Source organism: Tubulanus polymorphus, chromosome 1 (genome assembly GCF_964204645.1).
Source record: "Tubulanus polymorphus chromosome 1, tnTubPoly1.2, whole genome shotgun sequence".
Taxonomy (NCBI): Eukaryota; Metazoa; Nemertea; class Palaeonemertea; order Tubulaniformes; family Tubulanidae; genus Tubulanus; species Tubulanus polymorphus.
Genome location: NC_134025.1, coordinates 20,848,677 through 20,961,618, shown reverse-complemented (window position 1 = coordinate 20,961,618; position 112,942 = coordinate 20,848,677). Strand labels below are relative to the sequence as shown.

Sequence of the window (112,942 nt, the reverse complement as noted above, 5' to 3'; positions counted from 1 at the left end):
ACATAAAATTTCATTATGCACAAAAAATCAATACAACATGTGGTACCGAAGCAATCAGTCCAAACAATAAGTAGATGAATTTTTATCAAAATCCAAAAACTGCAATTAATCAGAAACACTAGGAATGTCAACGAAGAAGCCCCAATTTCGTACATTTAGTTACTCTCCAGAGATGCAGAAGTTATGCCACGTAGTTCAAATTGCATTGTAGAACGTGGTCTATTCGCCACGTTGGGTATTTCGTATCTTATGCTGTGTTCCTACGCGTTGATTATCGCGAAACAGAAAACAAGATACACCGCGATAATCCGAGAAATTCTAAAAGTATTAAGCCTGTAAATCCGAAATCGATTCAAAATCAGATTAAGATGGATTAGCCGGATTACGGTGATAAACTATGATTAGGGTACAAGTTGAAAACTTTAATGACGTTGGAAATTCAATCAAAGAAATCTTGAAAATAGTAACCCGTTTTACAGTTGCTAGCCGCCATTTTGTTAGGTTACTTTATATTGTTTCATTGTTGGGTCATTTTCTTCTCTTTTAAAAAAAACTATTTCTGATAGTCGTCGAATAAACACTATAATCCGTGTACACTGTATATAAATAAAGAAATCCCACAATTCGAATTGAATTATACCGATAGAATTTATCATTTTGTAACCACAACGTTCTTCATTTAACTATTCATGATGTAGGTTCTCATCTCATATTTATTTCATTTGACCAAAGAATAGACTTTGACAATTTTGGCAACATTCTAATCGTGTAAATCTCTAGATTTCAGTAATGTAAAATCGATTTGCCAAATTGGCAACAATGCGACATGAGAGCGATATTACTTCGGCCAGTTTTTACAACACGCGTAATAATTCAGGGCATTCAACAAGTTCGTCATTTTGAGAAACGAATTTCGAAAAAAATGAAACATTTCAGAAACCGTGCGCGTGAACAAGTGAAATTTAAAATCTAAAGATATCTCGCCGATTTTTCAGTCACATTCTATCGTCTGGTATTCGGGTACATCTTTCAATCCCACGTAATATCTCCACATGCTAAGAGGCGTCTTGCCTCGTTTTAGCGTTTCCGACATAATTCCCGCTCTACAAGTCCGGGTAACGAATGGAATATGATCGTGAAGTATTCTACACTCTACATCCCTCACGCCTGCAGCTCGCCACGTCCTGTGAGATACGTGCAGCGATGAACACTTCTTGTCCACATCCCCGTAACGATCAAGTATTACTTTCTTCCATTGCCGAGGAGCCGGTAACATATATCCCATGAACGGCACTTTCACGAGCGGAAAAATTTCTTCTACGTCCCGTTTTATCCACGGTTGGTAGGTTCTATCTTGCGCGTAGCTCCCTTTTATGGCAAACGGCCATATATCGACGAAAGGCCAGTCAGAGTTCGCGAACGATAGCTTCCACGGACGTCTCCACGGCTGAAGGAGAACCATATCCGCGACTTGTGGGTCTTTATCGGCAAATACCGTCGCGAGCTTTACTAAATCGGTCACTAGTAACTGAACATCGAAATCATCGTCCCAAGGTATAGGTCCGTGGTGGCGATACGCGCCGATGAGCGTGCCAGAAAAAATGAAGTAGGTTACGTTCAGTCTTTGCATTAAAGCATCAAACTGGATGACGAGCGATTTGAGTTTCGCTTTCTCTTCGGCGGTCAGTCCAGCTCGAATGAATTTCTTCGTTATCTCAACCGACAGATATCGGGAACTTTTGTCGTTCACATTGCGATGATAGAATTCGTAGTAGCTGTTCACCGGATAACGGTTGGCGGATCGCGATATCTCGTTCATCCGCCGCAAAACTTGCGAGTCGCAAAATCCGACGAAATCCCTTCGAGTATAAAAAATCACCGTAAAAATTACCGCACCGGTACAACAAATAAAACCAACCAAACACAAAAGCTTCGATGGAGCCATAACCATCGTCGTTGACTGTGGCGTGTCGTTCAAAGTCGCAATCTGTCTCAAATCAAGACAAATCTATTTTTCCTATTGATCGTGTTATGTGAGAACAATCCAACCATGCACGCAATTCGCATATCTACTCATTATATTCCTCAATTCTGAACGATACTGATTCCTGGGTACGAGATTGCAAGTCTTTCAAATACCAGTCAACAAATTTGTTCTGAGACTTTAACATAATTTCTTTTTTTCGTGTAACAAAATTTTACCTAAAAGGGCGGATAAATATGGCTGAATTTTCGACGCCCGATAATCAAGGCGAAAATGCACTCTTAATGTCGATATAACTTAGATGAAATGCCGGAGAGCCGTCATGAGAGATTTTCTCGCGGGGAAAGGTTTTTACTCTACGCGTTTTGGAAGGAATACGAAACACGGAAACCGAAACATGGTTTTAGTTTTGTTTCGTGACAGCGTGCGCTTCTGCGATAATGTAAATGTTGAGTATAAGTTAGATTATACAATTTTCTTTTTCTCTTGCAGAAATGTTGTATAATAATAGTTAATATCATGATAGCAACGGCTGCATCGAGATTGTGTCCAAGCAGTCCAGCCGATATTGCTGTTTCGGTGTTATGAAATGAGGATTTTACACTATAGTTTCAATGTCAGATGTATATCTTATGATAATCAGTAAAATAACAATTGTAGAAGATACTCTATTGATTTAGTAATTACTAATATCATCATAGTTCTGAATAGTATAGTGTATATATATATATCTTTATTTACGTGTCATCTCGATAGACAAGCCAGCCTATAATAAGGCTTACAAGACACATTGACATTTACAAGTACAACAAGTATCCTATCAGCCCTGGGATCTAAATCAGTTCGAGTGCGTGCGATTCAAATCACAAAAACTGGTGAGTGTAGAATTACGTTCAAGGACACGAGTGCAGTTGAGGATTTTCAGATTGCACCAGTTGAATTATCAGATGCGTTCATTGCCTCCCAATTATCGACGTACGGTGAGGTAATAAATGGGAGTATCAGAAGAGGGAAAATAAAAGACACCGATATTTTGAATGGCTCTATTTATGCTAAATTGCTCAAAGTGAAAAGTATAATTCCGGTTAATTCAAAATTTGGAAGATTTGAAGTCCGACTTTACTGCGATAATAATAAAACGCAGTGTGTGTATTGCGGTGAAACGGATCACCAGTATTATCGTTGTCTCTTGCGTACTCGCAAACTCTGTTTTAAATGTAAATCTCCAGACCATCTAGCAGCCAATTGTCCATCTGGCGTTTTATGTTTCTACTGCCGTAAGGAAGGGCATAAAAATCAGAATGTCCGATATTACAGGGGTTGGAAAAAAGACTAAATTTTGACGACGACATAACTGATCATCAATCATGTGAGGAGAAATCACATTCCACAGTTAAAACTCCTACTCATACTCAGTCTACCGTCACTGACATGTCACCTGCAGAGAGCCGCACCGCTAGCTCGACAATTGTGCCCCCGAAACATATTATTATGGGTGACTCGAACTGCTCTCGCCTGATGTTTACAGATATTCCGGAAAGCGTTCACGTGTGCAGCGTTTCGGGTGCAACGGCCCATGATGTAAATAAACTTCTCCAGAAAGTGGACCCGTCTATTGAAAATGCGAAAATAAAATCGATAATCTGCCATCTAGGGACCAACGACATGACTCGAAACAAAGACGATCATGACCAAACAATCCTGGATATGTCAAAAATGATAAATATCCTTCGAAATACATTTTCGAGCGCTCAAATTAATGTATCTAGTATACTACCGCGGAAAGGAAAAAGTAAGACCGCGCTAACCTACAATGACACTTCCTCAAAGATCAATAACTATCTTCGAAAGCTATGTGACAGTGAAAATCATTTGAACTATATAGACAATGATTTGGTATTCCAACCAAATTTTTCAGTCAACCAGTCGTTATTTGATTCAACTGATAGGTCAGGAATCCATATTGGAATCGATGGTGCCAAAGAACTTACACAAGTCTTTCTTCGTGCATTGACACCGGATCAGAATAAAAAACGAACCAGAAGTCAGACATCATCATCCGATATTAGCCCAACTGTTCACATGGCCAAAAAGGACAGAATTTCAGTCCCGGATGATTTACCGATAACATCAGTCTAATAATGCTACCTATTAACGAGTATTATCTACCCTATACTTATTCATCATCGACATCTTTGATAATAACAAATGTCAATACTTTGATGTAAACTCTACTGTAGAGTTTGAAAAGCAACATTTTTCAATCTGTGCTTTAAACATTCGTAGTTGTAACAGAAATTTTGATACATTTTCATATTTTTTGAGCAATTCAAAAACTGACTTCTCTATTTTCGGGTTAACCGAAACCTGGACTAGCGAACTTCATAATAATGGCAGGCTGTACAATCTCCCAGGTATGAAAAGTGTTTTTAAGTGTAGAAAAAATTGTCAGGGAGGAGGTTTGGCCCTATTTTTCAAAGAAAGTTTTAATGTGAAACTTAGACCAGATCTATCCGAGGATAGAAATACTTTTGAATGTCTATTTATTGAATTGATTCTTGTAAAAGAAAAAAATAGATTAATTGGTCTGATCTATCGACCACCCGGACAAAGCATAAATGGCTTTAATAATGAATTAATTCCACTTTTAGGGAAACTTAATAGAGAAGACAAAGTATGCTATCTTATGGGCGATTTCAATATCGATTTACTACAAGTTAACGCCCACAGACCAACTGATAACTATTTAGAAAATATGACTTCATTTGGGTTCATTCCATTAGTTGATAAACCTACAAGAATCATTCCCACATCCTCGACGCTTATAGATAATATTTTTTGTAACGATATTCGCCATGTGTTTAGTACGGGTATTATTTGTACCGATATTTCGGATCATTTTCCTATTTTTACTGTCTGTAATCACGTTGAGCCCAAAATTGACCAAGAGGTGACTTCGAACAGAAACTATTGTGAACGTAACATTTCAAAATTCAATAGAGCTCTTCTGGCCACTGATTGGTCGGATATCTATAGTAATGCAGACCCGCAACTCTCATACAGCGCATTTAACACTCAATTCATGGAATTATATAATGAATGTTTTCCTTTTTCAACTCCCCGTAAAATAAACGAAAATAAATTACATAAACCGTGGTTATCATCTGGATTATTGAAATGTATGAAACACAAAAATCGCTTGTACAGAAAATCTTTGCGTAATAGATCACATTTGAAAAATTATTTAAATTACAAACATACCTTGTCTCGTACACTCAAATATGCCGAGAAAAAGTATTACGAGACTAAATTACTTGCAGCCAAATCCGATATGAAAAAATCATGGAATATCTTAAACAGTCTAATTGGAAAATCTTCCAATGATCGGAGTAGATTACCTTGCTCTTTCAAAAGGAACGGTATCGTTGTAAACGGCTATGAAAATATCGCTAATGAATTTAATTCTTTCTTTGTAAATATTGGTAGCAACCTAGCCAAGCAAATACCAGATACAGGTGTCCACTTCAGTGAATATCTGACAGATCCAGTAAATGAAAACTTTTTCTTTTTCCCGACCCACCCTGATGAAATCAGTCAGATTGTAAATGATTTCTCACCCAGCAAAGGCGCTGGTGCTGATGGTTTCTCTGTAAAAGTAGTTAAGAAAATAATTGATTCTGTAAAATACCCGCTAACTCATATATTTAACTGTAGCTTAAATTCCGGTATAGTGCCGGCTGAACTAAAGGTAGCGCGAATACGTCCACTCTATAAAGCTGGCAATAATTCTCGAAAAGATAGTGTATAATCGATTAACCGAATATTGTAACAAGTTTCATATCATTCAACCAAACCAGTTCGGCTTTCGAAAGAACCATTCAACTGCCATGGCCTTAACATTGATAACTGATGAAATTTCACAAAATTTAGAAGAAAACAAATCAACTATTGGGGTATTCTTAGATTTATCAAAAGCCTTTGACACCGTTGATCACGAAATCTTATTAAGAAAACTATGTTTTTATGGAATAAGAGGCATCTCTAACAACTGGTTTGAAAACTATTTGAAGAATAGAAAACAATTTGTTCAAATTCAAAATTATAAATCCTCGTTATGTACCGTTAAAACTGGAGTACCCCAAGGCTCAATTTTAGGTCCCTTGCTTTTTTTTATTATATGTAAACGACTGTATTAAATTTTCTAATGTGTTAAAACGTATATTGTTTGCCGATGACACAAATGCCTTTTATAGTGACATTAATTTAGACAGATTAGTACGTACAGTAAACTTTGAATTATCAAAATTGTATACCTGGTTTCAAACAAACAAGCTGTCATTAAATGTAAAGAAGACATCATTTATGGTGTTCGGTAAACTATTGAAACATAACTTGAGAATATCAATTAACAACATAGAGATCAAACAAGTCAATGTCACAAATTTTCTTGGAGTTTTTATTGACAGAAATCTAACCTGGGACGATCAAATAAAATCAGTTGAAAAAAAAGTTTCTCGAAGCATTGGTATAATAAATAGAGTAAGATATAAGCTGCCAGTGAGTTCTCTTCGTACCCTTTATTTGTCGCTTATTGATCCTTACCTCCAGTATTGTAACTTAGTTTGGGGACGAAATTTTGAAAATAAACTTCAGCCATTAATTGTATTGCAAAAAAGAGCTATCAGGCTAATTTCTAATTCATATTATTTGGCGCACACTGACCCTATATTCAAAGCTTTTAATATCCTCAAGCTCAAAGATATTAATAAACTTCAGCTAGGTACTTTTATCTACAGATCTGTCCACTCCGAATTACCGAAATCATTCGAAAATTATTGGAACCAAAATTTTCAAATCCACAGTCACAATACTCGGCGACGTCAAGATTTACAAACACTTTCTTTCAATAGTCTAAGAAGAAAATTTTCAGTAAAAGTATCCGGCCCTTTACTTTGGAATAACATCAGTGAAAATCTAAAAAACATGGAAAATTCTAAACTGTTCCTAAGAAATTATAGAAAGCAACTTTGTGCTTGATTTTATCATACAGTTATTCGAACTGAAATTATTGTTTTTGGAATATTTCAGAAAATAACTGGCTTATTAAATGATTATATCTTAATCAAGCTGTTATCATAGTTTACTTTGATTGCATTTTGTGTGTTAAGGGTTGACTGTGAGCATATTATTTTCTTTATTGCATTTCTCTTTTTTTCTTTTCTCTTTTGAGGGACCTGTTTTATACAAACTATTCCTTAGTCTCTACAGGCCCCTCCAGGTCTAATTTACTGTATTTTGTATTATGCTTTGTACACTATGCTGTAAAATATATTTGAAAAATAAAGTGTTCAAATCAAATCAAATCAACAAACATGTGACAAACTGGTAAAACTAATTCAGATTGGATATAATTGGATTAAAATGAATTAGGAATTGCGAAGTTTCATTGCGGCTGATATGAATCTGCAAACACTAGTTACAATACGACTATTACTTAATAGAATTCTAACCTTATCGATATTTGACAAAAGATATATGTCTAGGCCCAAGATAGCATTAATCTTAGAAAAAAGGTCATTACGTAGATCAACGTATTTGAGACAAGTGCGCAAGAAATGTTCCTCTGTTTCAACTTACTAGTGTAAGTTTGGCATTCTCTCACATGTCAGTTTTACGCTTATGTCAACTCTAGTCATCACTTAAAAAATATCTAATTAACATTTTTGAGATAGTGCAGAAAGTCCAGTCCAGTTCAGTTCAGTTGAGTTCAGGATAGATCAGATCAGAACAGGGCCGACCTGCGAGTCGTGAGCTCCGGATACTATAACGAAAAGGCCGACCTGCGAGTCGCGAGCTTTGACATACGTCAATAAATAATATTCACGTCAGATCATCGAAAATATACTAACTAGTTAGTATTCTCCTCGTCTGGACGTACCGGCCCCACTCCACGCGGTGGCGCCACCCCGCGGGATTTACGCGAAGCAGCAGAACACAAACACGGCCACTCTCTCAATTTTCAATGATAGAAATCGTGTGTGCATTTCAATTATTTCGGCTGTTAGGGTTTTAAGGCACAATATAAGTTGATGATGTGATATGGCGATGTTAATTAATGATAATTCCGCAGTGAAGCTAGTCACGAACGGTGCCGATTGAGTGTACAGCTGCCAAAAACACTGAAATGTGCGTAGTTGCGTAACTATTTGCAGTGAATTGCAGACGAAACATGAAGCCTTAACGGCCGTTTAAAAAAAATTTATACCAATCGCAATTGTAAAATAAAAATGAGATAGAACCTAAGTTAAAATTCTGGCCATTTCTAAAATGTTATTAATTATTATTACTAATTTTTAGTCAGTGCGGAACGTTTAGTTTTCCAACAATAATGAGGGATGGTAGGTAGTCATGCAATTCAAGTCATCATTTATTACACGTTACTTCCGTGTTGTTGAAAATCTCGCGAGTCCTGGACTAAACCCCAATGAACGATGTGATCTGTGTGCTGGCCACAAATGCACACAGATCACACTACACTACCCATTACACACTCCAGTACCCACAGCTTTCATCTATCCATCCAAATATTTAGTGGCTTTCTTCCTGGATTCGGATTTTAAGAGACGTTCGACAAAGGATCGCTTCCGATAGTAGAGCACACCCCTTTAATAGTCTCTCTACAACATACGCACGGTATCAACTGGTCGACCAGCACGAAAGTACACCTTTCTGCTGATCGTGGAATTGGACGAAAACACAGTTTACGTCTATTCGTTTCAGCGGACAGAAACTTTGGCATAAACATGGTGCATACCGACTGTTAACAAAAATCGGATATTGTAAAAAAGGCTCGACATTGACGTTAACAACTATCGGCGCATGCAATTTTAATATGGTGTGTCGCGATTGCTTGAAAATAAAACATAACCTTCGGTAGCAATAATAATTTTGTTTACGATCGAATTGTCTGATATTTCCGCCCAAACGTGGCATTACAGCACTAGAAGCTGATGTGTCTACGGATGCGACACGATGAGCGGGAAGTTAGAAATATGCCTTATTTTATCACTCACAATAGTCGTATATATACAAGGTTTAAGTAAGTATACTGCGGCAGCGTTCTGCATGTGTACTAAATATTTTCAAGAACTTTTCTTAGGCCGAAATACTGATAATACTTGACAATATCGCCAAGACTTTCGTAAAAACTTTTCAACGAAAATCAAATCAATTGATGAAATTGTGTATTTTTGCTCATTTCAAGCTTTACGAAACGTCGCATTGAATAAACCGGCATACCAAAGTACCACCCATGGTGATAAGGCTCGCCCCGGGCAAGCTAACGATGGCAACACCAACGCTAGATATTACGATGGTAGCTGTAGCCTCACCGCCGAATTAGTTTCCGGAGATCCCTGGTGGATGGTCGATCTACAGGCTGTTTATGATGTTAAGGCTGTTACATTGGTGAACAGAGGAGATTGTTGTGGTATGTAATTTTATATGAAATTCAGACACAATTTTAGCTCAGTTGATGATGTTCAGAAAAATGACAGCGCAATAATAGTTTACTGCGTTTACAGAACATGACATTTATTTCTATTATTAGAAACTCGTCAAAACGAGAACAAAAAGCTTGTCGAAACGAGAAAAAAGTCGTCAAAACGCTTGTTTTCTCGACTCGACGACTTTTTTCTTTGTTCCGAAACGTTATTTTTCTCGTTTTGACAACTATATTCTCGTTTTGTCGATCTAATTCTTGTTAAAACGACCTTATTCTCGTTTTGAAGATTTTTTTTGTTTTGACAACTTTGTTATAATAATCTCTATTTACCATGCAATTATAACATAATATAACACTCAGTTTTATAGATACATAATTGAATAGATATATTAATATGTTGCAGAAGTTATTATATCAATGAAGGTGCCCGAGAAGCAAGATGCTTGTAAATAGGGTCACCTCAACACACTGCTACAATCACATACATATGGTGGCTGATTCGGGCCATGTAAAAAAAAATCACAAATGGTGCAAATTTTTTTTTACAGACGCCTAAAAGTCGTTTTATCGCGCAATAAAACGAAAATTGCCACGTTAAAACGAGAAATTACCGCGTTTATCGCGCGATAAAACGACTTTTAGGCGTCTGTAAAAAAAAAATTTGCACCATTTGTGATTTTTTTTACATGGCCCGAATCAGCCACCATACATACACGCTCATACTCATCCAGTAGAAAAATCAGTTATGTAATAAATGGTGAATCATTAACACTAAATCATATAGCTAGAGATTCATTCTCTTTTTGTCGATCTAATTCTTGTTAAAACAATCTTATTCTCGTTTCGATGGCTCTCATCTTGATAAAACGACTTCATTCTCGTTTCGAAGGCTATTTTCTCGATAAAACGACTTTATTCTCGTTTTGATGACTTTGTAAAAAATGTATGTCCTCTAAACACTTTTGTAGAAAATAGTTCATGATGATAAATAATTACTTTAAGGCTAAAAAAATTGATACCTTGTTTCTCATTTCTGCTGAGCTTAAGAGTTGACCCAGCCGGCCGCCTATTTAACCTGTACATTACTTTTTAAAAGTTGTGATCAATTTTACAACGACAAACCCCGGCAGCTATAGAAATGAACTGATTACAAATTCTATTGCATTTTACAAAAATGACCCGGCCGCTGCCTAGAAACAAGGTACCGGTATCATTTTTGTTTAACCTTAGATTCTTTTTGTCAACAGCCGAGCGACTTGCAAAATTTACGATAATTGTATCGAGGGAAAACGTTACGAGTAATTTAGGACGAATTGACCCATCCTTCGTCTGTGCCTTTCAAAGTGAACCTATGAAAGCGAGTGAAATGAAAGAATTTGACTGTACAATAACTGGTCGTTATGTGACTGTCACTAAACCCGCAGGTCACGCAATGGCGCTCTGTGAAGTTTACGTCTGGGCTAACGATGGTATAGTATCACGTAACGCAATACGCATAATGAAAGAGAATAGATACAATTCTATTTGACGAGTTTTGTTACAAACGCGAATCTCTTTTTTTCAGAACCGTTGTCGCTGAATTCCAATGAAGGTATATTCTAACTGTTTTAGTATGGTGCAACACATTTTCAATGAATAATCGAACTCTCCAGTTTTCAACCAAGTGTTTATTACTATTTTTCAATTATTCGTCTCTTGTCGAGATGCAGGAATATATTATTCATCATTGGTTTTACTAATTTCAGCTACGTACCAGATATATACAAACGTTGACGTTACTGCACCTGAACCTTACTCGATAATGGCGAACCCGCGCGGCGACTGTGTTTTCAAGTGTAACGTGGATAGACGTTGCGAGTCCGCGATGGTGAAAGACAACTGGTGTCGACACTATTCCGGCTCCGTTAAAATAAAAAAAATCGCTTCGTCAAACGGAATATTATACACAACACTCTAAAACCTAGACCATATCGTAAACCGTCCGTGGGAGACATTGATCTATACGACAATGTGTGTATTGAGGTGTTCTTTGACATACGCTCTGTTCTTTCTTTAGTTTCCGTATGTATATAACAAGTTGTCTTTTTAAAATTATCTCTCTTGGATACAAAAGTTTTATTATCATGAATAATTAAATGTTGCATTTATATACAAATATATTATATAACACCGAAGTCATAATTGCACAATATTAGCGACGAAAAATAGCAACTAGTACAACATCACTAATGAATAAATGATATGAAATTCTCTCAACAAAATAATTGACAGTAATAATATAACAATGATGATCACAATGATGAAAATTGATTGCTAATAAATGATAGCAACAAGTACAACATTACATAGCCAAACCACGAATTGACAATGTGAAACTCCCTCAAGAAAACAGTAAATTATGATGATAATAATGATGAAAATTACAATCAAAATTTTGATGCTGCTGATGGTGATGATGACCATGACGATGACGTGACCATAACGGTGACGGTGGCGATGATAATGATAATGCTAGTAGATGATAATGTTGATGAAATTAATAGCATGATTTTACAAAATCGATTTTCATCTGAGATCTCTTTTTGATAATAGTTTATCAACATTTATTGATATACCGCTCAGGGCACTAGAGCGTTTACATGAAATATAAACACCATCCTATTAGGCCTACATGTCGATGAAAGTAATTGAATTTAATAGTTAATGAATATAAGTCATTGAATGTCATTTAAAAAAGGTAAATTTTTGCACCAGACTTAAATTCATCAACTCACCAATTTTGCTTTTGAGATTTTCTAACAATTTTTAATGGCACTTTGATAATCAGGTAAAATCCTATTCCATTAGTAACAATTTGATTATAGGGTTAAATATTAAAAGTCAACTGATTCAACTTGACTCGCAGCTGTGGAACTGAACCCTGTTGTTGTTATTTTTTTCTTACGCACGAATTTTCTGTACTAAGTGAAATAAACCGTTATTACATAATGATAATGTGTATAGTCATATTTTCTTTAATTCTAAGGGTCCCCACGTGAGCTGTTACCTAAACTGCTTGAGTCGCAAGAGTACATTATCGATAACGCGGCCGTATAGGACTATTCATTCTGCTTTTTTGGAAATATCCAGATTTCTCCTTTTGATCGCATTGAGGAGCGCTATATCTGTTTTCAACACATGAAAATCCACACACGTAAATTTTACATATTTTTGAAATATGCACAAAGTCTCTCAGCCGATACGGTGCTAAGACGCCTTGAATGCCGAATGAAAATGATTGGCCGATTTAAGTTAATCGTAAAATACGCAATATGGTTTATTTCATTGCTGCGTTTTTATGGATATTTTGGTCAGTTTTTGCCATATGAACTTCTTTTCCTGAACTGTCCAGACTATTAGATTACCAGGTGGATCCGCTTCAGAATAAGATCACTTAGAATTATACAAGGCGTTATTTGATGAATTTTGTAGATTAAATCCATCGTTTCAGGTGTTTTCTAACACGGAACCTATTGTACATAGTGCTAACACTAATCATCCCCGTTCACAAAGTCCAAATCTCAAAAAATTTTACTGTTTATTTCACAAGAAAGGAAATATTCTGAATGAAAAACGGTATAGAAATATACAAAAGAGAACGCAACCTTAAGCGTTTCCGGCAGTAAAAAATAGAGACAAAATCCAAACCAACACAGCCCACTCCAACAAATATTAGACCAATGAGCAGAAGAAAGCCAATTTAGACAGATTTCAAAACATCAGATTTTGGACACCAGTAAACCTAACCATCTCTGAGGCGAAACCCAAACTCAGGCCTTTCAAGTACAAACCCAGAGTGTCTAGCACTAGAAAAATGTGTTAGTTTGTCTGCTGAGTGTGGTGACTGGTGACCGGTCAGGTGGGAATGTTAGTACCCGCTACCATTCACTGCGTTGTCGGGTCCACTGTGAGGAAATTCCAGAGTCCCCGCAGTCGTCAGTTCTAAATGATGATGGCTGATAATACTCTGATGTTGAGGAACGCTTTAAACGCTGAGCTCAGTTAGCTGTCATTGGCTAATTGCAATACACCTCAAAGTGCAATTAATGGTATAAACTGGCTTATATTCCCGTTATAAAGAACAAAAATCAGGTTGCAAAATAATGATGAAACATGAATCGTCTTTAAAGATTCGTGATGCAGATACTGTTAGTGATGCAACGCTAATTAGGGTTTGGTCGACACCGGACACAATCTATTTCTCTCTCTCTCTCTCTCTCTCTCTCTCTCTCTCTCTCTCTCCCTCCCTCCCTCCCTCCCTCCCTCCCTCCCTCCCTCCCTCCCTCTCTCCCTCCCTCCCTCCCTCTCTCTCTCTCTCTCTCTCTCTCTCTCTCTCTCTCTCTCTCTCTCTCTCTCATCTCGCATAGAGTGGATTGGACCGCGGCATCACCCGCTCCTGAGGAGAAACGTCAATACATACTCCATCTCATTCTCTTGGAAATGTCTCACTGAAATTGTCCTCATGTTAATTGTAAATTTGGATAATTCCGCGCAACTTTCAGGAAAATTTCACGTTTGGTAAAAACTGCTCATCGTAAAAACTAAATCGGCGAAAATATCTACAACTGGAGACAATTCTATAAATAATGAAGTCTGGACTCTTCACTATGAGATAATTCAAACAGATTCACACAATAGAACTAAAGAAAAGTCTGAAACAGATATCATACTGCTGATAAATGTTTCCTAACATTTCCAACATCAGTACAACAAGGAATGGCCAAGCATTGCAGCTCAACTGGTGTCAGATATTTCAAACTCGTCCGGTGAAATTAAAGTTAAAATTCAGTGTTTTAATTTATTTGGGATGTTATCTGCCTGCGTCAGTACTGGGCATAACATTCAACGCATTCAGTGACACGCTGTTTGTTCTAAAACAATTTCAATCTGATGTTTATTTTCTCATCAAAATTCTCGCTTTAAACGATCTTTTGTTCATGATCGCTACATTCATTCTTTATCCGCTGAGAACTGCGTACATTTACGCCGTTTTGGGTGATATTGTGTTTCGCCACAACGAATGGCATTTCGGTTGGATTTTTATTTCAATTTCTCTGCCGTTTTTCTATATGTTTCAGATGACACGTAACTGGTGCACGGTACTGCTCAGTCTAGAGTGGTTAATCGTCGTATTGTTTCCAATTAGATCTCGCAAAATTCCTAAAAAATTAATCTCTAAATATGCGATGTTGTTTATTTCATTGCTCAGTTTTTGTGGACATTTTGGTCAGTTTTTGCCAGATGAACGTCCTGAATTCCTGAACTGTCCAAACCATTGGCCATACATTAAATGACGCCGTTGGGCGAAACCGATCCTTTACAAGGATATTGACATCGTATTCTGGATTTATTCCTTTTCGGAAAGGCTTTTATTCATGTATCTTACTGTGTCGATTCCACTGTGCGTTTTAGTTTCTATCAATTCGATTCTTATTTCGGTAACGTTTTACCGTCGGGTTAATCGACGTTCAGAGCTCGGTGTAACTGATGAATCGTCTAGACGAGAAATAAAGGTTTTAAGGATGGTTTTATCAGTTGTTTTATTGTTTATTATTTGCGAAGGTTTCGGTTTTGTCGACCGTTTGAGAGACATGAGTCACATCTGGTTTATGCTTCCCGTTGGTTTTAGACAAATCACTTTTGCATTTTCTATCGTCGATTCTTCGGTAAATTTTATTATGTACTGTGTGACGAATGACAAATTCAGAAAGTCGTCCGTTGACATCTTAAGTAAAACTTGCCGTTCTAAATTAGGTTTGAGATGAATTGCCGGTATGAGGTTGAGATGATATGTAAATACTTATTCTATTTAATCATAAAACATTAACTCACGTGGTCTATAGAAATATTGATCATTAACTGATAACCCCTCATTGTGCTTGCACTAGTGGTCTTGATGCTACATACAGGTTGGAATGGGATATCCTATAGGTTCTAACCCATTAATACAAATACTATGAATTTGAGATATGACCCTGACGCTGTATATAGGAGGATGCCGCACCAGCCCTTCGTGTATGAACCAGCAGCTGTGTCTAGGAGCTATGAAGGAACAATCCCCTCCACATTTCAGTGGTTTGTGTCACTAAAGCAAGGGAAACCGTGATGCAGAAAAATTTGACAAATATCTCACTGATTTACAATAAACTTTTATCATGGTGTATCAATTACAGTAACACGTCTTGACTGAAAGCTGTTCTTTATGGTAGCTGATTCGACCACACTTAAAATTTTTTCGAATGGCTAGAGGAACGATAAAAAAATTCACATTTGTCCGTTTTTTTTAGTTTTGAATTCATAGCAAACGTTGTGGAAGAGGTCTTACAGTTGTCTTTCTAGGTGCAGTAGACGCGGAGGCTTAATACCTATATATTATGCATACAATACAAAAACTTAACACATCGTTGAAAAGTGGAACGATATCAAACAATAATGTTCGGTCTTGTATAGGTCACATGTAGCTGGGAGATTCATCTAAATTCACTAAGAAATCATTTTCAGGTTAGAGCAAATGATTGACTTTTGTCTGACGATTTTATTTTTACAATAATTGGCCAATAATCTCAGAAATAAGAATCGAATCTCAGATTACTTGGCTTTTGCGATAACAGATAAATAGATCATTTGACACAATTCGACAATGAACAAGGAATTCAGTACAAAACGCGCATGATTCACGAAAAAACGCACGTCGACATTGATGCTCATTCGACCGATTCAAGTCTGAGTTTTAGGCGCACGCAAAATGCACGCCAGTGTTTATTATTAAGTAATTTTATGATTATTAAGCTATTAGAAAAAAAGAACTCGAATTTCGAAACAAACATGTTTTTATCAGTTCGTAGGCCTACTGGGAACACAATCGCATGCCACAGTAGGAATATCGACTCGTGTCAAGTTACTCTTAACCGTAGCGTGCTGCCACATCATTGGCGGTGGATGAACTAAAACTCAGACACGTAGCATTTATACGATGATTCGATCCTCGTCATCAATAATCTTTAATCACCCTACACAAATACTGTTGTTTTAGGTGCCCATGAAATGCAATAAATGAAGACTCGTGAACTACGGGTGTTTTGATTTTCCATCAATATCGGCGTGAATTACTCGGACTTTCTGACATTTCAGTCAATTTAGAAAATACACACTTGGTACGTAACATGAACAACCGATTGAAGTGACAAATCACAGTGAATCACCAGCGAATATACGAGTAATACGTGTTCATAGATTGGCAATATTCAAATCTTCTCATCAGCTGCAAACATCTGCTTTTAACTTATCGATAATTTTGACCAGAGATTCTTAGTCATATTCAACGATTGAGACCGAATTAACCCCCTCAACGATGGCATATCTCCAAATGTAATTTTGCTGGAATACACGAAAGTACAGTGCAAACGCTATTGCTGATCGGGTGTCCATATATTACAAAAGACTGGATCATGACAGGCCGTAGCATGGAAGACATATTTCCGTGCAATGGCGGCTCTTTGAGACGTGTATAACGTTCGGAGATCGTGGTCATAGAATATTATTTTTCTTTCTACAAGTTTTATATATAATATTTTTTGTGTGTTTTGGACATAATCACCATAAAATATTTGCTACATGTACCAATATATAAATGTATAGTACTCACTTATGAAATGCTACATGCCCATGCTACACGATATCCCACCCAAACCCGGAACCTCGCAAAAAGGCCTCGTGGTAATATTCCTCATGGGATCTCTATATTGCGTTAAACGTTACCATCAATTTGAAATAGACCCCATGGCATCGGCACCTAATACGCCTATGTCGCCAACCACAAGAAAGGGATGGCTCCGAATGCTGTAACTAAGATATCGGATTCCTGAACTCATCTTCATGCAGCTTTTACATTGAAATCAAAAGACTCATCTTAAATATTTTTCATTGGAACCGAGATAGTCTTAGATAGGTCGTATTTTGGACTGATTTAGATGAAAATATCAGCTATGGAGTCGGTCGGAAGATCACTCAATACAAACTCACTAAAACCGCCAGCGTAACTTATAGAACTGTATACGGAAATAATGGGAAGAAACGCCACCGAAAATAATGTCAACAAATTTTGCAGCATAGGATAAAATGCCACCGGTAAAAATTCCACTTTTTGCAAAGCAGGAAACATGCCACCAGGAAAAAAGTAAAGTTATTTTAATCCATGAATTAAACTGCAAAAATTATAGATCATCTTATTAATGATGTCTTTCAAACTTTAAGTTTCAAACTTATGTTCCAGTACCACTATTGTGTTTGAGCTTCCCTCTCAGTAGTTTGCCTTTCTTTGATCCGTTCAGTTTGTAACTATTTTTAGGTTGTTTCGTATGTTTGTTCTTTCATATGTAAAATGATAACTCTACCCTTAGTTTCAATAAAATCAGTTACTTATAATTTGGATCTGGATAGAAGTGTGAAAATAAACTGTAGCATTTCATTATCACCCTTTGCTTAAGCTGTTGAAAAAAACATTTGTGGATTTTTTTCCTACTGCCATTTTCCCTGGGATTTTTACTGGAGGCATTTTTTTCCGGTGGTATTTCTTCCGGTGGCTTTTTTCCTAGAGACTTATAGAATATGCCAAATTTTGTCCATTCGAATTAATCGAACGGACCACTAGCGAAAAGCTCGCTATGAATTGGTCTTTTCCATTTTAGAATAAATCGATTTATATCCGGTCCGGGTCCGTTCTAGATTTCAGAATGAACCACTTCTTTGAATGCGAATAGAGACTTTCCTTTAATTGAATGTCAGTCCCAGTGTTGCGTCTAGCTGAACTAACAAGACAAGTTGATTTATAATAACGCGTGTGAACGCACAGCGTAGATTTGGTCCGTTCTAAATCTTAATTGGTTCTTTCCAGAGAAATACGGGTCAAGAACGGATAGCGTAACCGTTCAAAGATTCGACGTGTTAAGCGTTAGTCGAATCAATCTTTGACAATCCCACTTCCAAGTTCCAAGATAAACCATCATATCAGTTCATGGAATAGATCCTTTGAATTCAAATCGAATTCGACCAAGAGGAAGTCCTTATGATTTAGTAGTCGACCGTTTCCTAAACGTTTTCTAAAAAAAACTACAACAATTACTCAACAGTGAAATCCTCGCAAGGAAGTTCGGATAAGTATCTATCGATTACACCAGAACTTCTCCGGGGACTAGTTACATCATGCGAACCGTAAATTTCATTGCTATTCGCTGTTTATACGAATCGGTATCTGGGTAGGGGCATATTATCTTTGGGAACTGTACTGTAAATATGGTGTCTCGAAGAAGACGCGCGCGCTGCGTGTATAAACAGCCAAATACAAAGGCAAAACTCGATCATATCTCTATCTTGAAAATAAATACGCTTCTTGATGGCCCCTGGCTTTAGAGAACTGTGGATTCATTTCCACAATCTTATCAGAACACATCTTACTTATCCATGCCTTTACACTTTATATATGTATGAACCTTGTAACCTCGTAACTTCTTTTGTTGTTTTTTTTTCAGTGGCTGTTCATCCCAAAACATTGCTTATGTAGTCTGAATATCCGCTATCAAGGTGATTTGCAACAATTCCTTTAAATAAAAAGAGAGTTTCCCTGTTACGCTTGACCCCACTAGTGTACGTATAACGTTTCGACTGTGTCCTTGCTAGCGCTGTTAGACATAGGTTATCAAAAATATACTCGAGCCCGGGAAAAGTAAATTCTTTTTTTTGACATTCCAAAAGTGGACATTGTACAAGGTTCGTGAGATTCAGTGCCATATGACAAGCGGATGAATTGACGAAATTCGTCATTTTGTAGGATGAAATTTGTTTGGCGAATTGAGGAGATTGGCGAGTTAGGAACTCGAATTTTGGGGACTAGATACGTGATTTACACGTGTGACTAGCTGCGGGACCGGTGGCGATATGGCTAGTACTTTCAAACGTTAATCCATTAATAATGAAGTCCAAAACGACCCTAAGGAGCGAAGTAACCTTTATCAAACGGTAAAATCATCATATTATATCCAGGGAGAAAGCCACTAAATATTTGGATGGATATATGAAAGCTGTGGGTACTGGAGTGTGTAATGGGTAGTGTAGTGTGATCTGTGTGCATTTGTGACCAGCACACAGATCACATTGTTCATTGGGGTTTGGTCCAGGACTCGCGAGATTTTCAACAACACGGTAGTAACGTGTAATAAATGATGACTTGAATTGCATGACTACCTACCACCCCTCATTATTATTGGAAAACTAAACGTTCCGCACTGACTAAAAATTAGTAATAATAATTAATAACGTTTTAGAAATGGCCAGAATTTTAACTTAGGTTCTATCTCATTTTTATTTTACAATTGCGATTGGTATAATTTTTTTTAAACGGCCGTTAAGGCTTCATGTTTCGTCTGCAATTCACTGCAAATAGTTACGCAACTACGCACATTTCAGTGTTTTTGGCAGCTATACACTCAATCGGCACCGTTCGTGACTAGCTTCACTGCGGAATTATCATTAATTAACATCCCCATATATCACATCATCAACTTATATTGTGCCTTAAAACCCTAACAGCGAAATAATTGAAATGCACACACGATTTCTATCATTGAAAATTGAGAGAGTGGCCGTGTTTGTGTTCTGCTGCTTCGCGTAAATCCCGCGGGGTGGCGCCACCGCGCGGAGTGGGGCCGATACGTCGAGGGCCCGGTCATACAGGGGCTAGTATACGACCGAATAAGTTGGACCATGTCTATCGATCAACGTTATTGCAATGCTTGCGACTCCTGTTCACGTTGTTTACGGCCACGCGGACGAGCCGTGCTCCCCGCCGCACGTAGCGTTTCGACTTCAAACGTCATCCTTCAGCGATACGTGCTGAAAGTCTCGTGTTTATAAGGATAGTTGTCTTCAGCGGTGTATAGCGACATTTTAACCTCCCGCGGACGAGAGTTGATATTGAAATAGAAAAATACGCAACGTTGTGGAACATGCGCTCGATGAAAAAGAATCAGACCCGAATCTACTGTTAGATTATGAGAGAAGAGTATCCGAGCTAGTATATGATAGATAATAACAACAGTATCAACAACGATTATTTTGAATCTAAGAATGAATGGATTTATTTTGCATTTAGAATTACAAAATGGAAGATATATTTGCAAGGTTTATAATTTAATCATATATTAAATCTTTGGCTTCAACACACGTCACATAGAAATCAGGCCCACATTTCTGATTATCTACTTTGTAAATACGAAATCTCATATCATTCAGATACAGCGACACCATTGAAATGGGAAACCGGCGTTTGCCAGAATCTGGAGATGCCGCAACTAAACACTGGGTTATTTATTCGTAGCGAAAATCAGGCTGCCAAATCCGAAAATTATCAAACAAGTCGGCGGATAGATACTCAGTGTATTCTAATATAGATTTCACCAAACATTGATTTACAAATGAGAAAAAAAGATTCGAATTTGATCGAAATGCAGAAGGAAATTGAAGCGCGGTAATCCAGTGCTACTAGCGATCCTGGGCCCAGTTCCACAGTTGTGAGTAAGACTTAACTCTGAGTTAAAGTTAGTTCATTTTCAATGAGTTAACTCTAAGGTCAAATCTTAACTCAGAGCTGTGGAACTGGACCCTGGTAGATGATCGCTGGATCCTCGCTTGCCACTGTAGCTTTGCCGGTATCTAGTTATGATACCGTTTGTTTTAAAGAAATAACTGCGTAAAAAACACCACATTTTCTTTCGATTAGGACAAAATACCTCCAGTCGATGAACGAATTAAAACTTGTCGACATCTTTCTACACGGAAATCATAAGAACAGCGCAGGCTTCATACTTTCTAGAAATAAAAAAAACATTTAATCAATAATGAAACAGGTCTATTCATTACATGACATCTCGGGCTGATAAGAGTTTATTTCTGCATTCTATCAGATGTTTAAAAGCGCGACCACTCCTGCCGTCTTTCGTTTGATTTGCCGAGTTTGCCGCGCCGACGTGAGCTGATTGAAACCGGTTAGCCATACGCAAGTAGCAAATTCGTCACGACACGAGCGTAGTCGGTCCTAGAACTTCGTTCACCTTTATAAACTCGAGCAACGCGCGCAACGTCTGCATAATCATATATCGCCCGTCGATTCTGAAGTTCAGCTTATTGGTTGATGTGCTACAGAGTTCGGTAGTCACCATAGCAGACGGAAGTTGCTTGTTGCTCTCTTTCTCGTTCGCCCGTTAGCGGTAAGTTCGATTTTCATATAATCGCTGGGTACTTCTTTTTTTATGTATAAACATAGCACACTCGTGTTTGAAATAATTCTGGTATACCGGTCGATGTATGTGTAATTGAAATTTGTTTCCGCGTCTCGGTTATGATTCGGATACCCGTAATTGGCCGCGCGGAGGAAACTTTCCATTTAAAAATGATCGTTACATTTGGTCAAATTTCTAATCCATTTATCTACCAACATGCATTAAACTAATTCGCAGTGATTTATGGTCGCGCGGTAGATTGTTTATCAGCCTGTTAGAGCTGCCTTTTTCAGTTTCTCCTCCATGGTAAACCCATCAAACGATTCATCCAATGCAAAATCGGACGGAAGTATACGCGCATTAAAATGTTCGCCTGATTAATGAAGCCATAATGATAAAATCAGCTCGTTTTTACGACTCGGGTTTAAATCAAAATTGATTCGATGAACTTTGCAGATTTTAACGGTTTTTAAACAAAAAATAAACGATTTTAAACGGATGAACGTTACGTACGAAAACTTTTTCTAACCGACGTTTCGTTTTACCGTAAAGTTTTAGTTTTAAAGGTATTTCGACGAAAGCACGTGTGACGATTCTTTCCACCGGACTTAATTCCGTTGATACTAAATATATAATAACGCAGGAGACTCCGTTAAAGTCGAATCCAGTCAACTCAGATAACAGTTTAGCTGTTTGTTAAAATATCTCGTGACACCATGAAGAGGTTCCTGGTTCGAAACTACCTCTGGCGTTGGCTGTCAAAAATGAACTAAGCTCTGCTTACTTAGTCAGGTTGTGAGTCCAACCAATGAAAAGGCCCTGGCCGTATCTTAAGACCTACTAGGGTTACACTGTTACTTGCAGTTGGAAAGTAAATAAAGTCTACTAAACTAAACACATGATTTATATAACATCCAACCTGGAAATTACTAAATTTGGACCAAAATTCAAGGATTCATTATAGCAGGAAATTAAAGAGCTAAAATGAATTTTTACATTTTATCTTGTATTTAGTCTTATTTTTCAATTTGAACGACAATGGAAACTAGGGCTGTACTTAGCGGGGGGGGGGGGTGGTTACCCTCCAAAAACGCTAAATGAAAATGCTACATACGGCCCTGGGAACTGAAACGTTCGATGAAGCATGAACGCCCTCACGAAACCCAGCCCTTTGATAAGAAGTAGAATTAATTTCGAGTACGCGTGGACTTCATTTTCTCAATAATGACATCCCCTCGACGGAAACATGTCAAAAACTTCTTAATCAATCACGTATAGAGGCTGAGTTCACGTTGATGAAATTTGTTCGGGAGATTTTGAGAAGAAGTTGGAGCCCAGCTGAAAATTTTTAACGCCGATAATTTGTATTTATTTCGTCAAAGTAAAACTTGTATGATAATCTTTCATTGATTTTACAGTTGGCATTTTTAACGCAACTTTTAATTGTAGTAATTATGATAAGACATAATCATACGCTAAATCCACGCGTAACTCATCACCAGTGAAACTGTCGGGTATCGCGTATTTCACCTGACGATAGACCACGCACTAAATGATAGGTTTCGATTCTGTCTGATCACGATAGTGTCTGGTGCCATGGTGTTCGTCTAATTATGGACTATTCATTTTAGAGTCCAAGATTTAATCAAGGCGTTATTTATACCTCCTGCGGGACAGACGGGGGATGACTATCGGGAGACTATCGGGTAATATGATGAAGATACTTATACAACTTTTATAAGAGAATCGGGAACATTTAAATCTATTCCCGATAAGATGCTTACACAGGAGCACAATACATTTCAGATCCTGTTCCCAAATTCTTAGAAAATTCAAGAAATCCAACAATTAGACAACAAATTTCAAATATATTATTTGAATTCTTCTGATAGCATCTAGGCTTCAGACACATTTTTAGAATTTCTAAAATCTGTTTCTTATGGTGATTCTGAGATGTGGTATAGAACTGCCCGAATTCCCATCATTATTCTAACATAATTTCTCGCTACTTTTTAAAAATGAATATATCATATACATATATTTGATTCAAATATATATACGCGTGTGTCAATTCTTCCCGAAAATAAGAAATGGCAACTTCCACAACCAGCTCCCACACCACGATATCATATCTTATGCCGCTCAGCGACTTCTGTAATATGAGTCACCACAATTTTTTCTTTTTTCGTTTTCTTAATCAACAGCTTATAAATCGAATATATTCAACGTCATTGGGGGCCTTATGGAGCAATGTAATAACAACATTGCCAGTTATTCTGAATTTATCCGTCCTTTGTGCTGTTTGATGTTTCTTCTGGAGAATGACATTGCGCCAATTCCGGACTTTTTTTTTACAAATCTCCGTTTAAAACGTTTGCATGCTATTCTCGGAAACGGGGGCGCAACACAGAATTACTGGAAATCGCCATTAAGCCACAGGCAATCCATTTAGGGTTCGCTAGACGGAGATATTTCGTAAGATTAATTAGGTTTTCATAATCGTCATCGTTGATTTTCGTCTTCGAAAATGTTTCCGTTTTGAAGTTTAAAACGCCACGAATAGACTAGAAGAGGTGCTACGTTCGTGCGTCGCGCATTGTGCGCGGAATTACCTTAATTAAAACGTGTTCTCTGTCGTGTTTTGTACCGCAGACTCTTGTTTATGAGTAATCACCGGAAGGTCATTTTTCCTGTCGTAAATCTATCACAGCCTGATACGATTTTCGGTGATCATTTTGATATACATCGCTGCCTCTATTACTTTACGCCTGCATATAAATTTCTGTTATGCAGGCCCTGTGGGTAAATGGGAGTGACTGGCCGTATACACTGGAGGAATGAGGCCTTTTTCTAACTTTATCAAGATGGACATCCTGCAGTAAACAATCGCTATGTGGATGAACATTTTCAATATAAGTAGATAGTAAAATCTAACAATCAACCGTCCAGCCTGAACCGTCAAGTGACTGAGTGGGGTTCATTGTTTTGGCCGCCTAATTCAATAAGTTCAGATTTGGAAAATAACTTAACTTAAAGGGTTCAAGATCATGTTGTCCATTTGGTCATATTCCCCGTGTTAAAAGTCCGAAGGTCTACAGGAGTGGATCTAGGGTCTGATTCAGGGAGGGGTAGGCCCTCCAAAAATAGAGCATATCATATAATCAAAAGGGCATCCCGAAAAACAAAATCTTAAAACATTAACTCATTTTGTGGAAATACAGAGCTTATGAATTAAAACTTTTTGCTAGTTTTTTATTTTCTATTTTCCTGTAAAATAGCCCCCCCTGCATCCTCGCTCCAGTCGGATCTTTTGGGACCTTAAAATGTGTCCGACTTCAGTGATATCCGAGTTGGATGTATGTATTTATCTTAAGTGTCACAAAAATATTTCAAAAACATCCGAGTTGAACGGTTATCCGAGATGACTGGATCCCACTTAGGCGGGTCTACTGTATGTTGATTTAATTTTCAAACTATCCGCGGTATTCTGGTCCGAAAAAAATCCGCGTAGAATAGTATATCCCCTTTACTATCGGGTACTTTAGAATATTTTACAACTGCGAAGCGCCGTCGAGATGTTTCGCCGGGGTATAAGTCACCGGGGTGAAATTCAATCTAGCCATTAAAGGCATTTCTCTGATGACTACTCAACTCTTCGAATGGGTTATATATCCGGTTTTATCGAGGATGGTTATCCAATACGCCCTCGACGCCAATTGCAGAAACTACCGTTTCAGACACCGACAGCCGTACTGTACCCCAAAGGGACTTAAAACGTGACTGTCGCAATAATTCATTCCCAACGACGCTCTACGTATTCTTTTTCGCCCACGATCAGATATTTCGCGTGTGAATCAGTATTCGACGCGAATCGATATATCCTCATTTTTTTCTGTTCAATTCCCATCCGTCGAATGTTTTAATAAAACGTGGTTCTATTGTAGGCCTATATTCGTGTTTTGAATTATTGATGGGAGTATGGGTTGCCTTTGAAGGCAGTGGGAGAGATGTATTTCATTTCAAATGTGATGTAATATTTTTTCCGCCACATGCAGTAGAATTCTATCGACCACCAGACTTATATTTCGAAATTGGATGTCGGTGGCTTCGAGGTAGGACTTAGGGAGTAAGCGTTATTCTCTTTAGTCAATACGTTCACCAGCAGAAAAAAAACTTTGAATGATTCTTTCATTTGTCAGAAATTTGAGCAGAGGGGTAAAGCGCAGTGTTTTCTCAGACATATTTTCATTTCATATTTAAATGAAAAATGCATTCATAAAGATATGTGCATTACCTACAGTAGTTTCAGGCGGACGCCGAAACAGCAATCTATTACGATCGCAATCGAAATTTCATCATTAGTATGATATGATATCATTATCAGAAAATTTTCGAACAGGTAGCAGGGGGAGGGGTGGGGCTGGGTTGAGACCCCCTAACACCCCACGGATCCGCCCCTGGAACGCTGCGACAGATTTTCAGAATGATGTTATGATTATATGATATGATTTTTTTCGCGTAAAATATTTACAGAATTAATCAATAAACAAATATACATTAAAAACCTAATATCAAATAAAGAACTGCTTTGAAGTAACAGTTAGCTTATCAGCTCCTTCCAAAGTCGATGGAGATTTCAATAGACATCGTTAGTTTCTGCCACCAATTTTGAGAATATTTGCTTGACCACATTTGTATACAACGTATAATGTCTGGTGAATTTGTTGACCCGAATGTCGCCTGCAGCTGCGTCTAGCCGATTTTCCGTGTTAACCCGACAAACTGGCCAATTGACGAACTCACGAGATACCCGATCTCTTACTTCACCTCCTTGATGTTATATTACCACGTTAGATGCGTGCAACCCGTAGACACCAGTCAAATCCATCAGGCGAACAAGTTGGCAGTTTGATAATCACGATGTTTTGCCGGGTAAAGAAGAACTTTGCGCGTTTAGCTCGATTCTGGCTTATTGCCTTTGATGTTGTTTATGACTAATTCCCGTGTTCACACATCGACGACGGACATCATAGGCAGCGGTCAAATGTGAAACGCAAATGTAGTCCACACACAAAGGGAACAGAAATAATTATCTTACCTGCCTCCAATATGCTCGCAGATTCTGCGCGATTATTTTTCGTGTGTACCCGACATCAAATATTAGCTCGTTCCGAGGCGGGTCGTTCGAACTACACAAACATTGTGTTTTACGCTATTTCGGTAATGCATCCATTAGGCCAAATGATGATTTCTCAGAAGTTGCCTATCATAGAACAATTTCTGATCTTAAAATAGGGATGAGGTATAATTTCAATGATGCCAACGACAGCAAAAGACCCCCCAGTTTGAAATTGGAAATATTCAAGGTATTAAAGGTCCCGTAATATCATTAGCCTATTAGTCATTATTCTTCTTTATCAGAGTGTGGACTACACTTGTATGACAGATCATCAAGAATACACATTTTAACAAAATACAGTGGAACCTCGTTATAACGAACTCGGGACAAAACGATTAGTCTAGATACAAAATGCCTAGAAATAGGCATATTATGCCTCCCGTTGGTTGTAACCGATACGATTAGTCGGATATAACAAATATTAAATTTGGTCGCAAGTAAGACAATTGATTAATCCCATACACGATAATATCCTGTTCGTGATAGTTCGTTATTATAACGTTATATTATATATGTTACTAGAGTAATACCTGCGGAAACCACGGGTGATTGCCTTTGGCCCAGAACTTCAAACTGTTCAATTTATTCGCAATGGAATTAAGTCGGACCATTTAAAATCTATGTGTCCATGCCCGTGGAAACCCTATGAGCTTTGATGACCTGTACCCGTGGAGGCCGGGAACTATCGGAGATAAACAAAATATATACGGTATTGCGCAGGAATCGAACTTCTTCTCCACGGCGACGCTATTTGGTACGTAGCTTCGTATTAATATATAGATTATATATATATCAGTTTTGTTCGTTATATTATATTAATATGTGATATTTCGTTATAACGAAGATATTTTCCGGTCCCGTGAAGTTCGCTGTAATGAGGTTCCATTGCCATTCAATACAAAATCATTTATTGAAAAAAATTAAAATATCAAGTAGATGGGGTAGCTATATTTTTCTCAGCATCGTCACCTCGAAACATATCCGTCTTCCGGCATATCTAAGTTTTCGAATTGATTTAGTAGTTAGTAATTGACTAAGTTAGTGAAATAGTTGCTAACATAAAAAACTAATCTCTTAGAATATCTCTTATTACACAAATTGACTAAAATTGAGAGTAGGTAACGTATACCTTGATCAAACGATAAATGGGGTACCTGCAAAACCAGCTATCCTGTCAGATGGCGTGACGAGCAGTAGGTCGTCCGCTGTGAAATTTAGTTCATTTTCGATGACATTCTGGATTTTAAGACATCCCAATTCATAAATTATCATAGCACCCACAAGATATACGATACTTTCATTCTTTTACTCAGATATCGGTATAGTTTTCTTATATAATTGATTCTTTTAAGAGAAGAGTTAATCTAGATTTCATTGAAACGTAGAGGGGAAAGCGAACGCGGACGACCAACTATCTACTAGCGAACCTGGCGGATCTTCGCCTGCCATAAGCGGAATCCTCGATTACCACAGTAGCGCTGCTGCAGGTATCCCATTGGATTAAACGTTTGTGTCGGTATCCCACCTACAATTATGTACAATCGATGCCTAAATATGTTCTATTTTGGCCAGTTTTCATTGATAAACATGTTCTTCGGCATCGTGTTGTAAATATACTGCTGCCAGATCTACTTTGACGCGTCGTGGCGGACAGAAATTCGAATTTCGACAGATATGTCACGCGTGAATCAGAATGTCGAAAACACAATTCGAAGGTGATTTTCACCGAGCTCATTTTCGTCGCGGTGAGAATCGTGTTCGTAAGACAACAACTGTGTCGTTGTCACCATTTTCGGCGACGCGATACATTTTCGACCGTACAAAAACGACGAAGACGATGACGATGAACACGCATTTATGAGATGTTAGATGGCATGTGACCCACCGCCTACGTCACACCGGCGTGGCTCATTACTTATTGATACGGATCAAAGAACGGTCGTCGGAAAAAACCTCCGCCGAGAATATATCGCACCGAAAAGAAGAACGCGCCGCGTGAACTCCAAAGCACCCAACGATGCGTTTAGCAACAAACGTGGAACAACTAAGCAAGGAAATCGTATCAACTATTTATACGGCATTAACTTAAGTCAGAATGTGAGAATTAGTTTCGTCGAGGCTTCTCATCAACATCGCCGGGAAATAATGACTATAATTCGCCCGGTTTGACATCCTGTTCTTTCAGCTACAATTGCTGTGTTTTAAGCCTTAATTGAAATGATGCTTATTCGTACAACCGGATGAGACGACGATGTCTATTTTGCGCGGCTTCCCAGTATTTTTTTTCGGTACTTATCGCGCGCGCTTATCGAGAACGATCTTTTTCGAGAAATGGTCGATTTCTTTATGAACGCCCACGCTTCTCAACTTACAAAATAACACGTACCTACAATTTTGACGGATTATACCGTTGATCACATTTATAAAAGATATCCCGGTACACATGTACGAGAGTGGGGACCATTTTGCGAAAGATGCAGAAAAAATTTGCATCCGACGATGTGATTGATAGAATAATTTCCTCAGAGCTAAAATCCAACATTTCTAATTGAAAACAAACATTCAATTACTGTTGGCGTTTTCAATGGTAAAAAAAGATCAATCAATCCTGATTTTCTAATTACGATCGCCTGGCTTGTTCAATCCATCTGAATCAGCCGTCATTCGTAGTTTGCCCGAAAGATTCGTTATATTGTGCATACAATTTTAGTTTAGCTTATTTACTCCACAAGTTATGATAACATTGCGCAGAGCACAAAAATAATACAAAAATCGCAGCCAATTACAAATATATAATGATAGTATTAATGATAATTATAGTAATGATAAAAATGATATTGATAATAATAATGATACTGATAACAATAACTATAATAATACGAATAAAGATAAAGATAAAGCGGAATGGTAGTGTCGAAATCCGATGAGTTTACACTATGTTAAATAAATGATTTGATATCTTTTTTACGAATATCGCCTGATTGAGCAAAGTTTTACCTCTCGAACAGAAAGGGTTATGTAGGGTATTCTCATTTGGATGTCGCCAGAAAATACTAGGTATGAATTGCTTCTCAGGCTTTGAAAAGATACTTAGGTACTTACAACGCAGTTCTCCCCCATTCGATATTTTTGATTTAAAAATACAGCCTCTACTTAACGACAACTTTCTAAACAAATATCGAACTTAGTATAAAATTGGTTTCGCATCGCGATATGTTTGTTGCGCAAACATAGAAGTAAGTGCGTGGCAAAATGAATCACCTTTAGGCTGGTTCGTTGTCTAAGTGACATCTGCTTCCGAATAAATAAAATGTGTATTTGCACTTTTGTTTACGCAAATATGCAATGCGATGAAAAAATGCGCGTTTACACAGGGCGTCATTAAACGTAATAATCCCGGAAGTCGGCGATGAAATAATCGAATTATTTCTAGGATTAAGAAACATGCAAATATAGGGCTAGAATATTGATACTTTGTTTCTCCTTACTGCCGAGCTTAAAAGTAGAACCGGCCGGCCACCTATCTACTCTGTACATCAGCTTTTTTAATCATGATCAAGCTAACCATAACAAACCTGGTAGCTATGAAATGAACTGATTACATATTTTGTTAGCGGTTTACAAAATGACCCGGCCAAATAGAAGAAATAAGGTATCGTTTTATTTCAGCCTAAATTGTAGTTTAGACAAGCGTGATATCATATCTATTTTCTAGTTGAATGGGGATCGTCCTAAGTTCCCTGTACGCTTTAAAACAATTCTTCGTAGAATTCGTGACGAGTAAGGTCAAACCGAGGAGGAAGGAATTAGCCCAGAAAGATCAGTACGCTGATGGCGACAACTTGATAAGAGAGCACTCCCTACGTCGCCGGACAAGAGACACAACGCTTCCCTTATGTCTGGCAAGATAATGGCGATCGGTTCCGAGTATCATTTGCGTCTGATGAAGTCATTGCGTTATCGATGACCTCGATGCCTTCCGCAGCGTTCCCCCGTCTCCCCCATCACCGAAGAACAATGTGGCAATCTGTCGCATTTTATTTTTCATAATCCAAACGGCTGGAAATGTGGAAATTCGTATTTTTATATATTTATACATATGTAAGGCTTTAAGGCGTAAATGGGCGGTTTATTAGAAGGGGATTTTTTTCACGCTTTTTCGGTCCACGTCAACAGCTGCCTGTGATGTTGTTGGCTATACTTAATCTGGCTGAAACTTGTATTGATTGCGCCTTGCCCAGATTACATACGCCTCTCGAGATTACATACAACTCTTCAGCTTCGGCGCTCGTTTCCAACAACGCAACCAAGACACAAGCACGCTTGAAGGAATAAACCTAATATACCAGGACAAGGCGTAACTCTAAACTCGATTTAAACCATCTAATTTCAGGTACATCAAACTTACAAAACGTAAACGATACATATTTTCGAGACAAAGCAATGTGTTATGAACGCCCTGTAGGTATTTTTAAGTCTTAAGCTTAAGCTCTTTAATGCTATTACGTTGTATACCACCCCGGGCGAACTTCAGTTTTCGGAGTTAGTCGACTATTTGCGAACTAAATGAAACCGAATGCCATTAAGTCGGAACTATAGTCCGGGAATAGTCGCTCGAGCACGGTCGCTATAAATCGGATCTATTTCCAAGATGGCCGATAATGGGAAATACGAACTATAGTGCTTTCGGTCATTAGCTCCGACCACTATTCGACTAACTACGGAAACCAAAGTTCGCCGTAAGAACGCATTCGAAGCTCATCAAAAATACATCAAAATATCAAATCAACAAAATAACTTTGAATAGTTTTTTTTGTAATCTATGATAATTTTAACATTGAATTTACGATTGAATATAGTAAAATATAGAATATAAGATTAAACACTAGATTAGTGGGTGAAGTAAAACTTCAAGCCCAGAAGCCTCAGCACTCTCGTATTCATACTTATTCACTCTCATTCTCAAACAAAATGTTGTACAAGAAAATTGAACACAATTTTTATCACCGTCGTACAATTTTTTTCCGACAGAAGAAGATAATTTCTTAAACGAGCCAGAACTCCAGAGGTTTTGGCCTTTAACGCCAAATTGGAAATAATCATAAGCAAGTCACTTACATAAACACATCACCAAACAAGAACACTAACTTGGAAGTTTTGATGCCTTGAAAAACACGTATATTGTCGACAATAAATAACATAATATAAATTGTTTAACATCAAGGATCAATAAAGCTATTTTGAATTTGTATATATCGATAATTGAATTGAATTCACCGGCAACCAGTCTTTTCCCGATAAAGTAGTACATATATACTCTCACAAATAATTATAAATAAATAAAATAAGAGTTATGAAATATATTCATTACATAATGAACACCAAAATTCACATTATTGTAATAGTTATTTTGAAACTCCAGTATTGGTGACGTAGTACACATCGACCAACACAAATCAATGTACATAAACATTATTCTAACGGTTTTGTTGACGGTTAAAAAAGTAATCTCGACTGACTGTTGAACGGATGCACGGCCGACGCGTTGACTCGGAGATCATTTAATTATTTCGAGATTTTATAATCGGCTTTAAAACTGGGATGAGATGAAATGGCAATTTGGCAACCTTATAATCTATGAATTTATCTAAATCCCTAAGACAGATACGGGTGAGGTTTGAAAGGTTATCGAATAGCCATTTAATTATTTCTCGCGAATAGAAAAATAAAGGGGAGGCTACACTGCGCGTTCGCGGCAATTTATAATTAATTGCCGGAGTTCACCTATCGGTCGACGTATTTAAAAACGGATAGGCTTGCTCGATATTTGTTAATAGAAATGCCTCGGATGCAAATTCTGTCGTTTGAAGTATCAGACCGACCGTTGGCTGACAAAACTATTTCCATCATGTAATACGACCGAACACCCGAGGACGATAATAATTCGTCTTTATTTACCGGTCTCGAACTTTACGGCGACTCGTATTATTATCAAAGCATCCCATTTTTCATCGGACAGGCTTCTTTTGATGAATTAGAAACGGCCGTTTTTCTCTCTAGTTAACGGGTAGAGTTCTCGCGAGATAAGGATTCATAGCACGCGTCGGAAAGTGATCCGAGCGGTGCGGGCATAAACGTGTCATGGTTTGATGGAGATTCTCCTCCCCGCGACTTCATAGATAAACATTTATATCATGAGAGAGAAAGTCAAAGCCATATCATATTATGTGTTCCGTTGACATGTCAAATACTAGATGGCCGGATTGGGCAATATTTAACTACTTTGAAGACACATCGCTTCGTCGCCTAGATATAAAATACAGACATCATTGTAAAAGTATTTGAATTTTGAATCGAATTTTCATTAGAATGTTACATTATTGGACGATATTGCAAATATAAACTAACGACAAAAAATGTAACAGGATAACGGGGCTAGACGGGGCTAACGTATCGCCCGAAAGCATCTCCACTTCACCCATCACACTCACACACTATGTACACAAGTAATAAGTATTTGAAAAGGATTTGAAAAAATATTTTGAGTGCGAATTATGATCTATTCACTACCATTTGATTGGGCAATGTACAAGTGATTCATAGCCATCTAAATCTCACATTTCTCGTGGCTGCTGTCTCGTCGATTGACGATACACTATCAGAGGATATAGATTTCAAATTTTACTCTCGAGATCCAACCGGGTATGCATGGAAATACCACCGCGGAAGCTTCCTAAGCCGCTTAATTTGTTTTTTTGATAATATGTACAGTTTTGTTAACTAATACGCCATAATACCGCACAATTAAATCGATCTTTTTTCTGAAAATGTTGCGAACGCCGGGTGGGATTCAACACTTTTAAAGGACATGCAGCGAAAACGGAAATAAACAATACCTTCAGCGATGGAAATATCCCGCTGTGTAAACGCCTTGTTCGGTGTAGATGTCATTAGAGTGATTGTAATTCCAAGTATTTGATCGTTTGCGCAGAAATTATTATGGCATTTTTGTGTCAATTGAACGCCGGGTTGGGACGAGTTGTTTAACGCCTAATCAGACGATCTTTTGAGATGATTGAATCATGTTGGCGTAGCGCGTAGTGTGTGGGCAGAATCGATACCTATCAACCGCGGCTCGATCAATTGTTATTGGGAAGCAAATCTGCCACTAGACGAACCAAAGAGCATCCATCAAAAGATTCTTCCCGTCATGTGTGTAGATATAGGTGTGCGCAATATCGCTGGGTATTTTCGTCACCGGGACTAAGTGCAGTATACATACTATGTACTATCTACGTACTGTACTGATTTTTCGTGCGTTATTTAGGCGGTTCTTTGCGAGACGCTGTGCACTACGTCGTTTCAAAATAACAATTATAATTGTGAATTTCGGCATTTATTTTGTAATTCAACTTGTGTCATGATTCTTATTTTCTAATTGTCTTTTTGATAATTTATGTTTGAAAGGATGTGTCATCGATGTATCAGAGCTAGACTGGTACCCGGTCGCCAATATATTCCAATTCAAAATCACTTTATTGACCCTTTACATTTTGTTACATCATTCATTTTCGATTATATTAGGCAATAAATGCAAATGTACTATTTTTTCTAAGTTAGTTCTCTTGTTCCTGTTCATTGTAGCTAACAATATATTTCAGCGTATCCATATTCTGTGTTGTATGTGTGTCTGATGTGCGTGGGAACAGAATGAATAAACGTCAATAAAAATCGAATTTTTCAACGGAATCGTTGAACGTTTCAGATGCCAATGAGGACAACGCTTCCGATATATGATTGCCATTGGCTTAAACGGGTCGATCTTCACGGAGTGTCGTAGTAAAAGATTGCACGAATAATAGACTTATTCTAAACTTTGAGCGTGGAGTTCAAAACCTAATGTTCGTTTTTCGTAGTAACGATTGTCGATAACGTTTACGCGTTACGGCATAGATTTTTGTGAGTCTCGCCAAAACAAAAGGCAACGAACTTATTGCTTGTAAACATTTCCAGCTACATTTTACTGGCGGGTAGAATTTATATTGCTTTCCACGAAGGGAACGAGATTGAATTCATAACCTTTCATCTCGCTGCTGGTATCCGTTCTTCGAGCGCACGCCACGACAAGGGGCATTTTCGCAGGCAGCGTAGGATATACTTAGCAAATTGCGCAATTTTTCCTTAAACAATTTCAAAATGTAAACGGAATCTATTCGCAAAGGAAATGATTGGATAAATTGAATTCAAACGCAGTATAAGTCCCGTAAAAGTCCCGGGGTGGACGGATGAATTCCATAAAGATCACACATTTCTGGTCCAATGCTGAATCGAACCCAATAATGATGTTGTCATAAAACACATCATATACGGTGTCAAATAGACCATCATGAATTTGATTTACCACGTTGTAGGCGAAAAGCCAGTAGGGAGCTATAGTTATTAATTAATTCGATAAGACACAATCCGGTGCTAAATAAAGTACCTGACGTGCGCGTTGTATTTTTTCGACAAACGAAGCATTAATTCGCTTAGGCATCTCCTATCTATTTCGGGAGAACACGATTTTCCTCTGCGTATCGTTTCGTTCGCTACATCGAAACCTACTTCGTCCGCAACTCGCCGTATACCGACCTAATCCAAAAAAGTATTTCATATTTTGCGGTTTTGAGATAAATATCTTCTCTTCGTTTGTTAAGACAGCGTTTTGAACCAGTTAAGGAGTGTCGTTTAATTTATCAACTGCGGTATTAAACGCCGACGAGGTGATTGCTAGGTGCGCTGTCACATTTCATCGCGCATTATAAGGCTAAACAAAAATGATACATCGTTTCTCCTAATCGGTCGGGTCACTTTTGTAAACCGCAATGAAGTTTGAGATCAGTTCATTCCTACAACTGCCGGATCAGTTAAGGGTAGCCTGATCATGATTCTTTAAAAAGTAATTAACAGGATTGATAGGCGACCGGCCGGATCTACCTACCAAGCACAGCAGACAATTCAAAGATATTTCTAAGCTCAGCATGACTTTTTAGCCTTATAAATCTGATTTCGAGCAAGATTCACCGATAAATCAATGGCGAAAATTCGTAAGTTAGCTGAAGTATTAACAATTGAACAAAGTCATCGAAAACGAGCTGATCCTACTTATGAATTGTCCTTGACCTGGTTGGATCAGGGTGTACCGGTAACGAAAACGAACGTCGTTCACTGTAGCCCATGGATCCAGTTCCACAGTTGTGAGTTAAGATTTGACATTGGAGTTAAGACATTGAAAATAAACTAATTTTGACACTGATATAACTCTTACACACAACTGTGGAACTGGATCCAGGATCAAAGAATCCCTATAGTATTCAATCGGGTCATTTGGATGAGGCAGTGATCTTTTGATATCACGGTGTTGGGACCTTCTTTGTTGGACATTAATTTCTCCAAATCGTAAATAAGTCAGGAACTGACTAACGCGTTCGGGGAAAATAAGTAATGGGTGAAGTGCATTGTGGAAGCGAAGCTCGGGTAACACTTCCGTTTGTGGGGGAGTGATTCTGGTAAGACCCTCTCGGTTTGATTACATCTTGCCAATAGGCATTGACTCACCTTTTACTGGCGAAGTATTTGATGTAGGCAGTGGGTATTTCTAATAGCGTTTTATTGCTGTCAATTCCTATCGGCAAACACTCGATATTTTGAAGTTAAGTGTTTTGATGAGATAGCGAATGCGGGATACAATTTCATCACGGCGAAAGGAAATTCGATGAACGCCTCATTTTGAGTGAATATTCTGATGGTACTCGCAGAAGCATGTACTATAGCTTGTTTCGCGTTGATGATTGGTCACTGCACGCACAAAAATACTGATTCATCAAATTTATTTAGTAAATAATCACGTTATGATTGAAAGCTGAAGAAGGGTGCATATAAAAAATTCATATAAGGCTGAACAAACATGACACCTTGTTTCTCCTAATCGGCCGGGTCATTTTGTAAAATGCAATAGAATTTGTAGTCAGTTCGTTCGCCTGATCACGATTAAGAAAGTAATGGACAGGGTATAAAGCGGCCAGCCGAGTCAACTTTTAAGTAGGCAGTGGGTATTTCTGATAGAGAGAGAGATATGACATACACGTGTGAAAGCTAATTTTTGTAGGCTATGAAATTGATGTCCCGAACTTAGCACCTGGCTTCATCGAGTTCATTTGACGATCCATAAATGGTCTGTTTACGCAATCTATTCCTTACCATAAAAATGGATGTTATATCATCATGTTTGACCACGCTGATGCACTCATTTCCGCGTTCGAACGTCCGTTATTTGCAACCTACTTGTGGCGGACCAATTTGCAACATAAACCTGAAATGACTCCTGAAAGCCCATTAGTAGATTACATCGAGAATAATTTCAAAAGCCGACTGCCGTAGCTGTCAAAATACACAGCGAGTCGGTGAGTCGCATCCATCAATCTAATGTAGGGATCATGGTTTTTGATGGCCAGTGTGATGGTTTATTATACGCAGCCAGGAAAGACATGTTCATTCACTAAAGACTGACAATTAACTTGTTGGTGCAGCGATGGTAGATGTCGCGTCAACGGGCATAATTTGATTATTCGACATCCAACATGGAACTTTACCTTCAACTTCCTGTCATCGGGCCTTCACCACAAAGATTAACTGTCACTAAGGTTTCCAGCATTCAAAGGCGGGCCCTTTGAAGTACGCACAACCAACGAAGAGGCATCTATTGCGACACAATGTTAATGAACGATGGATTTATGAAGTATTCTCATGGAAAAAGAGCAATCTTCAAGTTCAGGAACTTTTCCCCGGTCGATCCGTGCCTGGTCTTATCAATCCTAGAATACTGGGTGTTCCGGGCAAACTGCCAAAACAAAACGCGTCTCTGGAACTATACATGAAATTCAGAAAAATCTTTACGTTCGGTAGGCGTAGTACGTATCCACTATATTGTAATTGTTTTGAAACTGAGCCAAACAGAATTATTCGATAAATCTTAGCCATTCGACAGTGAAAATATTGAAGATGATACAGACGCAAACATAACGCAGTAGGCGAATTTCCATTGACGATACGTATCAAAGTACCTACTCGTTTTTTATGTATCACGACGTAACCAGTTTATCCTGTCCAGCGATTGCTGCTTAACTGCATCGCCCTTAATGGCTCGGTTAAGTATAGGGTCCGTATAAGTGTAACGAGAATCCCACAATAAAGACGAAAAAATAATTAAGTCCGAACATATTTCCTTGAGCTGGTAGTTAATTCGACGTTTCGACTATATAAGCAACGTAATAGTCATCTTCAGGAATACTGAGATACAACAAAAACTGTGAAATATATATTCGATCCCGAGCAAACCAGTTCAAGGAAACATTTTCGGACTTGATTATCTTTGGTCTTTATTGTGGGATTTTCGTTACATTATCTTCTCAAAACGCATGTAGTGTCTCATCAATGGTGAACAGGAGGGTCTGTATTAGTTTCAACGAGGCAAAACCGTGCTCGTTGAAATGACGAATCCAGCCTCCAAAATCCCCGAGCGGGTTGCGTGTAGGATGTATTTTATGACATTATTCCCAAGGTAAATCAGTAATTGCAGCCGTAGATTTCGTAAGTTGTCTCCTAGATGTTACCGAGCGTTTCCCAAGAGGGGACATTTCAACGTCTGTAGACCGACCAAAGATGAAAATACTATTATCTACGGAACTTCCGGTTTGCGGTCTCCGGAAGCGGCGAGAATTGGTGGCTTTCAACGAGTTTTTTTTCTAAATTGTGTCTTCATAGTATAGATTATTTAAAGCGCAACTTTATGATGTCGTAAACTTCACATATGGTGACACCCTTTGACGTCACTTTATATTTATTAACTTCAAATCAATAGGCGTCGCTGATTTAGGGGTTACCAGCGACGATCCATCTTAATTACAAGTTGTCAGCCGATCCCCACACTTGTCGTCAACTCTTCTCCGTGGGGAATGATTACATGTATCCAGGATTACATTGAGATCATCACTGAGCTATGAATAGAGACTTGTTTACTACTAGCAATATGCAGTATATGACGTCATTGCCACACGAAGCACTGCCCCCTACCGGCGATTAAGATTATTCTATGGGCAGAGAAGCAATACACTGTTCGGATATACGTCACGTCCTCTTCAGATGCATGATATTGTTAACACATTTCGATTAAGATAATATTTCATTTTGCTCTGAACGTAAACACGGAATTGCTACGGTTGGCGTCATTCCCGCCGCCTACTACCAGAACAGCAGCGTACAGTGGGAGCGACACCGAGTTGCATTTGTCTCATTTGTGTCGAGAATACCAAACCGCGCACAATTACTCGCAGCTATAAGTTAGGGTTTTTACTAGACTTAACTTAGCTTAATTTTTTTCCCAACGCAATACAATGTGCGTTGCTGTTTGAAGTACTGTTAGAAGAAACTCGAATTATTCCAACTCATATCGGTTTTATACAGTTACCACGTAGGATTCATTTACCGCAACAAAACTCAACAAGGAATCGAAAAATCCGTAAGTAACACAAAACTACAATTTGATTATTTTGCGATCAAACTATATATGCATGTTCTTTAAATACGTACATGTTTTTTAATTGGTATGAACAACGACGGTACTATCTATTTACTCGATGTATTGACTTTTTCGATTTTCTTACATTTCGGAATTATCACTATTAGGCTAAACAAAAATGATACTTTGTTTTTCCCAATCGGCTGGGTCATTTTGTTAAATGCAATAAGATTTTTAATCAGTTCATTTCTATAGCTGCCGAGTCTGTTACGGTTAGCTTGATCAGGATTTCAAAAAGGGTACGTAGATTGGCGGGCGGCCGGGTCAACCTTTAGGCTAAGCAGAAATGAGAAACAAGGTATCAATCTTTAGCCTTATCCTTTTTCGAAATAAGGAATGTTCATGTGGCGTATGTGGGCTTTCAATTGAGTAAGAACCTTACGACTATTTAAGTGTACCAATGCGCTGTCCCAGAATACCGATTATTCGGATATTTATTTTGACGACGGCGCACGACGACCCGAAAAGTACCGACCGTCGTGTGCACCGGTGATAAACGTTATATGACTTAATAAGGGCCACTTATGGATGATGGAGGCAGATATCAGCTACTCGATGAGAGTGATTATTCAGTCGGGGACAACTTATCTTCCAGAAAGTGATGGCGAGAATACTGACTATTGATCGAGTATCATCCCACTTTAAAACTTATAACTAGTACCTTATGAATTCGGTCACGTACCGATATACTAGCGTTCGCATTTCTATACGAACTATACTTTCATGACAAATATGGACGTCTTGTGCAACACAACACGGTCCTATCAATATCAATCTACCATGCATAAGAAATAGTGGACTGAGTCTTGTAATTACACGTCCCCTTCATCTCTCACAGTGAACGCAAAAAATCTTGGTCGATGAAATGGCGACGGTATGAAAACCGACACAATGTTAACCTACACGGTTTTCTTGACGGACATGGATGAAAAAATGAAACATCGGGAACATGAAACGGCGAGCGAGCGTTCTCGTATGTCTATCAATGATATATAAGGGCTTTGCGATCATTTCGTGATGCAAAGCACTTTCACGAAATAAACATCACCGCTATCGTTATCATTTCACATATGATCAGGCCTGTGCAGAGCTTTTTCAGGGGCAGTTCAATTTCATAAAATAGGCACTTTCACCGTGAAAGAGGGCAGACCTTAGATATGAAGTGACTGGGTACGCGGATAAGTCATTTGAAAATTGATTTAAAAAAAATTGTATCCAAATTTCGAAAAATCTTGACCCTAATTTTTTGTGACAGCGACTTTTCGAAGGGCAAAAACCGAACATTTTAGGGGTTCGTTTGCTACAACCAACTACCCCCGCCCCCTATTCGGTGCGGGCCTAATGATTCCTGTAAAATTTGAACTATAAATTGCATGTTCATTTCATTGTCTGGCACAACAAAAGAAATATCGAGAATCAGATTCGGACAACTTCTTTCTGAAAGATGAAAGATGTCCAACAAGCTGTATAACCGGCTACGGGTTAAGTATCTCTTTAACGATGTTTTATGTTGTTACCTAGTGAAATATTCAAACGGAACACGACGGTGAAGTGTGTGCTCCCACGAAATTTATGCATATTGGTTTAGTACTTTATATCCGTGGCGACATTTATGAAATAGAATATCCATCACGTTAGTCCAGTTTATTAGTCGTCGCAAAGTGTACTCGTTCTGATACGCGACGTTGTTCGATAAATTTCGATTACCCGGTACGAACTTAATATCTCGCGAGCGAAGTCAAGACGGCAATTTCTCTTTTTCGCGGCGAAGACCGTTTTTTCCGTCAGTGTTTCTTATATCTACAACTTTAAAACGAGACCTATGGAATTAAATGCATCGTACCCCCCCCCCCCACCCGTTCTATATTGGAACTGAAACATAACGTTTTGACTAATCTATACAAGTAAAGTTTGCTATCGGAAAATCCCTGGGTCAGTTATATATTTGCAATTTTTTACTAAATGAACGTTTCAGTCACAATCCACATCATCACCATCACCACAGCTCACTACATTTCACCATTCGACCAGTCGTCTAGTCATACAGTCTGCCAGTCGCCTAGTACGTCTTATATATCACTTGTCTACACAATTGGTGGGTCTTCGAATCACGTCAACATTAGGAAGCGCATTGCTATAAACATATGGAATATCTTCCTATATATATTCAAAACTTTTTAAGAAGTTATATACTAACTTTATATGGGCTCCCTGTAATGAACTAATGATGCAACAACACAGCTGGTAATTACAGACGTCACTGCGCTTGCACGGTCTCAGAGGTGTTTATCTTCTCTTCGCCGTAGCCGCTGGGGTCTAGTTTATCGTAGATGATAATGACTGCGTAGTGAACATTGTCTCAAGATCTGTCTATAAAACGGAAGCTTATCAGTGTACTGGTCATTCAGTTAAATCACGACATTTCCTACTTTATGTTTCACAAGGCGCGTACATGTACAGCTTTTTACTCATTAGTATACAGAGGATTTGTCGTGTGTCCCATCGGATTTGATACGGGGTGTTGGTACGCATACAACATGTACCGACAAAGATCTGCTTGACATATACGTGTCTGAAAAAGAAAACAAGACGATCTATCTCTACGAAAATCATCGTTTTATGCTAATACATTTTTGTTCGGCGAATTATATTTTATAAACTTGCTCTAGCATGAAGATAACGGCGTACGGAGCGAATATCGTCGACATCACATCACTATCACTACCAAGGGCGGATCCATAGGGGGGCATGGGGTGTACACCCCCTGACATTTTCCGAACGCCTTTTTTTGCGGCCCAATTTTTTAATACGTTTTTATGAATACATTTATAGATTCAAAGTTTCCATAACGGTCAGATCAGATGCCCTGAAAGGTGACTGAAATAAGTCTACATTTTCGAAAATTACTGGGGCAGGGCGGCCAGACCCTCTCCTGTGGATTTGGCGCCTTCGGTCTTCACACCCCTTGAAGAAATCCTAGATCCACCCCTGACTACCACATTTTAGCGAGATTAGTCAAACTAGACTACATATTACTGTTTAATTCTCAATTCAATTCTGATGTCATGCTCATCTAATGCAATTACATCTACTCAAGGATGTATATATGATTATTAACTAAAATCTGTCGTTTCAGTTTCACCGACATACACCATGAAATCAACAGCTTTAAGGATACACATCCTAGCCATCACGTTTTCCGTGGTGTTATGCTCCAGCATTGGTTTCTACGGAGGTAAGTGACCCCATCAACGTATCCATTACTTTCATTAATTAGGGTTTGCCTTTAAAAGGAAAACGAGTACGGATAATAAAAGACGCATTTCGCTCTAATATCGGTATTGATGTTTCATATTTTCGCGATGCTTGATTAGTTCCAAATATCGTTCTGTGATTCATTACGCGTGGGCAGAGGCGTTTTGTGTATACTCGTTCATTTTTCGGTTATAAATGAAAGTGTATTCACGGTCCCGTCAACGCGTTTAAATCGTTCTCATATTTAGATAAATAAGTCTCGCCGTTTGAGCTCTGATCGGTTAATGATCCGTATACGAAAGGCTTCGCGCGACCCGATATTAAAAGATTATACGGAAAATTGTTTTATGCGAAACGCCAAATGCACTCTTAACGGTTTTCCACGACGCTCTATCTTATACAGTTGTAAAACGTCACACGCAGTCTCGGCGGCGTGCCATGCCCCGTTTGATTACTTGATTAATGAATCACAGTGGTGTCTATAAACGCCATCGGTTATAGATATCGGCGACTTACATCTCAAATATACGCAGAATTCATTTGATGTTTATCTATGGCCAATATGAAATACGAGGGCGTCGCCGGTATTCGTTCAATTTGTGGAAAATACTTAGACTTATAAGGATAATTGAAGGATTGAGCTTTTCTCATTCACTTTTTGGTTTACGTTTGATAATATTTGAACGCGCATTCGGGTAGGCGCGCGTGAATGATAATAACGATAAGCGAAGCTGCTCAGACCGCTTTACATTTTTCGGTATTATTACCCCAGCCATTTAACTCTTTCATATATCAGCCATCTCTCTCTGGTGAGAAGTAAGGGTGGAGAGAGGCAATGAGGATAATAAGTGTCTTGCTCGAGGACACTACGTTAATGTACTGGGTTCGAACCCACGACCTGGCTTAGAGTCGAACGCTCTTATCACTCGGCCACACCGCTCCACAATACACGTTTATTACCGTACGTAGTTTAAACGAAGCTCGCAAATTTACATTACAATATTCTTTAATTACACGACACGTAACCTTAGAAACACTGTATAGATTCACACCCCGGTTCACGTGCACGCTAATTAAAGCGATGGTCAGCGGAGTTTCATCCTCTATAAGCGGGATTAGTTACGTTTATACGTCCATTTTGTGGCAAATCCGACGAGTGCCTCTTAAGTATATTTGTCGCCATGTAGAACCGGTGAGATAAATGGTGGCTAAAAGCCATTGTGCGCCGAATATGAAACGAAACCGTATCGCCGTAATCTCGCCAGCATTTTGTCGTATCGTATGAACTCCTGGTCGGTAAATTGCACCTCGCGTTTCAAGTTTCGGTTTCGTTTTACCGCAGCTAACTCTTCCTCGGTTTGAACTTTAAAACCAAGCATCATCAAATGCGCGTTACTTTACGGATATAGAACAAATCTTGAAAATATCATATTTACATGGCCTTATTCCTCTGAATGTGGATAGCGCAGAGACACTCTTGAAAAGGGCAGTCACCTGTAGGTTCAAACACCGATACAACGATTCTTCTTAGGCCGATTTTTACTATTAATTGTACGACGGATCCGCCGCAAAATTTTCTAAACATTCCTCGGTATAAAAAAAAATTATTCTTACTCTTTCCCGCCACCCCCATATTTTTAAGCATAGATATGGATCAATGAAAATAAACATTTATAAGTTTTCCACTGCCACATCATCTTGTGACGTCCCACACAGATCATGGCTGGTGGAAAATGGTGTTACAATCGATATTTTTGTCGAGTTCGTTCGGTACATAGCGTCACTTGCAAAAATGGATGCGTCAGTCAGTGTGTGTAGGCGGAAAATAGCGAAATATTCGAATATTATTATCCCAAAACGACCTCTAAAATAAAGCAGTTAATAAATCCCGCTCCTGGATCACTAAATTGGTAATGAATTCAATGTTTAAAAAAAATAACGTTTCATTTTTAAATTTTTCCCGCCCCCGCAATTATTTCAAGACCATCGAATCCGTAATCCAACTTATAATAGACAACAGCCTTATAATTTCTACATTTCTACAACAAATATCTATTGGATATATGATTGTGATATTTCATTACGCTAAAATAATTTTGCACAATGGCTTTGTGTTAGTGTATTTTCATAGGATGTACTGGAGAATTGCGGCGCAATAGCAGTTGAAAAAAGGGTACTTTTACCACCCCTCTAAGTACGCCCCCGATTTAGCGACAATGTTATGGTGGTTGTATCCCATTAACACCGTTATTCACCGAATATATTTTCTTACAATGTACAGGGAATTGCGGTGCAATGTCATTACAGACTTTCCAAAAGGGCAAAGGTAGATGAAAAGGGGTACTTTTGCCACAACTTCATTAAGTACGGCCCTAATTCTAGCGACAAGGTTATGGTGGCCGTATCCCTTAAATACCGTTTATCACCGAATTATATGTACTTCAAACGAACAGGAACTTATATTTCGCTAAAGCAGATAGATCGTGGTGTTTTGCGACACGATTTCATTGATAACATATCCGGCAGTGCATTTCTCAGATCTCTCGCTGGTATTTTTAGCTCAAATCTTATGATTCCAGATGACGACGATTCCGATGAAAGACAATCTGCGTTGGACGTATTTCAAACGGCGGCGAAGAGGTGAGCATAAAAAATCATTCCGAAGAGAAATTACTATCCTATACTTCGTCCGTTTTCATATCTGACGAAGTCGTTGAAAAATCTAACTATTTAATCTAGTGTAAACTGGATATCGTTCATCAGATATCGTATATGAATTCAATAATTGGCCCGTCCATGCAAATTCACGATATACGCTGCGAACAAAACTATCGTCTAAAACTTCATAGAATAGATTGAAAATCATTTTCTATACGTAAAGTTATCGTTTTGATAATTGGTCATTCCATATGTGTGAGCCACGGATTCTCCACATCTTCGAATAAGTTGAATTGCGGGGACACGTCGTGTTTATTTTGACGTGGGCCCCATATTTTGTTAATTCGTTTAAAAAACGAGTCACTATATTAACCAAATAGTGCGATGTGCCACTGTCCCGGTAAAGATGGGTACCTCCATAAATCCGGCTAAGATGTCATCAAATATACGTTCGATCCGACTAAACGATCTAATTAGCGTGGGATACTAATATAGCTTATCATGGCGGGGTCTGAACGTTTACGTCGAAAGCAACATAAAGATGCTAAGAGGAGAAAAAAAGGTGGTACGGAATGTCCCCATTGTCTCCACTCTAGCCGACTACCACGTGTTCATATGTTATAGGGGCAGTTATGGTGATTTTAAGGGATGATGCATGGATTTTGTGGACGTAGCCATCTTTCCGAGATCAATACCAATAAACGTCTCATTGTTTAGATTGTGTTTCGAAAAATACGTTTCGAAGAATTATATGTCTTGTTCTATTTTTTGCGCGTGTCCTGATCAGTGTTGCTCGTTTTTGCTTGTGTGACGACAGAAATAATTGTCGACTTGTCTTCTCGTTCTCGTGTCAATTGTTGTGAAAATCGTTTCGATCGTTGAATGAATGAACGAACGCTTTATTTTTCAAATATAATCTGCAGCATAGTGTACGAAAGCATAATAATACAAAATACGGTAAATTAGACTTGGAGGGGTCCGTAGAAACTAAGAAATAGTTTATTATATAAAACGGGGCCCTCAAAAGAGAAAAGTGAAGAAGAAAAAAAGAGAAAATGCAATAAGAAGAACACGCTCACAGTCAACCTTAACACCAAAATGCAAACATAATAAACTATGATAACAGTTTGATTAAAGATGTAATCATTTAATAAGCCAGTTGGTTTCTGTAAAGCAGCACTCAGGTCGCCCTACGAACCAGTCACTTCTAGTTGTAGTTGCAGTTGTAAGGGCGATCTGAGTGCCCCTTTATACTTCAATACCTTTAATTTAAACAGTTTTTATGAATTTTCCAGCGTTTTTAGATTGTGACAGATGTTTCTCTAAAGTAGAGCCGGATAGTTTTGTTGAAAATTTTCCGTTGAGCGAAAGTCATCGTTGGCGCGCGCGTGCACAGATTAATTCAAAATCGTCGAAATCGATACATATCAAAAAGTGCTTTTAATTTCACCGAATAGATAACACACAAAAATCATATTTGATAACACTTACCTGTAATATAATTTACCTTTGATATAGGAAACTACAATTCGAATCAATGGGGTACCCACGACGCTACTGTGGCAATCGAGGCTTCCAGGCGACGATCCACTAGGTTCGCTAGTAGATACTAGTTGGTCTTCCGCGTCGATTTCTTCTACATTTCAATTAAAACTGAACCTTTTCTTAGATAAATCACTTAGCAATGAAAACTACATCAATATCCGAGTAGAAAAATTAAAGTATAATTGTATATTTGGTGGGTGCTGTGATAATGGATTCGGAAGTCTAAACAATTCAGTTAAAAGTTGATTGAACATTTTGGCGACGTAAAATGTATTACTCGTCACGCCATCTGGTGGGATAGCTGGTGTTGTGGGTTCCCCATTGAAACAGAATTTCATTAAAAAACTAATTTGCAATATCGGCTGTTATATTGGTAATGTTAATTTATCTTGATTCAAGAAATTAAAACGCGACACAAGTTATAATTCGATGAAATACGTCGAATGAAACAAATCGAATGTTTGATATCCATATCAATTACGTACTCTACAAATAAGAAAGAAAACTACTAATAAAATGGTTCCGCCTGTCGCTGACTTTGATATCTATCCTATACGATTGAATGGATATTGTACGCGATTCTATCTTTCATATTTCCTGATTCTCGTGTTTTGTTTTTAGAACGAACTGTAGATTAAGTAGACGAAGAAATTTGCGGTTTGTTGTCGCTTGATTTTCAAAATATCAGATAGTTACCCACCTTATATCTGTTCTCTGGCTGTATAACAACGATTTGAATTGATAATGAAAAATGGAAATGGTTGAATACTTCGCTGAGCAATTTCAACTGTAAATCAAACCTTTGTTGTACACCAGGAATATGTTTCGTTGGATGATAATGAGATTAAAAGAAACCAATATTTACTCCATGATGAATATTTTGGTTTCTTTTCGACATTGCCATCAAACGTTAACAGATTATTTGTCGTTTAAGATACAAGTTTTCCTGTTGTCTTCGGGACTTGGTTATTATTGTTTTTGGTCAGTTTGCTGGTTCACATTACATTACACATTTACGCACATCGCTATTACTTCGGGGCAAGAAATAAACATTAAACAGGCACGTTTCTGACTTGTCTCATGACTGTGTTTGTTATTGTGAAACACGAAACACAGTTTACTGAAACCTTAACTGTTGGTTTCGCAAACCAAGAAACATTTTTTTGAATGTCCTAGATGTCCAACTAGCTAGAAAAGTAACACCAACATAATAACCAATTAGTGACAACTATTGAATCACCCGTATGATCACCGCCATTGTTCTCACTCGTTTGTATTATGGGTTTGTTTTCGGTATGTTTCGCTTAGTAAAGAAGATACACACTATCCGTGTAAGATGGATGACGAGAGAAATCTTACCATAATTCAGTCAAAGATGAAAAATTGTTTTTCAATCGTAGAATTTTTCATTTTTGATTGAATTATTGTGGGATTTCTCTCATCTTCTTGTTTCGCTGTGAACTTAATTTCGAAACGTATCAAAATCGTTTCTTTCCTGTTTCTGCTATCTGTTTGAAGGTCTTTTGCGGTGTGCACTAGGCTTGGAGCCTAGAGCAGAACAAAGATATTTTCTTTTTATGCGCGTTTCTATGATTTTCTAACTCATTATCGCGCACGGCAAAACAGGAAACATACTGAAACTTATCCGCAGTGCCAACAACGACGAAGAAAATTAGTACCACATGTGATCAAATTAGTGAGGATCACGTGATCTGCTGGTTGTTACTGATTGGCCAATATTATGTGCCGGTGTTTAGCTTTTCAGATATTGCTCATAGCAATCGAAACAGTGTTTCTTGTTTTGGGGCAATGCGTCACGAAACAAGCGAGTTTTCTTTCGTTTCGAGCAGTGTCCGTTAAGTGCCGACACGTGGAATAGTTTATCACCTAATCTAAGTGTTTAACGCCTAAGTGTTTACCCAGAACACTAAACGGTTCTTACTCTCCATTGAGATAATCGACGTTGTTATTTCCAGTATTGAATCAGATGCTTAGATTCGGGAATAACAGGGTCGCGAGATTTCGAAAACGTTTTTCCCCTCTTTAGCAAGTTTCCCGTTGTCGACAAAACGCGGCACCTGTTGTGTTATGACGCGCCCGCCTGTTTTTTGACGAGCTATCATCATTACCGGCGAGGATCGGTTCGGAATAGAATGCGTGCAAAAACGGCCGTTGATAAGGTTTCTTCTGGCATAACAAGAAGTATTTTTTTAAATAAAGACGCACTCGCTCAGAAATGCAATCTTACCTATGCGCGCAAACAAGGAAGACTTTAAAGTCGGTATTGATGAGCAAGCGAAACCTCTGAATACATCCTCAATAGCCAATAGCTTTTCGTAATCCGTACAAAAACTCCCCGTCAATTATGTTATTTTCCGTCTCTGAATTTCTAGCCTTATGTGTCGGCCTACGTAATCTATACACACGATTTGCTTATACACGCGGCCACCACGCGTTCGAATCGGCCGAAATGAGAAAATTTGAGAAGATGTTCGTGTAAATTCAACTTTCCCCTCGTCTGCGCACTGATAGAACTATTACATTTCGGGCATCTTGTCTGTCTCGCTATATATACGAGCTTTCATCAGTGATTAATGACGCCATTAAGTGAACCAAGGCAAGCATTGATTGTTCGATTCACCCGACGTTGCGTCGGCTACTCGAATCTATTCGCGGAAATGAATGAAATTCATCCATATTCCGAGTATCAATGACTCCACAATTGTCAACGATGTCGGTAAATATGCACAGACATATTTGCCGTTACGTATTGTCCGCGAAGACACGCTGTTAATCAGTGCAGTGACGACATGGAAAATATCCAGTCTTAGCGATGATTATAATTGGAATTTTACTACGTAGCCTAACATTGATACAATTACTAAGAACTCCACTTTTAAAGTTTTGTTGATACATTCGGGGTTCGTTCATTTTCGTGAAAACAGCCATGCAATGAAAGAACAACGAACAGAATCAATTAAAGTTTCTGGTGAAAGCTTGTTTTTCCAAGAATCCAGTTTGTCTTTTAGTGCACCTGAGAACCGAAATTGACCAAAATATCGTAATCTTTTCACTGATGTTCTATTTCTAGACCCTTATCCGTCACCTTACATACACTATGTGAAACCGTCTCATATATTCATGTTAAGCATGGTATGTTTTCTTTAGTCTCACTATGGACTCTAAAACGAAAGGCCAACGACGTTTTAGGGTCCACGGTCTCACAGACTTACTGGCGCAGGTTCAGCTTTGCGGCGGCCGCGCGCAGCGGCGGTATGCGCGTTTTATTCACTTTTAGAACGACACTGAAACAAAACTTTGTTTCTATTTCTCTTTCTTTTGCAAGATACGACCGACGCGGCGGCCGACAATGCCGGCTTTGGGGTCAAACGTGCGACAACCGTAAGAAAAATGAGCGTTTCTTCTGCTGCAAAAGCTACTACTGCAAGTGCAGCCTATGGAACTGCAGATGTGCAAGATCGCTCTTCGGAAAATAAACGAATCGTACTAGCGACTCAGAGGCGACGGGTATTTCTATGAGGTGGTGAAGGCTGACCCTGTGCCTATATCGTTTGTTCCTAATCGGCTAAACGAATTGTTTCCGATTCATTATGATACATTATCTCGTATTTTCTGTCTGTCAAATGGGTTTTCATAAATAAAATCCATGTATTTATCCTAATAACCTCCTCGCATGTGTTACTTTCCACGCTAACTAAGGATTCTGTCTTCATATATCATAGTATTTCTAACTTGCTGTTTTTCCCGAGCAGACGCTTTTAAATCGAAATTATCATTTCAGGGATAGTAACTGACTGTTCTATACGTTACAAAGCAAAAATGAGCAATTCTGATCACAACATCGCACGACATTTTATGCATTCCTGAAATAATCGATTTTACAATTTTCAACTGAGTTAACGAATTCAATGAAAACGCCCTCTGAATTTCTAAATAATCAGTGATTTGAAAAGAGGCTTTTTAATTCTCGACGATGCAAATTTTCAAATTCTAACCTTCCGCCTAATCCGTGCTTGAGATACAACGTTCAGAATCCTAACTGAAAAACTGATATGTATATGATTGAAACATTATTATATCGTTGCTATGATTTAGAGTAGCTGATTGGGGCCAGATGAAAAAAATGAAATTGGGAAAATTTTCAACTGTACTGCAAAGTTTACACGAAAGATATGGTTTAATCGTGGCTTAAAGAATGAATATTCGTTTCATATACGAGCTACTTTCGTGTTAGATAGAAATTTGGTGCATCGCTGAAATTTCTCACGATTATATCATTTCTGTTTCATCTGGCCCGAATCAGACCCGCGGGTTGTTGTAAATTCGAACATTTTGTTTCCAATATAGGCGCTCGCGTTCTCAAGCCGACTACGCCTACCACAACTGGCCCAGAGGTTGTAAACGCTGGAACCAATGGTGCGATCCGTGGACCGGCTATAGCGAGAAGAAATGCTGCCCGGAAGCCAAACTAGCCTGCAAGTGTAATTTGTGGGGACAGAACTGCAAATGCGTAATGAAGCTGTGGGGACGGTGACAACTGACCTGGATGAATATACTTTTATTTCATTTTATGCAAGCTTTATTTGCGACCAAAAAAGGCTGATGACCGGCGCGCGTTCTAAAGAAGAAACGGTAGAACGGGAGAGAGAGCAACGCTGTTCATCCGATATACTTAAAACTGTCAATTAAATCACAGTGTTTTCTCGAACTGTCACGGTGGATTTTTATACTGATAATTCACTTCAAATTACACATAAGGTATTACGATTTCGGAAAGCAACGCTAAACCGAGGTGCACCGCCAAATTAAATTCAGATTGGCGGGCAGTATCGGTGAGTTCGTGGTTTATGGTTATGGCCAGTAACATTTCGAATGTTCACGGGCGATTCCAACGTTATAGTAGAAATCCCACGTGGCAAACTGCTGATTATAATTTGGCACTCATGTATACTCCTAGATTTATTTTGTTTAGCAACAATTAATATACGAAAGCTAAGAATACGCTTTTATGAAAATGTCTTCGTACTTTAGAAATAAACCGCGGTAGGATTCAGCAGTACGCCGTTTCGTCGCAACACATCGAACGACTGGGCGTATACGACGGCTTTATCTCAAATAGAACGTCAGATGGCGATTTGGTTTCCGAGACGAAAGCGCCCACATTTTCAACAAAAGCAGTTAAAAGCTTCAAACCGCTTTTGTTGAAAATCTGGAAATGACCGCCTTTTCAGGTAGACACAGAATTCGGGTTAAACATTCGTGTGGAATTTTGTCCAGGATTTAGTTCGCTGAAAAAGTTTGGACTTACATTCAGAGTGCGCTGTACTTATATCATTTGAGGATCCAAACATTTTTTGTGAGATACATTTATGAAGGTATTCGCAGAATGCCCCTAGATGCGTTTAAGTTATCAAAATTTCAGACCCACGCGCAGATCGTTTCGCGATGAAAGAAACACGTTGTTTTCAGTGAAAATTGCGCTCTCCTTTTTCCAATATCTATTCTACTTATTACAATTTATCTATCAATCGTATCAGTCCATACAAAAGAGTAGAACGATACACACAACGAATATAAGGATATGATATGAGATACAAATAAATTGGAAAGAAAAGCGTACATATTACAAGTTGCAAATAAACCAAGAACAGCGAAACCAGACAAAACAAAATACCATAATCATACAATCAATACAAAAATTCACCAAAAAGGATCTTTAAAACAAACATTACTCAATGATGTCATCAATGTTACTGTCGCGAAAAATAAGTTGCATCGGCATCTGCTTTTTGAGATGAAGAAGTAATCAACCAAAGCTATAATGGGTCAACTCTATAAGTTTGTTCGATATTATTTTTCAGATGGTGTGATTTTCTAACTATCGTGTTAAGTCTCACAAATTACAAAACGGTCTCTTTTCTTCAGAAAATCATGACCTTTGCCTACATCCTCGCCAGATCAGCTTTTAATCGAAGACATTACCGAAAACAGAAGGTAATTTCGTCTATTCCGAAAAAAATGAGGTAAAAGTGATCATGATATCAAAAGGACAAGGAGTGTCTGACCTCCCGAGTTTAAAACCTCACTTCGTTCTCACTTTCATATTTTTTCAAATTCTAATCTATAGTTCATTAAGCAAATATGTAGCACTTATTTGTTACGAATCTGCGCGGTTTTTCATACATAGTAGAAATCAGAATTTTTTAATCCAAAAAGCAAAAAAATAATGATCACGATGTTTCGAACCGCGTGTAAGCGAACCGACAGTTAATTGATCACTAAAATAGGCGTATATGATTACTAATTAGTTAACGCTCATTAGTACGAGATTCAATTGGACACAATCAAATCTTTCTGTGCATATATAATTCATGGACAATGAAATGCAACTTTCCATTTGTATATATATGTATATATTGAACCTGCAACGCACAACAATCGATACAAACGTTTACAGCATTAATCAGGCAAACAACAGTCAGATATCGTACGTTCGTACGATATGAATATTCGATATCAATCACTTCGGTTTATAAATCATTGACCTGGGGATCACAGACACCGCTGCGATATTTCTATATAACACTATAGCCAAACGTTCTCACGACTTGGTAATACACGAAACGACAAACAGACGGAGGGTTGTCCAGCGTTTTAAAGAGAAAGCGGTTACGCGCGTTTGCAGCGAACAAGACACGAGGTCTATGTACACAGAAATGTTGTTTCTCGTTCAAGTGCAACAGTTTACTTTGTAGACCGCACGAAAGGAATTTCACTCAATGTTAGTGATACATGAACGTTATTAGAATTATTGAACAATGGAGTTCTGTCACTGGAAAACCATATGTGCCGACTGAAAGCGAAAATCAGAACGGTTCGAGATGAAGGGTCGAGATAACCTTCTCGAATCTTCCTCGGGTAACATCGTACCGACCTCGGCGGTTGACATGTTTATATCTCGGATATTCTACAACGTAAATCACTTGAATATCATGTTTTCGTAGATCACAGTCTGATCATCTCGATACTGTTTACTAACAAATTGAACTTCGATCGAATCCTATTCGGGCTGTTTCTATGACTGCGGACGGTCGCGGACTCACTTTTATGACCGTTTACTAAGCGCCAAGATGTCTACTGATGATTACTGATAATTTTGTTTTATCTTCTTGACTTATACGATGAAAAGTGCGGAGCGTTTGATTAAAATCCATCGATGATGATTGGCTCGAGATAAGGTATTTCGAATGTATAATTGGAAAGAATGAATAAAGAAATCGAAAAGGTGCAGTCCAGAGAAGTGCAGTTATTGTATTGAGCAGATTCGAAAAATTGCTTGTTAATTCAGCGTAAGTGACCAATTACAATATTTATTCATCTCAATGATTTGAATACGAATACATCTAAGGCCTGTGGAGCATATTCTTAAAATACCTGCTCATTATAAATTAAACGATCTTAACTTAATATAAGTGAAGTTTGGTCTGGATTCCGAAACAACAACAGTAGAACGGAGGAATCATATGCGATGATGTAGTAGCCTAGTCAGCCTTCAATCTTCAAAATGGCCCAAGTTTCTAATTTTCAAAGTTTATTTGCTCCGTATTTTACGAGAAAAAGAGAAGGAATGAATTTTAGGGTACATTTTCAATATCTGTGACGGGCATGATGCTTCCGTTCCCTATTGCCGTTCCGATAGAATCCATAGAATTAAACTCCACATGTACGGTTTGATACAGTTACATCGAGAGGTTTGAAGGTGATGAGGATTGGGCAGTGAGTTGGGCAATGGATAATAACACGTTTGGACGGTTGGCTTTCTCTACAGTGAAAACTAATAATAAGACAGTTAAATAAGTAATTTAATGAGACACGAAAAAACTCTCCGAAAATGTTTCCTTGAGCTAGTTGTTTATTTGATGCCTCAACTGTAATTCTAATATCAATATCATTATCATGTCATGTCAATATTGATTCTAATACTTCAGAATACTTCTAGAATACTGATCCCAAAAGTCATCTTCAGAAAAACAGTATCGGTAGTTTATTCAACGTTTCGACTATATCCTGATTAGTCCAGGAATACAGTATTCCTGAAGATGACTATCAGGATAAGGTTGAAACGTTTAATAAACTACCAGCTCAAGGAAACTTTTTCGGACTTTATTTTTCGTTTTTATTGTGGGAAACTCTTTAATTAAATTATAAGATATTGCGTCCTCTTTTCGTAGGTTTCACAAATGCCGATCTCGTATATGGAACACTATACCTACGTATAAGAGATATCTCAAGTTGTAACCGAGGAACAAATAGTAGGATTAACGCTTAACGTTGATATCTGTGAAAGGTATGGGAACTTGGCAGACCTCGTTTTTGTTTGCGTAAAAAATCTCACACCATGAATAAATTTGACGTCACTCCTGGTAAATCGCTCCGCATTCAAAAGGCATGTCGCGTGAACAATTTCGAAGAGAACCGACTGCGCAAGCAAATAATTCTTTTCGAAAAAGAAAAGTCGCACAACATACGCCTCACGAATCAAAACATATACACTCTGAACCGTAGTATGGCGTTTATCAGATCGTCGAGCGGGTACAGCCCAGAAGGTTTACCTCCCGACCGGGAAACCGACTATCAACGACAGACGATAGGATCGTGTTTTCTTTACGGCGATCGGGTGATCAGCAGACGATTCGGAAAGTTTCGACGGGCAACGTCGGCCGGCAATCGCCACATCGTTTCGCATCGAGTTCAGCCAGACGTCCCGACACGTCCCCAATCATGCCCGATTACCCGAAACGAAAAGTTTCCCAATTGGGAAGATGTACTTAAGAAGGTACGCACCAAAGCGTCTGAAGAGCACACGCCAGATAACGAAAATGGAGCCATAGTCGTCGAGGTTCCGGGCGAAATTATCAAAATAAGAAAAAATAGCGTGAACAATCTTATTCCGAATACTGTAGCTAAAAGCGATGATAAATTAACGAGAAGAATTTCAGTTGTACGATTTACCAACGACGAAGATCCATGCAAAGGTGAAATAACTCATGAAAATCAGCATGTCAATGATTCTGGTATTAAATCCGAAAGTTGTACGGAAGATGCAGAACGTTGTCGCGGTAAAATTGACACCAGACGGCGAAGCAGCGCTAAAATCTTGACTCGTCGCAAGAGTAAAACGAATGTATCACCTCGTCTTTCCGTCGGCGAAGACAACAGCGCCAACGAGACGGTATCTCTCAACGGCTTATCGATGGGCAACAAAAGAAAATCGGTAGTTGAAACCGGCGAATGGGATTCGTTGCTCAAAGAGGAAAAGGAAATCTTTGAAGGTCCCGATGATGACGATGAGGATACGTTTTCGGACGATATGCCGCCGAAAGTACCACTGGAAGAACGACGGACGAGTCGAATACGCCGCACTCTACCGTCCAACGACCCGCATAAGAACGACTTCGTACATACGGTCAATCAAGCGAGAGTGCTGGCTACAAACGTGTGTAGACGTCGGTCCTCGTGTATTCCCGAACAATTCGAACAAATCAGACGACCATCGGCGCTCGACAAAATGGTTGACGCGAAAGTTATCACGTTAAAACTCGAACTTACGACACAGTACAAAGAAGCGCTGGAAAAGGCCCACGAATTTCACATCTCGTCGACGCCCAGCTTAAAGCCATTGCATCTTGACGAAATAGTCGATGAGCCAAAGCCAGTATCGGCTATTGCATGACCCTAACATCGAAATATGTCAATGCTCAATGCCCAATATTGCTCAATATTACCAACTCTCTGGTATTACTTATCAATTGTCGAGTTTTACATAAAATGCATTATCGTATGTACATATACGTGTATGAAAGTTATTTGTACAGTGTTTAAGAAAACAATAAGTTGATATTTGAAAGGATAAAGATAAGGCTGTGATGATAAGAAGTTTTAGATGTCTTGGAAGTATTTGCGTTCTATTGGAAGAGAAAGAGACACAGAGAAAGGGGATCTGATTGGCTGGTGGGTAACCAATGAGCGCCCCGTTGCCTGCAAGGTAGATGACGCTAGCGTGCGGTCCGAAGTCAGCTTATCTTATCTCTTGTCGGGTATACAATAGTCCACCATCCGATGGGCAATTTCCCTTTTAGTGTAGCTACTAGGCATCAGAAACCCTATACTGTTCGATGAAAAATTCGGACACTGCCTGTGCCCGTCAGACTGATCGGCGACATGAAGACGCGTTTCGGTGACAAAGGTTAGAAAAACGACGAAATAAGAAAATGAATCTAGCTGGCTTTCATGACACTGATCGATCGATTTTAGCGATTATCAAATATGACAAATCAATTGGATTGATAAATCAGAGTACAGTCCATTTATCGGCCGTTTCGTGGTCATGAAATTAATCTGTCATTTTTTGTTAGCATACAGATCCTAATTATTCGTCGGCTCCCAATTTTCTTTTTTGAAATATATCATATATTCATCCATGATTCTACGGGTATCTTTTGGTCTTATAGCCACCTAATATAATGGAATGTACACACATTTTATATTGAATATTGAATTTATTTTGCATTTCAAAATTACATTATAAAATAGAAAAATTTACAGGGTTTCGTGTGATTTTTTTTTTAAATGTAGCGCAATTATGAAAATGCAGGAGACCCAGAGAAGTCAAAAAGTGACTTATACGAATCCGGGCCCCCTAACTCGAAAAATGCACGCACACGCGAACATACACACACGCATGCACGCATGCACGCACGCACCCACACGCACACACACACACACGAATAAACAGGAGACACATATCAAGCAGTATATGACAGTATACATAATTTCAATACATCAAATAGCGTTTAACTACGCAATCATTTTCTCTAGTCGAAAAACAAGGAACAACTCAGCTAAATTTCAATCAAAGGTTTATGTGGTCATAACTATCTGGTACCGTAAACATCAAGTATAGTTCACTTGACATTAACGGTAAACTTTTCTTTCTTAGTCGCTCATCACCAGAGAGTGTGACTCGATGACGTTTTGATTCTTAAAAGCGACATCACGCCTTTTTGTAACAATTTCATTGCGTACGCTAAAAGTCATTTGATTTTGGAGCACGTAGCCATATGGTGATCCCGAGAATTTCACGCTAAAGCATTCTTTGAGAAATAAAAATATGGCGTTTTCATACCCTTGAGGCCAAACCCTTAGAAAATCGTCGCCTTGTCACTATTCTTGCAGGTCTTCTAGGGAAGGCGCCCTGACCTCCGTATCCGTTACAGCTTCGATCGGGTGTCTGCCGCCGCACTCATATTGTCTGTCTCCCCGATGCACCAGTTCTATTCTCTAAGAAATTAACCCTCAAAGATTACAATGGCGAGAATGGGTTTTTTTGTCCCTGTTATTTATTTGGTTGGTAAATCTCGTTTGACTTTTTTGATTGAGTGTCCCTTACAGACCCACCACACCTGCCGGGAGCCAAACAGGGGATTTGATTTTGAAATCGGAAATCGAAGTACAGATATAGTTGTGTGATCGGCGGTCGAGTTAACAAAAGTTTTTTGTTTAAATCGGAGTACATTATTGGGAAATTCGGTTCCAGTTCATTCAAACAATCTTCCATTCAGTCTGAACCGGCAAGCGACTGATTGGGGTGAATTTTCTTGGCTTGACGTGTAGATAGTCCGATGGTTAATTGTAGTTTTTTCTCGGGTAGATGTTGATGTAAAAGTCCTCTAAGTTGATTTTCCCGCGTGTTGACTAGATAGAAAGCAAGCATGGGTTTTTGTAGCAACGCTACTTTTGTGGTACGTAAGTAAATCGCGGTTTATTCAGATGATGTAAAAGCATATCCGCGGAGAAACTTAAAAACTGTAAAAACTTGATCGCTTATTCGACCCAAATTCAATTCCTTGAGGATTTTAGTCGACTTGTTTACTATTGTTTTACAAATATGTATTGAATGGACAAAGGGAGATCATTTGACATTTAAGATCATTTTCATATTCTTACGCTTAATCAAATCTCTGTGGGTCGAAGTTAAAAGCCTGTTTCCTATATGCGTTGCATTACGTATACATTCGACATGATATAGAATCAAGGAAAGTCCTCGTAGCGGTATTATAGTCAACTTTTGTTACCGAAACATCGAAATATTACTCCAAGTTCCTCCAAAAAACCCTCTTACTTTGTATTGTTGGCAGTGATTAGCACGAATTGCACTATACACCAAGTCAAAAAACTTCTGAATCTTTTTATTTGGAAGTTCATCTTGATAAAAGCCAAGTGAAACACAACGTGTACAGATCAATCAATCCAGGAGCGCGGTTTTATCCGGTAGCTGATCCCGAACGGTTGTCAAACACGAAAAAAAGACTCTAAAAGTTATTAATAAAATCGCCCGCGGTTTATCTTATGTCATCAACTTCGGCGGAGTGGTTCAGACGACTTTGTATCATCAAAGAATGATTGAAGCAACATGGAGTAAATAATAATTGGATGGAAATAGAAAAAAGAAAGCGTCTTCATTTTAAGCATAACTTCCCCGGCAAGACGTACCTGACCTGCCATGCTAGTTATTGGCAAAAGCGTTCTGTGATGATCCCAAGCAGAAAGATGTAATGGATGTATTTCAACCGAACATCAGTAATTCGATTTTCATATTATTCAGAAATCACAACCACGGGATCTCGGAGGTCTCAATGGATGAATATCGGAAAAGATGTTTCGAGTCTATAGAGAGATAGATGGAAAGATTCTTCGTCTACAAAGAAATCGAATTTGAAACTGAAATTTATTTTCATTACGAAGTTACATTATCGGACATTCTACAAAGGAATGATATAGTGAAGAAAGATTGTAACGGAATAATGGGGCTGCACGCGGAGAGACTGGATCGGTCTATCTAAGCCGCATCACCAATATTATACTACATTGTAGAAGCATCCACGCAACGTTCAACGTAAGAGGCGCAGTGGTAGAGTGGTTTAAGCCGCCGGTCACTGGTCACATCAGTCCAAGGTTCATGGGTTCAGGGTTTCTTGGTCGAAGGTTCTTTCTTGGTCGAAGGTCTATCCCCAATTGGGAAAAAGAAACATCCAGTGCCCTGCGTGGCGCTCAGTGGGTTGAGGGTATTTGTTAAAGAATAAAACGCAAGCACACAGCCATAGCGCACAAGTAGACAGACGAACGAAGCTTCGAAGCTAAATAGAATTATTTGCAATTCCGTTCGAATATTTGCACATAACAATTTAACATTCAAAAATAGATATGAAATAAGTTACAGGGGCATTTCTATAACATGAATTTCAGCACGAGGTCGTAAAGCACATGGACTGGAGTTACAATTTCTTTTCGCACACGTGTGCAACGCCTAAAGACAAATTAATGAGGGTCTTTTCTCGAATGGCCGGATTTGTCAAACGTTTTCGAGGAATGAGTTCGCTCCCATCGTTTGAGAAGACGATGCATTTTTATACGACCGTAGTTCTCCATGTTCGGTCACCGTCGAATAATCGTCGAATCTCTGGACCACCCGTATAGTCTTTCGGAAGTATGGCGATGTTTTCTGAATTTAATCGATATGATGAAATACCGCGTACGTCACTGTTTCCGCAAATAGTACACCATCGACAAAAAACAAACACGCCATAACAACGCCGACGCTGGATTGATATTTTCCGGTTACGTAAGACCTTGCTTCCCGGTGCAGAAATCGGAACGCATTTAGCGCGTACAATGCAATCGACGTCGAAGCAAAATGATGGATGTTCTTGCGCGCGTGGCGTAGTTCTATCAACATTTGATTAAAGAAATGGCTTTTAGTGTTCGGGTGGCTTTACTGTTGCAGTTAGCTACTGTTGAATAGACGAAATTGTTTTATCGGCGGTGTGTCGGGGCAATTTACGACCGACGATTCGCCCCGATAAAACAAATCGATCTCTTAATATCCCTAATCCATGTCATCGTAACTCGCGAGATAAAATAGATTAATTACTATAATTTCCTCTGTCTGGGTATTCCGGTCAATTCGTCTTATATTCGCTTATTAAACTTAGAACGCGTTCCGTATAGCAGCGCATTATCTTCTCGGTACCAGAAGAAGAGATCGTATACGCCGGTTTCTTATATGCTTATTGCCAGTGAATCACAGCACGTTTTACGAATATATCGTATATCAATATTTTCATGTGAAAGAACAGATGACAGCTGAATACTGTCGAAGTCAATTTGTGTGTGTAGCAAACAAATTCATAAATAGGAAAATTGTGTTTCATTTTCTAGGCAGAATAATATGTGCATGCCTGTTTATCTCCTCTAATGTTCTTGAGACCCAGCAGCAAAATCCTTCAGTTTATCAGTAGTTGCTTGCTGGGATTTAAAAGAATTAAGCCCGTCAAATATTTTATCATATATGTCTACGGATTGTGCGAGAATTTGAGCTCGGGAAATATTTGTCAAACTATATCCTGTAAAAGAATGCTGAACAGATCTTTGGTAGAGAGTTCAAGTAGGTGAAAATCTATAGAAGCAAAAAACAGTACATATTTCATTTTCTAATAAGTATAGAAATTTATTCTAGCAAACGTTTTCGGGAGTTACATTTTACCCTCTTCAGACATAGCGCAAGGGATTAAATTTCCATATCATAGTGGTATTTATATAGAAGACAAAGCTGAACAGACTTTGAAAAAATCATGTGATGATAAATATGATACCGGCCCTGTTCCAAAATATTTCTGATTAAGTTCGACTCCTCATTTTTCCAATGTTTTAACCTTAGAGTCGAATCTATACCGAAAACCGAAAACACAGGTTCATGTGAGTTTAACCATGGACTCTAAATCGAAATAGTCCGTAATAGTTTAACCAATTGGGTTTGCATAGCTGTTCTCTTGGTAATGGACACGGCGATGCAACGATAGAAGGGAACCAAACTGGTGGTTGATCGTAAAAAAAGTACCGAATGAACAATGGTCCAGTTTGACTCTTCATATTTCCAATGAGAATTAGTCTGAAAAGTTTCTAGGGAACTGGACAAGCTCGGGAAAAGCGACGGTGATGTATACGGAACCAGGATATCGTCAGACGAAGCATTCTGAATGCCATTAAATGTTGCTTGAGGATACAGACTACTGCTATCAGGCGATATGTGCATAAATCCTTTAAGTGCTACAATGAGTTTAAGTGCCATCAAAACTGGTAATAATGATGCAACGGCATAAATTCACGGATATATACTCTAGATGACCATCGACTTTCCAGCCTACAGCTAAGTTCAAATGTGTAACCCATTGCCGACCTTTTCACCTACTCCTTGCTAAACCTCACCAGCCATCCACCGACACAGTGATTACGCAGTATTACAATTACAGTATTACGACCGATGGTTTTCAGGGTAATATATGTATGGTTGCGGGAGTGATGTAGAAAGCCTATCAATTATTGTATGGAAGCTAGGTTATCAGCAAAATGATGAATACGTTAATTATGCTCATGTCAGTGATTGATCAGACTCATATCGATAAATATACGCCTAAACAGACATATTCCGGGGGAAACCATCGGAAGCAGTCTTTTCCAGACGTTATGTAATAAGTAGTCAATTTTCAGTTTTTGCCACTGCGGTCTGTCGATAATTCGAACGCGGAAGGTAGTATCTCAAAAGTACTTAAAAGGATCCACAAGCGAGCCATAAAAATTCCGAGAGAAATGAGCAGTTATGTGTCGTAAAATTCTGCTCACCACGATTCCGTAAGGGGATCTTCTGAATAGAAATTCTCGCCATAGTATTTGCGTTGGGAGACACAAGAGACCAATGTCAGAGGGTCGAATCACGTGCCGTGAATGGTTATTGTCATAAGCAGTTGGATGGTTCCCACATTTATGGATTAACTTGAAGATTTTTTTCGTGCGAGATGAAAGGATATACCCGAGGCGATCTGATATCGACATGAATCTAGTCCACAGGTTTTGGTTCCGTTTGATGTATCGAAGATGATTGATTGTGAATTTTAAGTCTGGTCCCACTGTGTGTGTATGTATTAGCCCAAATTGTAGATAAAGGTATGAATGAACAAGGAATGTACGCACAAGGAATAGTTGACAATGAGTAGAGCCTATTGGGAAATTTCAGAAAATACGAAAGTAGTTTTACGCTCCGCTCCGATCCAGTTGTATCATTAACTACATGATAGATAAACATCCACGGATACTGTAAATAAATTCAGTTATCCTGCTTCGGACTCGTGCGTATCATTTTAACATTGTTTCCCTCCGAATTAGAGGTCCTTACTGGCGTGTTCATCACCGCGACAGTCATTAACTTTCAATTGAATTACGCTAAAGACGCCGCGATTAATTAGATTAGAAGATATGCAGTTTGATCGCGTTATGTTCTCTACGAGTCCCGCCGGCCCACGATATGAAATGTGGATATCGACGCTCTCCGTCGGAGCAGAAAGGAAACAGCGATGACGTGTAAGTCGTGAGTCGACGACGCGCCAGGGCACTTGAAACCAATGTGGAATATTTTGAGAAAGTTCGTTGGTCTCCACAGACAGGTCACTGTCAGATTTTGAAAATGGCTCATAGATTTGAGTCCAAAAACATCTCTCCTAGTTTTTTAAATCTTATTGTAGGTTGATCCCTTTATTGAGAAAGTCCGATAATGAAGTTTGGAACGCTAAGCAGAACGTGGCCCTCGATAAACCGCGAAATTCCTCGGAGCACACAATTTGATTTGATTTATTTTGCATAAATAGTTGGTAAAGGGATTATAATAGATGGAAAATGATAATTACATGGTATAATACAGTATATAGTCAGTGTAGCAATAATTTGTGCGAGGAATTGAAGAAAAGCCAAAAAGGCTTGTCTAAAATCCCTCACACCACACCTACCACATTCTTGCTCTCATACGCACACCACACATACGTTACAAGAGACACTCAAAGTGAAAATACAAATAATCCAATCACAGCTGCGTTTTGTTTCGAGGGATGACGCCCCATTGTGCGAGCAGCGATTCATTATTCGGAACTGCGAACGGAATTGTTGATAGGGACGAAATAATGGCACTCCGGAATCAGCAAAGCAAAACTTTCATTAGTTTCGACGTTTTCGCTGAATCTCTCACCGTCTGTTGGCCATACGAAATGATGCCGATGGTGAATTTGTAACCATAAAATCTGACAAGATGGCTTAGCATCCTCGGGGCTTAACGTATAAAATATTTTGAGCCAACAAACAAATTACTCGCAAGTCCAATAAAACAACGGACCGTTTTCTGGTCTTGATTGTCACGAGCGATGGCGATAGTGATAGGGAAAAGCTGACTTCTGGGACGCTTAATGTCATTGCCTACAGTTTCTATTGACGTTCATGGCGTGCGAACGATGATGAATATGAATTTCCCGCGGCACGATAATTCGGGAAATTGTGATTTTCATCTGTAGTCGGGTAATCAGGCGTCGATCTTTATGACCAGAACCGACGTAGATATGTGTCGCTGAGTTATTTCTTTTCGATTCGCTGCAACTCATGCTTGTTATTTATTATCAACCCGACAAACACTCGAAATAGTACGCGCAAAAAGTGGAGACCATTTGAGAAAGCCACGCGAATGGGTTTTTTAATGAATGTATACATATCGCACAGGTCCCGTTGTACGACGTAAGGACATTTGTAACGCGCCGTGAAAAAAGGTAGAATGACAATTTCAATCAGACTCCGGTTGTATCCAGTTATTTTGGCTTTGCTAGGAATTTAATATGCCATGCCGGGGATTGATCAAGGCCTTCTGCGTCGCGGTGAAACCTAAGCAGGAATTTCCTTCGGGACATTTTACATTATTACTTCCCCGGAAATCGACGCGGCTAGCCATCGATAGCATTTTACACCATAACGACGTTAAAAATTGAAGTGTAAATGTCAAATAAAATCTTCCCGTGTATATTGGTCGTATTGGAATCTTTGATGAAGATCCCAACAGTATCACAAGAATGAATAATGGAACGCTACTGAAATGTAGTCAAGTCATGGCTTGTGAACATCAATTTCTGGAATTTCTGTTTCAGTGCGTTTCGGTGCGCCGGGGGAGTGTGAAAGGCTCGACGTAAAAGTTGATGGCTTCATTGTACGTCATTCTCGGGGGTTCGTGAATTTCGTCAATGGTTTTACGTGACAAGAACGCCTAACACCTATAGAGGCATATAATAACTTCCTATTAGTCGGTATTTTACTACTGTAACAAAAAGTCTGAATTCTCGATAACGTTATCATATTTTTCATAGAATTTCACAATTTACCATGGATAATTGCCATGAAATCATGTATACGTGATGGCATTTTCGATAGATTCTCGACGGCTATATGTTTAGTTTTTTCCCTTCTCGAAAACGCGGTGGTGTCAGAAAGCAATCATCTTCATCAGCTAGACTCGCAGAAAAACTCCGAATTGTTTTCAAATTCCACGCTCATTCATTTATACGTCGACAGTTTGAATAAATGATTGATCGGTGTGTAAGTATAGAATCTAGTGGTTCTTGTCATGCGTAAACTTGTAAAAAGATTTTAGATACATTCGAAATGTTTTTTTATTTCGTAGAGCTCTCGTGAGATACAATGTAACGACATAACATCGCTGAAATAATGGTTACAACGAATAGAATATTCAGTCCCAAGAAAAAATTTCGTTGTCGCTTATTATTACTTCATTTTACAGCGAGATATAGCTTGCGACAAAAAAAAACGGAACTTGAAATTGATTTTCATCCACTATAGCGAGCATTGACAAATAAATGGATGTTTTATGATCTGATGGTAAAAAACTGCTTTTATGTCGATGCAGACGAGAGTAAATTCCAGGTAATTTTCAGCCTGCAATCAGAGCTGAAAGTCGTATAATGGATACGTACATCAAGTAAATAATCTATGTTGCCCAGAGGACATGTTTGATAGGAAATGAGCCATTGGTCTTCATCAGAACAAAGTACGTATTTCGATGCCGGCCAGGGAGGAGGTAAAAAACAATACGTTTGATGCAATGCTCGTGAATAGAAAACCCAGAAATATTCACCTACCACGGATGAAATGAATACAGAGATTGTGATGTATTACGTGTATAGGTAATAAATTCAATCCAATTCAATACATTGATGTTTTTACGCGATAAACCATTTGAGGTACCGGTACGTTTCTTATAGATAAATTAGACTGGGCGCTTTCCGTGACGCTTATTTGGAGTTTCGGATGACCGCACGTCAGTTGAAATTATGGATTCAACTGAAAAAGATAGCTGCAAAGCAGCGATAAAGATTATGAAGATCTCAGCTTTCTAAATATTTGTAGGTTTGAATAGTAAATATGAATCTAGATAGCACTCACTTAGGTAGTGATATGACTGTTATAACTGAGATGCAGGCATTTCACCATAGTCTTACCCCACAGTGGACGGAATATGGAAAAAAATATTATAGGGTATCGATTGTTATTCGATGAAGTTACATGTGTACCAAATGAAAATCAACGAAGCACTCTTCGTCAGAAGTATCTAGATACTAATTTTCGCAATGGTAACTGGGCGTATAATTGAGATACAGTCTGCTGGGCGAACCAGGTCGGAATATGAATTAATCTGATAGGCTTGATTGCTACCTGATATAAGGTACAAGTTGACTGTATCTGTAATCATAGTAGATGTCATTCAAAATGTGTTTTTATATATTGTAGGTGGCATCACCACAGAACTATTTTATACTGTAAATACGTAGTAATATCCTAATTGAACTCCCTTGATTTGTAAATGTTGGCCTCAAATTACTTAGGTAGATTACATGTAGCCTATATACGTATTTTATCTTTATCATCAATTTATTCAATATTGATTTTCGTTTCTTTTTAAGCTTTGTAAATTATAGATCAAATTTTGTTGTATAAATTCTTGTAACCTCTATGTACCTATGTTTTAGTTAGAGAGGAATAAGCTATTCTATTCAATTCTTCTTTATTCTTTCAGGAATAAACTTCTGTCTTGTACAAGATCTCTTCTGACATATCAGACAATGTCTATAGATGAAATACCAACATATCATTTTTTACTTTGAACAACTGAATACATCCTTGCAATTTTATGAAGATCCGTTAAGAACATTATGCCATTATGCCTGGATTTACGCACTATATATGAACTTCACTTTGGAATTGCTTTATCTTACTATAGAATACGTAGATTTTTGGAAACGTGGTCTAAACACCACAATAGGGAGAAATAAAATGCGCTGCTGACCGCAAATCGTATTTACAGTTTTCGTGAACGCTATGTATCGAGTATTTCCAGTAATATCATTACTAGCAGCTTCAATTTTCAGTACATTGATACATACACGCAATTTTTCATCTGGTCATCTCTTCATATAAAAAAACAAATAAATCGTGATGGCTTACATTTAGCTTAACTTACGAGCTGGTTTGTACGCGGTATACGGTATTAATAAGAATATATATCTATCATTATGGGTCCGGCACTGCAAATCTACTCATGGGGGAAAATTAGTTTCTCGCTAGACGATTGCTCGGTTTTCCGGTAAATGGTTTATTCGTTAGCGCACGTGACTGTTACAGCGCGAGCGGTGATATATTCTATCGGCAATTATATTAGTGGGAGTTTGGTGGCGTGTGATTGAATAGCTATCCACAAAAACTTTGAGACCACTTGTTCCCGATCGAGTAACGCACTTCACCTAGCACGGATTGTACATCACATTACATCGTTTCACCGTGGATGTAAAGAGATTATTTTCCGAAAGCGGACGCCGTGATTTAGTTTGTCCATTACACTGACGCTTATAATACAGATATACTTTTTAGACCCCCGAAAACCATATATAGCGAAGGCATCCGATTTTGGCTTTACCGTGTGTGTGTGGTTATGAGATAAATCCGTTTCGTTTCTGATAGTCAATTCATCCATGAAAGCATTATTTGAAACCATATACACGTACATCGTGACCAATATGAATTTCCTTATGAAAATGGATTACAATCGGTCACAATATGAATCCAGCCAAAGCTAGAATTTTCATCACACATTTATAGAAATTCACTGATTGACATCATCTTTCAGTACGTGTAAAAATTCCGTGTGAGGGTAAGGCCTTCAATTCATTAACGAGGTATTTTGAAATTTCACGCTCAGATAATGGATCGAAATTTGGCGACAAAATGGAACGGCCTTAAATTTATATGACTGTCGTATACGTCTTGGTGTATTCTCGATTACAACTGGCAGCTCTTTTACATACAAAACCACTCGCAAAGAAGGCAACAGGAGACGCGCAAACCTGAAATCCGCTGCCGGTGATGATTTTAAGTGGAGTTAAATCAATTGACATGTTATATTCACCGCGGGTTTATACCCGTATTATCCCTGTAGCCTATTTGTTCTGTTGGTTGCATTCTGGAGGCTGTAATATCGATATCGATTCCGCAGTTATCCCAAAGACATTCGCAGTGTACGACAGAAACCGGAGTCATTAAGCGTGTGTTTACCGTTCGAAGAAGTACGGAATATGAAACTGTTCCGATGGAATTATATTTGAAATATCGCCACGCGGTGACGTACTCAATTCGAGAAACAAATAGAATAGATTTTGCTGCGTTCTACGTATAATATACATGCATATAGGTAAGTTTATCTTTCTTGATTTTATGGTGCTTTTATATACAGTCTTCTTAAAGAGTCAGCCTACGTAAAACTGGTGTCTTTGGCCGGATGGAATGTATCTGAAATGAACACATTACCGAGTTAACTTGTTTACGGTGTAATTTAACGAGTATATATATATATATACATTATCAGATACCGGGTATCACACTTATAATGAAACGTTTGGATAATACATATAAACATACCTTTAAACTATTACCATGTCACTATTCACGTAACTATACCTAGTGTATTTCTAGCCGCCATTTTGTGATAATCAATATGGGATGCCATTTGCTCTCTTGTACCACTGGCCAAACAAAGAGCGTACCCACAAACATGGTTTATCATTCGTCAATATTGGATTTATAAACATCCGGATCGGAATTATTCGGACGTATATTCTCATTTTGATTTTTTAGTAACTTACATGCTCTTAGTTGTGGGACACAAACCTCTTTCAACGCGTCGTCAGTAATGAGAAAAGATTTTAGATTTTTTTCGTAGATTATAGAAAAATAGATATGGCCGCTTAGGTTTTGGACCAAGTTCTACAGTTGTAACGCGTGTACGTTTCATACACCACTTTGTTTTGAGTGTCCAATGATCATCCCATCTTTCCTCTACGATCATACATAGCCTATCCCATTCTCTGTGGATTTGTGGGGAATAGGAGATAGGATAGAATACTTTCCACTGTCACGCGGCGATTTTTCATTTTTAACGGTCACCCCGGCGCAGTGGTCACGGCGATACAATTCATCTCGCGAGCGGATCATCCCTCGATATACCGGCGCTATAAAACCTCTGACGATGAGCTCTACGATTATATAGAAATACAAAGACAATACCGCGCTTTCAAACGGGCAAAATGCAGTAACGTTATACATATTACAATGTGAATAGAATCTCATTTCGAACCGAGAGCAAACGACGACAAAAGGAACATTCAGATGTACAAATATCAATCACGTATATGTATACATATTAAACTAATACACGAATGCAAATCAGAATTGTTGTAAATGTCTTTTCACTAGTCTAGCATGAATGAGAGAAAAGAGAAATAAACCGTCGATGCACTCGTTAGAAATATAAACGTCGATAAACCTCTTTGCTTTGATAATAGAATTAATCAAATTTCCATACGTATCCACCGCGGCAATTTTAATTCAAGTCTTGTGTGTCTGCAGGATTTTTTCCTAGATGTACACGCACGCATCCGCATCACGTTTCTTACAGAATTGACGGTTGGCTAATCGACTGGCGATATTCTATACGTTACTTGTCGTGAACTTACGAGAGATTTTGGTTAGACAGTCGATTAGTTAAGGCTTTATGTTACCGTCGGCTTGGCTCTTCAATCAGTGATCTAAAACATGGCAGGTTGGGTCAGTTCTTTGCGATAAGGATGGTGTTTTGAAAAATGCCGTAATAGCAATTGAAATTGTTACCGCGACAATTGAACTTTTGAACACCGGCCTATATCCCATGTTGCCCCAATAACAATTTACTAGATTTCAACCGGTCTTTCTATTTCAGCCTTATTCTTGATACTTTGGTACATTGTATATACTATTCGTTTATGCTCAACTCATAGTTTTCGCAAAACTTGCTTTACTTGTAACATTTTTTGAGAGAAGATTAATTGAAACATATACGGCAATCATTATGCTACAGAAAGGTACATATACAGTGAAATATATCATAGTATCTGCATGATTGTACTAAGCGCTACAAATAAACTCACATCGATTAGATATATATCATATGAATATTGATAGAAAATGTTCAAACACAAGTCTTGCCTATAGGATACATATATTTTTAATAATTATTGATATTGTATATGATATCAATGAATACATTGCTTATAACGTTCGGTTATATTTCGAAATAACAGGTGGGTCTTTTCAATCGGTGCAAGGCACGAGGAGTACGTAAATAACGAATAAAAACTTGAAGTTTATAGCCCTTTATGTTTAATGATGGGCCGAAGATAACTGTTGCGTCGTGTCCGAATGAATTCCTTAATCGTTCAACAACGTGCATTAAGTTATCAGGCTCAGATTGTGATAGGGGATTATCGCAGCAGTCGGCGGGACATAAGCAGACAGAAATGCGAAATAGTTACGTGAAGTGTTGATCGTCCTAATACATTAGTTTCTAGCCGATAGTGATGCCAGTTACTAAGTTGATTAATCAAGTAAAATCTATATAAGATTGATCCAGCGTCTCGGCGGTTTCCTTGAAGATTATCGCTATGTCTATACATGTATATGTATTCAAGATTAACTCTCCTCCGCGGGCTGTCCCTTCAATTACCCGGCATTCGCTTGTCTTCACACGCTATCCAGATTTACTGAAGTCCGTCGGCCAATTACTAGCCAGGAATGGCTATACACGTGTGAAATCGGCCGCGGGATTTTCATAACCAATTCATAACGCAATTTATCCAGTCGAATTTCTAAATCTTTGTGATTATCGGTCATCGATATATGTCCCTCGATCATCACAGGGAGGCCAGACGACAGAGCGAAGAAGATTATGCTTTAGCCGCGACGTTACAAATTACGAAAGAACTTAAACTATACGTATATTTCAATTTAGCTTCACTCGGAATTTGTTAATGCAATCAGCTTAACAACATCACGTTGCGTGAGATATATTTCTTGCCATATGGGGATACGACATGACACGTCTTTCCGTTCTCCGTCCAAAATCACCTGACAACGCAGAAGGCCGCTTCATCTACGCAGACGACACTGCTTCTAGCATAAATGGTCTAAATTATCAGTCGATATTCATTTGAAAATAAGTCGTTCTAGCGGTACCCTTGAAGATTATCGCTATATCTGTTGCAACAATCGTCATGCTGTTTCCAAAATTGCATAGGGCTTATATTTCACAAGCCGCGCCTCGCGAATATTAACCGTGGAAATTATATATCTTCAGCTGTATGACAAGATGAAGTATTCAATCTAGTAAACCTATGCTATACTTGGTTTTGTCGACATTTTAAGACGGCACTTCACAGATTTCTAACGTACTTCACTTGCGTATTTCGCGAGTCGTTCAAGATTCCTTGTGGGTATTTGAACATTGGGTTTTCTCGACGAAAATTTCAACCATGTCATCCATCATCGCTAACATATTCCGCGCGTACGGAGATAATTGTTCTTCCATTTCTTTCTGATTTGATGAAAGGGTATTCGAAAACCAATATGTACATATATAATATCATAGCCGGAGAAGAAAAATCCCTCTGATGACTGTAGATACGTCATCAGTTAGTGGGCATAAGTATCATCAGTGTCACTGCGTAAATTGTCCAATATAAAACCAACAATCAAAACCCGCGCGTTCAGTGGCTACACATACCCGAAAAAGTATTAACCGAAATTGATTTTTTTCATAAATGAAAATATCGCCGCATTTGTATTATCAGCGTTTTCGTTCGTCGATATTCACAGTCGCAATAGACAGAGTACTCATTGTCAACGATGCTTCAGGATTTGTCATCAGCGTGGAACAAATGATAACGAAATTAGTTTTATTTTCGACCTGTCACGACTGTTTGTCCGATAAGCATACGAGTGTACGACGCACAAATATTTTCCTGAATTGCTAGCGCTGCCCTTAGGCGTCATTAAACGTCGAGGACACATTCACCATCAGTCAACGCGTGCACCAACAGCCGGGGCTGCTGTTGGTCGTGTGTGTTGTTCCCGAACCCTGGCATTCGATAATGACATAGGTTGAATAACATATAATGATGCTTATTAACTGCAAGACGTGTTTCGACCAGAGAGAAACAGCGTGAAATTATCGGTGAGTTCCTGCTAAGCAAACTACGTACTTCGTAAACCAGTCTATACCAGTGGTTCGCAGCTCTTAACGTGCATCTTAGCGATCTGTATTATAAGTCGACACACCCACGCAAAAACTTATAGAATTAAAATACTGCGTTCAACGAACATTTCAATACTGAAGGTGAGAATACCCTGGTAAATTCGAGTCGTTTGGAAGTCGGCCTCTGATAAAATGATCTGTGTTCATCTCGATTATCTCTTCTAGCATTTGTGAATGCTATATAAGTATACTATGTGACGTTAACATATATATGTATCGTTGTCTTCCATACACGGCGAGGTAAAGATTTTCCATTCGATTTCTCGTCATCACCGGCACTTGTTATATAGATTTTATCGCTATGTACTGACGGTTTTCAATTATTTACGCCAGAAATGCATATACGGTAAAACCGGGCTCGTGAATACGGTCTGCAGTAACCAACTTGACCCGTTACATCGACCGAATTACTATAAGGCTGTGTGTATCGATGATTAGACGCCTGATGTATGAAATATGTATCGCAAATGACACTACATCGATCTTTCTACGGTTGGTATAATTAGCCAAATGCACGTATAAGCCGGCACCATCATCAACATTGACTTTCTGTGTTTATCACGACGTTTACCCATCACCTCGGGACAAGGTAAGTCAATCTGTGTGTCGGATGCAGACCCAATCGAATCACGCCGCGACATTCGCAATGAGCGTTCCAATCAATCTACTTTGGATTCTTAAAGATAGAATTTTTTACCTTGTTTTATTACTTTTTAGAAAAGAAACAAACGTAAACATATTATATGAATGTTACTTTTACCATTAAGTTGATAGGAATTGCATAACAATTTATGTATCGAGCAACATTACAATCCTCCACCAAGGATGCAGTTTTACCCAGTCATGAATTAGATGCAGTGTTAATTTAAAAGCCTTTTCGTATGTTGATTTTACGAATAATGGTCAGACTTTATGATGCTGTTCTGTTGTTAAGTATTGGCAATTTTTCCAGGTCCATGGTCTATAGTTACAAAAAGTCAATGGAAGACCAGACCAGGCCGTAATTTTATTTTGGCCATAACAATCGAATCTACCGATGTTGAGGTTCAAATTGGACTTAAAATTCCACTGTGCTACCAAGGTTCAGTCACTTTAATCAAACGTTTTTCCCCTTTTTACTCAGAGAACAGCAAGGGCGTATCTAGGGTTCTTTAAAAGTGGACCTTACTCGGCAATTAATTTTCGAAGGGTAGATTTGGTTATGTGAGCGTTGCAAGCGCGAAACATTGGTGGGGGTTCTGGTGGCCCTCCAACAGAAAATCTAGGATAGAAGCAACTTTTCTTGTCCTTATCAGAACCCATTTTGGATTTTTTCGTCTTTCTAAGAATTTTCTTCCAGACTTATTATTTTTTCATCGACTTTTTAGAGAGCACGAATTCAAAAGAAGATGGACCACTCCACCCAGTCCAATCCCCCCCCCCTAAATCCACCCTCGGATGTCCTTTAAGATAGTTTGTCGTTTTTCGATGCCACGACTCGCTGTAGATACACCGTATCCAACTCCGATAGCGCGTGATCCATTAAATTGACTACATAATGGCACATTTCATCGGAAAATGTTATCCAAATAACTACCATGCCAGACAACGAGTTTATCCGATACACCCTTGATCTGCTGCTGCTGATATATTTACGTACGTATACGCCTGTTACCTTAATGTCCATTTACTCATTAGGAACTCTGTCCGCGCTGCAATCTCGTTCATAGGCTTATATCAAAGAATTTTGCGTCGAGGTGAGTGCAACCCCCCCCCCCCCCCCGAAAAAAACCACGCTGCGTTTAGCGGAAATGGTCATTAGGACGAACGCATTAACACTCCTATTAAGGATAAAATCATATCGATTTATGTGGAAACCGCGTGTAATTCTCGTGAGGTTGAGAGCAAAAAAATGCATTTTATATTTAGAATTAAGGCTCGACCGTGCGTCGATTAAATACGTCATCGAAGGTCGTGATTTTCAACGCGGCTGGATCTTATGTCACGCGTTGCTAATAGAATCATTCGGTGTATTTAGCAAATTTATCGCAACAGCACACAAACGAGTATACGATCTTTTTTTACGGGCGCTGTATACAGCGTAAACGATATCTCGTTGTGAGGAGAAGTCGGAAGTCAATTAGATATACGCGGTTTTTAATTAAGAACGCGTTACATCATCGGGTCCCTTCAGCGCGTTTTTTTAATTGATTACGCGCGAGGATTTCATCCCGTGCGAAACGATTCTATATCGCTGGTGTTTAGAACTTCATACCCTCCCGGTGATTAGATGGATTGATAATTGGATACAACCTTAATTAGCTAGTATCTGTTAATGTCATTTGCTCAAAAGATAATTGCGCATAGGATATCAATTGCATTAGCGAATTGACATGAATTCTACATAGATTTAGCCAGAAGTGTGATCATTCTTTTCTGCCGATTTTGCTAATGCTATAAATGTATGATTTTGTTTACATGATTAGATGATACTGTACAATAATGAGCCTCACCGTGTGTCCGACTGAGCGAGCGGTGCGGTTGGGTGGTTAGAGCGTTCGACTTTGGGAAGCCAGGGCCAACTTCGGTTTTCGAAGCTAGTCGACTAGTGGTCGGAACTACTAGTGGTCGAACGCACTATAGTTCGGTCGTAACGTATTTCACAGTGTCGGCCATCTTAGGAATGGGTTGGAACTGCAGCGACCGTGCTCAATCCCGTGGTCGATCATTTCTGGACCATAGTTCCGACTAACTGACATTCTGTTTCTTTAGTTCGACTATAGTCGACTTACTCCGATAACCGACGTTCGCCCAGGTCGTGGGTTCAAACCCCGGAGATTACGGTAGTGTCCCCGGCCAAGACACTCATCCTCATTGCCTCTCTTCACCCAGGAGTAAATGATTACGACTCCTGAGCGCCTATAGCAGCTGCTCGGATGTTACTTCTCCCGAGGGAGAGATGACTGATAAATGGTTAGGATTATAGGCTAGAAGTGATTGTACCAATTTAGTGGAAAGCGCCGTTGAACATTGTGAAAAGAGCGCTATAGAAATTAAATTACTATTACTGTTGCTCGCGGTACATGAGGCCCGTCCTCCGATTTGGGTCGCAGATAAATATTGAACTTTTGACGTGATACTCGTCGGAAATGGACAATAACCTACGGAAGCGTCCGCGGACCCAGTTCTGTCAGTTAGATATGTCGGTTGAAAGTGAATGACTTCTTCCAATCGTCTTTTGAACTCACTATACAAATCTATCAAAACCACTTTACTGACTCCTGCATAATTCATCATAACAAAAATACATAAAGACGTATACGCATTCTCGATCATCAGGAATATTTTTATCGCAGGTCTTATGAATCTAATTTACATTCGTTTTTTTTCATTTCAGATGAAGTTCACGAGTTCCATTCACGATTTGTTCCCTCTTCCCGTTTTTCTATTCACGATCATCGACATCGCTGGATGCAATGGTAAATCATATACGCAAACACTTATTACATTTTCTATTCTACGTAGAAATTAATTAACTTAAGACGAAGTTCATTGCATGTGTGTGTTTGTCCAGGGGTACGTTTGTTTCTAAAGATCGGCGGTATGGCGGCATTGACGCATATATCACCGCCGTATATCATCGTCGGGGTTTGTTTTCGATCGATGTTATATTTACCTACAACCGCTTCAGAGGCTCTTGTTTCTACTTCAACCACTGATGCGTTGCTGACATCCGCGTTGAAAAATCCTCATATCTTCGCTACTCCGCACAGCCATATTGACCGCGATATAATCACTTGACAGTCCCCCCAATCCGGTGTGGCCGAGAACGTCATAAGGGAATATGGGGAACCTCCGACACTACTGTGGCAATCGAAGATTCCGCTTATGGCAAGCAAGGATCCGCTATGCGCGCTAGTAGTTATACGGTTTTCCGCGTTCATTGGGGTACCAGCATTGCTACTGTGACAATCAAGGATTTCACTTATAGCGTGCGAGGATCCACCAGGTTCGCTAGTAGTAACTTGGCATCCACTGTCTTTTTTAGTAAATCAATTTTAAATGAAAACTATGCCGATGTCTGAGTAGAAAAATTAAATTATTGTATATTTGGTAGGTCCTTTGATAATATGCGGATTCGGGAGACTGAAAATTCAGTTCAAGCTTCATCGAAAATGAACTAATTTTGAGAGCGTAGGACCGAGTGCTCTTCACACGCCATCGGATGAGATAGCTGGTATTGCGGGTTCCCCATTTCGTCTACTTTCAGTTAAAATCGAAAGATTAACTTTTCTCTCGATTATCAATGAAAACTATACCAATCACTGAGTAGACAAATGAATCCAATGTATATTTGGTAGAAATATGATGCCTAGATTTAGGTCGAAGTTGATTGGTAAACGCTAGACCACTTGTCACGCCACCATGCGGGATAGAAGTTGCATGTTGTGTTTACCCAAACACCTCTCTTTGTTGCGAGCGAAACTAATAGAGCTTGTGTTCTTTTGCATTATTTCAAATTCTGATACTATCACTATATCAAATCAATCAATGATTGGGGTTCTCTCAGCTTTTGTCGGTCGGGAAAGGCAAGGGATGAAAGCGACCGGCCACCATTTCCAAGGCCACCATTGCTTCCCGATACATCGTTAAAATAGGACCAAATAAATAGATGGACGATCCCTCCCCCATGGTCTACCGAAGAATGAAAGTCATATAAACAAATATGATTATATTCAGGTTATCTTCAAATATTTAGTTTCAAGGAATGGTTTTTTCGCGCGTTGAAATATCGTTAATTTCCTGGTTTCATTCAGTCGCGCAAACGCGTGTTTCCTTCAGAACGTTTCTACCTCGAGGGTGAAGGGAATTGCGATATTAGTTGTGCAACTTTCACTTTATACACCATTACCATCATGAGTCGAGATTAGGATGAAATTAAATTGCCTTTCCCGCGGTGACGACACTGTTAATGCTCGCTCCAGTCATAACCACATTACAAGAACGTACCCTTCAACGGTAATCTAGTTGCAGGTCTCTCGAAGCGCGGTATATCCTCAATGCCGATGGAAGTGGTTTGCATTCAATAGAAAATCAAACATAGCAATTTTAGCGATATGAGTCGAGAATCTGCCATGTATGTGTATGTTTGTATATACGTATAATATTAATCCTGACGACGAAGGGACCTACTGATTGCCTAGATAACGCTGTGTAAACGTCAAGCGTTTCAATTTTGCGAGCGACATATACAAATCTTTCATTAAAATGCAAATAACTCTTTATTCCGCACTGTTTTCTGACTCATTACCCAGTTATAACTGAGCGACCTATTGATTATCCGAATAATTCGCTGGCTCCTACCTCAGCGAACGAAGTATTCGTCAGTGACCTGGTAGTAATTGAACTAAAGAATCAGTAACGCGGGCGATACAAAAAAACCTTTTTTATCAAATTTAATTCCAGCGAAGCATTTCGGGTCATTCAATTATTTGGCGTCTGTCAAATAGGTGGAGTCGTGCATCGACGTATTTCGAAATTGGATTTGTAAAATTGAAATGGCATTCCAGTCGCTGAACGGACGGCGCGATTACTTCGTTTCTAAAACCATATCTTCATGTCAGTAACAATATTTGTCTTCGTTCATCCGATTAGTTTCTAAAGAGTAGTTACTGAAGTTCATACACAATCAAATATCTAATCAGAAGCATAGGAACTTTCCAGTGAAAATTACAATCTTACTGACAATTATTAGAGCTGCTTAACATTTTTAATGAACAAAATTTAATTTTCGTTGAACTGTAGGCAACCCGACTCATCTGTTAGGCTTTTTCTTTAATTACTAGAAAATGATGGGGAAAAGATCCGTACTCCTAAAACAAATATAGGAGTGCAGATCCGCCTCCTTAAACTCTACAAGTACTATCGAATTACAAAGAAAAAATAATTTTTCTAGTCCTTCGTGTTTTCATTAGAACATTTCCATAAAAATTTCTTTCTGTTATGTCCATCTTGATTTTCAATCTAGTAACTTGTAAAAGTCATGTTCATCTTGATTATCAGTCTCGTGATTTGCATTAAAAATGTTTTTCCATTTCTCCCATCATTTGAACCAAATTCATTCCAATTAAATCTTTTTCTGCAGTCCTTCCGAGATTTAAATGTTGAAAATACTCAAAAAATGAAAAATAAATTTCCTGTTCACTTCCATTTCCAAAAGCCATATTATAAATGTTTTCTCTATTTCAATTTTCCCTTCGCCCTCCATTTTTTTCTTGAAACAAATACGTACTTCGAGTTATTAGACAAGGCCTTATGGGGTTCATACACGTTATTAATGCACCACATCCGATTGTGGTTATCATTCTACTCGCAGTCTGTCTCCGTTAAATGTTTAAATGTTTGTTGTTCGAAATCAAGTATTCGTGTAAAAAAACGCGTTGATATAGTTCAAAAATGTGATACATGCGTGTTCTTTACTTTTAGCAAAATGCGAGTACCATTTTTCGAGTCACACCGTACCCGGAGGTACATTCACAACTCCGAACTTTCCAAACAACTACCCCGACCGCACCTACTGTAAATACATCATATCCGGGACATTAGACGAACGAATCCGTCTCGATTTTGTTGCCTTTGAGTTAGAAGTTAGGAGTGAAGCGGGGTAATTCATCGTCTTTTTTCGTTTTCTTATTCGATAGCTTTCGATTTCATATAATAACATATTTAGTAATATTCCATATAGATTTTCTAATTTAGATCATGATTGTATTTTTTCTATCACACGAATCGTGCTTGATTTCTTTGAGTTCTACTTCTGGCGATTAAAATTTTGTTGATCATTTTTTTATCATGTACTTTTCCAGATGTTTGTTTGATTATGTCGACATCCTAGCCGTAGACCACGACGGCCAACCCTATAAGCTGGGTCGTTTGTGCGGCGACATCATTCCACAACCTATCATATCAAAGTATCCGAAATTAGAAGTGATTTTCAAGTCGGATTATGTCCGCGGACACCGAGGATTCAAAGCGAAATACGAGTTCCTCTCAGAAAGTAGGTTTATCTCGCTCGCAATGGCTTTAATAATACCGACTCGAGCTATTATCTGTCTTTCACAAATGAACATTAGTTTCAAAGGAGCGATTCGCTCGACGCCGCAATCTCTCTGGGGTGATGGTGACATAACGGCTTTAGATTCGTATAGACGACCATCGCACGGTGCATTGATTATTAATAAATCGAATTTGTCCACGAATTGTCTGAAGCTGAAATGGAAATTTCCAAATCCACGCATCGGTTTCTCTTGATTAGACTTTCGGCATTCGCGCTCTAGGGTCATGATATCGCAGCGGTATTGAGGCGGTTGGCGCATACGAGACTAATCGAAAATCTCAAATATAGTAAAACAAAGATATCATAACAATGATATATCAATTCTATGGTGACTGATTCGGTCCATACTAAAAATATTTCGGTTTTCCCGCGCGAGAAAACAAAGCATTTCGGTTTGAAAAATTTTTCTGAACGGCTAGATACTAGATGAAAAATTCTTTACGTTAGTCCATTTTTTGTTTTCAAGCGAGAAAACAATAAAGAAACGGCCAATGTGAAATTTTTTATGGTTCCTCTAGCCGTACAGAATTTGTGTTTTTAGTACGGACTGAATCAACTGCTATATCAATTCAGTGGAAACCTTTACGAATGACATGTTCGTTACTGCATTAGCGTATTAACAAGTTCAGTTCGATGTTATTTGTATACTAACCATTGTGTTTCAGAATCTTTCGATAATACGTCACAAGGTAAACCCCGATAAACGCTTTGCCTTTTAATAACTACGCGCAACCTTTAACAAATGCAACAAAAAAGGCTTGTGGAACTGTGTTTGTGTGACTGAGGAATTCGGTCTCTCAAAATAAATCGCTATATTACGTATCATATTCGTATCTTCAAAACAACGGGGGCTCGTAACGTATAGTTGTAAAAGATTGTAAACACGATAACTGTTGATTCAGTGTCTCGTGTTATATTGAATAGATAGGCATACATTAGACACTGGATTAACAGATTATCGTTTTTACAGTATCTGTAACTGTGATACGAATCCCTGTGTACAATACCTTCCATAGAAATTCCACAAATTGCCATTATTTGTTCAATTACCTAACAGCTTCATCTTTACGGCGGTAACGCGATTACCAAATGTAATCATTAGGCAAGTTCATGATGGCATGGGTGGGGTAAGAGGCAGCCATCTTTATACTGGTAGCACAATTAGAAAACATACAATCGTTAGCGATGACATTGGAAAATAGGCTTCCATTGCGCCGTATCAAATAGATTCATTATATAGGTGTTAACTCCCCCGACAAACCGAACCAATGTTACATAGTCCGATCGAATTCCACTCGCGAGCCGGTTCCGCTCGTCTTATCCCCTTTCCGTTTTGAGTAAACCCCGCAATGTTGTGACTCGATGTACGTAATTATAATTTCATGATCGTTAATTGCGTGTGAATCTATGCGATGAAATGTAAAAATTGTCATGTTTCGCTATATTAGCTCGAGCTTTCAAACGGATTTCGGTTGGTTATTATCTGTCAAATCAATCGTGGTCGTTTCGTTACTTGTTTCAAAAACGCGCCTTAAGTCATTTATGTTGAAACACGCACGAGGGAGTTTTATTTTTGTCGATTCGAATACGACCATTTAATACTCGCTTCGTTTCAAACGGTATCGTAAATTAGCATTGAAAATATATCTTTTTCAGGGTGGCAACCATTTCCTCCGTCCAGTGAATTATGTGGTGCCGATTATATGACAGGCCCGGGTGGCGTACTTACATCTCCCGGTTACCCTAAGCCGTTTATACCTGATCTAGAATGCACGTGGATGATTAAGGTCGAAAGACATAAGCGGATATTGCTGACGTTCCATGAATTAGACCTTGGACCAACAGGTAATTTAATATACGGTAGCAAAAGCTTACTTGCGCGCTGAAAGCAAATGGGCATTCATGTATGAGCATTTATGACCCGACCATCAATCCACTAATTCTGTTATGTACTCCATTTGTAATTTTGTATTCGATCTAATTATGATGAAATAGAAATCATCATTATTTCTGAATCCTTGAAATTGTCTTAATTTTCTAAATTCGAGGCTCAAGAGGGACGTTTTCTGGACCTTTATAAGTCGAAATATTTTCTCGTCCGCACACCTCTCGCGACCCCGTGATTTGACTGAGCCTTCAAAAGATGAAAATCTCAAATATAACAACGTATAAATGAAATACTCAAAAATATGATATTGAATTTTCTTGCAGTGAAATGTGAAGGTACTGCTGTTTCGATATATAACGGTTTCGCCACCGTAACAGATCGACCGGAAGAACGAGTTTGCGGCCAACTGTCTCTATACGAACAAAGAGTTAAAGATTTTTTGTCGACGGGATTTCGTGTCGTCGTAAGGTAAGCCGCTATCGCAATGCAATTAGGCCACGGTCAATTTGTCCCGATTTTATTATTAGATATTATGCGATAAGCTGAAGATAATGTACATGTACAATAAACCATTTTACAGTTGCTAGCCGCCATTTTGTTAGGGTACTTTTGTCCTGTATTGTTGGGTCATTTTTTTCTCTTTTTTAATAACTATCCGTGATGCGTGTTATATCATATTTCATCTGTCTCTGGGTGGATTTTGACAGTTTCAGCAACATTCAAACCGTGTGAATCTCTAGTTTTCAGTTATGTAAAAATCATTTCTAATATTTGCAACAATGCGACATGGGAGCGATATATAAATCGGTGGTCAGTTTTTGCCGTGCGCATAAAAATCCAGGGTACTGAACTTTGAAGTTCGTTATTTTCAGAAATAAGTTTCCAAAAAATCCAAACATTTCAAGAACTGTGCGCATAAACGTCCCCTTTCAGGTGAACTTTAAAATTTTCAGATATCTTGCCAAGTTTTTATCCTATGGCTCTTTAACTGCAGCGCGTGTATTGTCATTCCGAGATTCGGCGCTGTTTTCTTTGCGTGTATTTCAGTATATGAGTGTTATTTTTTCACTTTCACTACACTTGTCTCCACGGAAAATGGTTTTAATTGTTGGTATGTGTATCATTTTTTAAATATTACGGCATTAATACTGTATTCCGTTCTCCGGCGCTAGTTCGTAATGGCTGTAATGGTAACCGCTTTTACGGCAGGCAGAGGCTTACGTACATGCACCCAAGAAAACCCAAATTATCACTCATTTGTTGTAAATGCAATCCACACACTACTTGCGTTTTTGTGATGGTAGATGTCACTTTTTACTTTTTATCAACTGTGTCTGACATTCAGACTTGAAACTTGATATATCACCACCAAAACAAGAAAACGTTTTCTTATATTTTCTTCCCGATCTAATCGATCTTTTGTGTACTTAATAGAAAGTATTCATAGAAAGTAGCTGAATATTTCCCCCACCCCATATGTACAGCTTTTTGACCACTTCTCCATCCATCTAATTTCAGTAGATAGTGTAAATTGATTAATGGACTACTGATTTAAATGGTCATCATACTCGATTTTGAGTGTTATATTTCTTTACTTCTACCATCTCAATATATGCCTATTCTCTTCCCGCGCGCAACTTCGAATGGGCGCGTGATCAAAATACCGCTCAGTCTCTGTTGCTGAAACTGGTCAGAAAAATCCTTCAAACCCCAACCTCTCTAATGTCTTCGATCTATTATATTGTATAAATAACGTAATATTAACACCTGATACACATACCAACAATTAAAACCATTTTCCGTGGAGACAAGTGTAGTGAAAGTGAAAAAATAACACTCATATACTGAAATACACGCAAAGAAAATGGCGCCGAATCTCGGAATGACAATACACGCGCTGCAGTTAAAGAGCCATAGGATAAAAACTTGGCAAGATATCTGAAAATTTTAAAGTTCACCTGAAAGGGGACGTTTATGCGCACAGTTCTTGAAATGTTTGGATTTTTTGGAAACTTATTTCTGAAAATAACGAACTTCAAAGTTCAGTACCCTGGATTTTTATGCGCACGGCAAAAACTGACCACCGATTTATATATCGCTCCCATGTCGCATTGTTGCAAATATTAGAAATGACTTTTACATAACTGAAAACTAGAGATTCACACGGTTTGAATGTTGCTGAAACTGTCAAAATCCACCCAGGGACAGATGAAATATGATATAACACGCATCACGGATAGTTATTAAAAAAAGAGAAAAAAATGACCCAACAATACAGGACAAAAGTACCCTAACAAAATGGCGGCTAGCAACTGTAAAATGGTTTATTATATCAACCGTGAAATAAAGGTAAATAGACGCAAGTCCGATATACGGCGTTATAGTGCAAGAGTAAGTTGTTGCGAATTGGCGAATTTAGAAATCTATTAATGGACAAAATGGATCCTCGATATAAGTGACGTTAGTTTACAGCTGATGACAAGCGACACCCTTTAACCCCTGGTTAAAGATAATACCAGTCTATAAAACCGGGCCCTGGATGATAGCTTACAGGACAGTTGACAGCAGACATCCTACTCCTACACACCAGTTAGGTGATGACTCAACAGGATGGTTGACAGTAAACAACCCACACAGCACTTAGGTTCCGTGTGATTGCATATATCAGGGAGGCACCTACCTAATCGTCTTTTCTTCTGCCACGAAATCAATTATTCCCGGTGCTTTTTGAGATTACGTCGGAATTCATACTCGAATCGGCTATCTGTACTGAAAAAAATTGGTTCGTGATATTTTGTTTTTATAGGGAAATGTACACGGAAGCTTATCTAATATAAGCATCGCACTGAGGGAAAATGCCCTGGTGAACATATTCCAAAGGTTAAACATGCGTGGCTTTCTGGTGTTTCGAATCAATATTATCCAATCATCCGATTACGTATATACGCACTGGATTTATGAGAAACATTGAAAACTATGAACAGAAATGGCTGTTAAGGCAAATGACAAAACTGCAATATTACAGTTATGTGAGATAGGTTGCCACCTCTTCTCATCGTTTACCCTAGCTGTCGACTGTCAACTGTCACTTGCTGTAAACACTGACCGAATAGCGCTACACTCTACGCACGCACTACATGTATAATGCCGTATACTGGACTCGCGCCAGAATATTTGAACACCAATAATTTAATGATACAAACAATCTCTTATGATACAAACAATATTATTTTGCGGCACATAGTGATACGAAGATTGATAACTCTAAAGTTTAAAACAGTCAAAGGCTTGTGAAGCGGCAATTATCGCCATAAGAAATTCATTACACAAACGAATTCTTTACTTTGCGTTTACCTGAATTCGGGCGAGACTAAGATGTCTATCTTGACATGCTGATTGCTGGTATAAACCTAGTAACTTTAACAAGGCAATCTACACAGGCCAAGAGATCTTCAATTTTGGCTTCAAAACGAGAGGCGTTGTACGATTATAGTGTGGGCCTGGTCCAATTTTTTGGCTGTGCTAAATTATTTTATTTGGCTACGGCTGTGATTCGACCACCCTAAAAACACTGCGAATTCTCCAGTTCCAACCTCCGCACTACATTTCGTACCGTCACCCGCTTCTTCTTTAACAGCTTGTTCTATCGATACATTATTTACCAGTCGCATCTTAGCACGCGAACTTTTCTAAAATCACGCCGTCATTCTATTACCGATGGGTCGCACGGTTCATCTTCACACGGCAATTTTTCATTAATTCAGGTACAGGGCTGGTGCTTCGAATGCCCGTGGAAACAAGGGATTTAGACTCGTCTGGACAGCAGTGCAGATTCCAAGCAAAGGTATACGTGCATGCGTGCGCGCATGATCGCACTTATCCGAATTTTTTATCATTTCAATCGATTGCAAGTCCGACCTAAGATGTTGTAAGTCCGACCGGTCGACGGGCGGATTCCAAGTATTTCTTAGAAAAAAAATTAGCTACCGTCCTATCATATCTATTATTATCTAACGCCACTAAATTTTCATACCTTAAGATTGGACACTTTCCAAAACACATTCTCTCAAATCGTTTCCTTTGTGAATTGATTACGAAAGAAAAACACGAGAAAAACTGCTCTATTTTATCTGATATCAGCTTTCATAGTTCTTAGTGGGTTTCATAGTGACAAAAGCCTTTATAAGCCTAAGTCTTTTGTAAATTTATAACGTTGTTTGATTTATTTCCTTGCTCCACGTGTAGTAGCTACAGAAGGCGCGTGTGAAGACGGTTTCTGGTGCGCCGGCGGTGTGACGTGCATGGACTCGGCCGGAATGTTGTGCAACGACTTGAAACGATACTGCATCGCCAAAGAGTTTGAGTGTAACAAGATACCGAACTGCGGCTTCTACGACAAAAGCGATGAGGAAAACTGTAAGTGCTGGGTAGAATCACGATTCTAATCGAGATATACATTTTAAGGTTTCCAGCGCTCCGTTTCTTCAGTGGCAAAACCTTTAATATACATATTGCCACCATACCACCAGCGAAAACAAACCATTGAATTCAAAAGCGTAGCGTTTATGTCTAGGGAGAAGGCAATCGATGTCAGATCAAAATGCTAACGAGTTTCCATTTTTGTCTGGAGAACGCGCATATGCCGTACAATATATTGTTTACAGCAGTAAGGTGTGTCAATTATCGCTTCTCCGTTACAACAACTGTGTATAATACCGATGCTTCGCCGCCGGCAAAACAACCCCATCCTATTCATCTATACGTACGCTTTTATAAAAGCATCCGTATACACGACTTGACAGCAAATCTCGCCTTTTCGCCAGAGAAACTATATCGATACGAGGCAATTGCGTGGAATTGGAAAATTGATATGAATTTCGATTCTGGCGTCGCAGAAGCGCGTTACGAAATGAATTTACGCTTCGGGCAATAAAATAAACATTGCACGTTTCCCCACATAATAAGAGAAGATATGAACGATAAATCATCGCTCGTTTAAAAATGATCCATTAATTTGCCCTCCAGACTTTTTCCATTCCGTCCACAACAGGAAAATCCCCCAAAAGATCGCATCATGGTCATTGCTACCATTTCTATCCAAGTTGAAATTTGGCTTACTAAGTAAACAATTTCGACTTAAAATCATATGGCCCCGATGCCCTTCCGTACTTCCGCGATGCTCTTCCGAGCTTAAATGTACATTTTTATTTGCTCCTTTAATAAAGGATATTTGTACAGAACAAGAATATCATAATGTGTACTTCGCTTGTATACATTTAAACTTACACTTTTATGAACTTCGCTTTAGAATGATATGGCCCAAAAATACTGCTCCTACTACGTTCTTCGCTTTCAGAGCTTTGCCACTTCTTGATGTGATAAATCTTTTGCAGGTCATGGAATCGGTTTGCAATTGGGAATCATCATATCGGTATTTTTCGTCCTATCGGTGATCGTCATCGTCGTGGCCGTAGTGATATGTCGGCGGCGTCGACGGATGGCCAATTCCCCGTCCGAAGAGCAGAGCCTGGCGGTAAAACTGCAGAAAATGGACCAAGACCAGCCGGCGGGACGCATGAACGGGGAGACGCGCCGATCGAGGAACTCTAAGAACGGCACTTTCACGCAACAAAATGGCCGCCGGAAACCAATTAAAGGCGCGGAATCGGTGACGTTCGAAAATCAGCAGCAAGTTACGACGCGAATAGACCCGCACGATAAGAATAAAGCGTACCAATTAATACTTAGCTGCCAGTCAGATGACGAGACAGTTGACCAGTTATGACGTCAATGATTGATCGAGAAATTACCGGTATGAAAAGATTAGGTTCGAGGTAACTGACTTTTGAATGAAAAAAGCTCCTCCGGATTTATGAATTTTCCTTAAGAGAAACAATCATTTCAAACTGATGTACATGTACATATCTATGTATGAATGTAAATAAATGTTTTTTTATGTTTTTACATAAATATCCCGAGTAGTTTTTCCATAAAATCTCAGACAAGTTTATTATAACAAACTTTTCATTTTATGCTTTATGCCTTTTTAATTACTTGGAGTACGGATACGCCTCCCAGAATTCTGCAAAAATCATCAAATTAAAACACATTTTTAGTTCTAAATCGTATTTCATCACAATTTTTCAATTTAAGGAACAAGTTTTGCTATGTCCGTCTTGATTTTCAATCTAATAACTTGTCATGTCCATCATTTTTCTAATTTAAGATTTGCAAAAATGTTTTTTTTTTTCATTTTTCCTACCATTTGAATAAAATTCATCAAGTTTTTTCTGCAGTCCTTCCGATGTTCTATGTAAAAAATACTCAAATAATAAACAACTTTGGTTTTTAATATTTTCCTGTTCTCTTCCATTTTAAAACGCCTATTATGAAAATTTTTTAAATTTTTTCCCTTCGCCCTACCACTTCTTTCTCGAAAAACCCATACTCCACAACTAAAAAAGGCTTTACAGTCAATAAACTGTTTTCAAATTACATTATTTAAACTGTGGCTTTGTAAATATATCTGTAATGATGGCGCGTATCCAGTTAGATTTGTTAAAGAGTTCTCAGCTGCTGAACTAATTGAAAGGTACTCTCGAGTTCGAACCGTGTATCGGTCATTACCTGTAACAACGCGAAACTATCCGCCGCGAAATAGCAGCATAGAATGTTATATCCGCCGTGAAATGGCAATGGTATATGAAACCCATTGCTGCACTAATATTGACAATCAGTAGGTATAATATAGCCTCAACATATAGATTGATAAAAGAGTGTAGGTCTAGTAGTGGTAAAGCAATGAAGTATGGAAATATATGAAATTTTGTATTTTAACTTGGATAACAGTTATTGGTTAATTTGAATTGAAGTAATACCCATTCTATTCACAATGTGGCGCAGAAAAGAAACCCATCTACAGATCACATTTTTACGCGAATAATATCACACAGTAATCGACAATTTGCTTCTTCACGTCCGACAGTTTTGTCCATAAGGTATTCGGGTTAAACGAAACCCTGTTTTTAGAAGGATTTTTGATTTCATGTACCCGTCTATTTCGTGTGCAACTATAATAATGATTGTTTTCAACTATAGAGTTAGACTCCGCCCAAGTCAGATCTGATCAACTCGGATAACCGTTCAACTCGGATGGTTTTGTAGATACTTTTTTGGCACTAAGGCCTTTTTTAAATTGCTTGCAGCACGGATTTTATTACCCAAAAAATGGAAGGGTGGAGGGAAAAAAATGAAAAATAAAAAAAAAAATTTTTCCAAATGACCTTGTAAAAAGTGGAAGGGTGAAGGGAAAAGAAATAAAAAAAATAATTTTATTTTTTTCCTTTCAAACAGTAGTTTCATCGCATAATCTGGAAGGGTGAAGGGAAGAAAAACAAACAAAAAATAAAAAATTTCCCATTTATTGCCTGCTATTATGGGATATCCTGGAGGTATAAAAGAAAAAATATAAAATTGTTAAATCACATATTTCTTTATTTCGGAACAGAACACAATCTTATTTTTTGCCCCTCCCAACCACGCACAGTCCAGCATCAAGGCACGTAATGCAAATTGGACGCACAGTCTTGTATAATGCCTCTGCCTCTTTCCATCTTTCATCGTCTTGGACTCTGCTGTGGCGCCTCCCTCCACTCTCACCACCTTTCCGCCATCTGTATCTACCATAGATGCCACATCAGACACCCTGAGACCAAGTGACAGCCTTGACAGTCGCATGTCAAGCTCTTTGCTTCCTTTCCGACAAATGAGTTGGAAAGCTGCCGCCGCCATTTTCGCTTGCCGAAATCCTACTGTTTACCGAAAGAAACCTCGATGACAAACATCGGGAACGTTGAAAAAAGACACGTCAGGAGGACGGAAAAACATAAAATTTTATTTTTTTCTCTAATTTAGCGGTCATTGCAGAACGGCGGCCGGGAAAAAATAAAAATATTTTTTATTTCTTTAAAAGTTCACGGATTTTCAGCACGGGTGAAGGGAAAAATTTAAAAAAAAAAATGTTTCTTTTTTCCCAAATTGACGGAAACGACAGCGCCGGATCCGTGCTGCAAGCAATTTAAAAAAGGCCTAAGAAATACATAACACCCAACTCGGATATCACGGACATCGGACAAATTTTTACGGTCCCAAAAGATCCGAATTGAGCGAATTCAAGCAGTTTTATATAACCTGTTGATTTCAGCAATCGACCCGCAGGAAAGTCATGAGTCCCTGTGGAACGACTGACGATTGTGACAGTCATCTACGATCAGCAAGTCATATAATGAGGCCGCACGGATCAGAACAGTTCTACAAGAAAATACACCGAAGCGGAATCCTAGTTGTTGGTAACTATCAGTCACTTCAGTTCGGATCCCAGTGTAGATATGACTGATATTACCGAGCTGGAAAGGTGAAATCAGTTGTAACCTATAATCAGCAAGCTCCTTTTGTATCTTGAATTTTTATTCGGTTGCTTGAATGCTCCAGAGTATATTATCTGTGCACCGAAAAGAGGTTGATGTATAGCCATAGATTTACTTTGGCCGAACGGCGGCGGTGTTATTACCGCAATTACGGGCAATTTTCAATAATGGCGAAGAACTAAGTCACCATCGATATCCCTGACCTTGATAGGTAATACAGCGGAACCTAGTTATAGCGAACATCACGGGACCAGAAAATCATTTTCGGACTTTCTATTATCATTGTGGGATTCTCTCCTCCTCGACCAGAAAATATGTTCGTCATATCCAGTATGAAATTAATCAAATTGTCTTACTTGAGGCGGAATACTATATTGTTATACCCTATGAATCGTTGTACATATCCGAGTTCGTAATAACGCGGTTCCACTGTACAACGAAAGAGCGCGGGATTTAGCCGGCGACATTTGGCAGTCGGCCCGTTTCAACTGGAGCCGAGGAAATGCCCTTTGCCGGGATAATGATCCATAAGTGTCGTTTAGGATTTAGCGACCACACGACGGGCAACGCAATGATCATAAAGCTGAAATTGATTCAATGCCGCTAAGAACATGAGCACCGTTGTTATTACTATCATCAACCGTCTAGAATTCCTAATAAATCAATTTGATCTTATCTCAATAATCGCCGTCTTTGTAGCCACCATGCGAGAGGATATATGGCTGTGCACGTATACGCTCGTGGTACGCACATTTTCGCCGCCATGTATACGCTATCAAAGGATCTTAAAACCGTCGAAACACTCTCCCAATAAATCGGTCAAGGCGACTGGAAAATAGAATAGTATTTGTGCGGATAGAAATGTTTCCAATTTTAGGGGGTTTTGTTGACCAATCTGTACGTAAGTGAATAACTGATCTTCAAAACTGGTCACCACAGATGACTGCATCAAACTATATAAGCGATATTGAATTTACTTTATTCATACATCATGTTGCTAATTGTTTCAAAAGAAAAAGATGAATATGTATGTTTAAGAGATGAACAGATTAGATATCTAGAATAGGATGAAGGTTTACAGTTATCACTTTGACGACGGGGACTACGGATGTCATTCCGGTGGTATTCACAATCATATCCACACGCGGAAGAAACTAACTCACGGCCCCGGGCTATATCAGCTAACCTGAAGGGCGTTGCCTTGTCGAATTAAGTCATTTCTACGCAGTTATAGGGAAATAGGTGGCAATGAATTAAGACGTTAGGAATTTAAACGCTCACAAATACATTCGACCCTTAAAGGAGAAGCTATTGGATATGAATTACATTTGTAGTTCTATATCTATATATCTTATATCACAATAAACTCGCAGTCATTTCCTTAGTTTATGTGTACTTGTGTATGTTATTTAATTGGGTATCAGCAAAATGGGCCGGTGAAAAATAATGTATCTGATTGCCTTGATACATAAACTGGTAGCCGCTGGGCGGCAACCTGCCCTGCCTTATGCATAATTGTAATATATCCCTAATTACATCGTTGTACTTCACTCGGCATTATACACATATATTTGTACATTAATGGTTTCTTACTTAAATTTCCGCTTTTTAATGTTTGTCGTGTAAAGTAATCCATATATTGTAATGTAAACCAATACATAGAAACGATAAAAAATCTTGAATTTGTCCGCCCAAATGTTGGGCAGCGTAATAGACAAATGAAGGTTCTGCGGTCAGGGTTTGTCTTGATGAGAGGAAAAAACGGAAACATATCTCGGAAAGGTTTCCTAAACCGTGTTTCCCTGCGACGTGTGCGTTGGGTTTAATGAAGCAGACGTTTCTATATCAGATGCAGTCTGCGAGGACAACAACGAGCGTTACTCCAACGAGGAATATTGCGCCACCAATGAGTACACGATGGAAAATTGCAAGAAAATTCGCAATCTATGCTAGGGATGATGGCAATTTGTTTCCAGTATCGGAGGCATTTCGTTAAATCGACTTACCGTAAAGTACATTATCTAGTACAGGAAACACCTCAATCTGGAAGAAATATGAAATTTACATACAATTTCCGGAAGTCTATGATTACAAGCCTTTGTTCAGGGCAATTTTAAAGTTTTTGCAATTTCTTCAATGAAGCTAGTACTGCATAACTAAATAATAAGCAGCCACCTACGTACGACACATTTCATAGAATCATTTTCTTTGATCTAATGTCCACTCGTGTTCGGCAAAACTACAGTGCGATTTGGCCTCAAGCATCTTTTAGTACTAACAAGACAACCATTTTATCATATTTCACTGAAAGGAGTCATGAATATAACATGAACTCTCTGTGAAAGGGTACCGTGCCACTTAGCACATGAGGCGCATGCTTCTTCTATCACTTTCATTATGCAGTAGAGTCATTTTTTCAACGTAGTACATAGATTCTTGGATATCCACCCTAAAGCGTAGTATTACTGTCGAACCATTTATTCTTAACTTTGCACCTTTCGAAGAATAATCTCCAGCAATGAATGACGTAAAAATGTAACTTGTTAGACGATATAAGCAGCCGAAAGCTATCTCGTGAAATTTCGTGTTAGCGATATTTGCCTTTATTTATTTTAACCCCACAGAACATTGCTAGGGCCATAAAGATATTGCTGGCTAGAAATAACATATAAAACCTAAAACGATACGTCATTTTTATGGCGTGCTTTCAATTTGTTATGTTGGACATTAGATGGATTAGATCAATGTAAATACGATGCGAAGAATGAATATCCCGACCAATTGTAAAAATTGATGTCATCTGGTATAAAACGTTATTCGCGTTTGTATCGAGCGCTAATCGAACTTCATTTGAGTATGATATTTCAGCTACAAAGGAAATTAATGATCAAATTGGTGGCTTTTGTTGCTTACTTTGTTGTTGGACTAATGCAGATTTAATGTAGTTTATCTTTACGCATAAGCTGTTAACAAATAATATAAGTTTCATCAGTTGCCCGAGTCAGTGATGATAACGTGCGACAAGGAATACAGACTCATCATCAATGCCACTACAAACTATTGATCATTGGAACTTATTTTAGGGGCGTGGAAGAAATACATCTAATATCCGTCTAAAACCAATAGTGGGCAGATTCGGTGCTTGTGTCAAAAGTTGTTGTTTTCAATCATTTGACTTTAAGTCAGAAATCAGTTACACAGCTATACTTGTAATTTAACTATTTTTTGTCAGATCATTGAAAGGAACACATCTCGACTGAACTTACACGCCATGTTTTCCGGTGTAGGTCAAGGTCAACTGTTTACGCACGCCGAGATAGATGGAAAATTCACGCCACGACCGAAAACGACGGATTCGCGTACCAGCAGCACTATACAACCGAAAGAGGGCGAGCGTTGTTTTTGTAAAAATGAACTATATCTAGCGAGCCGACCGTTTATGGTAGCCATGAAGATTTTCTGATTCTATTTCAACACGGCAAACGACCACAATCACCAACAATACGATAGTCGTAGTAGACGATGCCTAAACAGGATTCAAATAACTTATTGCTGTTTTGCAGCCACGCAGTTGATTATCGGCGTGTTGCGTTTGTTTTCGAAGTATTTCATGACGTCGGAGTATCCGGAGAAGTGGTATTTCAAGATGGTCGGACACCTGAGTTACAGCCACGGAGCGTTTTACGTCGTTTGTTTGTTGCGACAGCGTGAAAAGAAACGATATCCGACGTTTCTACGCGTTTGGGAAGAGTTACATCAGACGTATTTTCCAAACGGCCGCAAGTGTAGTTATATCGGATCCCTGAGGAAAATGGCCATCTTTTTCACTATCTTTATTGCATTTGCCGCGGCGGCAGTCGTCGCTTCAGCATTTGCTACGTCATATGGCGCCATTTCCAAACTTGTGTCGCTTTCTTTACTATTCATCGCGCCGTTGCCGAAAACCACTCCGGGTTCAAAGACGCTGGCCTTTCTCAACCAGATTATGGTCGGCTTTGCGCTCTTGACGATCACAGCGATGTTGTTTTTCATCTCGCTTCTCAGTTACGCGATCGTCTGCGAGTTCGATGTACTCTACAGAACATTCAACAGACGTTTACACGAAGATCGTTCATTCCACGGAGACCTCGGGTATTATCGCGCGTGGCATACCAAAATATGCGATCTCATGTCCGTCGCAGATGAAATGTTTTCGGGTTATTTACTGGCTAGTTTCGTGCTCGATTTGCCGTTGACTTTTTTAGCGGTTTACATCACCATGATGGAGGGATCGGTATCGCCCGAGATTTTATTTATCATCTGCTTTATGGTAACGCTCTGCCAGGGCGGATTGTGGGGAACAACTGTATTATGCGCGTATGTAAACGAAAAGGTAATTCGGATTCTTACAATTAATATCAGATTATTAGAGAATAACAATTTTTCTAATCCCATCCCCAAAATTTGATTTTTATTATTTCATCTTTTTCCTTGTTCGTGTGGAAACGTCGAGACACTCTATAGCTATCTGGTTTCTGAATTGACGATGCCTTCATAAAACTACTCGAATTCGAACCCTAGTTTCTCATCCGAAACAGTTTTCACAATAAGACGACGGCGGGCGAATTATATCTTTATCACATTTTCTATTAAAAAATTATAATTAAATTAATTTAAAAAAAAAACATTGTCATGCATTTTAGGGAGATGCAGACGGGCGGCTTTTATTTTTCTTTTGGATACAATAACCATTAACATGAGGATTTCGATTTCTATCTAGAGATACCAGCGCCAAATATATTATATGGGATTGGACACTTATAGATTGAATTTCTAATAATCTTACACCGCATCGGTGGCATTCGCATCGGCCGACTCTATTATCACGTCCCGATTGATTGATAACCGGGTGATCCGGTGATTTCGGTGAAAATGAGTACAATCGGAGAACGACTGTATTGTCACTTAATACTTAATCACTCATGGTTGCTGAGCCTAGACTGGTTGCCTCTTAACGTGGCCTGAACGTGTTTCTTCTTAACTGCACGGCTCCACTCCGCAACTAAACCAACTCGCCAGGGCAAATTTCGGTTTTCGTAGCTAGGCGAATAGTTGTCGGAACTAAAAACCGAATGCGCTATAGTTCGGTCGTAACGTATTTCAAAGTATCGGCCATCTTGGAAACGGGTCGGAACTACAACGACCGTGCTTAATCCCGGGGTCGACCATTTCCGGACCATAGTTCCGACTAACGGACATTCGGTTTCGTTTAGTTCGACTAACGGAGAGTCCGGATACCTCCGTATGATCATGTGAGCGATAAAAGAGTGAAATTGGAGACACGCGGATGCGTCCGGATCGACAATGGAGTCGGCCCTTAACGACCTTCGTCGGCACAGAGAGTTAAAATAACGACTGTAAAACGTTTGTTCATGAAGTGGGTGACCGGAATGTAATTTTTAACGGAAGAGTGATAAATCATATCTATCATCGGGCGTGCATTTTTTTGTCGTCAGTGAGTAAACTTAATTTGACGAATTGCATACACATTCATACATTTATAAAGACGGTAGCAGCACTTAACAGTCCGTTAATCTGGAACAGCACACAATATATACTACACAATTTGAACATCGTTCTATTAGACACATTGTAAAATGACGCACGCGGTTTTAAGAATTGGATAGAAACTACGAATAAATTTCGAGTGGCTAAACCTGGATGTTTTTTTTATTGCCTCAAAATGGGGTTTGGCCCTGTTATTTATTTGATTGATAGATTTCGTTTGGTTTTTTTTTGTGTCCCTTACAAACCCACCATACCTGCCGGGTCCGAAACAGGGGGTTTGATTTTGAAATCGGAAGTTTGATGTTTACGTATACCTCAATCTTTTTACGGTATCCAGTAGCCATATGTTCTCGGGTACCCGCTTAGTCAACATTTATATCATGAATGTCATTTATCCTTGGACAACAATTACAACTTAATGACAATAAGACAAGGTCATCACTGTGTAGCTGTAGGTTGAGAAATACGAAATACATGTAGGAGAAAAATGACCACCGTGGCAACGCCAAATAGAAAGTTTCTTCTTTGAACAATCAACGAAATTTGAAAACGACTGATGTTTGGCTGGACTCTATCTCTAGACTTGTCTGGTATGATTGAACCTGCCGGGAGATATACCTACCACCCGCATAGCTCACAGGGTCATGGAGGCACACAAGCTACTACACTGCGCCAAGGTGCCAGTCACGTAGTCGGCTCATTTCTTTTTTTTTCTGTAAATTCTTTATTGACCTAATTTCTTTACTATCTAACTAATTGAGTATGATTATATCATTCAAATTGGCTGCAAACTGTCTCTTTCATGGCAACGCTCATTTAAAACGTACTTCTGTAATTTCCTGTTACCCGTTCCATATATATGTTTCTCTATACGGGCGCATGCCATTCAGGAACTAGTATATCGTGTTGATATCGCAAAAATTCCACAACAAAAAATACACGAGGTAAAGAAGTAACTCCTACGCGTTATTTGATCTGAACAGCTAACGAAATCTATCTTGTAAATTTTGGCTGAAAAATTGATACATTGTTCCTCATATCTGCTGAGCTTAAACGTAAACCCGGCCGCCTATATTCATTACTTTTTAGACAAGAGGAGTTAAAAGTCCTGCGGTTCGAAGAAGCAAAAGTCTGATTAGTTAATAACAGAAAAGGACATTACGAAGAAAAAATGAATGGCTGAGAAATATATGTCATCATTGTATAGATAATCCGACAATGATAATGGAAAAACAGTCCGATAATGTAACTGGAGCTAGAAGTTTATTTAACGTTTCGGCTATATCCTAACAGTCATCTTCAGGAATACCAGTTACATTTTAGGACTGTTTTTTTTTCATTTTTAGTCTGATGCATCCGTTAACTTCCTTTTGTTAAAGAAAATGGCCCTGTAAAAAGTGTTTTTATGATCGATTATACGACAGAAGGAAGTAAGTTGACGTACTTTGTTAAATATGCCAGATATTTAAACGATATTTTCTGACATAAAGAAGTATATAAAAAATCTCCCAGAATCCTGTATAAATTATGGTAATAACTTCATATATAGGTAGGGGGATACTTAAACACTATGAGGTATAATTCTTTATGTTCTGTGATTTTCTAGTTTGGAGGGGCAATGGTTTTTAACGAAAAATCTTTCACGCCAAATTTCTCAAAACAGTACACAAGGAGCATACACCCTTTTGTCAGAAAAGGGCAGCATTATTATTGTAGGATTCTCTCTACATTCTCATCTCACTGTGTTTTATCGACCGTGATATCTCGTACGAAGTACTTTGTAACTAGTCAAAATTGATTATTCCATTTTAGGAGTTATTTAAAACAAGACTGATCATTGGTCGAATTTTTTTCTTTATTTTGTCCGTTTGCATTGCGCACACATTGTGAAGGTTATTGCTTATATCTGACATCATCAACAAATTGACACGCGCAGCTGAGCTGTTAATCAACTTAATTAGTTCATACACTGAAGATGCGCTATTAGAAAAACGATGAAATGTATAAATCCTGAATTCTGGAATTTTCGGCACAATATTCGATGCTAAATATCTACGTATCTTTAAAAGTTTTTTGCATATATCAGATAACAATTATTTCTAATATTGTCTGCATAACTTTTGAAGTGGTGGCCGGTTCGCTATCATCGGCAACAACGCGCGTGCAGGTACTATAGGCCTAACAGGGCATAGCAATAATTCTCAATGTTTTGAACGTTTGATTCACACGGTGGGATATCGCGTATCAGCAACGCTACAGTGGCAAGCGAGGATTCAACGATAATCCGCCAGGATCGCTAGGAGCACTGGGTTACCGCGTTTCAATTTCCTTCTACATTTCGATTAAAAACGAATATTTGTCATATGAGTAAATTAATTTTCAGTAAATCCATACCATATATTTATGTTTTGTTCTCCCCGATATGGTGGCTACGGAAGCCCCTAGGTGACATACGAGAAAACTTTTTCACAATTTCGACTTATTAAGTCGAATTTCGACATAATAAGTCGAATTTCGACTTAATAAGTCGAATTTCGACATAATAAGTCGAATTTCGAGATAATGAGTCGAATTTCGTGTTAATTAAGTCGAATTTCGAGTTTTATTTTCATGTCGAATTTCGAGTTTTATTTTCATGTCGAATTTCGACTTATTAAGTCGAAATTCGACTTAATTAACACGAAATTCGACTTATTATCTCGAAATTCGACTTATTAAATCGAAATTTGACTTATTATGTCGAAATTATGAAAAAAATTATCTCTTATGTCACCTAGGGGCTTCCGTAGGTGGCTGATAAGGGCCATCAAAATATTTCCAGACAAAAAATAATTTTGTCATGAAAAATAATTTTCCATCGAAAAATATTTTGTGAGTGAAAAATATTTCGTGAGTGAAAATAATTTCGTCATGAAAAATAAATTTCCATCGAAAAATATTCGCGAGTGAAAATAATTTCGGTGTGAAAAATAAATCGCCTTCAAAATATTTTTCGTGAGTAAAAATATTTCCATCAGAAATATTTTCCTATGTCTAAAAATATCTTTGCTGTAAAAATAATTTCGGGTTTTTCCCGTTTTCACGCAGCAGTGTTTGTACCGTCAAGTGTGTAGTGTGTATGTAGTGTGTTGAACGGGACATCAAGTAAAAGATGTCTTAGTTTTCGATCCTACGGCTACAGCAACTTGTATCCGTTATTTTTGCCCTTTTTGTTGATATGAGGAGTCCATTACATTGACCAAAAATGGTTATTTCTAGATGGACCGGAGGAATCAAAATCAAGAGCCCTAATTTGATTTGATTTTGACTGTACAAATTTTTGGCCCTAATTTTTGTTCACATGGACCCGATGACGGCACCACCATCCCATCCTTCCTAACGTTAGGTCACAAGGATTCGTCACGACATTTTCGGATCAAAACCAATGCTCTACCCAAGTACTCTGATTTTACATGAGAGCCGTGCGATATGCCCTGTGTAGTTCATGCACGCAGAGATACTATACTTAGGGCTAGTAGCATGGATGAAATAAGATCAGGTGAGACAGTTCAATCGACAAGCGCGCGCGCGCACGCGCGCACTAGCGGAAAAACCCACAATTATTTCTTACACTGCAAAAATATTTTAGTATCGGAATATATTTTGAAGGACGGCGATTTATTTTTCATAGCAGAACTATTTTTGCTCAGCGTATATTTTGAAGGCGATTATTTTGTCGATTCACCTCTGCACAGGGGTATATTAGGAACCAAACACCCCACGATCCTAGCAACTCTGTAAGGGGAATATTAGGAACCAAACGCCCCACAATCCTGGTATTTCTCTACAGGGGATTATTAGGAACCGAACGCCCCGTGATCCCAGCATCTCTCTACAGGGGGATTATTAGGAACCGACGGGAGTGCCGGTATGTCGGGAGTGCCGGTATGTCGGATTGCCGGTATGTCGGGAGTGCCGGTATGTCGGATTGTCGGCAATGTTAAGATTCGCAGATCTTTGATCAGCATTGTGCGTATGATACGTCAGGTAAAAAGGCCATTTGACTACTTTTCCATATTTTATACTTGGAGCCGAATTGACTAAATTAATTTAGTTAGCGTTCGTGTGATTGGACTGTTTGGACTATGTTAGGCTAGATAGTTTCAGAAATTGTTTCTGATAATTTCGATTGATCTGATGAAGATCACGTCGATACATTGTCCACTAACAGAAAAACGATTGCATGGAATTCCTCGTGCACCATATTACCAGTGTTTTGAATTACAGTCATACCCGCTTAATCCGCCGTATCCGTTTATCCGGATTTCAAGGTGTTGTTACCCGGTTAATCCGAATCAAGATTACAGAGCATTCAGTAGGTTTTGACGCCGTAAAACTGTTACAACAAAGTTGGTTTAAGTCCAGGGCGTGGAATTGTCCCTCTAAAAGATACATTATAAAAAAAGAGTTTCGCGCATTCATTTTACTCTAGTGATTGCCCAGAAAACCCACCAGAACTACTTAAGATTTGATAAGTCCAATATTGGGAGATTAATTTCAAATACCAGCCCGATATGATTAGTGCTGGAACGTTTTAATGCTATGATGGACTTGAGCCACAATGTTTATGTACATTGATAGTGTAGTTCATGCACGCAGAGATACTATACTTAGGGCTAGTAGCATGGATGAAATAAGATCAGGTGAGACAGTTCAATCGACAAGCGCGCGCGCGCACGCGCGCACTAGCGGAAAAACCCACAATTATTTCTTACACTGCAAAAATATTTTACTATCGGAATATATTTTGAAGGACGGCGATTTATTTTTCATAGCAGAACTATTTTTGCTCAGCGTATATTTTGAAGGCGATTATTTTCATGAGAAAATTATTTTCGCTTACGAACATATTATGTTGGAAATTTATTTTGCATAGCGGATTTATTTTCACTCACGAAATATTTTTCGATGGAAATTTATTTTTCATGACGAAATTATTTTTATGTCAGATTATATTTTCATGGCCCTTATCAGCCACCATACCCCGATGCCATTTTACGAACTTCCTTCGTCGATGCGGTAACCGTAGTTCGAAAAAAAGTCGTGATCAAGCTTATGGACCCAGAAATAAACTGATTACGAATTTTAGTACAGTTTACAATATTAATAGTGAGCGGCCGATAGGAGAAACAAGGTATCAAGTTTTGCCTTAGAATAAAACCTATAGACCAGACTGTCAAAAATGGTGTTATGTTCATGGGGTATTTTTATTTATTTGCACGACGCAGCTTCACGTATTCCTCAACCGTTTGACGTCGGCTCAGGTTGTCGACAAAGGCCTTTTGATTACGGTATCTATGATTATCTATGACAAGCTCTCTAGACGAATTTCGCTATTTGAAACAGACTTCGAGTTTTGTGAAACGTATGTGGCTAGAGCCTGGTCCTTATCATGCGAAGTACACTTAAAGTTACTTGAAACAAATCATGATCAGTCTCAAAATTTATAGTTAAAACGATATATTGAAATAATTAATGCACAGCGTTCAGTATCAACAATGATTTATTCAAAAGCATTGTTTTATCTTTTTCTAGTTATTCAGCACGATCGCTAGGTATGCAGTTGTGATTTATCAGTTTTCGCCATCAGCCGCCGCCTCGTCGGGATATTCTGGTTCCTGCAATTGCAACAACACAACATCGATATAACTGCCGTTGGAGTTTTGGCCGATATAATAGTCGCGATCACACGAGCGTTTTTGGTATCTACCGAATTTTGCCCAACTGTTCACACGGGTGCCAAGTTTTAGCACGAGACAGATCATTTGAATTGCAACGTTTCCGGAAATAACTCACTTCGCTTTGATTAAACATTGCTTAATTTCGAGTGAGTGGTGTGCGTCTGATGAACGCGCCCTCAGGCACGGGCCAAATTTGCCTCGATACGTGCCAATCTGGCCCGAGCCAAATCGTGTCCGTGTGATCGCGGCTAATGAATGCGCATTATGTACTAAAAGAAAATGAGTTCTGCGTTACCTTTTTCACGTGTGTTGTGAAGTTGGTATCGGGGTTATCCTTTTTCCACGATTAGACATGGCAAAATATGTCTCGAATATGTATCGACTCATCGAGGTGTGTATTAATCATTTGGTGGCTTCTTGTTGCCCCTCATCTCCAAGGTTATTTAGTCAAGAGTAGTGGGTCTGGACCCAGACCCTAACTTTTCCGTTTTCCGTTTTACTCAAGCGCTGAGTTTAGTTCATTTTCCTTTTAACTCAAGAGTAAAATTCTAACCGAGAACCGTTGAACTGGGTTACGCTGTCATTGCTGTTTAAATCGAGTCATTGGCGGGACACGTGTATTCTAAAATGACGGACTCCATCTGTATTACATGTTCGAATAGAGGTAAAATACCACAGGTACACCATAGGTAAAAATGCCAGAAGAAAATATGCAGAATCAAGTGAACAAGAGATTTTATCATCATTGGACATGATATTTTTATTTACACTTGATGACATGTATTACTATAAAATTACTGAATGCGTAGTTTAGATGCTTCTAGATATACAGTCATTTCTTTGCTTCAAAACACTCATTGCTTGCTCTTCAAGTTTTATTTTGTAACTCATACAAAGTCAAAAAATAGAAAAAATAGCTGTAGATTATTCGGTATCCCCGGCTCATTCTGTACTTGTAAAATGGATAATCAGGGCAGTCGGAAGGACAATTTCAGTGGCGCGCCTATTGTTTATATTGATGATCTGATAATTAAGTATGTGATTGCCGCGCAGCTGTATTTCAAAACGGTCTAGGGGCCCTCCCCCATTTTTTTCTTGGATTTTCCTAAGCTCTGAGATTGATTCTGAGTGAATCTGGCAATGAAAATCATGATATTCATTACGAGGGGAAAGAACATGAAAAAAAAATGTTTAGTTCAGCAACTAAGTGAGACGACTGTGGCCGCCCCTGCCACCCCCCGTTCCGACGCCCCTGGCATATCTGGTACGACGATTAGTTTGAGATTGAAAATAAAAGATATCTATGGAATCTAAATGTTTAATCGTATGCGAATTTCAAAAGAGGATTATTCCAATGGAATTGACACGAGTTATAATCGAAAGACCATATCACTATCGTCTAGTCCATACATACAACGGTTACCAAAATGCAGTACGGGAACCAATCTTTTGGAGCAGAAAGTAATACGGGTTAAATAGTCAGATAGACTGGTTCCCTGTATCTACCTTCAGTTATTCAGGGCGAACTTCGGTTTTCGGATGAATCTAATCCAATAAATCTTTAAAATTTTGAAAATTTCCATGAAAATAGCCGTAAATCTGCCTGCGTTTGCAGAAAATCGACGGTCAACCACTCGCGCGCGCTTTGCGCTTGACTCAACGCGTGTTTCTATGAATATATTTTTACGAATGCAGTATCAACAAAATCCCCAGATAAAACTATATCTTTAGTCAAAAATCCTTAATTGTATCTCAAAAAATGAAAAAAAAAGTTACAGCCAATGACGCAAGACTACCAAATTTTTTGAGGCGCCTTCCTAAAAGTGACGTGTCTTTATTAAACTGTAGTGTTCGATTGTTACAGCCGAGAAAAATGGAATAAGTAATACGATTTTCAAGGTCACGCCTGCAAAATTTTGACCAATGATAATTGGATCCCGGTAATTGAGATCAAGGGCTACCTTCAAATAAAAATTCACGAATATGTCTTTCCACTCAAGCGAAAAGTCGATTTTTGGGACCCATGGACCAGTCTATATTACCGTACTTATATATTGGTGGCACGTGGTCTAAACAGTTATTTTCAAAATATGATCGAACATTGATTCGCAATGGAAACAGGCGAGAGGAGTTGAATTGTGAGCTGAGAACCCTTCTTCGTCTTTCAATGTAGGCTAGCTCGAGGTCAACTTGGTTGTAGAACTGGTCCCAGAGCGCTGTTTATCGCACCGAAATAAATGCGCAAGAACTTATAGCACAGCGCAAAATGTGCTCGCGTAGCTAGCACGAGCGCATTTCGCGCTGCGCCAAGTTCGTTTCAGTACCCGCTCTGAGTGTTCTACTGATGGTATCGGGCGCTACTATATCAACTAGACTGAAGAATGGCGTTTGAAACGGCCGTTTTTGCGACATATCAATATAGTAATTGTTCCGTAAAATGTCAACAGGATTTATCAGATATTTTTACGGCGAGATCTCAAGGAAGCCAATCGGCTTCATTAAGTACGTATGAACGGTTTGAAAATTGTAATCAATAGTAGGATATCTAAGGCAGTATTCAAGTTTTCGATGATTGAAAAAGGATTTTCTCTAGATTAGAGATAGTTATAGAATTAACGGATCATGCGGAAGCTTAAGATAAAATGAATGAGTGATTCGGTTCATAATTCTGTATTTGAATTATAACATCGGCAATCCCGACATTCCGACACTCCCGACATTATACGGACAAACCCGACATACCGGCAATCCGACGTACCCGACAATTCCACATACCACGATCCCAGCACCTCTCTATAGGGGAATATTAGGAACCAAACACCCCACGATCCCAGCACCTCTGTACAGGGGAATATTAGGAATCAAACGCTTCACGATCCCAGCACCTCTGCACAGGGGAATATTAGGAATCAAACGCTTCACGATCCCAGCACCTCTGCACAGGGGAATATTAGGAACCAAACACCCCACGATCCTAGCAACTCTGTAAGGGGAATATTAGGAACCAAACGCCCCACAATCCTGGTATTTCTCTACAGGGGATTATTAGGAACCGAACGCCCCGTGATCCCAGCATCTCTCTACAGGGGGATTATTAGGAACCGACGGGAGTGCCGGTATGTCGGGAGTGCCGGTATGTCGGATTGCCGGTATGTCGGGAGTGCCGGTATGTCGGATTGTCGGCAATGTTAAGATTCGCAGATCTTTGATCAGCATTGTGCGTATGATACGTCAGGTAAAAAGACCATTCGACTACTTTTCAATATTTTATACTTGGAGCCGAATTGACTAAATTAATTTAGTTAGCGTTCGTGTGATTGGACTGTTTGGACTATGTTAGGCTAGATAGTTTCAGAAATTGTTTCTGATAATTTCGATTGATCTGATGAAGATCACGTCGATACATTGTCCACTAACAGAAAAACGATTGCATGGAATTCATCGTGCACCATATTACCAGTGTTTTGAATTACAGTCATACCCGCTTAATCCGCCGTATCCGTTTATCCGGATTTCAAGGTGTTGTTACCCGGTTAATCCGAATCAAGATTACAGAGCATTCAGTAGGTTTTGACGCCGTAAAACTGTTACAACAAAGTTGGTTTAAGTCCAGGGCGTGGAATTGTCCCTCTAAAAGATACATTATAAAAAAGGAGATTCGCGCATTCATTTTACTCTAGTGATTGCCCAGAAAACCCACCAGAACTACTTAAGATTTGATAAGTCCAATATTGGGAGATTAATTTCAAATACCAGCCCGATGTGATTAGTGCTGGAACGTTTTAATGCTAGGATGGACTTGAGCCACAATGTTTATGTACATTGATACCAAGTAGGCCTATGCATTATCGTTAAGGGGTTCTGTGTGAGTCTTGGCCCGAATCAGATAAGTATTACCATGGTGCAGTGAATACTTTGCTCCGTGACCTATGGTACCGTTTCTATGGTGGTTATTTTTAACACGGCTACGTAGGCGTATTTGATAATCTATCGTTTAGCAAAGCGGTTGTACATTGTTTGAACAATAACAATGGCTAGAATGAAATGGGAAAAAAACAACATCATCCATGCAAAGAAGGATTTCTGTGAATCAGCTTTTAATAAAGAATATGGTTTTCAATGTAGTTTGTCCTTGGAAGTTGCTGGTTCTTTCTGTGGGCATCCCTAGTCGGTTAATGTCCCCAGTCAGATATTCATTACGCAATTTTGAGAAGTCACCTCTAAAAACCTTATCGTTTCATGGCGGAGACTTTGTATGTTTGTTACTCAAAGCTCCATGTCCCAGTTAACAACCTTGTCTGACAATGAACGGCAACAGGCCATCCCGTCATGAGGTTATTGAACAATCCAATAGGGTTTGTCTTGGGAAACCAAGATGCAAAAAACCATGACATCCAGATTTATCCAGATTTGTGAGTGAAAACTTCTCATTCGTGTAAATCCGGATTTCGGGTGATCCGGGCAAAAATCGTCGGTCCGTCAGGATCCGGATTAAGCGGATTTAAAACTGTATCATAAAACTTAGAATAGAACTATATCACAAATAACACAATTGATTGACGCGTTTTTATTGATGAGGAAAATATTACAAATTTTGAAACCGAGTTCAAGTAACAACTTGCTTCAAGGCAACACTTAAAAGTCATATATTCAAACATCACCCAGTATCATGTATTTTAGTCATCAATCGTGTCCTAAGGATAGGCGATAATGATTCAAGACGTCACGTGGTTGTCGTAAAGTTTGTATCTATTGTTCAATACAGCGATCGCGTCTTGGGGCAAACCTGTCATTCATCGGGGCAATTTCTGGTTCGGAGACTTCGACAAATGTTTAAAATCATCGGCCAGCGCACGATATTGTTTGGCGGATCAGAACACAACAATAGTTGAGTATAGTTCATATCTAATGATTTAGATTTAGTGATGAGAAATGAAATAGGCCTATTATAACATTTCATTTTGAAATTCTAAATTCATCTCTGACGATTTTCGATTTTTTTATTAACATTTGAGTTGTGTACACAGAATTTCAATAAAACTCACATTCGTCACAAAGTGACATTACAGTTAGTTTGAATATTACATAATGATAACAGGCTCACCCCTTGATAAGCCGCAGATTCTAAGTTTTCTTAGAAGCTTCAGCTCGTCCAAAAGTGAAAATGAACTTACAAGTCACAAAATGACAGTGCTAGAAATAAGACTACAATCTATGATTTTCTGATATAAATTTTGCAACTGTCAGTAAAAGAGTGCTTTTTGCATCAAATGAAAAATCCTTTTCACCAAAAAATAGAAAGTTACATTTATCGCATACTTTCTAAGTATTGGAGGTCATTTTCGATTAAAATCATTCAGATGTTTCATTTTGTATATCATATTTTTACCTGGTAACAGAATCAAAATACATAACATTTTTCAAACTTAGTTTTTCATATTGTTTTTTACTGTGAGGTATCAACCGGCAAGAATTATGCGGTGTGTCTGCCCGGTACATGTAGTAATAGCGACTCGCTCAAAATCGTAACTAGCGGTAATCTACTTATTCACTATGCTTTAAATATCGTCTAAAGTCTCTAATGTCTATTTCTACTTGGGTTGAGAGCATACCAGGTGGCCTAGCTCTATCATTTTTGGTAGTACATATCTGATGATGAAAGTCTTCTTAACTCTAAATTCACTGAAGTTAGGTATGTAGACATGGAAACAATTGTTAAACTTTCAAATCATTGGAGTCACTTTTTTCTTTTCAACCCCTTTGCCAAGGCCGTCGGAACGGGGATGGCAGGGGCGGCAATTTTGTTGAAAAATATTTTTGTTCATGTTATTTCCTCTCGTAATGGATATCATGATTTTCATAGCCAGATTCACTCCCAGAATCAATCTCAGAGATTTGAAAAATCAAAAAATTTCTCGGGGAGGACACCCACACCCCCCTCTTGGGCTACGCGCCTTCGGCCCTCACTTAAATGCAGCTGCACGGCGGCAATCACGTGCTTTATCACTTCATCAATAAAATCAATAGCCGCCCCACTGAAATTTTCTTCCGACGGCCCTGGGTTAAAAATCAATGTTTTAGCTGCCAGTCCTTTCTGGTCCTAATGACTTCTATCAGGTATGTACGTACTATATCAGCCACAGAAGGGCCCAATTCAACAGGTTTCGGTTATATACTACACCCTATAGGCTTGACTTGAATTAGTCGACCCTAGAGGCAAATCTCAAGTCACAGCTGTCGACTGGATTCTGATTTATCAATTCAACTTCTGAAATTCTGAAAACCGTTTGATGATTAAGCAGTTCATAATAATCCATACATTTCCTGAGATTATCAAAACAGCTAAAAATATGTATCATGATTGATAATTTCAGCTCTAAAATCGAGTGGGTTTTCTAATAACCTGTTGCCAACCGCGTCTACTTGTAAACGCAGCATTCCACAATTATCGACAGAATCTGTATATGTATTGTAAGTAAAATCTATAATCGGTATGTATTTGGATCAGTATCTATTTCTATGATTCCCATCTGTTCCAACAATTAAAACCTCTCCAATATGCCGTACGCCACAAGGTCATTTCTTGATCTCAATTCCTACTTCTAGTTCAATATGCTAAATTTGAGTGGTAATTTAAGATGGATAAAGTCTCCACATGACTGAAGTCGTATTTAGATTTTATAACTAAGTATAAGTGATCATTCGAATCAGTCGTCAATGATTGTCACAATTCTGATTCGAAATACAAATCATTTTCGTGAATTTTCAGGGCAGCTTTTAGTTTCTATTTGCTTCTGATCGCAATAGCTACAGCAGTTGACGTTGCGTCGAAATATAGAGATAAAAAGAGCATGCAATCAGATCGGCTCGTGGACGGAGAAACAAAGAAAAACCCAGAGATCAAAAACAAATATATGACGGGTAAATAACTCTACTAGAGTCTTGAGAATGACTGGTGAACTGATATTTATCTCAAATTTAGGGCTAACAAATGGAAACCCACAGTTGATATTGAAAAGTGTATTTCCTTACAGTTACGGGATTTATCTTAAAACCATCATCAGAGAAACCAAACGTTGGGTTTTTACTTGTTTAGTCTGGAGAATTTTTTTTTCCTGGGTCCAGTCACTAGTTCAAGTTCAGGGCGGATCCAGACGAGAGCATAAGGAGGCACGTGCTCCTGTCGCAATTTTCCCGTGCCCTTTTGAAAATAAGATGGCAATATTTTTCAGGGCACATTTTCCACCCGCAACTAATAATACGGCAGTCTGTAGCTCAAGATTTTAGCTAAATTATATTGTCCCTTGTGGCTAGAAATTGTATGTAAATGCGTTGAAATTTCAAAATTTTTTAGGCCCTTGTTTTGGCTGCGTGGACACTTAACTCGACCTTTTCGATACCCTTTTCACTTCTTTGTGCTGCCATCAGGATCCGCCCCTGGAACCGCCCATGCAGTTAATTGTTATTATCTATTGGTTAACGAATCCCCTCTAATATTTAATCATCACTGAAACTAATTCATTATCCGGTTGTGAATACCTTCATAACGGAGTGTAATTTTTTTCGAAAGTTGAATTTTTTTCGAAAGATGGTAAATGCCGCAGCAAGTAGTAACTTGCCCAAATTCAAGAAAATTCATGAATCGTTTTACATCACAAGATCCAAATATCTTAAGGTAGCCAGAAATCTTTGTAAAACAAGGCGGATAGCCTCATAGCCAGCGTTATGTACACAATACGAACTCTATTAAGATCTGGAGCTTGTATCCAGGGCCAGTTGCGCAGACGTGACTTAAGTCCAAAAGTGTTCTCAAATCTTAAGACTGGTCTAAAGTTGTTAGATTAGCTATAGAACTAAGTTGGTCGTTAGTTCTGGAGCAATAAGATCAAATCTGAATCTATTACACTACAACATACGTGACATCCCACAAATAAAACGTAAATGTTCAAACTGCAACCATCACCTGATGTAGGCAACCAAGCGAAACGTTGTTGTTGTGGTTAATGATCACGATTGTTAAAACACTATATCCGTGTTGTGACAATAATATAAAGAGAATCCCACAATCATAACGAAAAAAATAACGTCCGGAAACATTTTCGGACTTTATTTTTTCGTCATTATTGTCGGATTTTCGTTATAACATTATGATCTCAATAAACTTTGCGAATTTCAGAACTTTCATTCAACTTGCACGCGACTCGGGAACAGACTGTTACGACACCGTATTTTTGTTTCTGTTTTACAGCTCTTGAATTTATGATAACATTTTCCGCCTATTCAAATATAAAGAAACTGTTGTCATTTGAAACTCCAACGGGGAGTTTGAATACGTTAAACGGTATTAGATTCTTCAGTATGTGCTGGATTATACTAGGACATACCGTCAGCTGGTTCCTCGAAAAAGCACCAATCAGTGAGTCAGAAAATCACATAAAAATCAAAATGGTAACCGTATATCAATGAAAAAAAACCCAAGAATCAACGGAAAATACCTGCATTTCATTTCCTTTAAAATGGAGTACAGATTAAGTTTATCAAGCAAGTGACTGTATAGTAGAGCTATATGACATGCAATATAAACTTAATATGTTTAAAAATGAGCGCAAAATTATCGCAACAATGTGGACCTCGAGGGACCGCACAAAAAGGCGCCTAGAAACTGGAAACTTTTTTTATCGTATTTAATCGATAAGTTGTAAAAATATTTTAAAGGTAATTTCACGTGGTACGATGATAACAAATCGAACTGGATATTTCAAACTATATTGACGTTTCACCTACCCGTCGAATCATTTTTTTACTTGAGGTAAATACATCTTTAATAATACCATAAAATCTATTAAGATATAGCTTTTTATTAGAATGCTTTATGCGAATAGAGTTCAGAGTCGACGCGCCTCTGGTCGCCACAGCTAAATGGTCACCACACCTAGCAAACCTATTAATGTCAGCAATGACCCCTAGACTACGGTTTAGTGATTAATGTGCATGGCACGCTGGAGGATTGAGGTTCGAGTCCTGCTAGGCTTAGGTTTTGCCGAAGAGCTAGGGATTAGCGTTATTCTCGCTCGGCACTTTTCGCACAGTTTGTTGTATATTGCTTTTATATCTTTTCACTATATTTTCAGTGGTTCACTATTGATGTATTTATCAATGAAACAACTGCATAAACTAAACGGTCCCAGGAACGTTAATTGGGTCATGTTTTACATTCATAGAATTTGGAGGTAAATTATCCCACACCTTTAATACGATGTATATCTTCGAGACGTGACTAACATATATGGACTAATTTCAACTTCAGCATTGAATTTAACAAGGGCCTGGGGAACCGGGTCGTTGTACTTGACAACTGAGGATCCTCGCTATTGCCGTCTATTGTATAGGCCTAAATAAACCGCTAGCTATCTTGGGGGTATCTAAGCTTTGAATACTGCTCTGGCACTCGTTGATTTTCGTTATGTCTTAACTGCAGCCTAGTTAGAATTCCCATTCCATTCCTATTCCACCTACGATAATCGTGAGGTGGTCATTTTTTGAATCAAACTATTTGAAGCCATTCCCGGTGTCGTCACAGAGAGCGTGATAACGAAATTTGGTAGAATTAGGCGTGGTCATCTCGCGGATTGCTGAACTACTGGCCTAATTGCCCGCTAGATGGCGAACTAGTCGAAGGTGGCTGCTCAAACTGCACTTGCATTCTCTAGAAGTGTCTTACAGTCGTTGATATGGCCAAATACTGATAAGGTGGTAATACTTAACGAAAGTTTGCTTTTGCTTTAAGTGGTTTCTTTTCTATAGATTGACTCCAGCTTATATGGCGCTGTTGGTCGGCACAACTTTTCTCAGTCAACATTTCGGCGATGGGCCCTTGTATCCGAGCGCTGATGGACTGTCACCCGGATGTAAACAAACATGGTGGTCACATATATTATACATTAATAACGTAGTTGAACCTGGAATCAATGATGTAAGTTGTAAATTCCCCTGCATCGGCCAGTTCCACAGAGATCGCAGTCACATTTATTTGACTCAAACATTGATTGATCATTTCTAATGTGTACAATTTAGAGAGTCAATTCTCGACTGAAAACTGTTGAACTGGTTTCTGATTATGGCAATATTTTTCGGTTAATAATCAAATCAGAATTAAAAATGTTTTTCAGTGTGTCGGTTGGACTTGGTTCATGGCGAATGACATGCAATACTACATCATTTCTCCGTTACCAATATTAGCATTTTACAAGTAAAGTTCCCTCAAATTCTAATAGCTTTTCAATCAAACAATTCCATTTCGATTGCAAATATTTGCAAGTCTAGAATCATGGGGATAAAATTGATTTCATTCGAAATGCTATTGCGATTGCGTCTTAGATATATTTTCACCCAGCCAGTCATGTAGTGTGGCTGTCTCCACAGTATCCTAGTGTACCCACCGTGTGGTACATCAGACACTAAGGTTCTTGGTGAAAGATATATTTGTACGCAATTTTATCTCGTGTAGATTTAAATGAATGTTGTTTATTTTGAATTGACAGGTGTTGGTGGGCGGGACTTATCGTCGTTATTATACTATGTTTGATCGAGTTTATGTCTGTTGGACTCATTACTAATATCGGTATGATGACTCCACAAAACCCTGGACCGAAGTAAGTGTACATACAGGAGGGGCGTGATACGGGAGAACGCCAACTCCTACACGGGGGCAACCCAACTTCCTTGTTTTACGGGGGGCTGGGCAAAATAATTCCCTGTCCCAGTTGCACAGTTAAACGATTTTTACTCACAGTCGACTTAAACTCATAATCGTTCGGATTCAGGACCCTGAGTCAGCCTCCGGTTTACCCTGGTTTACAGGCGCACAAATAGTGCTGCATTCCATTTTACCAAAATTAGTCGTTCCTATCACTTTATCTTGGACGAGGGGCTCGTATCAAAGTTGTAGGTAATGTAAACACGATAATCTGTTAATCCAATGTCTATAGTATATATAAAATAACATACTATAGACATTGGATTAACAGATTATCGTTTTTACCTACAACTCTGATACGAGCCCCTGTGATCTTGGGGTTGTGTAACGTTGGGCAAAGGTATAGCTAAACAATATGATATCTTGGTTCTCCGAATCGACCGGATCCATTTGTAAAATGCAATAAGATTCGAAATCAGTTCATTTGTTTAGCTGCCGGATGTGTTATGGAAAATGATTTTAATTGTAATGCAGGGTAGTAATGTTCAGGGAATAGATAGGCGGCCATGATAATTTTTTTCTTGCTCAATGATGAATTTTCACGTATAATTTCTCTTTTCAGTTTCCTTTATGCGGTATATATAGCCCCTTATCACCACGTGGCCGCGTACGCTATAGGTCTGGCTACGGGCTACTATCTATATCGGGCTAAAAACGACGCGGGTATAAAAATACACAAGGTATATATAACATACCCCGGTAGTAGTGAAAACCATTGATGTTAATAAAGATGATTGATACATATATAGAATTATAAGAAATCTAAATATATTGAAAGCTCAGGTCGACCTACGACCCGATCCATCTCAACAGATCACTGGGAG

General features: G+C 38.7%; 3 protein-coding genes across 5 annotated transcripts; all 3 read left to right on the top strand.

Annotated features, from left to right (window-relative positions):
- Positions 1–21,604: 21,604 nt before the first annotated feature.
- LOC141914719 (uncharacterized) lies at positions 21,605–52,051 on the top strand. Of its 3 annotated transcripts, none has more exons than XM_074805993.1 (4): positions 21,605–21,787; positions 42,731–42,829; positions 45,429–45,489; positions 51,421–52,051. In XM_074805993.1, exons 2-4 carry the CDS (start codon positions 42,748–42,750, stop codon positions 51,605–51,607), a joined length of 330 nt encoding a protein of 109 aa, XP_074662094.1. In that variant the 5' UTR covers positions 21,605–21,787; positions 42,731–42,747; the 3' UTR covers positions 51,608–52,051. The 3 variants fall into 3 exon arrangements, with proteins under 3 accessions (XP_074662094.1, XP_074662096.1, XP_074662095.1); XM_074805995.1 differs by lacking the exon at positions 51,421–52,051 and adding an exon at positions 50,399–50,693 and having other exon boundaries at positions 21,606–21,787; XM_074805994.1 differs by lacking the exon at positions 21,605–21,787 and adding an exon at positions 39,183–39,534.
- A 1,625-nt stretch (positions 52,052–53,676) lies between these two features.
- Positions 53,677–57,448, top strand: LOC141908181 (uncharacterized). The gene is made up of 2 exons (XM_074798082.1): positions 53,677–54,422; positions 55,305–57,448. The coding sequence occupies exon 2, from the start codon at positions 55,472–55,474 to the stop codon at positions 56,804–56,806; it is 1,335 nt and encodes a 444-aa protein (XP_074654183.1). The 5' UTR covers positions 53,677–54,422; positions 55,305–55,471; the 3' UTR covers positions 56,807–57,448.
- A 15,144-nt stretch (positions 57,449–72,592) lies between these two features.
- LOC141910667 (neuropilin-1-like) lies at positions 72,593–87,454 on the top strand. Its single transcript, XM_074801417.1, has 9 exons — positions 72,593–72,604; positions 76,062–76,143; positions 79,151–79,328; positions 79,531–79,721; positions 81,438–81,626; positions 81,993–82,137; positions 85,434–85,513; positions 85,924–86,085; positions 87,063–87,454. Exons 2-9 carry the CDS (start codon positions 76,062–76,064, stop codon positions 87,452–87,454), a joined length of 1,419 nt encoding a protein of 472 aa, XP_074657518.1. The 5' UTR covers positions 72,593–72,604.
- The last annotated feature ends 25,488 nt before the right edge of the window (positions 87,455–112,942 follow it).

Excerpts from the sequence above, each read along its gene's own strand:
- LOC141914719 (XM_074805993.1), top strand. The coding sequence starts at position 42,748 with ATGAAATCAACAGCTTTAAGGATACACATCCTAGCCATCACGTTTTCC. Across the intron at positions 42,830-45,428 it reads CAGCATTGGTTTCTACGGAG|ATGACGACGATTCCGATGAA; the intron begins GTAAGTGACCCC and ends TTATGATTCCAG. Across the intron at positions 45,490-51,420 it reads TTTCAAACGGCGGCGAAGAG|GCGCTCGCGTTCTCAAGCCG; the intron begins GTGAGCATAAAA and ends TTTCCAATATAG.
- LOC141908181 (XM_074798082.1), top strand. The coding sequence starts at position 55,472 with ATGAATAAATTTGACGTCACTCCTGGTAAATCGCTCCGCATTCAAAAG.
- LOC141910667 (XM_074801417.1), top strand. The coding sequence starts at position 76,062 with ATGAAGTTCACGAGTTCCATTCACGATTTGTTCCCTCTTCCCGTTTTT. Across the intron at positions 76,144-79,150 it reads CGACATCGCTGGATGCAATG|CAAAATGCGAGTACCATTTT; the intron begins GTAAATCATATA and ends CTTTACTTTTAG. Across the intron at positions 86,086-87,062 it reads CAAAAGCGATGAGGAAAACT|GTCATGGAATCGGTTTGCAA; the intron begins GTAAGTGCTGGG and ends AATCTTTTGCAG.